Raw genomic sequence first — 143,671 nt, 5'->3', positions numbered from 1 at the left:
ATGAATAAATTCTTTACAAATCCTACCATGTGGATTCATGGATTTTTTTTCACATTCTGTCTCTCACAGTTGAAGTGTACCTCTGGTGCAAATTACTGACCTCTGTCATCATTTTAAGTGGGGGAACTTGCACAATCGGTGGCTGACTAAATACTTTTTTGCCCCACTGTATATATATATATATATATATATATATATAGCACAATTTGGATCTACACAGAAAACCTAACAAAGTATATTTGTCTTACATGAAGTAGACAGGACCTTCACAGTTAGGCGGTATCCAGCTGTACACAGTGCTGTTGCCCTTAAGATTGGTGTTGGAGTGAGTGACAGCACCTCGAGGATTATGCGCGCACTGTGAACAATAATCGGAAATTGCTGTTAATTCTACTCTGCTGATTTATATCCATCCCACAGTCCAATGTTTTTGGACTATGGGAGGACCCACACAGGCATGGGGAGAAACTCCACAGAGAAAGGCCCCAGTTGGCCAGTAGATTCAAACCTAGAACCTATCCACTGTTTCTTGGGAACAATCTTATTTATTGTACTTTTGGCATCTTTAACAACATTATGACCATTTGCAGCTCAGGTTTCAACATAGGCTTAACTGAAAAATGCACCTGAAGGAATTTAGTGTCTGGAGGAGGGCGCTGCCACGTCCCCACAGCGTTGAGGCCTCCACCTATTCGAGCTTCCAGAAGCACTCCTCTGTATTTTGGTCCAACGATGGTCACTGCAGTTAGCACAACAAAGACCTCAGTGTTTATATATATAAAATAAACAGTAGTTTATCATTTCAAATGTAATATTTAGATCAATAATGGATAATGGATAAACTCTTTATATATGTATATATAAAAAAAAAAAACATCCAGCACGCCCCTGCGGGCGGTTTATCCTTCAAGCTCGGGTCCTCTACCAGAGGCCTGGGAGCTTGAGGGTCCTGCGCAGTATCTTAGCTGTTCCCAGGACTGCACTCTTCTGGACAGAGATCTCCGATGTTATTCCCGGGATGTGCTGGAGCCACTCGCCTAGCTTGGGCGTCACCGCACCTAGTGCTCCGATTACCACGGGGACCACCGTTACCTTCACCTTCCACATCCTCTCGAGCTCTTCTCTGAGCCCTTGGTATTTCTCCAGCTTCTCGTGTTGCTTCAGACTTATACAAAAAAAAAGTATGTTCATCTGTAGAAGAAGTGAAGAGCATCTTACCTGTAATGGGCTTCCCTGGCTGAAACACCCTGGCATTGGTGAGAATAGTGTAGGGTGCTGGTGAAGGCTGAGGCAGCACCCCAGAGTGACGAGGTAACATATCCTCACAGGCACCGGAGGGAGCACCGTTGGGATAGCCGTTAATAAAACAGAACATCTGGAGTATGAGCAACCCAGGCCAAAGGAGCTCCATCAGGCTGAATGAGGAGCAATCACTGTGCAAGCAAAACTATGAAGCAAGCGGTGTGTGATTATACCCTGGAAGGAGTCAGGGGATGGAGTCAGAAATACTCCCGCTGAGTCACGCAACCGAAAAAATTACATTTTCTGCAGCTATTACTTACTTAATCATGCTCTCTCTCACAAAGCTCACATGATTTCTTGAAAAGATCTTGCGATATTTCTGCAATTAAAGGCAGAAAAAATTTTCTGCTCTCAAATACACAAAACTTTTGAGTGCTTTTTTCTCTCTTTTTATCTCTGTCATTTTTATTTATATATATATATATATATATATATATATATAATTGAAATAATCATAAAGTTTGGTGGTTTATAAATAACAGTGGCACACTACTGCGCTGGTTAGTACTTAATACTTATGACAGTAGGAGAAGAGTGAAAGAGGCAAACAAGAGCATGTATGTTGATACTCTGCAGTTAGAAACCTCGTCCTACTTAGGAAACATGCCCCATACTTATTTATTTTTTTGAGGTGAGCGATTCAGAAGAAAACGGGCTAAAAGTCAAAAAACAAACAAACTCGCTCCCCAAACCCCTCAAAGCTTCACAAAGACAGCAACAGTCATGGATTTCCTTGCTTGAATTAAACCCCAATGAATATTTATAACATTTATTAGGGCCAATATTCTACCACTCAAACTGGGATAGTTTTTCATTTGTAATAATAAAAGTTTAATGTACTCTTCTATGTGTACATAAAAAAAGCGCTTTGGGTTTCACACTTTCCTGAGAACATCTTATTCCACTATATGTGCTCACTGACCTTCTCACCTGCTTAAATTTACATTTTACTTGGTCAAGATGAGCTTGTTTAACATTAATAATGAGATTAAACATTTAAAAATGTATTAATTTAAGAAGTGTTTTAGTCTAATCTCTCTTTTTTTGGCTGACTCACTTCTTGTTTAATGATAATGTTTTTTTGTTTTTTCATTTTTCACCCGACTAATGCATTGCTGATGTGTGTGTAATAAGGTATTAATGTCAAATGCAACGTTGTGCTGCAGTAGTTTAGTTAATCTTTTAACTAAACTATATAACTATTAACTATATAAATGAAATAAAATGTAAAATAAAGTTGAGTTTAATTGAATTGAATGGGTTTATAATGCTTCTAGGGTGTGATATAACTTGTTATGGTATATTCAAGTCAGTGAAATACATTCGGGTAAGGTGACCATTGTAATTACAGCATCAATAAAAAGTGATGTGCAGTGTAATCAGATAAAACCAAATTACAGCCCATCATTTATCATTCCTGTTCTCAGAACTGAATTGAATTTGGCAGCTTTAAGCTAATCGTCCACTGGTTACCTTTGACCGCACATTGTGATAAGATGCCTGAATATGATGTGGTGTCTAATGGCTTTATCTAAATTAAAGGCCTCTCTGGATACACTACAGGGTTTTATGTAAGTTTCATAAAAGAATATTGCCCTGGAAAGATTGAAGTTACAGACCTTTGACATAAAATGAGGCCAGAAGAACGGCAGTAAAAGAAAAGCAGTATAATGCAACCTAAAATAATTTGGTACTTATGTGTCTTCTGATTTCCACCAGCGTAAAATAAATAATAATAATAATAATGGATTGCATTTTATATAGCTCTTTTTCGGGACCCCTCAAAGCGCTTTACAATACCACTATTCATTCACTCTCACAGTCATACACTGGTGAAGCCACATGCATGAAGGAAAGTCAGCTGTTGGTAAGCTTACATCCCACAGAATTTAAGCAAGAAAATGCCCCTCAGTTAGTGAGTCGAAATAAACAATGATAAGGAGACGGTCATTACAAAATCTGGATACAGCTGAGTCTATGGTAGATGCATCTAATTCTGCCATATGGGGTGTTCTAACTTTAGGCAAACCAAAACAGACAAACATATGTTGTGTTTAGCTTGTTGTATTACAGCTTAGAAAAATGGTCCAAACTGCCGTATTTTCAAAGCACAATAGAACCACATCATGGCCACACGGACATCACATAATGGGTTGAATGTCCTGAAATGTAACGTCAAACACTGTAGTGTTGCTTGTGATTGAAAAGAACCTCCAGAAAAGGGTAATAATCACATGCTTTGAAAATACAAAAACATATTTTCTTGTGTGCACCACTCGTCTACCAAGCGTTGTGTGTATTTCTCACAGTCTTTGTTGTGGCTTCACAAGCTTTCCGCATAGATAGAGTGCGTCTAAAATTACCCATGAGTAGTTTGGTCACAGAAGTATGGTTACAACCAAGCAAGACTGCCTCTGTATGTGTATATGTATATATATATATATATATATATATATATAAATCCTAATTGTTGTTGTTTTAATGTACTTTATACTAGAAACCAAATGGCAATGAAATGTTTATCTTAGAATAAGCCTCCCTTAACGTAGCAGGTGAGGCATTCTCTCCTCTAAAAGAAACCACACAGCATGTTTAACTGAACTTTTATTTACAAGGCTAGATGACACAGATCATATGAAAAACAAAAACTGAAAAGCTGCCGATTCACCTCCGTGCTCGCTGTACACATCTGTGAGCAGACTGCAGTCTGATTTCTTTCAAGACATTAAAACGATTTATTTCCCCACGTTTGAAACAGAATTGCTTCGTTGCACAGTGTAGAAGTGCTATTTTTCCCTCTTACTTTAAAACTGGATCTTGACCTGATTAGACTTTTAAGTGGTACAGAAAAAAAAAGCAACATATCAATCCTGTTTGGATGTTACCTTTTGTTTTTAAAGGGTTAAATGGATTAGCAACTCAATATTTTAAGGATTTATTTAACTATACAGCTCTCTTCTAGGTCTCTGAGGTCATTCTTTCAGCAGCTTCTCTTTAGGACATCCCAAGTGCCTACAGTGGTGATTCAAGTGTTCATTGGGGCCCTAGTCAAAAATGAACAGAAGTCCCTCCAACCAGCATTAATCACCATTATGTTATAAAATAATTTGGTACCACCAACCACAACGATTGTTCTATAAAATGAGAGTTAAAACATTATAAAACTAGCTAATTAATGTTAAATGTCAGAGTAAACAAAATTAAAAAAATGTGATGGAATTCCTAATGGAAGATTAATTATTCAAGTGGCTCTGACTATTTCAGACCAGAGTTGCAGCATTTAGTTTTTTAAGCATTGTATATTATCTGCTCCACTTAACATTGTCTCGCTTTTTTTTTTTATAATCCACTTAGTTTTATTTTCTTCTTTTCACTTCCAGAATAATAACACATTTTAATCAGGTTTGTTTAAACAGAATCTTGCACCACTTGCAAGGGGAGTGAGTGGAATTTGATGGGAGCACCTTACAGAGATCAGGTCACTCCCGCTGTCAGTGCAACCCACTGCTGCAGTCTTACCTTTGTCAGTGGCTTACTGGAAGCTCAGGATCCTCCAAGCAGTTGCCTACCTTCCCTGGTGGCAGGTCTTTTGCTCTTCCTGTGCAGTACTGTCTCTATTTGTAACACATATTATTGTTTTTTAGGTCAAATAGTAATTGAAGCTGACTGCAGGTCAGCTTCAATTACTGCAGAAAACAGTCAATTCTACAGTCATTGGTCAGCTTGTATTTTTTGTTAATGTGATAAGTTATTCATCAAGAATGTTTAAGAATGTGAAACTGAGGAGGGGGTTGTAATATACGAATTATGAATATTGAATTGTACTGAAGGAATGGTTTGAATTGCCATGGGTTTTTTTAGGTTTCTGTGTGCACAAAGTTAAATTGAAAGCTTTTTCTCACTTTTTTGTACAATAGCTTCTGGTACTGTTTCTCGGTTTCTGGACTTCTCTTGAAAATGAGTAGCACCCTAAACCATGTTTATATGAATCGGTGGTGTCTTGGAAGTCTATGTAGGCTGGGAACAACTGTGGATATGGCACACATAATAATAAATGAAAGACTTAAGTTATTCATTCATCCGTGTTTTCAATCATATAAATGCAGACTAATGAAGTACACGTACAACGCGATCAAATAACAAGCACAGTAGCCAGCACAAGATGGTTTGTACAGTGTATCATTATAAAAAGAAGTCCATTTCCCAAATAAAATGTCAAGGGCACCAACAAGTCATTATCAACCATGACAAAAAGTTAGTGGCTAGAAAGTTGTTTAATCTGTTTGACTGGACTTTATTTAGAGGGTGTCACAATATACCAAAACATATACAGGCTTACTTTACGTAATTCATCATCTTGTAATAGGACAAGTCTACAAGCCCGAATAAACATACTTTCCAAAGCGCCAACAATCAGTTTCTAGTCACATAACAAAGGATGACCTCTTGACACACCTCTTTGATGCACTTAATTGTCTGCTTTCATTTTCAGGAGTACATAATTAGGGAGACATTAAGGCTTGAGTAGTACGTTTTCTTTGTGTGCACATTCATTCGCGATGTCCGTCTTACTTCTCTCATTTTGGCTATGCACAGGTCAGGCCTAAAGACTGATTTTACATTTCCTGCCCTCACTATCTGACTAGTACGGCAGCATCAATTTAAAGTTAAAGCTTTAAATGGACATTTAGACACAGCATCCGGGATCATACACATTAATATTTTTCAACGATCTATGGTTATTTAGCTTTTAAAGTCAGCCGGTACATACTACATGTTCTGTACAGTCAAACTATTGTAATTATTCTGAGGCTGAAGTCAGCTGATGCCGCTGACATTCACAGTCACATGGTGATTTCATTAGTTTTGCTTCTTTTGAAACACTTTTCATAACGCCAGGATTAGCATCACAGACTTTCTTTGAAACAAGGGGATATCTCTCGTGGGAAAACCAGTGTTTTTTGACAACAGTGTCTTGGTTTTGTGGGAGTGACCATCACAAGAATAGATCATAAGATGCAAATGGAGTATTCCCAGAATGCCCCTTTTAAAGGATAAAGTTCAGGCATGAAGAATAAGGAGATCAATCATTTTGATAATATAATCAAGAGTTACAAGCAACAATTCAAAGGCTGATGTCCACAGCACTGTGGTTTGTGTCAGATGACAGCAACAGTATGTCACACATAATTTACTGAGGATTTGATCTGCCTCACCATATCAACGTTAGACTTTCATGTTACTAACGTCTGGGAGATCAAAATGAAAGACCAAGTGAACTAAAAGAAGAAAGTTAAAACCAACATTTTGTGTAGCTGACGTATTTACCCTCCAAAACTAGAAACGTTGTTAAAAACTGACATCCATCAGATTTTAGAAAATATCTGTCTACAGACTGATAAGACATCACGAACAAGAATACAAATGCCACAACAACAAAGACAACAGAAATCCCCTAGAACCAAAACCAAAATCCTCTAAAAGAAGTTTATCTCTGCTCGCTGTTCTAGGTCAGGTTCATGATGACTTTTGATCCCTTGGATCACTTGGTTCTTCCAGCAATCAAATAAGGATTTACAGTAGAAAAAAAGAAAAGAAATAAAGATACAAATAGAGTCATCCAATGAAAAAGTCCTTCAAAGGGTTGTTTTTTTTTAAAGATCCTCATCAAACATAACACTTTGCTTTTTTCTCCCTCTTTTCACAAAGTACTTGTGCTTTCTAAAAATCCTCTCAGGGTCATCAGATCTGAATTGGTACAAAAACAAAAACACAACCACATATTATAATTTAAGTTTTTACTGATTTGTTGCTGGTAAGTGAGCTTTAAGATGACAAATCAGATGATTCGGTTGGAAAATCTTATCTTAATCTCAATCTGCCGAAGTCATTCACTAGTTGGAACAGGTATTGATGTTCTTGCCGTCAGCAGCGTCCTCCACCAGTGCTAAGTGATAGTCCGTGGACAGTGTGAAGTGGGACACGCAGCCCACCAAGCCTCCAATGTACTGTCTGTTTGTGTGAAGCGCTATCTCCTTCATGCCACCTCAAGACGAAGAACAGAGAGAGCGCAAACATACAGATGTGAAAATGATCTCTTAATCTTTATCATTTTACGGGTTTAGAGATTTGAGGTTTCACTTACCAACATATAAGGGTCCATTGATATTAAGTTGTCTCATTTTACCAGGCGCCCTGCCTGTCTTTGCCCCGTAGTCATCTACAGTCAGCTTTCCTGACTGGCCATCCCTGAATACAGTAAATCAGTTAGTCAAACTGAGAAACTGAACTTTTAATTTGTGCATAACATTTTTGTTATATATAAAAATAAAATATTGACCTTAGATTTTATATTTAACACAGGGATTGAAAGGTGATTTGCGGTAGCAAAAGACTGTAAAGAATGACCTACAACTGCTACTTCTACCGGATCTGTTGGTTTATAAATGGTATAATAAGGCTATAATGCAATATGTTATTATAAAGACTAAGAGAGGCAATTTAAAGTAAAGAGCCACAGTGGAATGTGATCAACATACTGGATATCCACTTGACAGGATTTCATGAGCTTACCTCACAGCTTTGACTCTGTGCCACTTTCCATCGCTAAAGGTCCCGTTGATGACAATGTTGGCTACACCACTGCCCAGGTTGTAACTACAACAACATGGAAATGCATACACGTACAGCAGACTGCAGTGGAATTACATTTTTATGGTACAAGCCTGATTAATCCTGATTCTCTTAGTGATCATGGTCCTCACACAGACCTTTTTTTTGTTTTTAGCTCTACCTCTGCTGAGCACGTACAGTAGGGCAAAAAAGTATTTAGTCAGCCACCGATTGTGCAAGTTCCCCCACTTAAAATGATGACAGAGGTCAGTAATTTGCACCAGAGGTACACTTCAACTGTGAGAGACAGAATGTGAAAAAAAATCCATGAATCCACATGGTAGGATTTGTAAAGAATTTATTTGTAAATCAGGGTGGAAAATAAGTATTTGGTCAATAACAAAAATACAACTCAATACTTTGTAACATAACCTTTGTTGGCAATAACAGAGGTCAAACATTTCCTATAGGTCTTTACCAGGTTTGCACACACAGTAGCTGGTATTTTGGCCCATTCCTCCATGCAGATCTTCTCGAGAGCAGTGATGTTTTGGGGCTGTCGCCGAGCAACACGGACTTTCAACTCCCGCCACAGATTTTCTATGGGGTTGAGGTCTGGAGACTGGCTAGGCCACTCCAGGACTTTCAAATGCTTCTTACGGAGCCACTCCTTTGTTGCCCGGGCGGTGTGTTTTGGATCATTGTCATGTTGGAAGACCCAGCCTCGTTTCATCTTCAAAGTTCTCACTGATGGAAGGAGGTTTTGGCTCAAAATCTCACGATACATGGCCCCATTCATTCTGTCCTTAACACGGATCAGTCGTCCTGTCCCCTTGGCAGAAAAACAGCCCCATAGCATGATGTTTCCACCCCCATGCTTCACAGTAGGTATGGTGTTCTTGGGATGCAACTCAGTATTCTTCTTTCTCCAAACACGACCAGTTGAGTTTATACCAAAAAGTTCTACTTTGGTTTCATCTGACCACATGACATTCTCCCAATCCTCTGCTGTATCATCCATGTGCTCTCTGGCAAACTTCAGACGGGCCTGGACATGCACTGGCTTCAGCAGCGGAACACGTCTGGCACTGCGGGATTTGATTCCCTGCCGTTGTAGTGTGTTACTGATGGTGACCTTTGTTACTTTGGTCCCAGCTCTCTGCAGGTCATTCACCAGGTCCCCCCGTGTGGTTCTGGGATCTTTGCTCACCGTTCTCATGATCATTTTGACCCCACGGGATGAGATCTTGCGTGGAGCCCCAGATCGAGGGAGATTATCAGTGGTCTTGTATGTCTTCCATTTTCTGATGATTGCTCCCACAGTTGATTTTTTCACACCAAGCTGCTTGCCTATTGTAGATTCACTCTTCCCAGTCTGGTGCAGGTCTACAATACTTTTCCTGGTGTCCTTCGAAAGCTCTTTGGTCTTGGCCATGGCGGCGTTTGGAGTCTGACTGTTTGAGGCTGTGGACAGGTGTCTTTTATACAGATGATGAGTTCAAACAGGTGCCATTCATACAGGTAACGAGTGGGGGACAGAAAATCTTACAGAAGACGTTACAGGTCTGTGAGAGCCAGAGATTTTCCTTGTTTGAGGTGACCAAATACTTATTTTCCACCCTAATTTACGAATAAATTCTTTACAAATCCTACCATGTGAATTCATGGATTTTTTTTTTCACATTCTGTCTCTCACAGTTGAAGTGTACCTCTGGTGCAAATTACTGACCTCTGTCATCATTTTAAGTGGGGGAACTTGCACAATCGGTGGCTGACTAAATACTTTTTTGCCCCACTGTAGCTCACTACCCCTTGATGGCATCGGCAGTCATACTCGATTATTACTGTCCTTCTTGTGCACAATTTTTTTTTCCATTTGTGTTTTATGACGTTTTTTGCCCAGCGCGAGAACACAGAAAGGGCAAACACATGGCATCTAGAATTTACACTTTAACTAAAAACATTTCTTTACAATCCAGTTACATTTGATTAAGAATTATAAGATATCATAACATATTTTACTGTTTTTATAGTGCCGTTCATGTTTTACAGTGATAAATACCTGAAGATGAGAGCGCCATCTTGAAGACCCATAGAGAGGAAGTCACTGTTGGGTCTCATTGGACTGTCTCCTCGCCAGAGCAACAATCCGTCTTTAGCTGTGCTCTTAAAGCGCATGAAAAGGCTGGATCTGGACCCAGATACTCTGTAGAAAGATTGTAGAATGCACTTCATGAAAAAGCTAGAAATTAAAAAAAACACACACACACAGGAATTTCCCCACCAACCTTTTAAGGATATCTCTGTTGTCATAGGTCAGGTAACTTCTTCCGATGAACTGTGGAATCTCTATGGCTTCAGTAACAGCTGGGAAGAGAACAAGAACTCCTTTCATATCATCACAAGGTGGCAGCATCAGCACGTGTCAACTTATGTCTACAGCTAAGAGAAAAGACCAAATCTGATCCTGCGGTGGAAAATGTGTGAAGGGAAAGAAATCTTACGTGTTTTCCAAACAAGGAAAGAAAATTTAAAAAATATCTACTTTTTGAGATCAGAGAAGAAGACTTACTGTTCAAACAGTAATTCCCACACTCTGTTCCATGAAAGCATTAAAGAGAAAAAGTAAACTTAAGGGACTAAGTTTCCTTGAGAAAAAACTGTCATATTGGTGGATTTAAAACAGAAAGCATTATAAAAAATAAAACTAAGCACAAAATATTTCATGTAGCATGTAAAAACATCAGCATATTTTATTCTTAGCACCGTGTGAACAGCCTGCTGATTTCTGTGACGTGCACCAAATTGCACATCAACCGAGTTCATCTGTCGATGAGAACAATTCCACATGCAACAGACCTTTCTGGCAATGCCTGCCGTCGTACCCTAGAGGGCAGTCACACTCATATTCATCCCACTTTGGCCTGCAGGATCCTCCATTGGCACATGGACTTTTCACACATGGGTGTGCAGAATTGGCTACATTAACTCCACCAGCAGTTGCAGTTGTTATAGGGATGGTGCGATCATTGAGTATTAGCTGAGGGGGTGAAAAGAAAAGAGCACAGAGAGGAAAAGGACAAAATGAAAGAGCGCGACTGTAAAAAAAAAAAAACCAAACTAAAATCAGACACCTGCCACAGTAGCTTGGAGATTGTACGCAGTATACATCATATATAATGTAATGCTGCTGTGTCACTCTTGATGGATTGGAAATGACTGAGTAACAATCTAGCAAATATAACTGTGTTGCAGATCACTGATGTTGGCATATCTAAAAAAAGCAATCACCTTCTGAATAATGCCAGTGAAGGGTTTTATTACACCTGCTGTCCGCTTGGTTTTATCGTACTCTGGCACGCCGCCAATATAGAGAGGTGAGCTGCAGTTGATCTGAGTGAAAGCTCCCTGAAACATAAATACAGCAGAGAAACAGGTGAGTCATGTCAAACCATTCATCCGCACGTCCGCTTAAATAAATACATGTTTTAAAAATCTATAACTCTGGATGTGTTTCGCTTGGTCAAAAAGAGCCTGATATTTTTCTCAGGAGTTTAAGAACCAAACCACGGCTAAAAGGTGATTAAGTGTTGCACATTCAAGAGTTGACTTTGACAGGTGATTGTTCTAATACAAATGTCACTTAAACATGCTTTAGAAACTAATAAGGTGTGTGCGTATCATGCATTGAGGTTTCTAATGTCATTAATTCCTGTTTTATTTTGAAATTCCCCAATTCTGTGTATTTCAGTCAGTTTTACTTATTGTATCTGGTTAGTTTCCCACCAGCTGTGTGCATTTTTGGCCACTTGTCACTTGCCTCTCATGTATGAAGTCTACCCTGACTATAAAGACCTCGTACTTATACTTGCTTCTAGTATCTTGTGGTTTGATTCTTTCTCCCGTTAAACTATAAAGTTGAGTTTTTTGTGAAGTATATTTTCTATAAATATATTTATTTTCTAATAATAACATAACATAGTTTTTGCAGATGGTTCTAATGGACTTTAATGTACCTCAGCAATCCCCTCCATAGGTCTTTGGCTGTCCACCTGGAGGATACCACTCTTTGCTGTACGTGATACTCTTAGCTCATGCCATGAGTCCAAACTGATCTGCTCCTCACTCCTGAAACACACAGTAACACACATTTAGTAAATCTAGCTAGATAATGTAAAACCAATGTGAAAAGAAGATTCGAAACTTGGCTCTATCCAGCACCTTATGACAGCTCCTCCAGAGCCACAGTCAAATCTGAACTCTACATATCTGTCCACCAGGTTTATAGCAAGGAAGTCCCCGCTCCCTGCGTCATCACTGTACAGCAGCACTCCATCAGGGGCTGACGGCTGAAACGTCACCTCAAACTCAGTGAAGGACAGGTAACTCTGTGAGGACTGAGGCCATGGGATGACGGCATATGAAAACACTGTTTCATTGAAGAGCGGCGAGGACAGTGAGAAACCTGAGGAAAAGGAGAAAAGACACAAGAAAATAAGTAAATGTAAAGAAGAGGAAAACAGTTGCTAACAACACAATGAGATTGTAGGAAGAGATATATCAAGGAGAGGAAAAAGTGAAAGGCTATTTTGTGTGAAAGGTGGTCTGACATGCAATCAATCCTTCTACCGCCATATGAGAAATATTTCTTATTTCAATCGATTTTCTTGGCATTTTCTTCAACTGCTGAGTAATTACCTTGAAAGGTTTATGTGACAATACGTGGAAGTCAGCAGGTAAGAAGAAATGGCAGGGATTTTATTTTTCCTTTTTTCACAGCTGTTCAAAACTCTCCTTGTAAACTGGATGCTTATGTGCGCGCTTTTGCAGGTGTGAGAGGGGGAAAAAGGGGAAATGGTTGACTCACTCTCTTCACAAAGTGCTCCTCTGAAGCCAAGTGGGCACAGACAGATGTAGCCATCAGCACGATTTGCAAAGCAGACTCCGCCATTGGCACAGCTGACCAGGTCACACACATTGTCACTGCACTCACCTGGTACATTAGGACAAAGCCAGCATATGTACTCTGCATATGTTTGTACACACTTACAACATAAATACAGTTTCCATGACTGCATTGTTCCTAAAAGTGAGCAGGAGTACAACACTCACACAACACGCACAATCAAAATATATGAGTTTTTTTTTTTTTTTTGTTTGCTTGCTTGTTTTGTATGAATGGGGTATATTTATAAATAAAAAAAACTTTCAGTGATTTTTAATTTCTTGCAAAATTTATTTAATATTCTTACCTCATTCATAAAATCATGTTGTGAAAAAGTCCTTTGTGTTCCATAATTTGCCAAAAACAATCTGCTTCTTGCTTCAGTGACATATTGGCTAAAACCCTGTTATTAAAAAGCTATTTTTGTCTGTCGCTGTGACAGAAAATTATCTAAAATGGCAACAATTCCTTTCTTATATCACTGGATTTGTCTTTTTTGATAATGTCAGATATTTTAATGCTCTCATTATACACCACGACATGGTCTGCTTTCATTTTTTCTTTTAAGCAAAGTGAAATAACACTAACACCGGGTGGTGTGATGAATAAACACTGTCATCCATATTCAAATTATGCCCACTAATGATTATAGTTATTTACTGTATGCATGAAAACCAAACAGCCAAACTCTAGAATTACTGTTCAGCTACTCAACCGAGCACCAAAACTTCAGGAGACCTAGTGCACTGTGGGTAATATGGATAAGAGCCAGGTGCCACTGGCAGCGGCCACATTAAAATAACATTCATCACTCAAATTCTCTCACATCCTGTGTGCTTCCTTACCTATATCAGCTCCACTCAGAGCACTGCCCAGGGGCCATGGCCTGATGTCTGTAGCCTTATTGTTGATGGTCAGACTCTGCATGCAGCCAACAAAGCCACGATTTGTCCCTGTCGCTTTGACCAGCCAGTAAGCGCTTGGAGATCCACCGACATGCAATGGGGAGCGGAAGGTGATCTTACTATACTGACCCTAAGAGGACAAGATGAAGAAATTAAAACCTCTTTATTTATATTTTAAGGATAGTCTGACCCCTTGTAAGACAATATTTGACAATATGCACCAACAGTTTTGGTGCAAGTAGTTACAGGAACCAACTGGTTATCCAGATGATGAAAGTGTAGCACCTTTAAACCTCTGGGCAATCACTTTTATTCGCACGGTGACTTTACAGGTTGCCTGGTAGGAGTTTGACTCGGACATATTGCCAACATGTTGCAATCAACATTAGTCAGTCTGTGCTAATGACTGCAACTCATCTGGGGCAAGTCTCTTTGCAATGGTGGACTCAACTGTCTCCAAACTGGTTGTATTTTGGTTATATTTCTATATAAAAGCAAACCTGCAGAGCACTTGTGTCAATTTACCATCCAATTTACCAAGAATGCAAGCAGTTAATTTGAGTTTCTGTGCATCTAGATGGAAAACACAAACAGAGTGCGTGTAATAGCCGACTTGATCCCATTCGATAGCCGACTGAGCAGACTGATCGCCGTCTCTATACACCAAAATCACTTTGAAGATAACAACTGACTGCAAAAGGTTGCAGACCTGGTCCCTGTCTTCAAAGCAACCATTGCAAAGACAACAAGACTGCAAGTTCACTGCACACAACTGCACTAATTTTAGTAGAGTTGCAGTCTCCAGCCACTGACTGACTGTAGCATTACACCTGACTGATGAGACATCTTGTATCAGTATGCTTTAAATCACTGTTTAACTTAAAATATGTTTTTAAAAAACAAAAAAACAATTTGACATTTTTCATTTTCTTTGTATTATAACCTGTGATCGTCCGGATATGGGTGTGTCGTTGTCCATACGGAGCCAGCCACTCATGCCATCTCTGAAGACAGTTACTGTGTGCCACTGACCGAGAACAATGCGGCTCTCACTGACTATCTGAGCTGCTCCTGTACCACAGTTAAACCTGCAGAGACAAGAATCTAGCAGGTAAGCATCATAGCTACAGACAAGGAAAAATCCCATCTCTAAATCTTATGCACCCTACAGTGCACATTTATTTCTTTTGATAAACAGTACATGATAGCTAATGTTATTCTGACATGTTCCTCACCTGTAATGAAGCTTCCCCCGAACCAAAGCCAAAGAAGTAAAGTCTCCACGGCCATGTTCATTCTCTCCACAGTACAGCAGCAACCCATCCTCAGAGTCTGCCTGCACCAAAGAGAAACCGTCTGAAATCTATTTTAATCACTGATAGAAAAAAAAAAGATATGAAACGTGATATCTTACCTTAAACTCCAAAGTAATCTGAAAGGTTTGATAAGAGTTTTTTAAGGGTTCAAAGGTCATGTGAGAGTGGCCATGGAATCTGGGAAACTTCACTGATAACGCTGAAGGAGGACAAATGAAAAGAAAAATCATGACAAATGAGAAGTAAGAGCACCCATGGGTTGGAAGAAGAAAGGGCCACTTCTTGCAACCTTGACAAAATAGCCACTACACTATCAGAGCACAGCTGACATAAAATGTTTTAAAAAAAAGAGATTCAGAAATCTTTCTTACCCTCAGAGCACGTGTCCCCTCTTCGTCCAAGGTTGCAGTGGCAGCGCGAACCGCCGCTTTCGTAATCAGTGAGACAGAAGCTGTCGGGCGGACACACAGTATCATCACAGCTCAGGTCGTACACACGAGGTACCTCGCCTTTCCAGGGGGACGTGGTCGTAGTAGAAGTGGTGGTCGACAAAGGGATGCTTTGGAGGATAAAAAGAGAAAGAAAGATAAGGAACTTTAGTAATCTGTTGCTAGTTGGGGTTACAGTAACCTAAGAGGCAATGTTTTGTCGTGTATTTACACCTTCATCAGGTATGTCTTCTAAAGGTGGCATTTGATTGTAAATTGTTCCTTTTTTGCTTGAAGGAAAGGAACAAACAGCAAAAAGCCCAAAGTGCTCACCCAAAATCAACAGAACAGGGGCCAAGCCACCATATATAGCTGCAGATAATGACATACAGTACATCACAACCAGACATGTGTGACATTTCACTGCTCCATTCGCTATCTTTATCAAATAATTAAGTATAAGAGCACAAAAAGACATGTTCTAGGTAGCTAGTAAGGGGGGAAAGCAGAAAGCCAGGAGAGATGGAAATATAATAATCACAATCACAGACTAAGGAGAAAAACTGTGAGCATAAGAGCAGTAAAAGATTTCTTTTCTGTTCACGAGGAACAATCTATAAGTGGCTAATTTTGCCTTTAAAAGGTTTTGAAATCTCATCAACAACAAGAAATTGCAAAAAAATCCTTGATGGAAAACAGATATTAAATTAAATAATCATTTTAACATCAGTCTTACCTGGTAGGCGTGAGTGGGGCAGTAGTTTTGGTCTCAAGAGTGCTACTGGGCTGTGAAGTGACTGGGAAAAGCAGATCTGTAAACTCTGAAAAGATGGATGATGTGGTGGTGGAAACTGGTGCAGCTGTAACATTTGGAGGAGTCATGGTGTTCATACGGTAAACAACATTTCGACCAGATGGGGGACCAGAGTGTGAACGCAGTTGGGACTTCCTGTTGTCCTGACTTATACCCGGAAATGGCTTCAACTAGGAGAGAAAAGAGAGAAAATCAGCGAAAAAAAAAGTGAAGTGAGTGATAATCCAACAGAAAATAGGGTTGCAGTTTAGCTCTGGACTGTAAAAAACACACCTCTTCAATGAAGATATCATAATCAGAGTCATCAATGTCAAAGCCATCTTCATCTTTGACCCGAGGATCTGTGATGTAACTCCCATAATCACCGCTGCCAACATCTGATGCACCTGTTACAGACACCACAGAGGAATATGACTTGATAATTATTACAAAAGAGAGCAATGAGTACAAAAGGACAACAACAGGTTATTAGGTAAAACACAAATCATGAATTCCATGCAGTGAACGCAGGTCAGAGAATCAATGAGCTGGAAAAGCTGAAGACATGAAAGCGGGATTGCAAATATACAGTAAAGCTCAACTTCAATCTTTATTTTTTGTACAACAGATAATTTGACTCTTGGAGAAAAGCTCAATATTTTCCATCAGTAATATGAGAAAGTGAAATGAAATATATTCTAGACTCAGACACAGTTTAAAGCATTTTTCTGCTTTTATTCTGATAGTTATGGACGGTAATCCATCCATTATTAGTAAAGTATAATAAATACAATGCATCTCTTGGCCTAGTTCAGTCCAACCACAATCACTGCTTGACTTTCCATTTTGTGCTCATTGACATAGATTTTCTGACTTTCATGAGCTATAAACCATGTAATAAAAATTTCAAAAAGAAATGCTTGAAATCTTTTTCTTTATATGCAATGAAAAAGAAGCATATGAAAGTGAATATTTTTCATTTCTTTTCGCTTTTTTTATTATTTGTTATAAACACGTTCTCCATTTTGCTTTTTCATTGGCTTCTTTTTGAATACGGCAAGTTGGTGTTCATAAAATCACTGAGTCTCCATTATAAAATGTGTCAGTCATTTTGCATGAACACAGAGGGCCACCAGTGGTTTCTTTCATTATATATTTGCAGGATCCAGGGGTGCCTATTTAGCTCAGTGGGTTGAGCAACAAATAGCCTTAAAGGCAACTTCAGGTGCCTGGGTTTTATTTCACTCTCTGTCCATCTTCTCCTGTTTGCTCTACTGTCCCGTCATAAAAAAAATAAAATAAAATAAAATAATAAATATGTATATTTGCAGTCTCTTTCCCATGTATGACAGTGATGGTACAGTTAGTTGGTAGCAACAGTGAATAAGATCAAAATGACAAACAATAACGGCGGTTTCACGGCAGAAGAAGCTCTGGTCTTTGGTTATGACTGTGACAAAGGGGCAAATGTGATCATACTTCTCATATTATGATGATGATAATGGTGACAATAGTAATCCAGCTGATGCTAGCCCAGTAAGTCTACCTGTTAGTCTGTACCGAGGCTGCTGCACCACATACTGAAAAGTGTCTCCTCCGTTCAGAAGTCTGCCATAAGAAGCTCACAGTGTGCAAAGACAAAGCCAGACAGTAAATACCTGGATTCCAATAAAACCTGGGAATTGTTACAAATTTATTTCACAATAGCAATAAAATACATGTAAACTTGAGGTGGAATATAAATCAGCTTTTAAGATAATCAATATGCATTTTTATATTTGTATAGAGCTTCATGATGTCTTTTGTACACACTAGAATGGAAAAGCAAACAAAAACAATATGTGCATGTTCAACATAGCACACACACACACACACCCATCCCTCTTACTCTGAGAAAGCTTAATCTTAGCTTACATAACCACTGCTCCCCCTTCTTCTTGCCCTTCTCCCCCCTCATTCCTCTTAACTGTGTAAATGTAGAAAATGCTGGAATCTGAGGGATAAAATCATAAACCTTTGTGTATTGCTGTGGAGTGATTATGCACAATTGAAAAAAAAAAAAAAAAAAAAAAAAAAAAAAAATATATATATATATATATATATATATATATATATATATATATATATATATATATATATATATATATAAAATTTATTGACTATATCGTTCACAAAACTAAACAGAAAGAAAACTTGACTTTTAAGTGTGAAACAGTGCCAAGATTTAAACTGTGATTAGCACAGCCTAATGACATTAAATCCACTGAATAGCAAGTGCTGGCACAGAGGCAGGGGGGATGCCCAAAAAAACCTCTCATCAAACTAATCTGCTGTTGTGTAACAGTCCCCCTCAAACCATACCACCCTGTTTCTAACCACTCTGACCACACAAACAAGAACTGCTGCAGAAAGAGCGGCAAAAAAAGTATGTCAGTCAGTCAAGCCCACGCCTTCTGCTCACTGGAGCAGTGGTGCATTGTGTGCATGTGTGTGTGCATCCATTAGGCATGTGCATGGGCAGAGAAGGGGTCTGGCATCCCATCCTTAATCCTGTCTGATGAGACTCGGACGTAACCCGCTTTTATCCCCTGCTGAGAAGCCACGCTTCTCTAGACCCGCAATTTCTGTCGGTCTGCCTCTGCAATTCACCCACAGCATGGTGTTCGTGTAACTTTCCTTCGCATCATTCTTAACAATGTCTTTTTAACTGAATCTGTCTCCCTGTCTGCCGCTCCTGCACTGTCTCTCTGAGGACTTAAGGCTCTTGTTTCAATCAGAGCAGTTTACAACAATCAGACAGCTAACACAGCGTTGGAAGCGGTGTCGCCCGCAGGTCACAGAAGAGAAACCTGGATAATGTGATTGTGTTTACATGGCTGTTTAATTTCAGTAGTTATAGATGTAAAAAGCTGAAGCCCGACATGGACTGCAGCTCACACTCACCCATACAAGCGTAACGCTATGCCCATTAATCTCTAGGTGAATTCATCCTCGATACGTTTGACATTATTATTGCACATTTTTGTGTGTCTAGCACATACACACCTGTATGAATGCGTGTGCGTTTTAATATCAATCAGCTCCTTCCATCCCCCCAACCCTATCTTGCCCCCAGCAGGAGGCTACATCAAAAATAATAATGTAAATGACTTTGTTGCGGCGTATCTCCATTATCCAAGGCTTTGGTCACAATACCCACTGACACACTGCCAGGTGCTGTCCTACATTCAACCTGCACACAGTGTTTCCATGCCAAAGCCTTACCAGAGGTAAATCATTTTTACGTCACATGAGGTTTGAGGAGGTTTTGGCCTCCAAAAAAAAAGCTACAAACAAAAAAAAGCTAAATTTTTAAGAGATTTGAAAAATATTTGCGAATATAATATATTGGCCAGTTTCATTCAGATCCGTAGACTCACGCACCGTTGGTCAGGAGATAGAGTATGTTAATAATAATGTGTTTAACAGTCATCTGTAATGTTTTGGTCCTTTGTTACATGATTTACTATTGCTGCACACCGCTGAGAGAATTTCACTGACTCCACAGGAACACTGGGGTGTTTTGTAAATCATGAGGATTAGTTTGGTAATGCAATAATATGCACAGTCTGTTTTATTTAGCGTGGGTGTATTGTTTAAACTATACTGAAAGAGAGCTTGTTTCAAAATGTGGTTTTAAAAAGAGTAATGAGGGCGCTTGGCCACCACGACATAAAACTCTGGCTCAGATATCAACATTCGGCCTTACCGAGCGTGCGCACGGGATTGTTGATAGGGCTGGGTGGGCTAACTCCGTGTTTGTTGACCGCCCTGACAACAAACTGGTACTCTGTTTCTGGAAGTAACCCTTTCAGAACCATGGAGTTAGTCTCAATGGGCTCACGAATGTATGTCCACTCTGTGTCCATTTCAGGCCTGAGAAAAGAAAAGACAGGCATAAAGATACAAATATAAGAAGATTAATTTGACACACATTTGATGTTTGATAGTTTCGAAGACATCAATTATCTTTTTTTTTTTACTCCTCAGTTATTTTGTCTTTTAGAAATCAATGAAAAAAATGGTGATTACACTCAAAATCTCTCCAAAGTAATTGTTTTTAGAATGACGGTATGTTTTTGTGAGGGGTCAAAACTGTGATGTAATCTTCCACTTGATTGTGTTGCCCCTAATGAAAAAAAACATCTATAAGCAGCGGCATGGAGTACAGTGTCAAGATTGAATCTGAATAACTAAAGTTGTAAAAAGAGTTTCCAAAGAATAAAAAAAGAGATTATTTAACTGATTATTTGTTTCATTGTTGTTTTTGTTCTTGTTGTACTACCACTCTGGACATCCTTACATTACAACATTTTTGATTATCGTAAAAGTCATGAAAAAACTAAAACAATGAAGTCCTGAACTTTTCCTTAATCTCCAGCTTCCTTTCTTTGCCTGACTCAGGCAGCCTGGGGCCATAACTCTCTCTTGAACAGAGGCATCTTCAACAGCAACTTCCACTCTCTTCAGTGAGGCCTCGTTTGATGTAAGGGGGGAGAAAGATTTGCTTCTGAGATGATCCTTCTGTGTTGAAAATCTCCCCGCATGCAAACACAGACACTTATTCTTGTCTGCTTGCTCACAGTAAGTGTTTTTCAGCCCGCCCATCTCTCCTCTCTTTGCTCATTCGCGGGGTGTTGATTCTGCACCATGAAGGGCGACACTGCTGTGTTTTTTAAAGTTTGCTTCCTTTTATAGCTTTTAAACTCTTCTTTCTTTTATGACTTGCTTTTAAACATGTCTTTTAAATACCATCTGATATTTCACAGGAAAAAAAATATCTGGCAAATCATCAGACAATTCGAGACAAATTATTTCTGACCTCAACTTTTTTGGAAGAACACTTGTCTAGACATGGGAGGTTCTTTATCTGAGTGCCTCTATGTGTGCGTGCGTGTGTGTGCGTGTGCCTGAACATTACTAAACAAAGAATGAAACTCATTCTTTCACATGTCACAACTGACCCTTATGTCAAAACACAAAAGCTTACACTGAACAGACAGGAAAAGCCTCATGAAAGTCACTGTGAAAGAGAGCTGTGTGTGCCCTGTTTAGTTATTTGAATCTGAGTAGGTGCAGATCTCTACATCCGTTAATGCAAACCAACTGAATTTTGTTTGAAATATGGTTTCTTTTAAGATAGTGCATTATTAGCACTCTGCTAGCTTTCAAAACTGTTACTGATTAACAGTGTATATTATTGATCTATTTCTAGAAGTTAATAACTTCTAATAATGAAAACATAGTCCAATTATTTACTATTTTAAAAAGTGTACAGATGTTGTCCTGTGTCCAGCGTCTGCTTGTTCCTTGTTGAGAGCCTCAAAAGACTGAGGGCTGAGGAGTTGAGCAACTTCAGGAAGCAAATCAAAAAAACTGAAAGCTGGGGAAACCACTGTCCTAAAAAAACAAGTGCAAGCAACAAAATTTGATTTTACTGAGAATCACTTCAGGTTGCTTTGCAGCACTGTAGTGGCAGTGACTCTTTCAAAATCAACTCAAGGTATCTGATTAATTAAATCTGCAATCAGAAGCTGCTGTTTTCACATTTCAGCCCATAGAAGGATAAAACACACGGGGAAAGAATGAGAGGTTGTGGTAGCTATGTTTTGAACCTTTTAAGCAGTGTTTTTTAACTTTAGGGTGGACACCCTGAGGTGTTGTAAGATAACTTCATGTAACTGGTGTGAAGTAAAAGCATACAGCTGGGTAGCAGGGAAAGTGCCTGGCTAAATGTTAGATATCAGCGCAACAGGGTTTGTCATTGCTGGTGTACCTGAAAATCAAAAACACATTTCACATTTGGTTTATAGACATGAAAGTCAAGTTGATCTTCTAACACTCCTAGCAAAATGGAAAATAAGAAGATTTTGCAGAACTGTTCTTTTAGGTCTGCTATTTTCCTCCATGACGACAACACTCAGTCTTAACTTGTTAAGTGCATATGTGAGCTGATTTTTAAGTGCTTGCATAAATTGTTTTTGCACCAATTCCACTCAAAAAAGACCTTCTAGTGCTGAAGTCGACAGCTGTACAGCACCGTAAAATTACTATTCCTAAAGTTGGAACTGCTGATGTTATGGAGGATGCAGTTTGCACAGTCCGTTTGCCACTATTTTTATTTTATGTAATGTTCAGCTCTCAAAACTGTCAGAAAAAATTGGCTGGTTTTCAAAAGCGAGCAAGCCAGAACTAGCTCCAAACCAGCTCTGGTGTTGTGTTGATGTAAAAGAGGTGACTGGTGTTTGTGCTGTTGCGTGTGTCCTATGTATTAACATCAAGTCAGCAGTGATGAAACCGGTCAGTTCTGACTGACCTGATGTAAGCCACCAGGAAGTGAAGAACAGGTGCGCTTCCATCGCTCTCGCCTTGCTGCCACGATAGCGCCAGCTCTGTGTCGGATACGGCCATGACAGTGGGCTTGGAGGGGGGTGAAGGGGGCATGCACATTTCTAATGCCAGGGGAAAAAACTGTAGTCAGCGAATGGTGTAAACGAATTACTGTAAAGCTACTGGCATCGACTGTAAAATGATCTCCGTCTACTCACATATTCTTACCCTGTGAAGCAGTGCCGATGTCTCTGGGCATGCTGGGTCTTCCCTCCCCTGCCCAGCCATATGCTCCAACACTGACTCTGTAGTTAGTGTTCACCTTCAGGTTACTGATGTCCACATCCTAGAAGGTGAATGTAGGAAACCGTTAAGAAGCAAGGCGAGGATGATTAGAAAGAGAGAGGGATGAAATAGAAGAAAAGAAAGCAGGGATGACATTATTAATTAGGGATTTTCTCAGCATCAGAGCGGAAATAATATCAGGTTCACAAATAAATGTCAGTCGTGACAATAAAGCAGGAGAAGCGTATAATTTTATAGAGAAAATGCATAATGTGGAAAGCAGTGGCTAGCACGGTACTTACAAAGCTTGCTTGTCCATCAAATTGTCCCTTTGAAAAAGAAAAAAACAGATGTTTGCATAAAATCACGGTGTTATGACTTTAATAACACCGTTCAAAGTTCAAACTGCAACATCCATTCAGGTTTCCTCTAAGCAAATTCCACATTGTCTACAAGTGACTGCTAAAAATGCAACGCCTATTACAGGTGAATGTATCTTTGGATACTAACAGTAGTCAGCATGTCCAAGCTGAGCGGCACCTCCATTATAGACGCGGTCCCTACTGTACGGCCATTCTTCATCTCTGTGTAGAAAACCTGGATGATACAAACATTCATAAAATGAAATGAGTTTTTGGTTTCTTTGGTTTTTGCCTTTCCGTTTTAAAGACATAGCAACAACAATGTCAAAAGAGGGATCGCTAGAAAAAATTTATGAGGAAACTGAGAAGACTGTTTGTAAACTTAAAACAATTGGCCACCCCGCATGTTTATGGGGTAGCTCTGTAGTTGACTAATCCTCTTAGTGAAGACATATGGTCAAAAGCAGAGCACACGCAGTCATACTGATCCACAAATTGCTAATGGGCGACTCAAAACAAAAACAAGGGAAGAAGGAAGGAAGCAAGGGTTTGGGTTGTCTTAGAGTATACCACATTCAAAGAGAGGAAAAACTAAAATTATGACTTGTGTTACAAAAGAATCTCTATCTGTTTATTTGTTGATGACTTTCTATCAGGAGCTGAGCAACCAAAAAGCAGCACAGGTACATCTCAGTCCCCTGAAGGTCTACATCAGATGTTACCATGTTATCATGTTGCCTAGAAACCATCTACAAATGGGCTAAAACGAAAGATTTTATATGAGTTATCTATCTATCTATCTATCTATCTATCTATCTATCTATCTATCTATCTATCTATCTATATATATATATATATATATATATATATATATACATATATACACCTTATAACAGCATTGTTTCATTGTAATTTTATGACATTTTACATACTCAAAATGTAAAATATTACCTTTTTTTTATCTAAATCAGATATTACAATGTCGTATTCCCCAACAAGCACAGACCAATGGGCTGAGAATGACCTACTCTTAGTATTGATGCACCTGCAGTGCCTTATAAAAGTAGCGTATTGTTTTAATTTCACAACCTTAAAATCTCATTTAAATCAACACAAACTGGATATTGTGATATATAATGATATCACTTCCTTCCTAAAATTACTTAACAATGATATAAAACAACATGTATATAATATGTATATATAATATAACAGGACATGGATACAGGCATGTACTGGTCGCTCAATAATAAATAAAATTTGTAGTCAGTTGATTTTATGTTAAAACTTCCCTGCAACTTTTTTTTGTTCATTACTGAACGGAAACTGAAAGAAGCCAGGCCGACTTTAGTGTTTAAAGTGCAGCTTGTATAGAGTGGAGCAGACAATAAATAAAGATTTGTGACCACATCTTCCACAGCTACACTGTCCCTGTAAAAAGTCATATCGTGGAAAGGGTTCCACCCCAAAACCAGAACTTTCAAATATCAATCTAGTGCTCAAGGCTCTCTTAGTGGGCAGTGAGATGACAGCACTTTAGAAGCAGAAAAAAGAAAGTGGGGGACACTCATGCCAGTGGTGTGCAGAAGGAAATGGAAAAAATTTTCAAAGGAAAAAGAGAGACAATTTGATTTGTGACATATCAGAGAATTTGTTCTTTATGTTTGCCAGTTTGAAAAACCTTTCTATGCATTTTGAAAGGGCTCTTGAAAGAGTTATGTAAGTCCACTTCTCTTGGTTTTAAACAATTTTTTTTCTGGGACACTTGGACTCAAAAAATAAAAAATGGTTCAAACTAGAAAGAAGTCCTCTACAATGAAACATCCATATTCCAATCAAACATAACAGGATTTCAATTTTTATAAATAAGGTAGCTAACATCTGGCTTAAGACTTTGCTATGAAAGATATGTAAAATGTTTCATTTCACCAACATTAAATATCTAGCTACTCTAAACTTGTGATGCAACTTTGTTGTATGACTCATTTCATAAAAACATTCACCACCTTCTACTCTTAAAAATCAAAAGTTCAGCAGAACATGAGAATCATTTGCTATTGGATGCTAATGGAGCAGAGCAAACAGAGCAAAATGAAGCAGCTGAGAGTTTAATAAAACACTAAGACTATGCTGAAAGATAAAATGTGCAGATGTAGTCTATCTGATTAAAAAAGTAACAAAGTCTTTCAGCTGCTTCTCCTGCCCCATTCAGACATGTACGCCTTTCCTTTAATCTGACAGCTTCCCCCTTTATGTATGAACTTTTCCATATGTATGTCATTTTTCCAATAAAATTGTGACTCCTATCTAACACGGTTGAACCTAGTGACATTAACGGACAGGAACGCGCAAGATTGCATTTGAGTTGTTGTTATTTGGCCCAATTTATAAATAATAAAGTTTACAAATAACATGTATGTCCTAGAAATAAGACAATTTCATGTTGATTAGCTACTGATTGGATGTGATGTTAGAAAACAACAAAGTGATACAAGGGTGTGAAAGCTCCATTCACATGGTCTATAGGCTGGTTGGTGACCATCTAGATACCACTGGTAGCAAGTGACTGTTGAAAGGTGATGACTGTCGCTATCTACTTGATGTCTAAAGCTGCAGCCATGCAAGCCAGGAGAATCACTTGTTTCTACGGTGCTAAATGTGTATTCTGCAACTGATTGGCAAGTAGTTGCTGCAGGTTGTTGTCGGTTGTTAGTGTGAAATCAGTTGCAAAGAAGTGTATGGTGCTGCACCAAAACTTCCATGCTATTGCTTTACAAACACTTGCAAACTACTCTTTAAGTCGTAGTTAAACTGTGAAAAGTGCAGCGCAAACGAGAAACGCTCTTCTTCTACACTCCCTATTTTTTATTTGTTGTTGTTTTATTTAACCTTTAATTAACCAGGAAAAATAAACTTTTGAGATTAATAGCATGTCCTGGCCAAGAAGGACAGTAGTCAAACATAAGTTGGATAAATTATTAGCACATATCCATATATATATATACATCCAAATCTACACACTGGTTAAGTACAGGCAAAAAATAGAAATAAAATACAGAAACAACCAAATTTTATAAACTTCAGATTCAATAAAAAAATGTATAACTTGGAAAAAGTAATTTTCTAATGCCAGAAATAAAGGTAATAATATTAAAGCAAAAGATTTATACCCTGAAATAACTGCCACCAAGTCATTTGAAATTGCTCTAAATCCATAATGTGAGACCAGTTTCTTAAGTTTTATTTGATTCGGCGGCTCATTTCTGGAGGAACGAACTTGAATACAATCTGAATGGTTTTTGCTGTTGTTTTTTTAATTCAGTGTGACTCTATGGGAAAGACAAGGAGAATCTTTCCCATTTCCTATTTGCATCGCATTTTCTTCAAGTCTTCCTGCATCTCTAAAAATAAAGGGGAAATCGCCATCATCTATGCAAACTACTGGCAACTGCAGCAGCAATCCGTTAGGGAGCAAACTAGTCACAAGGGGGTTCTTTACAACTGATTTCAACCAGTGACACCTCCACGTCTCAGCTGCTCAGAGAACACACATCTTTTGCCTGGGATCAGGCAGGTTACTCAGGCCTTGGTTTTTCAGTAGTTTGCCATCTTTTGGTGTAAGAATTACTAACTCTATGCAATAATATATGTTAGTATATCAATTTAGGTAAACTTCCATATTAGTACTTCAGGTTGATAACTGGTTCCAAATCTGTCCTCTCTATTGGTTTGGCACTACCACCAGTTCCTTTCATCATTGCTGATATTTTTCTGGCAGTTGTGCATTACAAAACAATTATGTGTAACCGGTGGAAGTTTAACTTTTGCCCCCTCTCCCCGCAGAGTAAAAGTACAATGCAAATGCTAAAATTGCGTAAACTGTATATTTGTAATGTGGGACTTGATAGAAGAATCCGACCTATAAGCAGGAAGAATGCTGATACAAATATTTAAAAAATAAAATAAAATAAAAAAACCCTTACCAACATACCTAGTGACATAATGTAATATAAAAACTGAAATATTGCTTCAGTTGTTAAATTACATTATGTGTCTCTAATTACCTTATATCCAGTGATGGTGCTAACATGTCTCCGGGGCATCTTCCATCGTACACTGAAGGCAGTGCAGTTGATTGTCTCCAGCTGGATGTCTAATGGAGGACTCAGGCGATCTGGTTAAACAGAGACGACACACTTAGTGACAGATATAATCAGTAAGGGAAAGAGGAGATATACAAGGGAGGAAAGTACAAGTTTGGTTGTATTAGAAAGCTGTGACCACCTAGTTTTGGACTTAAATAATGTTATACCAGATACATTATGGAATTATTTTGGATTTCATTACAAAGAATCTTGATGTCCTGCTATCAGCACGGTTCAGTAAGTGATGAAATGTAATTTACAACATAAACCTAAAGCTGCTGAAATAAAAATTTTCATATTAAGCATAATTCCAAAATTCACTTTTCTGTTAAATGTATAAACAAACAAATCGATGAAGAAATATCATCATCAGTGTGTTATTGTACAGTACCCTCCCTGTAGGTGTGATTTGATGGGCTTAGCAGCCAATCAGGCAGATATTTTCATCAGGAATTGTTATAGACCAAAACTCAATAAACTTAAATGTAACTATTTCAGTTACAGTTACACTGTGGCCAGAAGCAACACTTCAGATGAACATGAATGCTGCTTCGTGTCTGCTAAATCATTAGCTGTTTAGCTAACATGCTCACCACAAAATATCAGTGTTGTGTTCTGAGGCTGTTTCCCAGTCTTCAAGTCTACAAAAATGTTGTAATGCGGATTTCAAATGTGATATTTTAAATCTTTACTTAGTACTTTCTACATGTTGACAATGCACACCATATTTTTAAGAATCATAATTACAATGCTTGTTATAATTTTTGATCAATAAATCATTAAGGTAAGCTTGAAGACCTTGGTAAAAAGCCAGGATTTCATGGATTGTTATAATAAAATAATAACAATAAAGTGGTACAGAAATGTTTTTTCTGTGTTACTATTCAAGCACTTGTTTGTTGTTTTTGTTTTTTGGAAAAAAAAAAATACAGAGGATTTCTTGCAAAGTGTGCACCATTGCCTAACCTCTGGATTGGTGCTTTGCTGCCAGTTTTGAACAAAATAAAGTCTCTTGCAACATATTTCCCAACATTTAGTCTGGAAAGAAATTACACTCTTTTCCACTTGAGTGCATTTGAGTGGTGAAAAAATGGACCACTTCTAGCTTATAATATCAACTGACTCTGACTTCACATGTCATTTTTTCATGGTTCTAGATACTACAAAGGCATGTAATTGCCTTCCCAGTGTTCAGCTATGGCCTTAAAACACAGTACTTAGAAAAGTTCTTAAAAGAGCAAGAAAGAGCAGCTACGCAGCTGTCGATCATTAGGACTTCTACTGGCTTCTAATGTCCTGTGACGTGACGTGGAGAAGCATGAGAAGACAGCAATGTTTACAGATTCATATTCGGACACTTTTTTGTCAAAATATTTGTATATAGTGAATATTTGCCATAAAAATGCTAAATATTGCTGTACAGCACCTCAATATTTTATGATGTATTTTAGTGTGCTTGCAGATAGATTTCCCTCATTAAAAAATATGAAATGCGAGCGTTTGGTTCAAAATCTCAAATATTAAAAATATTAGCCACAATTTTTCTGTCTGACTGACAGTTTGTGCTGGCTTTTACAGCTATAAACTGGTACTGAAATCAAAGAAACATAAATATAGCAAAGCAGAGTGCTGTAAATTGAAATCCCATGTAGAAACTCTTTTCCACTGTTCCTGTATTTTCTCTCCCGTGACTACCCTTTTCTCCCTCTCAGGATGACCTTACTCCTACCCACTTCGACCCTCTTCTTCCGTCATCTCTTTTCCTTTCTCGCACCCTTGTCTCTGCTCTTTCACCTGAGTGGATAATGAAACATGTCAGGTGAATTCCCTGATCATTTATCTCTCCCCAGGGGTGTGTTCCAAGCAAACACATGGGTGCGCTGAACTCACAGATTTCAGATAGAGATAGAGAGAGGGGTCTCTGTGAATCATTAACTGTATGTCTGAAAACTTACAACAAACTACATGATGGATCGATGTGACTTTTAATACCTTTGAATGAACTGCTATGAAACTGTTATTGCACTTAATTGTGTGTCGAGAAAAGCTTGATATAGCCACCTGACACTCATGGTGTTTATAGCAGTTACTATTTGTCTTCCATGCAACACTAGCCTGATTTTTTTCCCTTTCAAACACATAGAGGTTTGGACTTTTTTTTAAAAAAAAATGAAACACTATTACGGTTAATATTTAAAACCTTGCTGTGAAGCAACCTGCAGAGCCTTTCTGTAAGATGCCGTTCAGAAGTGCTCTGCAGCATGTGTAAGTCTTCATCTCTGGGCACATTCACGGCTACTCAAGGTGCCTGATTCAGCGCAGAGAAGCTGTGTTAAAAACACTCAGCACCGACTCACACAAACCTTGACAGTTGATTTAGCCAAAATAACCACTCTGCAGTTCAAGTGGCCGAATCGTTACTGTGCCACTTGTGAAAGAGGATTTATGGGTGTCTGGCGTGTGGTCCTCTCTGAAACTAATGTTAACAAAACAAATATTGATCAATCATATCTATATCGGAGATCACATTCGAGTATGGCCAAACGTTAAAGACCTCAATGCCTACAAACTGCACACTCTCACTGTCTCTTGATAAAGTAACAGACTTGCTTCTTATTAACATATTTTTTAATGAATATGCATAATAGTAAAATTTCCATTTGAAAAGCCAAACTGTTGCTTTCAACCTGAAGACATGGTGAAGTTCAAAACGAGCATCAGAATGGGGAAGAAATGTGTTTTAAGTAATTTTCTGCAAAACTGTTGATATACGGGGATTCTTTCCTGCAGAACCGTCTTTAGTGTTTACAGAAAATGATACAAAAAAAGAGAAAACATTATGTGTGCAGCAGTTCCCTGGGTAGAAATCCCTTGTTGATACCAGAAGTCGAAGAAGAATGGCCTGACTGCTTTGAGCTGATAGGAAGGCAACACTAACTTAAATAACCACTCGATTCAATCAAGACTGAATGGACAACATGAACAATGAACAAGCCTGAAGTAGATGGTCTACAGAAGCAGAAGACCACACCAGGTCCCACTCGGCTTTGATTCTCACGACCTTACCAAAATGGGTCAATATAAGATTTGGAAAACTGGTTGCTTGGTGTTATGAGTTTCAATTTCTGCTTTTACATTTGGATGGCAGGGCCAGAATTTGGTGTAAACCATGGGTAGGCAACTCCAGGCCTCAAGTGTCGGTGTCCAGCAGGTTTTAGATGTTACCCTTGGTCTACACACCTGAATCAAATGATTAGTTCATTACCGTCCTCTGGAGAACTTCAACATATGTTGAGGAGGTAATTTAGCCATTTAAATCAGCTGTGTTGGATCAAGGACACATCTAAAACCTGCAGGACACTGGCACTTGAGGCCTGGAGTTGCCTACCCCTGGTGTAAACAACATGGAAACATGGATACAGCCTGCCTGGTTGGCTGGTAGCAGTGGTGAACTAGCCATCTGGTGGCAGCATCCCTTCATGACCACAGACATAATGGGATGTATTTTCTTATGGCTGCTTCCAGTGGGTTAGCACGCCAAGTCACAAAGCTCAGATCATCTCAAACTGGTTTCTCAATCATGACAGTTACTTCAGTGTGCTCAAATTACCTCCGTAGTCACCAGACCTCAGCCCAGTAGAGCACCTTTGGGATGTGGTGGATCAGGAGATTTGCATCATGGATGCAGTCGACAAATCTGCAGTAACTGCTATAACATGCCAATATGGACCAAAATCTCTGAGGAATGTTTCCAATACCATGATGCATCTATCCAGTGAAGAATTAAACCAATTCTGAAGGCAATAAGCTCCAATCAGGTACTAGCAAAGTGTAAATTGGCTGGTAAGTGTATGATATCAAAGTTTCCATCTGTCGCATACAGTTAAACCAGCATATCCAGCATAAGTTAACACTGTTTATTTTAAGTCCAAACTGTACCATGCATCACAGCAACATGTGACTTTCCTCAGTTTCAAATGTGTGAATATAAAGTCTTTTTTTCATGTGCTACAAGATCTAGTGCACTTTCAAAAAGCTGCTTTCATAATATTTACTCTCACTCAGTCAGCAATTATCAAATCTTATATTCAGATATTTTCTTTCTGAATAAGCCACCTATTCCCTCTGATTATCATCCAATTATGAAGAAATGCAGCTCTTTTCAGGTATGAGCCATTCAGAGATCATTTTTAGTAAGACACAGGCTTTTATGGTTCTCTTCAACAAATCTAAGGGATAATTACACAAATCTTTTTCCAATTACTAAAAAAATCAAATCAAATCTAATGCATGTGTAAGGTGATGGAAGATGTTGGAAAAAAAATGGGGAAAATGAAAAAACAAACATTTTCACTTGTTCTGTTACTAATGTGTATTTTAAGAGGGGGCAAAAACTGTCAAAATCCTGAAAAAGAAAGACCACCTGGATGTCATTCATTGTGGAACCTTGCTTTATTTTTAAGCTTGAATTTAAGTGTTTTCATTAAAGACAGATGTGACTCATGTGGACACCGAGTCCTGTTGACATTCCCCCCTCCCTGAGAATGAGGTCTGAAAGACCTCAGAACAAAAACAAGTACAATTGTCACTAGCAGTCATGAAGACAGAAGTAAAATCATTCTGTTTTTGGCAGTCTAAACTGTGGTGAGTTTATTGTGCTGACAGACAGATGTGAAAGTCAGCCTGCAGTGGCCTGTGGGCCCGTAAGAGTGAGGGCGGGAGAAATACAAGAGTCAGACAGAGTGACAGTGAGAGAAAAAGGAAGTGATGGAAAGAAAAAGAAAAGGAAAGAAAGGGGACCAAAGCAAGGAAAGGAAAAAGAAGGACAAAGAGTGAGGGAGTGGAGGCTGTGCGCATATCATGAAATCAACATCCAGGGATTTCTGTCCAAAGGACACATTGGCAAGTTTAATGATGGCTGCTCCAGTAAAGCTGAAGATTTCATTTTCTTTCATTCTATCCAGCTGACATATTCTGTAAAACTTGTAGCCAGCTTTTATCATCATAAAGTATGCCTTGAGAGGAGAAATTTCCATTTTATCTGGTTTTACAGTCCACACCATAAATATTTACTTATTTCTTGCTCTTCAGGCACTGTTCTTAAGCATGTGTAATTTGAAATTAAATAGCAGATAATAAATTCAAGTAACATTTATCTTTTGTAATGAAACTAGGTTTTTTATGAGTATGGAAAAATATGAAAGGGATAGGTCTCTTAGGGACATTAAAGTAATACTAAGATATTATGTGTGATGGAAAAAACTTTGCATAAAATTGTGTAAGGTTAAAGCAGACTTAACGTTACTGGTGTAGTGCAGCAAACATGATGAGCACATACAAATACTGTGATTACATCCACAAGGCTTCACTATAAAGACCAACTTAAAATAAAATCAATAATGATTAGGCTATTGTTATAACCGTAACACCTTGTCGGAGCTGGTTTTAGCTGCAGAACTTACCAGACCTTCGAGCATTTGATCTTCTTGCACAAAAGCAAACGTTGGCTATGCAAATTGCAAAGAAAAGTAGATACAAAAGACTTCTTTGTTTGCACTTAGATTCCATGTCTTGTTTTGGTCGAGATTTTCAAAACCAGTGACCAATGTTCATTTTATCACACATTCAAACGCACATGTAAATGCAGCTAATCCCGTCGCTGATAAAAGTTTTCTTAAAAACAAACGTTTTTCATCCAAATTTTGGGGACGAACGCCATCCAAAGACGTGCAGGGTATGTCCGAGAGGAGAGGGCATCTACGGTTTGACACTGATAAGATTACAATCTGCAAAAGATCAGTGGGAGGGACACATTAGCGGACGGACGGGCAGCCACGGTGCTCTGACAGGCGCTCTGACAGACGATGGAGAGGGCTGTTCCGACAATTCACGCGTAATGCGCACAACTGAACGGTGGCCACGGTGATTCTTTTTTACTGGTGGAGATCCATTTCCTTTCGCTCCAGTCCAAGTAGTAGACAACAAATAAGATGGACAGCGAAGTGCAAGAACGTAGGGCCATTTAGAGCTAAGAGGATAATAAGCGTCTAATCCGCACACTGGACACAGATGGAGAGCGTGTCTTTACGCAAAAGCAGGGGAGCCGCTCAAGCAACAGACACTCAATATGAATAACGTGTGTGTGCGTTTGTAATTGAGTGGCTGTGTGTACAACAAAACCCAAAGAGAATAAATTAACTGATTAATAATGTTAGCGAGAGAGACGGTTAGTTATCCATTAATGTGTGACTAAATTACCGAGAGAATACCCATTCATTATGTTCTTCATAGGAGTCTCAGCCCGAAAGAAGTAAAATCTAATCAAGAGGAAGGGTCTCTGTATGATTTAAAGAGAGAGAGCGGTGGAGAGAGGTAGAGTGAGAGTGAGAGAGAATGAGTTAAACCCTGGTGGTGGAGGCAGGCAAGAAGGGCTAAAAAAGAAATAAGTATAGAACACATAATACAAGGCACTTTTTGGTGCTGATAAAGTGCATTACCTACAGACTTGGTGAAAATGTAGTTTCATCCATTACATGTCCTACACATATTAGTGTCAGCGCAGCAGCAGTGGGCCTATTAACCCGAACTATCCACCTGGAGGAACACATTTTGTAACTTGATTCCATTTTGGTGTCCATTTTGTTATATTAGTTAGGCTAGATAAAAATCTAACCCACAGCTAGGAACCACTCTGATTTGTTAGGCTATTTTCATTTTCACTGCTGCTCATCTACTTCAGCTTAATTTTCTCTGCCAGCCATATTCCACCTCCAGAAAAGGTATGAAAAATTCAATGATCCCTCAAGCCATGCGAGGTAATTTGAAAATAATTTTGTCTCATTTTGATCTAGTATTTTATTCCTGACACACACACGCAAAATGTATCCTGTGGGAAATAGGAAATGCATATTTGAGGCATAAAATAAATTCCTACAGAGACATAGTTTTACCTATAAACTACACTTAGTTGTGGTCAGAAGTATACATACAATCATCATAGGTATGACTGTCATGGTAATTTTATTTTTATTTTTTGCTCTTAATGATTTCTTTGAACAGTTCTTCTACCAAGCTGGAATAACTGCACAACAAACATCTTTAATGACTTTAGAAAAACAAGACCTGGTGTGCAAGTTTGAATTTATTTGGGATTTTCTCTGATCCGCACAGGGTCAAAGCATAATATCAGGTTAAAATATACAAGTGTTGCCGAAGGTTCTACAATGCCTTTTAACTATACAAGGCCAAGACCTGTTAACTTCCCATTATCATGACTGACCACAACTGGTAGTTTATCTTTGCCAGCATAAAAATGGTTTGTTTTACTGTATTCATCAATACTCCAAATAATAGTAAAGTCCAACGAATGGAGCCTCCTGGAGCCATTTCTAAACAACTGCAAATTCCAAGATCATCAGTTCAAAGAATTAAGTACAAATTATTTTGGATATGTCACCATGTTGGCAAGGTCTGGAAGAAGCCCAAACTGTCACCCTCAAATAAGAGGAAATTAGTTAGGCTCAAGCCTCCCATGAACTGGAAACTGCTGACAAACTAGCATCACCGTCTACAGTGAAGTCCGTCACCATGAACTGAAAGGGTGTTGACCAAGAAAGAAGCCCCTGAGCCAAATGACCTTCAAGGTTTAATGAAATTTGCAGTTGTCCACATGGACAAGCTAGGTGCCTTCTGGATAAAGGTTATGTGTTCAGACAAGACAAAGACTGAGTTGTTTGGCCTCAGTGACAAACGGGATGTTTGGAGTATTGAAGGAGAGGCTTTTAAACCTCAGAACATTGCACCAGCTGTCAAGCACGTCGGTGGTAGCATCGTGATGTTGGGCTGTTTTGCTGCCATTGGTACAACGCTCCCAACACACATCAAAACTGGCTTTGGAAAGGATAAAGCAGGCGAACACTAAGCTTCATCCCAAAGCTCCAACCTCAACCCTGTTGAAAATTTAGGGACTATGCTTAAAAACTGGGTCCATGTCAAGAAAGCCATAAATTTACATAAACTCTACTAATTCTGCCAAGAAGTGCCATCAAATGCCAGAATTATATTACAAAGGTAGTTGGCCAAGATGCAACTTAACGTATATTTAACCAAATATTAGTGGGGGTGTATGCATATATTTGAGCTTGCAGGTATACCGTATGTCAATTAGAGAAAATCCAACATAAATTCAAAGTTGCGTGCACCTAGTTCCTGTTTTTTAAAGTTATTAAAGATGTATGGCGTACAGTCATTCCACCCTGGAGAAACAACAGTTCAAAGAAATCATTAGAAGCCCCAAATTACCCTGACATTCATACCATGATGAGCATATATACATTTCTGACCTGATATAATTCCACACACAGTTCATCATTTTAAAAGGAGTCCCAGACACCTGGAATTGTAGAAGCAATATTACAGTAATAGCCAAGACTCATTAAGGGTTAGTAACCTGCAGACACAGGATTTTTTCGTCTACGTTGGTTGGCTGCTGACTGACTGTTGGGAGCAACCTGGGGTTCGGTGTATTGCCCAAGGGCAATTTAACATGAAAAGAAACCAAAACAAAAAATCTGAGAATATCAAGCCACAGCTGCCCACAGTTGTTTTAGTAGAAGTTCAAAAAGAGCAAGCAGACCTTACAACAAATCAGCAGTTCTTATTCACTCAGTCAGTATGGGAATATTGATTGTATGCTCTCAGCAACAAGGTAGAGCTCAGTTCAGACTTTGGTAGATGGAATTTTAACTGTTTGTCATCAAAAATGAAAATTACTGCACTGCACCCAAGTGTTAACTTTCTGACCGGTTTTATAACACAATGTACAACAGAAGTGAGGTCCCTGTGTATTAAATGTCACATAATTAAAAACTATACCACCTTGTAGTAATTTTGTTACATCTAGGTTTATTTTTGTGCTATTGCAACAATACAAATGCACCTTTATATCTTTTGTTTTTATCTAATACTTCATATAGCTATGTTTATTTGTCATGAAGGTTCAGTCTTCTTTGGGAAGGAGGATACCAGCCTTGCGCAGGTTTTAGGAAAGATGCTTTACAAATATTTTCAGCTGCCCCTTTCTGTAGGGGATATGCCACTCTACATTTATCTTCAAAATGCCAGAAATATGTTCCATTAGATTCAAGTCAGGTAGTATACTTGCTCAGCTTACAGTTTTGGGTGAAATCTGGGTTTCAGTGTATTGCCAAAGGGCCTTTTTTTTCAGTTTTTAGATTTTTTTCCCCTTTTAAAATGCTCATATATATTTGCCAAAGTGCTTTGGGTCATTATCATGCTGTAATCCTCCTCTTCTGGTGAGCTTCTGGAGACTAATCTGGTCAGCTGGTATTTTGGTAAGGCCACAGGCACTCATGGTGCAATCTATAAATGCCATCTATTCAACACCACTACCACCTCTATACTATGACTACATTTGTTATGGCTGTGTTGATTTGTGGCACACACACTGGAACCCATTTGAGATGAATAAGTGCTCTTATTTTCCCAAAATATATCTTTTTATATTTATGTGTTCTTGCTCTTGCAAGCAAGTGTATCTGTAACTTGGATAATCTTCAGAAGTTGTCCAAAATCTCACATAAACTCTTGTGCTAAGTGTGAATCACTTGCCTGTCTGTGTTTTTGTCAGCGGTGTCATTTTGTGGCTATGGCTTTGATGGCTTGTTCTACACCTCCTGATTACCGCTGAGACCGTCTTTCTAATGACTTTCAGCTGGTCACCAATCTTCACTCAGCTTTTTCCATTTTTGTGAGGTCTCACGATCAGATTTAACAGTTGCCCTGAAAATGGTTCTGTGTGAAGCCGTGATGTAAACGTGCAGGCAGACACAGCCTATGGGTCTAGAACTGAGGAATTTTATAACCGTGTTCATGCAAAAGGGGACCTGTAAATGATAAATGGACTGTGACTTATATGAGACATATGCTTTTCTGCTCAAAGTGCTTTTAGACTAACAGCTACCCTCTCCCATTTATGCACATCCATGCAGTTCTTTATTGCCTTAAATCCTTTCTACCTATCATGCATCAACTCACACGGTATCTTTCCCACAGACACTTCAACATGCGGACAAAACAACAAGTTGACAACCTACTTTACTGCTCAGTTTTAATTCAGTGATTGAATTTTTAATTAATTTGTTTGTGTTTTGATTGTGCATAAGAGAAAATACACCACTCTGCCAACTTAGAAAATAATGCAGTTATGGAGAGGTGACACAGTTTTAAATTATTTGACATTTACGTCGTATGTTACTTACTTCCAGCCCACACTTTATGTAACAAAGAGGGCTGTCAAAGATGGAAGAAATGACCTTTTTACATTTTACATTTCTGACAACGTCAAAGGGAGCTCACGCTGGACCAGGTATGCATGCCGACAAAAAGAAATGATGACAAAGAGGCAAATTTTGCACCGATATACCACTGCAAAGCCTATACCTCTCTCATATCTCACTCAAAGAGGACAGCTGACTAAGTCTTGCATGCAGTTAGCAGTGGCAGTCCTTTTAAAGGAATGTCTTTGTAGGGTCTCAGTCATCCAGGTGATGGTAATCTAAGGAGCTCAGAGAGAAAAGCAACTGGACTTCCTCTCATCTCAGAAGCTTCTTCAGTTCTAATGAGCGAAGTTGTGGCTCTGTAACACAATCAGAACAACATATACACTCTGACGAGTTAACAGGTCTTTATTCTGTGCATATTTCCCTTCATAATATGTAGTTTATCACTGATTATGCTTCGAGTCTGAATCACAGGCCTCCAAATAATACACACTCGAATAATCCATAATCTAAGCTGAGTTAATGCCTTTTCTTTTAAGTTGTCCACATGTGTCTTCTAAAGCAGTCTGACCGTTCCCCTGTAACCTCTGACATCAACAAGGTTTTGCCCATAGAACTGTAGATTTTCTCTGTTTTGGGCAATTCTTTGTGAACCCTATGGTTGTGTGGGAATATTATCAATGAAATCTTAATTCTCTGCACTATATTTCCATTGTGACATAATAAAAAAAAATAGTTTGATTTAGATGATTCAAAAGCTTCTTTTCAAACCTAACCAGTGTCAGGGTTGGCAGTTGGGATAAGTAGAGCTTGTAAACAGCAAAAAATAAGCTGAACTGCAATAAAGTCTGGTGTCTGCATAATGAGGCTCAAGGATCACAATTTAGTTCAGTCCTGAAAGAAGTGAAATTATAGGCAAAATCCAAAGGAGGTTTCGAGTTGTGACATTATAAATCAGTATAAAAGTTTCAAACTACTTGATAGTTATACTGTACATTGCCACTAAAGCCTAAAACGCCTATCACCAAGCTTGGGGAGGATAGTGAGGTTTCACTTTGTTTGGCCCAGTGAGGAACTCAATGGTTCCATCTCCTGGACAAATGCAAATACACAGGAAAACACCGAGTTAGAGAGACAGAAATGAGAATAAAACAGCAGCAGCCACTAACAAAGCCATAGATTTTTCAGTACTGTCATCAATTAATGTTTTGTTAATAACCTAATGAATATATTAACTAATCAACAAGGTAAGTTTTCTCTTTCTCACCAGGCTGACTCAGACTATGACAGACAAGAGACGAGATAGCCTTAACATTAGCCTTGTTCCAAGAAATTATTTTTCGTACTCTTCATTTTAATCTGTAGAAGCAAATCAACCAGACTGGTGGTTTAGAAAATTGCGGAGCTTAATGAGAAAAACAGTAGGCTGCCCTGAAGTCAAAAGACCGTGACGTGTTTTAGAGGAACTAATTGGTTCTTTCTCACCACACCATGAAGATCATTAAAATGTCAATACAAATTAATTTCAGTTTGGTTTTGAATAGAAACAAAGTTTTAAGTTCCCCAACACCTCTGGGTGCTGTCATCATCCACCTTTACATATTTATATCAGTTACACTTGTTGAAGCATTGTTTTATTGCCATGTTTTATTAAAAATGTGTAGGAAAATTAATCAGGCATATACTTTTGATTTTTTTTTTTTTTTTTTTGGTGAACTATATTACACTACTTGTATTTTTACAACAACAGAATATGATTTTTGCTTGTTTGTTTGTGTTTCAGAAAAGGAGATCATTCAGGAGTCTGCGAGATGTTTCAGGAAATCATAATTAAAAAACAAAGAAAAGAAGAGAATACTCAAAGTGTGGGTTTTACAAATATGCTGTAAACTTGCACATTGTGTACCACATTTAATGTGGATAGCAGTGATTTACAGTGTCCACTAGTGGCAGGATCAGACTCCTGCATGCAAGTGTGTAAAGAACCAGAACATCTGGGTTCATTGTTCCACCGGTTCATATCTGTACTTGAAATTCCAACTTCCAAAATGCAGTCAGACGTTTGGGTTTTGCAGCAAACAACAATTTCACAATAACTCACAGTCACAAAACTGGAGACAATTACAGAGTAAATGGTTTATTTGCTTAAGCATAATAACTGTTACTGACCTTACTTTAACATTTCTGAGCCAAGTCCCTGCGGTTCAGCTCAGCAGACAGCATCCACATTCACAGCTCCCGTAGTCTGATCGCTCGCAGCCCGAGGCTGCAGCAGCACCGAACTACATATGGTGTAGATTACTCTCTAAACACTGCAATGGCTCACCAAGGGGGTGCTTCTTACAACCTATTCAATGATTTACACACCACACAAATGTACAAGTAGATGTAACATCACCAGCAGGGAAAATTTTTTTGTTTGTTTGTATTTCGGATGGGGCAACAAGCTCTAATGTAGCACGTCCTTTGAAATATTAAAGTCCTCTATAATCTTCCTATAAGTGCAAGCTAATTATGGGCTACATTCATTCACGGGCTATTTTGTGAAAAAATAAAGGTTTAATTCAGCAGACTGAATTAACTTTGACGTGGTTGTTGTGTCTGATGTTTGTTCATCAGTGTGCAGAAGTGTGTTCAGTGTGAAAATTGAAGTGTTTTTAGCTTTTCCTTCTCTGTGCTGACCTGAAATCTAAACATTTAACAGAACTGGTGAGCTGGTTTTGAAGAACAAAAGTGTGTAGTTTAACTTGAAATATATTTGCATAATACTCGATCAATGAAATGTCTGATGTATGGTTTTATTGATTTATTTATTCATTTTTTTATTTCTGGAAATGTCTAATGGTGATCTCCAAAATAAAGAGAACGAAAAGTGAAGTGGTCGTCTCTCATTTATTGAGTTTAAAGGATGCTCATGAATACATTAGCAATAAGAAACTACACAACCTGCCCCATCAGTGTATATCTACCTTACATATATAAAACATGAGTGTTGGCAACTATGTGAGTCTAAACTTTAACTTTAAATAGCACGTTAAACCCATAGGTAATGTAAGCATGCTAACATTGTTACACAAGCAGAGTAAGATGCTGATATTTAGCATGTAAGACATCATCTTAGTGTGCTAGCATGCTAACATTAACTACAAACACAAAATGCTGATGCTGGAGATGTTAGGGAAAAAAATGTTTTAGCTAGATGAAATATGGGGCTCACCAACAGCACAAGTCAATATTATCTGGTCCTCGTGGGTATGTTTACCAAAATTCATTAAATAGCTAATGAAATATTTCAGTCACAGTGTGTCCGATACAGCTGTTCTGTCAGATGCTGTTGGTGTCACAATGATACACACAGGGTGTCCTTTGGTTCTGATGCCACTGGCTGCACCTAGAGTGACAGCAGAGCTCCTTCAAATATCTAAAAAGTCAGTGTCAGGAGATCTTAGAGGTCCTAGTAGAGTTTGTTTGTCAGCTGTTTTGGGGGCATTGTGCTTTTTTTGCTTTTCACTTTTCACTTTTTTTAATTTGTTTTTTACGCATTGCTTGTTTAGGTCTAGGCACTAAAAACGATTTGGTTATGTTTACACATAACCAAATAGTATCTTGTATTTGTTACAAGATACAGAACTCTGCTATAGCAAAAAAAAACAACAACAACAACTTTTGTTTAAGTGGGAGAATAAACTACTTGTAAATGCATAAAAACAGATTGAAGGACAACTTCCTGTCCACCTCCTGTCAATCTTAGAGATAGTAATTCTCTAATTAAATAATGATTCTGCACCAGCATGTATCCTAAATCAGTAAAGTAAATTTCCTAAAAAAGAAAGTAGAGTTAGGGATCTCAGTTTCAATTCACTCACTCAATTCTTGAGAAAATGACCCAAAATTAAGAAAATAACTTGAAATTTTAAGACAACGCGAAATTTTGACTTATGCATGGCCTGTTTTCTTCTTTTGAGACAGTATCTCCAAATATCTATATTTGGAGATACGTGGACAAGGCATTCGACCGTGTCCCTCTGGGTGTCCTGACAGAGGAGTTGGGGTGTCTGGCCTGTTGCTACGGGCCATACAATCCTCATACAACCTTTGCAAGAGCTTAGTCCACAGGGCAATAACTCATTTCTGATAGGTGTTGGACTCCGCCAGGGCTGCCTTTTGTCACCAATCTCTTCATAATTTTTATCGTAGCCAATTGGCAGAAGGCTTTCACTTAGGTGGTCTCAGACACTCATCTCTGGCTTCATCTGGTGACAGCCTCCTCCTCACACTGGAGCAGTTCACAGCCGAGTGTAAAGCAGCAGGAATGACAATCAGCACCTCCAAGTCTGAGGCCGTCAGCTGGAAAAGGTGGAGTGCCCACTCCGTATCAGTGACAAGTTCCTGCCCCAAGTGGAGAAGTTTAAATAGCTCGGGGTCTTGTTCACAAACAGACAGATTGGTGCAGTAGCTGCAGTGATGTGGACGCTATAGCGGTTCATCGTGGTGAAGAGAGAGCTGAGTGTAAAAGCAAAGCTCTTAATTTACTGGTCAGTCTACATCCCCACTTTCGGCGTTGGTCAGGAACTTTGGGCAGAAGAGATTGCGGATACAAGCAGTGAAAATGAGCTTTTCCCGAAGTTTGACTGCTTTCTCCCTTAGAGATAGGGTGAGGAGTTTAGCCATCTGGGGCTCAGAGCTGAGCCGCTGCTCATCCACATCAAAAGGAGCCAGGTGAGGTGGTTCAGGCATCTGATCAGGATGCCTCCTTGGTGAGGTGTTCAGGGTATGTCCCACCCGGAGGAGGATATTTATCAGCTAACGCCTTGGTGTTCCACCGGAAAGGCTGGAGGAGGTGGCAGGGGAGAGGGAGGTCTGGGCTTCTTTGCTTACGCTGCTGCCCCTGTGACCCAGCCCTGGTTAAGCAGAAGAAGATGATGGATGGATGGATGGATGGATGGATGGATGGATGGATGGATGGATGGATGGATGGATGGATGGATGGATGGATGGATGGATTACATTAAATGGGATGTAAGTCAATATTGTTTTCAATTCAATTTCATTTCTATAGCAAAAAATCACAACTGTCAGCTCAGAGTGCTTTATATTGTAAGGTAAAGAGGAAACCCCCACAATCAGATGACTCCTATGAGCAAGGACTTGGTGGCAGTGGGAAAGAAAAACACCCTTTAAACAGGAAGAAACAGGAAGAAACCTCCAGCAGATTGAGGGGAGAGAGACAGAATAAAAGACCTATTGTGTTAGAAAGTCATCTGATCCGGCCCAAACTATATGCTTTATCTGTGTTTTAAGTCTAATCTTAAAAGCAGAGAGGTGTCCATCTCCCAGTTCCAAACTGGGAGCTGGTTCCTCGGAAGAGGGGCCTGAAACCTGAAGGCTCTACCTCCTATTGTACTTTGAAATATCAAAGGAACCACAAGCAAGCTGCAGGCTCTCTTAGGGCGATATGATACTATTTAAGATAAGATAAGATAAGATAGAACTTTATTAATCCCTCGGGTGGGTTCCTCTGGGAAATTCGACTTCCAAAAAGCACAGCAACGACCGAAGTTACAGTTACAGAATTGTTATATATATATATATATATATATATATATATATATATATATATATATATATACACACACACACACATATATAAATACAGAGACAAATATAAATAAAATATACAAAGGGGATAAATAGAATAAATAGGAATAAAAAATAAAAATACAAGTGAATTGCACATTTCAAGTATTGAGTCTATTGCACTGTTGACTATTTACAAAAAGTATTGCACAAGGTATTGTACAGTGAGGTGAAGAGGCACTACAGCTTAGTTGTTCCCCCCTCCTTTGTCCTCCTGTTTCCCCTCCCTCTCCCCTCCAGAGAGGAGTTAAACAGTTTGATGGCGTGTGGGACAAAGGAGTTTTTAAGTCTGTTAGTTCTTGTCTTGGGGAGAAGCAACCTGTCACTGAACAGACTCTTCTGATTGTTTATGGCCGTGTGCAGAGGATGCCTGGCATTGTCCATAATGTCCATCAGTTTCTTTAATGTCCTTTTCTCTGCCACTGTCACCAGAGTGTCCAGCTTCATGCCGACCACAGAGCTAGCCCTCCTGATCAGTTTCTCCAGCCTGCATGAGTCCTTCTTTGCTGTGCTGCTCCCCCAGCACACCACAGCATAGAAAAGTACTCCAGCAACCACCGACTGGTAAAACATCCTCAGGAGCTTCCTGCAGATGTTAAAAGACCTCAGCCTCCTGAGGAAGTACAGTCGGCTTTGGGCTTTTTTATACAGGTGCTCTGTGTTGCATGACCAGTCCAGTTTATTGTCCACCCACAGCCCGAGGTACTTGTACTTGTTGACCACCTCCACCTCCTCCCCCTCTATCTGAACCGGCAGTGGACCTTCTCTGGACCTCCCGAAGTCCACAACCAGTTCCTTAGTCTTTGAGGTGTTGAGTTGCAGGTGGTTTGTGTGACTCCATGCGACAAAGTTCCTCACCAGACTTCTGTACTCCTCTTCCTGATCATCCCAGATATACCCCATGATGGCCGTGTCATCTGCAAACTTCTGAATATGGCATAATTCATAATTTGATTTGTATGTGAAGAGAAGGATTTTAAATTCAATTCTGGATTCAACAGGGAACCTATGAAGAGAAACTGATATAGGAGACATGAATTAGTTCAACTTATACAACTAAACTGAGCTGAAAACAATGGTCATTAAGACAGCAACACATGCCTTTATCCAGTATATTACTCAGTCTTTTCTTAAAATTTTAAATCTAAGTACATTAATATAATATCTTCTTACTTAAAACAAGTTTTGCTATTACGAGCCATTTTGGGGCCTCAGTTTCACCTCGGCCAGCAATGATGGGTGGAATAACACGGCACAATTAGCTTATTGTATGTGAGTCGAACTAAACTCTCAAAATGGCTGACAGATTTGAGTACAGAGCAGCCCCCATGCCTTTCAAGAAGGGAAATGAACATCTGTTTGATGTATTTGTTGCTTGGCACGAGCGTAATTGCTTGAGGACAGGGTATTTAAGTGAGCAAGTCAGTGGAAAGGGAAGCCTCTTCTGAGTAATTAGTAGGCTAACTTCTAAAAACACGAGTGGAAGAAGATTGTTATTGTGCATGACTTTACAGTTACTGCATACTCAGATGCTCAAATCGCTTTTGCATGTTCACTGTAGTCCAGTGATTACAATACAATGTGGCTGTCGCAGGCATACACTGACACAGACATGATTCATCATGAAACACTACAGTTCAAGGGTGCACGGACCCGTACGCATGTTTACACATCTGCATATGCTGCTTCGGATAAGTGTATTTCACGTCAGCCTTGTTCATGGGCCGCTGTAAACTATAAGGCCTACCTGGGATGGAGGAAATGGAAAGATGTTCTTTTGGAAAAACCTTGTGTGTACCAAACCAGGGGATTACAATTTATCTGCAATGATTATTTTTAAAAAAAACCTGAGAAACTGAACAATAAGGCTGCAATTTATATTCTAAGCATCATGTTCTTATGCATGATAGTGAAGAAACAAAGCAGATTTGCTTTAAAATGTAAGCCCTGACAATAAAACACACACCCTCTAAGGTTACTTGAGCCAACGGATTGCTGTTTGAATCCAACTAAAGCATTTATTGACCCCATTATAATTTTAAAAAAAAAAATTTCAATCTGGACTTTGAATCATATAAGAAAATGCAGTTTACGTTATACATTTATCCTTACTAAAGAGCTTTTAAGCATCACAGCTGTCTGATTGCTTCACTGAGTGTGATCAAGTCACTGGATATCATTCTGATTTTCATCAACTCCCTGTTCCTTATGCACTTAATAATAATGTTCAAAAGGATAAGCTAACAAACGAACAGATATGAAAACCGACTTTCTCTTATCCGCATTTTCACTGAAGTGTGGAGGAGGCAACCTGACCCACTTACTCCACTCACTTAGCTTATCCACATATGTCTGCATTAATTATAAACAAAATTACTAATCATACATGTTTGACAATTTGTTTTTAACTGTTCTTTTGGACTACTGGACCATTAGTTCTTAATATCTGCCTCAAACAAACCAACAAAGGAACAAATGGGAAGAGAAATCTACAGTTTTCCTCGGACATAACGTGATTAAAAATGACATATTTTAGCTCTTAATGTGGGAGAGAAAAGGGTTTACACAAGAAATTACTGGCGCAGTTATGCTTGGCCTAAGGGTTGTCACATCAACTTCTAGAAGTTAAATAGCACTGAAGTACATTAAGTGGAGAACTGTGGGATTTCAAGCACATGGTCTTCATCAGGAGCGACACAATCTATTCGATCTGTTTTGACTGGCTAATTGGAAAAATGTTTTCCGTCCAATATCAACCCAAGTCGAAAAGCAGGATGGGGATTCTGGTTCGGAAAGAATGGAACTTCTCCCGCCCATCTGAGGCACATTTCTGGATTTCCTTGGTGATATAACTCTTTAACTCTCACCAACTCCACACTTCAGCTTCTGTCTTGTCTGTGGCCTCCATCCTTCTGCATAGTTCCCATGCATGGGGTGGAGACAGGAAGAAGCAGAGGATGGACCGTCGCACGTCACCAGCACTCCCCAGCTCTCTCGCTTTTCCTCGCAGCTCAGTCAGGATTGATGGTGAGAGAGATGGCCCGAAGTCAGCAGCAGGAACTGTGTTGAATGAAAACAGTGAAGGACTGAAAAAAAAAAGGTTTTCATCGTTAAAGTGTTGTTGGACCCGTTTTGGAGTCAACTTCAGAGAGGAGCCGCTGATTTGCGTTTGCGCGTCTGTGCCCTGAATGTTGCGCCACATTGCGTTTCGCTGTCCAGCTGGCATGTGAGTGATTGCGTGCAGTTTGCAGTGCGCACGGTCGATTACCACCATTTGGACTGGCAGTAGCTCTGATGAGTCTAACTATTACACGTCCGTGGAGCGCTTTTGCCAGATGATACCTGTTGATTTTGCATCGCGCCATGTCCTACTGTCGGACTGAAGTGGACAATGAAGTTATGGGATAGTCTAACCACTTGTTTGATACTGCTGAGTGCCGTTTACGCCAGCCCGCTGCTCCAGAGCCCGCAGCAGCCCACGTCCACCAAGAGGAGAGGGCGCGTCGCCGAGAGTCCCCCCGAGCTCCCGCCCGTTCAGATCGGCCTGTCTGTTTCTTCCACGAGCATGAGCCGCGCGGATACCGCAAACAGGGACGAAACGCTGGCTGGAGGAGACAAATGTGAGGGTAGCGAAAGTGCGCAAACCCGATATGTCATTTGCAATGAGATTTGTGTGAATTGCTTAAAGACGTGATGGTGATGTGTCCACCAGAAAGAGAGAAAAAAATCAAAAATTGGCAAACCTAACAACAAATAGAAAACATGTGTAAGTGGTCACCAGTTAAGTTGCTTATACTTAAAATTTCTTTTATTTTATGCTGAACGAATATTTGATTCAGATTGATCATGGTCTTAAAACCTTTGCAGTTACACGTCTCATCATACTCAGTTTATTGGCAGATGAATGCCTCTTTTTTTCCCCTCAGAAGAATAACTTCAAGTGGTAATAATTAGGAATTCATTTTCCATCAAGTAACTTGTGCCACGAGGCTACATAGTGGCTGTGTTGTCTTCATTGTTTAATCCCACTTAAACGTAAAAGCGTCTGGTGACAATGGGACTCATTCGTAAGACACCTAAATCCACCCCATCAGTATTGCCTCCACAGAAGAGACCTCTGTATCATTTAAAGATGTGCATGTGTAGTTTAGTGACACAGCACTGCATGTGTTCAATAGCCAGTGGGGTGTGTAGAAGTGAAACAGTGTGTTCTGTCCAGCCTTATGCATGTCTCTTAATTGGTTTCAGACACCACTGAGGAGCCCCTCCCAAATGAGTTTGAAGATGTGGTGAACTTCATCAAAGTAACCATCAGTAGAATGCGTCGCTCCTCCTCGCTCACTGTGTCCTCATCTACCTCCACCACCAGCACCACCGCCGCTGCCGTCCCCATCTCTTCCCCCTCCAAAGATAACTTTGACAGCAGGACCCGACATAGAAGGAGAAAGAGAAAAAGGACAAGCCAGCGAAACAGTAACAGAAGAGAAGGGGGATCTAGAGGTGCTGGCGCAGGTGGGAAGATTAGAGGCGGTGGTAGAGGACAGGGCTGCGTGCTAAAGCAGATCCACCTCAACGTGTCTGACCTCGGTCTGGGCTACCGCTCCAGTGAGGAAATGATATTCAGGTACTGCTCAGGACCGTGCAGAAAGTCAGAGACAAACTACGACAAAATCCTTTACAACCTCATTCACAACAGGAGGCTTCCCGCCAAAGACGTTCCCCCTCAGGCTTGCTGTCGGCCAATAGCGTTCGACGACGATCTCTCGTTTCTGGACGACAGCCTGGTTTACCACACCGTGAGGAAGCACTCCGCCAGAAGATGTGGCTGCGTGTAGGGAGTGCAACTTGTCAGGCTTTGTGTAATTTAAACTTTTTATACTCCCACTCTATAGTGGTATAATGTTAAGTGTTTTTTCTTTTGTTTTGATTTCACTCACAGAAGCTTTTTTGGCATGTGGTGATTTATGACTTGGATTTAGCAGTATAGGAGTAAATAAACAGGAAGTGGCATTACACAAGTTTTCACCCAGAGAAATTACTTTTAAGAGTTACCTCGGCACGGTTACAGCTTCTATGACTTCCTTTACAGCCTACAGCTTGGCTATGTGGGATTTGATATTCCCATCTATACTCAGTCACAGTCACACATTCAGCAAACTCACTCTGTCTACTGTACAGCACATAAGTTACACAAAACATCACGCATATGAGATGTATTTATGAAATCTTGAATATATTAAGTTATTGATATTTATTTGTTTTTTGTAATGAATAAATGTTATTTATTACTGTGATCAGATCTATGGGAGTGTGCCAAAGATTTAAATCAAATATGATTTATTTTGATATAAAAGCAGTACACTGCAATACCATCTTTTACGCATCAGTATCTAATCTTAAAGGTACCCCGTTGAGTTGTCTTGACAATGTTAAGAGTGCATCCAGGGTTTCTCACCACAACACAGTGTGGGTGCCTTTGAGGTCTCGCAAATGAGCCAGCACACATTTCGAGTCTAACATTGTTTACATCCATGTTCACTAGCTTCTAGGCTTATTTGTCTTCGTCCTTTCTACTCCTGCTTCTTTACTTCTGTTACTCCCACTGATCAGCAGAGCATCTTAAATATGTAGGAAGCTGTACGGCATCTGTCTGTGCCGTGCGTGTGTGCACGACACAAACAGAATGCAGACCTGTTCTCATAAACATCACGCTGTTGTGTTTTCAATTCATCAAAAACTCCCCAAGGAAAGCTTTAAAGGTTTTTCTGCCTTTGTACAAGTAGCTCATTTGACTGTTTCCTGATTGAAGCTACGCGAAAGCATTTTCTTGTCATGGTTAGAGCTCGTTCCTCCTCTCAGCTGAATTAAACCAAAATTGCTCACCTCAAAAACAAACATGCAGCTATACGTTCTAGAGTATGTGTGCTCAAATTGTCTTATTTTTAATGTTAATAAATGCATTTTTACAGTGTACTGTATTCTGTAATGAAAAAAGGAGAAAAATGACCCCATTCCTTTGTTAATGAGCTTAGAAGACAACAGCATACTGTTTTAAGTCTGTCCAACCTTCAGAAAGTTTAGAAAAACATTCTGATTTGCAATTTGATCCCAGAATGCTTTCATATAAATCTTGTTTTAGTCCCTTTTTACCTAAGACACGAGTAATTGAGCATTGGGCCTTGGTTCTTAAAGAAATAATAAAAGATGAACAGAATCTGATGTTATCAAATGACGAGAAGAAACAATAAACACAAGAGAGACAAGATAGTACAATACCTATAGTACAGGGATAAAAGGAAGGTGGGACTGACAGGGAGTGATGAAAAGAAGATGGATCAAAGTGGCGGGGGGTGTCAAAAGATCTTACAACACGAGCAAAATAGCATGGAAGAATAAGCAGCGAGCTTAGAGCTGAAGTGTATGTTGGAAAAGAAAGGAAAGACTATTAAAAATTTGGGAAATATCCAGAGAAGACAGTAATGAGGACGAGGATGTGGGGATTGGAGAACATGAGAAGGGAGATGTTTAACTAATGTGTGTGGCCGCTATCTGATCCACTCCTCTTATCTCACATTTCACAGCCCTTCCTCTCCTGAACTTTGGGTCAGTGCAACCTCGTTCAAAAGCTACAGGGCATACGCCAGCTTACAGATTCAGTTTTTTCATTTTTTAAGTGTCGTATTCATCCATAAATACCATTATGTGATTCTGTGTGAAAAATCATGCCCTACAGCAGAAATGCTCAGAGCTGCTTTGATTAGAATTTTAGAGGCAGACATGTGTAGCTCCACTGTTTTGCTTTGGAGACAAGATGTCAAAGAGATGTCCTTTATAATGGTTATAGGTCTCGCTGTGAACTGCACCTGTCTACTGTTCAAACATTCTGTTTGCAAGAGGCATCCAATCAGAAACAAAGTTGGGTTAAAGTAGAGGTGCCCTTTAAGCAAGACGAGCTAAAATAGCTTGTTTCAGACAGGATGAACTGATAGTCTGCACCGAGGCCCAGTATAGAAGAAGTAAGGATTACTTAAATGTGAATTAACCAAAGCTACTGTAACAGAGTACAAAAATAAGACTATGGAGCCCAAAATGAGGACGACAGGTCAAATCGTGAAGTAATGAAGGCGTTTTTGTCCCCTCCATTTGTCCTTTGAACTAACAAATGTATACAAATCACCATATATTTAAAAAACTGGCAACTAGTAATTTTTCTACTAAGCCAGTTATGCAATATTAAGATCTGATGAGTAAACAGAATGAGTCACTTTCCAGTCATTATGTCTACTTTGAATTATTTTAGTGTCCAAGCCACACATGAACAAGTTGCACTCAAAAAGCCTTGTGTATAAATATTTGTAGTAGTTACCATTCGGGTTGCCAAACACTATAATAAAATATAGTCTGATGGACAATATGAAGAAAATGTGCACAATTAAATGTAACCCTGAAAGATGGCAACAGCAACCTGTTCTAGCTGCACTATGGAAAGTATAAATAACAAGTGCTATAGTCGTAGACAACAGAGGAAACCATTAGAGCCAAATGACACCTAGCAGGCAGTGTCATTACAGTCAGGCCAGTGTTCTGTTCTTTTGTTCACGGTGTTAGAGGAGCTTGTAATGAGGGATAATGTTCCGCTCGAGTGTAATACAACACAAGTGTTAATGCTTAAAGGGGCGGTGTTCCAAACAGGTGCTAAATGCTGGCAGAGCTACAAGTGTTGACATAGTTTTCATACATGAGACCTCTTTTCTGTACTGTTCACCCATTTGTTCACTGCTGTAAAAAACATTAAAATATCCTGGCTCATGGGAAACCTGGCATATCCAAATGTGAAGTTTTTCTCCAGACTACTTCTGTTGACAAAAAGCAAAAGACCCAGTCACTGGGTGAGTGCGAGCAAAATCCCCGAGGCTCTGAGCTTGAAAATTTGGACAAATAAGACCATTTTTGTAATTTAGAAATTCTTTTTATTTTTATATTTGGGTTAGCTTCCACTTTTCAAAGCAAATTTCGACCATCCAACCTCCTAATGATGTCTTAAAACATGACTGCAAAATAATATATTGTGGGGTTTTGAAGATGCATATATATTTTTGAAAAATTAAAAGACAGATTTATAAATTAATATCCTATAAGCCTATAATCCTATAGCAGTCTATGCTGGGAAGAATTAAAGCAGCTCTGGAGGCAAAAGGAGGTCCAACCCAGTACTAACAAGCTGTAACTTAAGAAGTGATAACTAACTATAAACTAAGGCACCACTTATTTCCTACTTGATCACTGTTCTCTGGTCTGGAAAACTTCTTATCTTCTAAGAAAAATCCTGGTGATTTTACATGTCTGGGAACTTACCAGTCAGGGTGGGTCACTTAAAGATTAGCTTATAGGAAGAGTGTCAAACCCTGTACCAGCATTATATCATTTTATACCTAATGAAATGACCAGTGAATATATTAAAACACTGTGATACACAATGGTGGATGTAAAATAGAGCAGTCAGCAGCAAAATTGGGCCTGGGTCATTGTTTCCTCTTCCAACAAGACGCTGGTGAAGAATTACCTTCAGAAGACCAGAGTGAACGTTACTGATTGGCCTGCACAAAGCCTTGAATTAACTCCCACTGAAAATCTGTTGGATGAACTAAAGACAAAGGTCCGTGTCAGAAGACCATTACATCTGGAGGAGAATAGAAGAATGGCCTGGGATTATTCAGGAGATGTGTGTGAGACTCGTTGAAACCATAGCAAACAACTGCAGGCTGTTATCCAGTAAAAAGGGTATGCAACAGACTATTAGCATCAGGCGGGCTAACAATTTTCACCCTGGTAGTTTTTGATTTTTTTGAAATTGCTTTTTTCTGTAAATAAACCAAAAAACATCTTGCATCTCAGCCTCAAACCTTCCAATTTCCTTAAAGATTTACTTTATAAGAAATTGGAAGCACATATTCCCTCCTCATCTTGTTTATTGTTGTTTACAAGAGGAAGCAATTGTGGGCAGAGTCTTGTTAGTCAGTATTGGGCTAGCTGGCATGAGAAAAGATACAGATGATAACCTGAATGTAATCATGGTTCGATGAAGCATGTCTGGGGTCTTCATGAGAAATCTGTCAAACTAAAAGAAGCTCTTTGTGCCACCGCTCTGGAATCTGTCAGAATGACTCAGGCTACGTGACAAGACAATTGCAAAGACAACCACAGAAAGAGAAAGGCGAGTCATCATAGATGAAAATAATACAGCTACCAATTCAGGATGTATTATGACAACACAATACTGATGCTGTCTCACCCTGTTGTTTTAGATCAAAAGAAGCTCCAAGATTTCTTTTTTTTTACTCGCCACTGAAGACTCATGAAAGTAGCTTTCATGAGTCTTTTAATGAGAAGTTCTTGCTTCACAAGTGAAAACACAAAGGGAGGAAGAGAGGGCTGGAGTTTTGGTGCCAAAGTTCTGCTATATCAAAATAGACAGTACAAAGTATATCAAAAAACTAAATCACTCGTATTTTTTTCTGATACAAGAAACAGGCCTGCCACCCTGTCAGTGCTGTTTAAACACTGCTGTGCATCACTGGATTGGCTGAAACACAAAGCAGAGGCGCAGGGAATTAACTTGGAGCTGTAACCGGACTGCACCGATCATCAGTTGGCTTATCATCAAACCTACAGTCTGGACCACCAACCACAGACTCCCCACTCATCACTGTTACCACACACACTGAGACACGTGTTATCAGTCATCACTGCAGTGAACTGCAGATGGAACATGCACTGTTTCAGCCAATTGCCAACAAGAGGGAGACAGCACCAGCTTCTAACTCTGTAACGTCAGTGGCACAATGCATTAAAAAAACAGATATTAATTTCATTTAATAGTCTTTATACGTCTGAATCATTTGATCTTAAGCAAATATTATAGCTTTAAACATGACTTGATGCCCTGCAATATGAAGTGATGAGAGGTGTGAATGCAACACTATCACCTGCGTGTTGCTGTGTGAGAATGTGTTAGTTCAGATAGTTAAATATTCAGGTGTAACCAGAGAATGTCCTTTACACCTGCTCTGTGTGTGCATGCATCTATGCCTCAAAGTGCATGTGTCTACATCTCTGGCATATTAGTTAAATAATTTTGCTCTCTTTTTTTTTTTAAGTACCATTTGTAATATTTTAAAGGGAAAATTGGATCATTAAACAGGAAAACATGCTCTCCTTAGGTTTTTCATGCATCATATTTTATTGAGCAATTCATATTTGGTCAGTTAGGCGCTACTGATGGGGTGATGGCATTTACACATACTTATCTGTGGACTATACGAGGAAACCACAAAAATAAAGAAAGAAATCAATTACATTTGTGATCAAAGACCATAAATCATTAAGCCCTCTGAGCTATTGTGTTCTCCAGCTTAACAGTCTTTTTCTAAAGACATTTCAGCAAATCCTTTACAACATTTTACCTTCTCCGTTTTGCTTTCACTGAAGTGCTTTCGGGATCTCATGTGCGCAAACCCTTTTCTGAATGAACGCTGTCACCTCGAGAAGGCACAGCTGAAGATTTGTAGACAGGCTGTTTAATGACGTGATTCTCTTGTCGGTATTTGTTAGAGTGTAAGGGTAAGAAACAGCTCACAGGCAGAGCAAACAGTAGCCCTGCTGGAGTGGAAACTGTCTGCTCCGATGTGACACACTACATCCAGCAAAGAGGCAGCTGCTGAGCTGATGTGACAGACAGACCACTGCCAAAGATACACACCAGCAAAGATGTTACATTTGATTTTTTTTTTTTTGACCAGCTCGAAATTACTTACAGTGAAATGTGTATTCTTAATCAGGAGTGGGAAATTAATTTTCCCAAGGGGTCACATGAGTAACTGGGACTGTTGTGGAGGGCCGCACTAATAAGCTGAAATCTATTCTGGTCAGTATTAATTTAATTTCTTTATAAAATGCTATAAACTCCTCAAAAGATTAGATGTAACACAATTAATTAATCACCGACCCCTGTTCTAAAACTGGAATTTTTTGGGAAGACAACACAGAGACAGACATGTCCATTTTTCAGCAAGAAGGTAGAGCTCGGATCTACATTCATTTTAGCTTGCCTGGGTTAACAAAGTGTAGCAATAATTTAGCACTGTACCAAATCAGTAGAAGCTAGTGGAAAACCACGTGGTCAGGTCCCGAGCACCATCTAAATGAGTGAGTTGTGTATCTAAAATCACAAAGCTATTAAGACCAAAACCAATTATTTCACCAGGCAAAAAACATGTTTACAGCTGCCGTTAAGTTGGGCGTTTTAACATCGGGGCCTTTTGAATCTCTGCTTTACTGTTCCACGATGAATACATGACAATTAAAGAAATTAGTTTCAGCAATATAGAAGGACAAGTTTCTATTTTTAACATTTTGACGACATGCTTAAAGAAACCATTAGAAGTTGACCCCAAAGACTGTAAATAAAAGACGGAGGTGGACTTAAGCCATGCTTTAAGTGCCTCACACGTGTAGTTTTTAAATGGTCACCAGGTTTCTGTACCTGTTAGTGCAAAAATATTTCAGGTCTTATAGAAGTCTATGAGACGACGGTTCTCTGGCTTAGACTCTAAAAACACATTCCTACAGCAATTTTTGGCTCCGCCCCTAATTTCAGGCCATACTGAATAAAATGTTACATCTATTTTTTAAATTGGTCATACTATGTTTTAGAAAGGATCATTATCTGGGTTATAATGACTTAGCAGTCACAAGTTAATGAGCATGCGATTTCAAGGTCAGACTTCATGAAGTTGGCGCTGATAAGGCTCTTCTTGAGACTTCAAAAACCAACGGTATCTACATCCGTCTTTTCAGCTGTCTGTGCTTCTGCATCTGAAAAGTGGCACTCATTTGAAAGTACCTTAAAACCTCCATTCTTTTTAATGGGCAGAAGGGGGCACTGCAAAAAGACTTCCAGTTATATCGAAGTTCATGGGAAAACAGTGCTCAGCTCTAGTTCTCTGTGACCTCAATAAACACTTTCATGATGACCCCATGGGCTCAGTTGCTAGTAGGAAGTCACGCTGAATGCAAGATGAAGTTTATTTTGCAAGTTTTGGTCATTATTAGGGTCAGATAGGGCATGCCCATTGGCTAGTGACCTGTCAATCATAAGTCATTAGCCAATGCAGATGGAGCGCTTCTTAGTTTCATAGACAGATCCAATCTTGACCATCATGTCCGGTTGCAAAACTGCAGAAAATTTTGTAAATAGTAGTAAGTAAAATTTATTTATATAGCACTTTTTAAAACAGGAAGTTATTTCAAAGTGCTTCACATGGGAATAAAAGCATATCAACCACAGACTCCCCACACTGTCACGAAATGTTCAGCGTGCCTTCAAATGGGGCGGGTGCTTGATGTCACAATAGCTATTTCCCTCTTTGATATACAGTCTACAGTTCAGTCTTAACCCTTGACCTTGACTGTGTTCAGTATATTAAACATATATTTTCAAGTACATCTGTTTCTTTCATTAGAAAGTTTTGATTCTTCAGAAGATCACATGATATTATATAAAAAAGTCAACTGCTGTTTCTAAGGTTCAGAAAGTGAACTCCTTCCCAACTTATACAGTGTTTTTAGATTTGGATTTATTGTTCAAGATTGACAAATAACACATTCATAACTTCTTTATCTGATTTTGCGGTTGGCTCAAAACCGTTTAAATCTGTAAAGATGAGAATCACGAAAAACAACATCAAACGCTAACTTTAAACAACCATGATATACATGTGTATATTTTTTACAAAATAATTAAATTTGCAGGCCTTTAATGTTGTTTCCTCCATCCACGAGGCGCCCTGTGTCACATAAAATAAAACATGAACTTAGACGTCACATGACAACATGCTACAGCTGTTCCCTTCAGGGTCATAAAGGTTATGAATGTTACAAAATGTCCATAACACACGATGTCAATACATCAGTGGTGCATTCCTCTCATCGTTTACACATGTGGCCCTGGAGCACCTAAGCTACACTGAGGTACAGAGTGGAACCGTTATACTCTCCTTTGTAAACACACTAGTGTGTGTGTGTGTGTGTGTGTGTGTGTGTGTGTGTGTGTGTGTGTGTGTGTGTGTGTGTGTGTGTGTGTGTGTGTGTGTGTGTGTGTGTGCGTGTCTAAAAACCCAGGAGGCAAACCAGACCCCCAACTTACCATTCATCCTCCCTCATGAGGAAGCAGCAGACCTCCCTTTATCCCTTCCCCACTTCTCACTATCCCTCCATCCTTCCATCCTTCACGACCTCCCACATCTCTGCTTACCCTCCCAGTTCTTCTCTCTGTTCCTCTGTTTTCTGGTACTTTTTATTGCCCTGAGAATAGATGCAAAACCTGGTCTGGTGTCTTCGCTGCCTCCTGTGTATGTGAGTGTAAATCCACATTACACTTCTCTCCGTGTCTGTATATCCCTGATGTTAAAGGGAGGAACCTCTCGTTTCCTCCATAAACACCTCAGTGGTATGCAAAAGATCTGCAGTGAGGATGTATGATTTTTTCAGCCTTTGTAACTCAGGTATAATTTCTAAATAAGAATAATAAGTTGTTGCAATTTGTTAAATGGGCATTAAGGAAAAATTATTTAATTTTTTGTTCAGCTTAAAAAGAAAGAACTAGAGATGAATCCATTTAGCCACTGAAGTCAGTCTATTTGTGTCTGTAATGGGTGATGGATTGTTCATTTCATTAATCTTGGATTAACCTTTATGAAAGCAATCCACTCTACTTCAGTAAAATAATGTAATACACTAACACAGAATAAGAACTGCTAAATATTTTTGTCAAAGCATCATACTTAATAGGAAACTGATTTGACACAATTAATGAGTGTTAAAACAAATGTAACAATCTAAGTTACTGTGTTTTCTTTCTGGATATTTCTTGAACTATTTTAATTTTTTCTAGGTTAGCCTTTTATTGTAGTTTGTACAGCATCTGGACACAAGATCAAGCACTGCTTGTGACTACTATCAGCGAATTCTGTTACACAATGCTGCATGACAAATTGCTGATCTGCTGAATCTCAGCTTACCGCTGGGACCAGGCTTTGAGTCCTCAGTGAGCAACCAAGCTGAAGCATCGCAACAGGACAATGCTGGGATGAAACAAACTCCAGCTCGTGGATTTTCTTGTTAACCATGTTTCTTTTTTAAAACTTCAGTTTTTAGTCAGTGACCTCCTGTCTTTGAGTGAAGTTTGAATCATGGTAGAAAAATTTGCTCTGGACAGCTACACTTCTTCCGACAATAATGGCTTTAAGTCACATCTTCAGGTAACCTAAACTGGTACACGTGGACCCTAAATGGCTAATGTGTCAAATTCAGTAGAGATTTACCAAACATAAAAATGCATTGGTGTCTTTGATGATTTGTTAAAAATGATTGTAATATTTTAAACTAAAAATCTTACAAACGCCTTTAATTGTTAACCAAATCATTGTCCAAACCACAACCCTAACCCTAACCCCAGGAGACTCAGACAATAATACACTCAAGACAAGGAGCGGAAGGGAAACAGGTGAGAAGACAGCAGAAGACAATTAACCTAATAAATCGACTGCTTTCAAAATAAAACAGGAAACAACTAAACAAGGAATCACAAAGAGACATATAGACTTAACATGACACAGGTGGATACAAAGATGGTTAAATTAATTAACAGATCCAGATAAAAACTATACTAACATTAACGGAAACCAGAAAACAAAAGCAGAAAGAACTAAAGATGAAACACGCTGTCAATACCATAACAAGGAGCTCCAAAAAATACAAAACCTTGGGTATAAAGCCCAGAGCTAACATAAATATATTGCATGTAAATAACAAGAAAAGTTGATTATTTCAAAAAATTTGCAAATTTGCATCAGTCACATTGAAAAGTCCCCAGCTTGCTCAAAGTTATTGGAAACATGTAAAGGAAAATTACAAAATGCAACGGTAGGAAGGGGAAGTTTCCTTCTAAATCAATGCAACATGTGTTTGATTGCTTTGTAGAGACATTGTCATATTAAACAGGTTGCATTTAATATTTAACAGAAAGATTTATACATACATACACTTGTAAATACACATTTTTGTTGCTATAATTGGGAAGAAATTAATTGGTCTAATGCATTCCTTTTCCCCTTATGTCAGCCTTAGACTGGCCTAGACATAACCTTAACCCTAAAACCAAGTCAGGGCCGAAACAGCACTCTTATTAGGTGCAGAAATGTCCTCCCACTGATCTTCTTAAACTGCTCATCACTAAGATAATGGATGGCTAACATACTAATACAGACATGTATGAGCTGTACTCTTGTCTTCTAACAAAAGCCACAACCACACTCTAAGCTTGAAGCACATGGAAAAAACAACAGCAGAGCATGCCAAAAGTTGACATACAGTACCACTGGACCATATGTGCCTACATAAATCTACTGCTCATCACGAGGCTAAAACAATATGTGCTTCCCAACCAAGCAAGCATTCTTCCGCCATTGCACAAGTGTGTCCTCATTTTGTCCTTTATCAGGGAAAGAGAAAACGATATGGACTGCATTTGCATTCATTTTTAAATGAAATTTAAAATGAAGTACATATTACATATATATTCATATATATTTGACCTAATGGTCACCCTTTTATGACAATGTTAACCTCTACTAAACTGACTAGTAGCAGAAAGTTTGCAGACAAGGATAGTTTCAAATATCTTCACAATATTATGATCACATGTTCACATCACCCTATTTGCACATTTGAATGCTGTGCATACATTTCATGTTAAACACAAGTGCTTGTGCAGAGCACAAACTGCACTTTAGCACATGAATGGAGAGTAGACTTTTTTTTAAAATACCAAAAATACTACTGTTAATAACAGAACTTGTGATCAAATCCAAACCAAACATTAGTGTGTGAGATCCCAAAAATACCTACACAAGTATTTATAAGCCTCTGATCCCCTAACAGACATCTGTTTCCCCCCTGAGGTGAGCGGACCCTGAAATGTATCCCACTAAGCCAGAAAATGACTCACAGAGAGCCAGCAGTTCAAACCTCTGACTCACAGCCCCTTTACAACCTTTCATAGCCTCAAATGACCTTCTTGTGACCCCTCACAATGCCTTAATAACCCCCATTCAGGCCTGAGTGAGTCAGACAAAACTGATGGAAATTTGATCTGTCATGCCCCCCTCGCTCTGTAATTCACTCACACTGTCAACTTCTGACATGAAAATCTACATGCAAGCGCTCAGACATTCATCATGGGCACGCGCACAAACGGAGACACACGCTGACTGATGACTAACTGTCTGTATGAGCGATACATTTCTCTATATGAATATAACAGATGACATGATTATTCATGCTTTGATTTGCTTTGGTTGCATGATACAGTAATGGCAATGGTAAAATGGCTTTATTTTGAGAATGCCAATTCAACAACAACTTCCTAAATCCTTACAAATCCTTCCTTACAATTTGTTGTACTTGGTTGTATAATCCCAGTAACACACCAAGAGATATATTTACAGATATATATACATATACACACACATAGTGTGTAAATAGTGGATGAAAAGATGCAGTAAAAGCCCTTTTTTATCCCTGTACCTTGAAGTAAAGTGGTTTACGTCACTACGACGCAGGCAAATATTCAGATGATAGTACAAGAAGAGAAAACAAAACATTGATTCTGGCATACAGAACAGCAGCGAGGGTCTAAAAAACAACTCCATCACACACTGACAGGAAAAAACCACTGGCTTCTTCAAGTAAAGCCAAAAAATAATTTTAATTCCTGTTTTTTACCGTAGTTGAGAAGAGACTGTCCAAATTCTGATTTTATGGAAGGCTTTTTTGAGTTTTTGCATTCATGCTTCTGAGCGAGAGGTATTCACTTTGTTGAAAATGACCAATATCACATAACCAACTAGTTATTCCTGTTGTAGTTTTCTATAAAAATGCAAATTAAGAAGGATATAGCCTCACTTAAGATGACATTTGTGTCACTCAGACCTAAGCAGACCCAGTAGACCCACAGAAATCACAGAATATCATTGACCACCAGAGTCAGAATATCTAAGTGTCACCTGCTCTTCTTTGATTTTTTTTGTTTAATCTCTAGAAGCTTTATGTATGCCTTATGCTTTGACTAAAAACATCCAGACCTACAGTCAGAAAAAGTTGAAAACACACACATGATGTTGTATCCTATCATGTTTAGTACACGACCTAACATCCTGATACGCAGAACAGCACTTGGTGTGAAGTTCACGAAGGTTTGCAGCTGTTCTTCTCTTTCCTCTGCATGACTCTGGCATCACTGTGGGAAACATTTTCTGCCTTATTTTTGTAGATAAATCTGCGGTGGAGCTTCCATACTGTGGACACTGTAGATAAATGGCTGTGACACGAAAGGAAAACATTTGAGGACCGGCTACGTCGAATAATGAGCGAGCTTAAATGGAAAAACCTGCTGCGTCTAAGCTGGTCACTCACTGAATCTATTATACAACGAAAGATATCCTGATTGTAGCACTTCACACTGAGGCTGAACACACGGGGATCTGTCGTCACACAGTCAAGTCACACAGGAAGCTGCCGTATTGTCGCCACGCTGTCGTCAAGAGAACCGTAACAAGAAGGAAGCGCCCTCACACGTGCACATGGAGCCGTCTCCTCCTATCATGACAGGCTGAGTGAAGCCCTGCTGCTCTACACAGCTCTCTCACCACCCACCATTCACCCAACTATAAAAGACTTCGTCACTGTTGAAGAGCAAGTTTAGTTAAAGGTTTTGTTAATCAGGTACAGCAGCAAGATTGCGTCGCATTTCCATAAATGTAGTTGAATCACAAAACTGTTTTAATCCATACAATGACTCATCCTACAAAAACACTGGATCTACGGTTCCCATCATCTTTTTAATAGATCCACCCTGACTGGTAAATTCCCACATCTTCCAAACTTAACGCTTTACTGTGTAATATATGATATCACCAGGGTCATTTTCTCTGACTTGCCAAAGTCCTCCAGCACAACAGCAGAGAGAAATTATGTAACAGTTTTCACTGTTTGAGAAGCAGAGCTAAACTCAACAAGTATGAAACATTCCTCAGAGATATTAATATGATGGCATCACGCATCACACATCCGTGATGTTAATCTCCCACTCCACCGCATCCCAAAATGAATCTTTTGGACTGATATGATGGATCCTATTGCCATTCTCTCACTGTCATGCTCAAGATTTGAGGTTTGTGATGTGTTTAACTGGTACACTATCCCAGAAAGGGCGTAGGAAAAGTTGTACGCACATTTTCTAGAGCCGTCCACTGGACCAGATTGGAGTGTTTGTTGGGCCAATTCTGGCCCCTGGACCTTCTGTTTGACATCCCTGCTTTAGACTATTCTGGTCGATACTTTGTATACTTGCGATACCCTTATGGGGACAAAATGCCTGCCGCCACGAGTTTGAAAACATTTTTGAGACTCAAAATGTGGTTTTAGTGTCAGGGTTACAATTAGGTTATGGTTAGGTTTAGACTAAGGGTCGGGGTTAGGCATTCATTTTTGATTTTTAGGGTTAGGGTAAGCAGATAGGGAAAGCATTACGTCAATTAGACAATTACATGTCCCCACTAAGATATGAAAACATGACAGCGCGTGTATGTGTGCGTGTGTGTGTCTGTGCTTTGATGGAAATAATTTTCATCCCTGTGATTACTTGCAATAAGGATACAAGTCAATAGAAACTACAATATGAAAAAAATCTTGTTAAAAACCACAGACAAATTAGGAGCAGCACAGTGAAATACTTCAAATAAAAATTGGCCAGAGGTTTTCCAGAGTTGGAAAACTACACTCCAGATGAAAATGCAGCACACCTGTCCGCCCAAAAACATTTTGTACGCAAAGCAGCATAATCTACATTACTTCTGTGTCTGCCAGTAAGTTCCCATCTATAATTAATTTCAAATTCACGTAGACAAGACATTAATCATTCTCCAGGATGCTAAGAATAAACTAATCTTAACCACGGCCCTCCTGCTTTATATCTTTCAGCATTTCAAGCACATTACAAAACTGCTCAAAGAAGCAGTTTGTAAAAGGAAAATATCTCACGCACTACACTTCACACCAACAAAAGCTCATGTAATTATTTCTGAAACTGGTTGTGTTATTGTTATTAGAAACTGAAGATAGAAGGTAAAGTTTGTCTTCCCCCTCTGCATCACTACTGCATGCGTCTGCCACACATATATAGCAGAAGTTGATTTGTCTACTAAATCTGGAGACAATTAGCCGCTGGAACAGAAATCAAAATGCCAGAGCTAGTCATAATATAGGTCTAAGGAAGACAGATTTCAGCTACAACAATGGTGTTTTGACAGGGAGCAGGGAGAAAGAAAAGAAGGGCGAGCTTGCCTGCGTTTTAAGGCAGAGCATGCTTCTTTCTTTCTTTTCCCCTTTTCTCAGCACCCATTTCCCCACATCTGTAGAACAGATCATACTAGTGGCGGATGGATGAGAGTAACCCCTAATAACACTCCACATTAACACCTCAGTGCTCTGCTCCATCTCCAAGTCTCTGGTATGATGAATTACCTGCTGGAAGTCTTGTACGACTTGCGAAGTAACAACACACACCTTCTATAGGAAACACCAGGATAACCTTTGTATTTCCACACCATCGTATGCAATCCTTCTAACATGTCTCCCAAAATCACAGGCCCTGTGAGCTAGACACAAACACACTCTCACTGAGACAGACAATGTTGAGCTTTAGCACTCAACCCAGGTTACATTGACTTCCCCTGTGTGAGAGCCAGGGCATACAGTGTATTAAGAATTCATGGGGGATTTGCATCTTTGACTGCAACAATCCACGATAGAAAATAGGTCGACACAGGTTGAGAGCCACAGCCAGTAAAGGAGTAAACATGGATGCACACGCATACTCACGAAAGCGCCACACAACGCATAAAGAAGCATGAAAACAAACACAGAGCACAGGTTTTTGCAGAGAGAGAAGCACGCAAATTCCCACGCGCCGAGTCATACGCACACACATTTGGGCCACCGCGTACATCCCTCCAGGGGAAGAAAGATACACAAGTCATGACATTCATTCTCTCACACATGCTAAGACGAGTCCTGTAAAATGGCTTTTATGGATGCCACCTGTCCGTATGGGATCAGATAAACACACCGAGGCCTTTCATGTTTAGTTGAATTAAGCCTCTGTGACTTTCTCTCCGCTACCTCGCCCCACCCAACACACACACACACACACACGCTCAGTTTGGGATTGTTTCTGCAAGCAGTGGAAGTTATCCATCACATTTTTCATTCCCTCTCTCCATGGAGCCCCTCACAATCACCTCATCTCTTCTTATCACATCTGCCAAAACATTTCTCTCACGCTTGCTGTGCTGAAGGTTTTCAAACGTTCCCTTCTACAAAAACCCCACCTCTGACTTTACTGTATTGACACGATGTGGAGTTTCAGGGTTCGGCGTCACCCCAAATTCCGTGGATGATACTTCAGACATCTGTGCTGTTAAAGGGTGGCGAATTTTTGGGCGATTGCAACAAACCATTGTTTTAATTTGTGATTTTTTTTTAATGAACTAGCCATCACTCAGAATTAGAGCAACAAGTCCAAAAGTAACACACACAGATGCCACCTCCTTTTTTCAGCAGCTACAGAACCATTAAAGTTTTTCACTAAAACACCCACAAACCAGGAACAACACATGCAGCTTCGGTTTCACAACAACATGAGAACTGGAAAAAGATGTGCGTGTGTGAAATCATAAATCAACACCAACATGTGCAGCAAGGGAGAGTGAATCAGAAAAACAGACATCTTTATTTTAGAAGGATCCTTTGAGTCTGTAAACGCTAAAGCTTTGAGACAGTTTGACAAATCCTGGATCGCGAGCGATATTACACCATAGAAAAAGATTTTAAGCTCCTCAGAATGTGTTTTCAAAACCTAAAGTAAACCAGAATTGCAGTTTGAAGTATGCAGATTGCCACAGGGTATCTGGATTTAATATCTGGACTAAGTATCGATGCAAAAAAAATAAAAGTAATATTTGGATGCCAAGTATGTAGTTAATTGGAAACAGGTACATTAAGCTATGCTGACCATTTCTGGAGAAAGCAGTGAAGAGAGATATGTACCACTTCCTGTTTGTGTCCTCACTGCCAACTTTGCTTCAGCATTTGCAATAAATGCTTCTGCCAGAAGAGCAGAAAATGTTCACTTCAATAACAAACGTTTCATTAACTAATGATTCAGTCAGTTTTGGCTTTGGCTGATAATGTGGAACCTAAATACATTAATGTGCTCGGTAAAAAATAGAATAAATGAGTCTGACACAAATGGAAACTATTCCTGATGTTTGTCCATTAACTAATTATTTCCTGATCCGACATCTGACTGGAAATTCACCGCTTTAAAAGGTTTGTAAAATAGAAATGTATCCAAATAAACAGAGTACGCATGCTCATTTCCTTATCTTATCCATATTAACCAAAAAAATCGATAAAGACTTAACATTACTTAGATTTGTATTGAAGAAATTGCCTTTACACAGTGTCAGTGTTTCTGAAGCGCACTAGAATATGGAGGTAAGAAATTCAGTTTTTCCACCATTATATAAAATCATCATTGTTTTAGTGATCTCCTTTTTCAGTCAGGCGAGAAGCAACTTGAAACATTTGAGCAGCTGGTGTGTGCTGCCATCTAGTGGCTTCAATACAACATAAGTTCTGAGGTACATGATCGCAATGAGGACTAAATTCTACATGTCGATTACAGATTCAGCACAGGACAAGCGCTACATTTCTTTTCAATTTTCATCTTTTATTATATCAAATATAACTTAAGAGCTAAAAGTTTATTTGCAGTATCGCAAATCTATATAACCCCCCGCCCGATCCCAACTATTTAAAAATGTCAATTGTTATTTTAGCTGCTGCTCTGTAGTTTCAGCAGGGATGCATTCACAAATCATCACATCTCTTGAGCTACAACTTTGTTGTGGGACTCAAGCAGGTTGTCTTTGATAAATTATAGCCAATCATAACACAGGACATTATCTCAATGTGCGAGACCGGAAACAACGCGATGCAGTCACACATGAAGCGAGACAACTGATCAGTCTGGAATGCTGATCAGGCTGTGTTACAAGTGAGATGGAAGACATTTTTCTCCTTTTGGTAGGTTCTACGATAATTATCTAAAAATAGTCAATTACTGTTTAAAAAAAAAACCAAACAAACAAAAAAAACAAACAAACAAAAAAAAAAAAAAACCCTCAACAAACAAACTACAATAATAAAAAAAGTTAGGGGTTTCAATTAAGCTTGACTGTGTACATAACATTTATATAGAAAGACAGAACACGCAAACATATGGTAATACACAAACATGGATAACTACTGAGAGAAAAAAAAAAAAAAGAAAAAAAAAACACAATAACTTGGAATCTTTTTTTAATCATTCAGATTTGTAAAAATGTGTTAACCCATTTTATATTCTTTGTCAAGTTCGTCAAGTCCAAATGAATAACTCCATTTCTCTGTTGTCCTAAGATCTGAACACTCTGAAAATACAAATAACAGGAAATCCAAACACTTATAATCATCTCTGCTTGCCATCTTCATGCCACCTTTATACATTTTTTGCCTTGGACATGAAGTCCTTAAGAGTTTCCTGGAGCTTCTGAATGGCAGCCTCGTCTTCTTCAACAGCCTTTGAGCAGATCCGCTGCACTCTGCTGTGCAGATCCTCCAGGCATTTCTGTTGTAGAGGAAGCACAGGAGACAGCGTTGAGGGTACAAAGTAATATGCAGCATAAATATTGCTGCATTTTTTTTTTTTACAGATTCACATTAAGGCCTCAGCCATACAGGCCTAGAAACTGGTCGGCAACCCTGGCAACCCCCCCGTTGCCATAGAAAAATGTGTTTTCGACGATGCCTGCAAGTGGCCATTTCCAGAAATCTGTTGCAAAGAAGGTGCTGCACTACAAACCTGCTTTTTTCCCCCCCAGTGGATTGCTGTGACTGCCTGTAGTTTGCATGGAAGATGCCAATTTATACACAAAAACTTGTTATTTACGCTCCAAGCTGTAATAAAACCTAAAAAAAAAAAAAAAGTGATGCAAACTGAAAAATGAAGAATTTAATCTTCAAAGCAAAAGCTGTGCATTACAGCTGAAAGCAACATATTTCTCGATGTGCAGCTTCTTCTACATTCACCATTGCCAGTTTGCACTTTTCAGTTTCATTACAATTTGGCAAATAATGTAAGTGTTTCCACACAAGTCAGCATTTTTTGCTGGGTACCAGGGGGTCACTGATCACACAGATCTCTAGGCTTGTGTGACTGGGACTTGGGACAGCCATTAAACTCCAGCAATCACTGGCAACCTGCTATGGAACACACATTTTCCCTTTCTAGCCATATGTTGCCAGATGTTCACTGACTGGTCTCTCTAGAATTGTGTGATTGGGGTCTACAGCTTTAGACTTCTGCCAGAAATGCACATCCTAACTTGCGTGGTAACCGGAAACTTATATACCCACACCTAAACCTTCCACACCATTGCAGTGGTTGAGGTATGCGTTGACCCAACATGTAGTTGCATTTTTCAGGAGGTGCACATCAGGTTATGTAGCAGGACTAAAATGGGGTTCCGGTTATGCCGAGAGTTATGATGTAGATCTGATGCAGAAGTATAATTCACGTGTAAGATATAAAAGTATTACAAAAATACAAATTCAGAAACACAGATTTAGATAGTTCAGTTATTCTATACAGATTCTTTGTAGTTGTACATTTTTTTGTTATGCATTTAGTACAAATCAAATTGAAGTTCAGTATTAGTATTATCCATTGTTATAAATTTAAGGCACAAACACTTCAAGTATAATCTAATCTGTCCTATAGCTGTGATGTTTCTGGGGAAGAACGGCAGGGAAACCTAAAATCAGAGTGCTTTTGCCTTTTACTTTGATGTAAAATGAATGTTTTGTACTGTCAGAAACTCACAGCTTTGTGTAAATTTAAGCTCATGTCCTGAGACACTCTCTTGTGGAGAACAAGAGAGAGCTGTAGGAACGTTACCTCTGTAATTGACAAGTGGTTGGCAGCTGTGGTAAAAACAGACGCCAGGTTGTTAGCGACTGTTCGCCTCTCTTCATTGGTCTCCTGCAGCACGAGGTGGTACCTTGTGACAGAAACAAGTCTTAAATCTCATCAACTGGAATAAACAGACACATCATTCACAATAAAGTTCACCTTTGTTTCATTAAATGATGAATCTGTATTTTCAGGACTACTTGTGATGATTTTGAATATATAGAGATATAAAATGTGACGTCATTCAGGGGTAAAGCGGCAAAGGATTCTGGGAGCGAGTGGCAAGCGGTACTAGCGCACGCAGGCTTTCACATGAAAACAGTCACACAGCCATAAAAAGAAACACAAAAAAAAAAAAAAAGGCAAGAAGCTGTTGTATTATTAACTACAATAGCCGGTCGCATGACAGCCACAGGAAGCCGACGGATAAAGAGATCGGTTGTTATCGGATTACATCGTGGAAGAGAAATTGTTTAAGCCACGTTTCCGAAGTAACAAAGAGCCGACGGATGGCCTGGATTGCAGCCATTCAAAGACCAAATATAACGTCCCAGAACACTCCAGCTCACATGTTAGTCTGCTCCAAGCATGTTTTGTAGTAGTTATTACACAATTTATCATAACATAATTGTCGATGTAGGTTACAAATAAGTCTTATATTGATTTGAATTGAATTTGTTGTGCTATGCTGCTTTGTTTACTGTGGCTTTGTGATCCAGAGTGGGCTCCCTCTATCAACCTGGGTCAGACGGAGTGTAAAGCTGCTACCACAGTGAGATTTGATCGGGGGGGGGGAGAGAGAGAGAGAAAAAGCCCCACATATATGTGCCCAAGTGTTGTATTGAAGCAATCAAGTGATGAATAACTGTTTTCCAGTATGTTGTTTTGCATTGTTTGTTGTTGTTTGTTGTTGTTTTTTTGCATTGTTGATTAGTTTTTTTACCGAAGCAGCTAATAAAGCACAATGGAATACAATGCCTCTTTCTTGTAAGATTCTATAATAGAATGAAACAATAATGCCAGTTATAAATAAAGACAATAAATTGAATGAATTACAAAACACTCATTTTATTTCTATTAGATCTGAAAATGTTGTGTAATACTACAACCTGAAAAGACAAATAGATTGCATTTGCCTGGACAGGAGATAAAGGGAAAAAAAATTAACAACAGCTGTGAAATGGAATAGTCCAAATCACCTTGCAACCTGCTTGTTGCAGGGGTCTGAAGTTACTAAACATTTTGTGAGTGTATGCACTAAAACTTAGGACCATATAATAATAAATATGTGTGTGATGAAAGTTGGGCAGCACGCTAACATCCTTACTCCACTCTGTATGCTCGTATGGGTCTGACCCTTTCACTCCTTTGATTTTTTTCCTCATACTTTTTTTTTGCCTTTTCGTCAAGTCTGTCTTTGTATGGACCTGCCGTGTTCTCTGTCGTTTTGTAGATAACTGTTTTGGGGCCAAATAAAATGCAAGTAGGGATTAAAACCGCAGAATTAATGATTACCGGTGCTGGAAATACTAGCGCTTGATGCAGTTTTTTTGATTTTGTTGCCACGGGTACCCACAAAGCAATGCGCGAAAGTCACGTGGTCTGTCAATCTCTATAGCAAGAAGAATCTTGAAGAAATAGAAATATGGTACATATATTGTTGTTGCTTACTGTTGCTGTGCTGCTTTCAGCTGCTGCACAGACTCGTCATAACCATAATTAACTTTCTTCTCGAGAAGTTTACGGTGGTTTTCCACAGACTCCATCTCTGCCGCCCATTCCTGTTCTTCTCGGGCCAGCTCCTATACAAACATACAACACGGCAACATGTTTATGAAAAACTACTGTGCATTTTCTTCTTAGGTTGTTGCCCAGGAGAAGAAAAAAATATTTCCTCCCTCTCCTAGGAGAAAGTGTCTTTTTTCCACTATGAATGGGTTTATTAGTTTGAAGCGTTGATAGCTCTTTGGGAGTTACAAAGCTATATTTTATTAACGTGGGTATAATTTTGTTCAGTGGAAACTTTCACTGTCGTGTTGCAGAATACGGGACAATACCTGCTTTTCTCCCTCCAATCGTTCGTCTAGCTTGCGGATCTGCTCTCTCAGCTGCTTCAGATCATTGGTCTTATCCGTGATGATAGAATTTACCTAACAGACAAAAATAACACAAATTATAAGTGCTGCCGTGCAAACAGGTTAATATGTGACTACTTCACAAATACCAGAAACAGATATGATACAGCACTATCAAATTTTTGTTACCTGTTCACAAGACTCCTCCAAACTGAGTTTCATGTTGGTTAATCGACTGTTCTCCTCCTCAACATCTCCAACCAACTTTCTTAGTTGCATCTGATCAGAACAATTACACAGAAACACCATCATGTAAAGCTACAACCTGAATATGGAAGTATATTTAATTAGAGGGAAGTAAGTTGTGTCTGGTGAATTTCTTAAGATTTGCTCTTGTAAAAAGCTGCGTAAACAGAATTTTAACTGGAGTCACCTGTATCTGTGTTTTACACTGAACCATGCTGCCGGCTCCGCATTCAAAAGGCCGGATCTCGAAATCGTGACCACAGGCGTTCTCTGCAGAAATCGGTATCAGCTTCAGTTTACGTGCCAGCTTGTGGTACTCTGCCAGCTTCAACTCTGCCTGGAACACAGACGATTGGTGTTGATGGAAAAGAAAAGGAAGAAAAAAAAAAAAAGTAAAAAACACAGATACTGTTTTTAAAATGATGATGAATGTTTGATGTCAACAGTCTACCCAGACTATAAAATGGGTAGAACACTGACACAGATGCACTAAATAATATTTTCCTAAAATGTAAACATTTACTCAAAACCAGCTAACCAAACAGGACTACAGCTGCCCCTCTTTGCACATATACAAGATGTAAATAGTACCTTCTCTTTCACTTTGGCCAGTGCAATCTCTTCATTCCACTTATGCTGCTCAGCGTTCTCCAGAGACTTGGTGAGACTGGAGATGGTCTGCTGAAGTTCCCTCTTCTCTCTGTTGATCCTCTCAACATCAGCTGGAGTAAACTTCTGATTTTGCAGGAGGTGCTGCAGTTCATTCCTCTCATGTTTCAGAGTTTCCAGGTGGCTGACTAAAAACAATACCCAAAAAATGTTCACTATATGTTTAATATTCAGGAGTCAGTAACTCCCACTGACCACACCACTCTTATCTTACCTTCAATAACCATCTACCACTTTGAACCTGAATACTGTGCAGTCTTTGCTTAATTTAAGTAACTCTAAAGACAAACATTGTTAAATTGACTAATCCAGATATAATCGCATAATCACAGAATCCAGTGCTTTTTGCCAAAGACGTGGCTTGCTAACATGGTTAGATCAAATGTGTTATTTACTAGAAATCTCCAGCTCAGCATTCAGTTCTGAGTCTTTTTTCTCCAGGTTGTCTTTAAAAGAATCCAAGCTGGCACGATAGCTCTGGAGTTTCTTGAGATCTGCCTGCAGCTTCATCTTTTCCATCCTCTTCGTCATAAGACGGTCCTGCTCAGGAGGACACAGAACACGTCAACACAACTGGGTACACAATTCATTCCAGCCTAAAGACAAAATACTGGGAAAAAAAGGAAAAATTATTACAGTCTGACTCTCCTTCTCCAGTTTTTCAACCTCATCAGTAAGGATTCTGTGTTTCTCCTCCATCGTGACCAGCAGGGCCTCGTCAACGTTGTAAAGCTTCTCTGTGAACACAAGCAAACACTATCCTCGTTAAAAGCCTTTCAGACAGCACTTGGTGCAGTGCATTAAAGGGGATAACAGGCAAATTAAATCAGACACAGTTTTTGCCTTTTTGTAGGTGCAGTCTAGACAAATGTCACTGAATTAAGAATACCACCTGGGTTAACAGGAAAATCAAGGCCAAATGCTTAGCTAACCTGAGTACTCATGTCCCCCAAGGCCAAGTATACTGTTGTGAAGTTTAAAGAAGATCCATAAAGAATGGTTAATATAACATTTTTACCAATTTTCACATCATTTAGTGTGACCTTTATCCAATTTTCACTCAAATAAAAGAGCTCAAGCTATTATTGGTATCTACAAAATCTAAAAATAATATCTTGATGACTGTGGACACCAGACTGCTAAAAAACAGACAGAAAAACAACCACAGACAATTACATATTCCCTCCTTTTGTATGGAGAATAATTTTACACAGAGATGTTGTTCTTACTCAGTTTAACGAGGAATGCTTCATCTTCTTCCTCAAATGTGTCATCCCCTTGCATGAACTTGGAATATGTCTCAGCTGTGTAGTCCAGGAAGAGCTACATATGAAGAAAGAACATTAAGACAAACTTACAATATAATAATCACACTAGCTTTGCTGAACAACACAGACACGACACATGATTGGCTACAAAATGTACAGTGCCAGTAACTATATAAAGTGGGCTTACACCACTTTCTTAACCTGTCAGTATACATTATTTTATTTTTCATAGTTTTCACACTGTAAAGTTCCTGTACCTTGTTAAACTCAGAACCTTCTTCAATATTTTCGCCTTCATTGAAGTCACTGAACAGCAGCTCCTGTTTGCTCAAACTCCAGTTGATCTGATGCAGAAACACATTAAAAATAAAGAAAACATGCTGACCTTTAGCTTCCACATTTTCTTGTGGGGCATTTGATATTTAGTGCATGTGAACTTTGTTTTAAACAATAACGATCCAATGTACTTGGAGATTTAATGTCATTTCTCACCTTGACATTATCAATAAGCCACATGAGAGCCCCCAGAGCCTGAGGCCAGGTATGGGGAGCTCCAACAGAATACATGGAACACTTTGAGAGAACGAATGGGTACCTTAAACAAGATGCCAAAACAGAGCAAGTCAGGAAAGTTTCTTAAACTACAGAAAATGAGACAAGATATTTCATAATATATCCTTTAACTTTTTCTTTTAAGTGTGGGGAGGGGGTTTAACAACAACAACAACAACAAAAGCTGTTAACAGTACACATTTTACCCCAAGGTTTTAAAGAGAGCAGGAACCTCCTCTTCAACTTTTGAGTTTGGCATCTCAAAGGTTGGGTCTAGCTGGCAGTAGATGAATTCAAACATCTTCACAAACTCCTTGGTGGATGGAGACTGGAGGGTCTTGGATGACAAAGTGCCCGGGTAACCCTGCTCTGTCAAGAACTAGATCATATGAAAGAAATACACTGTTAAAATACAAACTAAAATTTATTCTGCAATCATTTAAGACCCCTTGTGTGGTAAAGTTATCCATCAGAGGTGTGGTAAAAATGCTAAGCAGCTAAATGAAATAAGGTGCATGTTGCAGTCCCTTATTTCACAGTCCACTTTACACAGACACAGTTTATGTTTTTACCTCGTGCAGCTGCCTGATGCATTGCTGAACATAAGACTTATCGTGTAGAGGTCGAGCATCTTTTATCTTCTCAGTTCCTCCAAACCCTGACATGGTGCTGTTGCGAGGCATGCCGACTCCACTAGTCCTATTAAAATGTCAAAGAGCAGTTTTATTTTTTAATTTACAAAGGGAGTTACAATATATTCACACTTAAATCAAGGCATTGCAGAGAATTGTTTTTGTTTTTTTAATGAAAAAGCATAAATATATTTTTTAAAATTTAAGATACGTCAGTCATTTTACCCTGAGTGGGTTAATTAACTTATTCCACTTTTTACTTGTTTTAGGAACGTTTGTAATCTTCATTTTATTTTCAAATTTCTAATATCTAAGCTAATATCTAAGCCCAATCACCTGAGGATTTTACAAAAGTAGTCATTTTGTAGCAACAGTGTAACCGAGTTTTGGAAAATTCAGATATACCTCGGACCAAAGAAACTGGTCCGTCTTTCAGAGGTCCCAGACTGCGGTTTTGGTATGTTGAGCTTTCCAAATGAAGGCTGTTTACTGAGAAGAAGAAAAAAAAAAAAACTTGAATAATTAATTTGCTAATACCTAGTGAGCCATCTTTCGTCATGAGTTAATAAATATAACTTCCCCATCCCTGCTTTACCCCATGTATACAATATCACAATATCAATATTATATCATATAACCCAAACCAGTAAGTCCCAGTCTGTCACAACGCATTTCTAAACAGACTGTGTGGTCCAAATTAAGCCATGTTAATTGAATGTTGTGGAGACAACCCCTTATTAAAAGCATTGGGTTACAACAATCAGCGGTTTATCAAATAGATGAGTGAACTAAGTAGTGTAATTGTAGAGCTGAATTTATTACAGGTCAAGTTTCTTTAAACAAACCTCTGAGGCGTCGTATACATCAAGCTCATCCTGTTGCTGTCTTGCACTCGCAGCGACTGCTCCGATGGTCTGTTACCTTTGACTCGACTCAGCCTTACACTGGAGAAAGTATCACAAAATGGGAACATGTTTTATGAAAGACACTCCAGTGATTCACAACTGTTCGCCGAGTACACAACACCGCCCATTAAGGAGAGGATGTTGGCCACATTTGTAAATGAATGACAACTCTCCGTTAAGGTTGACATACACTTCAGGAACGTAATGAAGTAGCATTGTTTGCTAACTAGCGCCGTAACTTCTGTAATATTTCAGATAGTCGAAGTTCACTAGACCTAACCCAATACAACGAATACGTCGTGTTTTACTCGATAAATAGTGTTATAGTTGTGAACATTGTTGAATTAACCGCTGCGACAACGTTTAAACTAACGGTCGCTAACGTCCGCAAACAATGACAGCAAATGAATTTGAACTTCGTTAGCTTAGGTGCCCAGAAACATTATATTTTGTCAGAATGTTGTTTGGCACTTATTTTCTTGGCCAAAGTTTAACTTACCGCTCCATTTTTTGTCACTTGTGTTTACAAAATGAACAGAACTTCCGAGCAGATTTGCTCACCCCGCCAAAAAAACCATATAAATACTGGAGGGTGGTGACATCACAGCAGTACGGAGAGCCATTTAGTCCAAGAAAGTTCCGCTCGGATTGATGCCGCGTCTATGGATTCGATCGGATTGGGGAACTCCAGGCCTGTCCTGCAGGTTTTAGATATTTTAGATGTAGACACGCTCAAGGTGACATACTATAGTTGAAAGTAAGCATCAGCATGGGAAAGAAAGGTGCTTTAAGTGACTCCGAACGGCATGATTGATAGTGCCAGAAACGGTGCTCCGTGTTTCAGAAACAGCTGATCTGCTGGGATTTTCCCGCAAAACCATCTGTAGGGTTTACAGAGAATGATCCAAAAAAGAGAAAATATCCAGTGAGCAGCAGAGAAAATGCCTAGTTCATTTCAGGTCAAAGAATGGTCAGACTGCTTTGGCAACAGTAACTCTTGAAGGCAACAGTAACTCAAATAATGCCTTGTTACAAGAAATGTATGCAGAAGAGCAACTTTACCAAGAAGCCACACAAAAACCGGAACTGTTGTGGATCGCGGCAAACGGAACTCAGTTCAACTCAATATTATTTTTTTCTATTTACAAGCTTGTTGGTATAGACAGTCTATACAGCATAGGTTACACACTACAGCAGAAGACAACACCAGGTACCACTGCTATCAGCAAGAACAGGATACTAAGGGGGTTACAGTTCCCAAGGGCACAAAATTGGACAACAGAAGATTGGAAAGGGCCTAGGCTTCCCCTGATGCATCGAGTGTTTCTTCTTTACTCGCTGCATTTCACTTTCTGCGTTTATTTAAAAAACGTAGTTATTATAGATTACAACACGACTTGACTCTCTTCCATAGCGTGCCGTTTCTCGTGTCCCCTCCACTCATCCCCAAGTGGTCTGGCAGACAGCTGCACCTCCTTGAGCCTGGTTCTGCCAAAGGTTTCTTCCCATTAAAAGGTAGTTTTTCCTTCCCACCATTGCCAAGTGCTTGCTCATAGGTGATTGTTGAAGTTTTGTCCATGTTATTGTAGGGTACTTTCCTTACAATATAAAGTGCATTGAGGTGACTGTTGTTGTGATTTGGCACTATATACCGGTAGATAAAGTTGGTTGTCAGAATTTCTGATAAAAAAAACCCCATGAAAGCATGGAGCTGTCCTGTCTTTTATCAAGTGTTCAGGATGCTGGTAATGTAATAGTGTATAGTATATTTTCTTGTCACCCTTTGAGCCAGTTTTTACCACCATGGTTTAAACACCACAGCCTACATGAGTACCGCTGCAGACCATGTCCATCCCTTCATGACCAGTTTACCACTTTCACCAAAATAATGCACCAAGTCACAAACCCAAATCATCTCGAACTGCTTTCTTGAACATGAGTTCATTGCACTCAAATGACCCCTACAGTTAGAAAATCTTAATCCACAGAGTACCTTTGGGATGTGGTGGAATAGTGTATATATGCTTATCAAATGTAAGTACAGCAGCACTCTCATATGCATGTAAAAATGCTTCATTTGTACATGAGGATGAGATCTAAAAAATATAAGAAAAGTCCTCTGACAACTTTCGACTCTAATACTTAAGTTGCCTGACAGGTTTGTATAATATGATTCAGCAAAATCAAAAACTATACTATAAATCACCTTATGCACACTTTAGGAAAAACTGTGATAAAATGATCATCCTTTGGACAAAAATCCTATAATCTGACATCATGTAAAGACTCTCTCAGTCATATCCGTCCAATGATTTTCTTCACTTTGGCAAGATGAACAGATTGGATCAACAGTTTGAGCAGACAAGTGACAAAGAGAAGTAGAAAATTTATTGCAGTATTTGTTCCACCAAAAGGGTATGAATCCCCTTTCCTCTTATTACTAGGGTGACCTAATACAACAAAATCTACATTTACAAAATATCCTCCTGCAATAGGCCACATATACTGCATGCGTAGTTCGAAATAGAATAAATTATATTCAGAGGACTCTGCCATTGTACAGCATGGACAAATAAAAGTGAACAAAAATAAAAATTCTTGTTTTTTTGTTTGTTTTTTGTCATCTGTTTTTTTCCTCAAATATCTAAAAGCTAAAAGGAAAAAACCATCCGGTTGCTAGTAGTATAATAAACTCCAAAAACACTTTAATAAGAACATCAAAAAGACTAATTTCCAACATTCACTTAAGGTTTTATTCTTTTTTTTTTACAGCTTTTTTGTCTTCAGAGATATAAACATTTTAATTTTTTGTCGTGTTAAACTATGATACAGTGGGAGTAGAAATGAGCGACTAGAATCTGCTGCACAACAGCGAAGGAGCTCCCACAACAATGTCGACAAAACATTTCCCTCCAGGTCTCGTCTCTGATAGCCTTTTAAGGGATAATCGGGATGTATTATTCCTTTAATGCCTTCAGGATTCTATCCTCTGAACTTGTACACAAACGAAACATGAGCAGTCCCTCTAATATAAGTCTTATGTTTTGTGTCATTTTTGCAAGAATAACTCATGTAAAAGTATGTAGTGTCAAATATTCTTGCCCTCGTGTTTTCTTACAAAAATGAGGAAGGAGAGAGGGAGGGTAGGAATCCAGTGAAGTTTGGCTGTGTTGTTGGAGGTGGCAGGTTGAGGAGGAGGAGAAGGAGCAGGAGCAGTGAAGAGGAGGATTTATAATAAAGTAGAAATGGAACAGGGGAACCAAAAAAAAAAAAAATTAAAAAAACAAAACAAAACAAAAAACCCCACCACATTGGAGCCATTAGCTAGCCCCTCCTTCCCGTGCTGCATACAGTGAGCGTAAAGTCTGTACTATTTTGTTGCTCAGTTTGTGGTTGCTGGTCAAGGCAATCTTCTTGTAAATGATGTCCGACTCCTTAATAGTGTCCACCCAAGGCACTAGTTTTCGGCCATCACGTTTCTTGGCTTCTGCCCAGGGCCCCGAGTACGAACCAGCCATCCAGTGGATGCTGTACCCATTTGAGGTCTTTTGGATGACTCGAGCTATCTGCGGCCGGTCTTTATATTTGGGGCAGCAAAGCGCAATCACATCCATAACCTCCACTGTCTCACTCATCCGACCAGGATCCGAGGAGTCACCTGCTCGCCTTGACTTTCGAGAGGACTGTAGAGAGCAAAGAACAAAAAAAAATTTTTTTTTAAAGAAATTTCCTCAATTGCTTTTAATTAGCATTTTACAAAAAGAGTGTGTATCCATTTATCTCACCCCTGGGGTCCTCTCGTCACCATCACTATCATCATCATCCGTCTCTGGTCCGGCCTGATTGCGCGGACTCGGTCCTGACAGGGGGCCGGAGCCTCCCAATAGAGCATTTATGGCTTTGTTTCTGATGTTCGCACTGGCAGATGCTTCCCCCTCCTCATCCTCTTCATCTGGGTCCAGATGTTCCATCAGAACTTTGAACTGTGAAAAGTAAAAAGAAAAGAAACCAACTTTGAGACGAAGCTTCAGGCTAATCAGCAGTTATAACCATGCAAACCAAATATTGAATAAAGGGCAAAACTCATATTCACTGCAGTCTGTTTGAATTAGAGATGGACCGATCCGGTATTACATATCGGTATCGGTCTGATACGGACCTAAATTACTGAATCGGATATCGGTGAGAAATAAAAAATCTAATCCGATCCATTAAATATCACGAAAGCACCTCACAAAACTTGTGACATGGTGTAACTCAGCGCATAACCTTAGCACGTCGGAGCAGTATGCATCACGTGATTAGAGAGGCTGTGGCGTGCGAGACCTGTCAGCGGTCTGATTGAGCATTTGGATCCTTGCTACCAAGCCGGCATTTCATCTCCGAGAAAGTGATCCCAGAGAGAAGTAAAGCAAGTGTGTAAGTTCATCTCTGAATGTTTGTAAAGCATTCGCACGTTAAGCTTAACAACCGATTTATGGAGCGACTACCTCTTCTCTCTCCATCTCCTGTTGCTACTTCAATCATGAAACTGATCAATGATCGGCTGATCGGCTTTTCTGTAGCAACTCCCGTCTCTCTTGTTTGTTTATGGCCGACTTTGCACCAGAAAGGGGAAACCAGTGGCTGAACAACAGCAGCACATTTAAGCTTGATAAGCTGTTGTTAGAATTTATTTAATATTACTTTCTACACCAGGATCCTTTTCTACGCAGCTGACGGCTGGTAACTGTGCAGGGGCGGATCTAGCAAGCTTATGCCAGGGGGCCAGATAGGGCATTAACGGGGAAAAGGGGGGCACAAAGAAATACTTTTCTTTCTTATTGTAATTTAAAATGTCTAGCTTTTATTAAATAATTATCTGAATCTTACACCCAAAGTTTTAATCTGATGTAAAATGTATAGAAGTCCATTACTGTATATAGTAACTATTAAGTCTAATATACCCTAGTAAGCTATAGTACTTTCCCCTTTGGGAAGGTACCATCTGTGCAGTCTGCAGTTCTGTTGAAGAAAGATGTTGAATCTACTTAATTATTGTGGAAAAATAATTGATTTCTGTGCCTTTATTTTTTTTTATCACATGCATTAAATTAAAGTTGATTACGTCGTTTAAGCATCGCGAGGGTGGGGGGTGGTTCCCTTATTTTTTTTTTTTTTGCTGGGAGTTGGCAACTCTTACTTAGGTTGCTTAATATTTCTGCTAAGTACTCTTTAAAATACCAGAATAGGGAGGATGGAGTAGGTTTAAGTTTATTAGATCAATCAGTATTGCTGAACTATGAAATATTTTGGGTGCACTGTATTTTTTGCATACAGCCGTAACAGAATAGCTTTAGGGGGTTTTTTTTGTTTTTTTTTACTTGAGTATGAACTTATGCAGCAAGATATTTAAAAAAACAAACAAAAAAAAAACCAGTTTTATTGATTAAAAAATACACTATATCGGATTCATATCGGTATTGGCAGATATCCAAATTTATAATATCGGTATCAGACATAAAATGTGGTATCGTGCCATCTCTAGTTTGAATCGCAAATTTAAGGCAAAACTCATATTTTAGTAAGTTCAGTAAGTAAGAAAAAATTATTAAAAAACATTTTTGTGTGATAATTAAATTCTACACTAAACTCGTGTAACTGCTTAGAGGACAGACAATAATATAAACCAGTGAACTCAAAACACTTTAGTCAGGCTGATTAAGCTTTGTTACTTACATCTAGATACTGTTTGACTATCTGCTTCTTTACACCATCTGTCAGCGTGGCGTGAGCCATGTTGTTGGAGATAAAGTCGATGGTTTGTCGTGGGTGAAAGTGAATGTTGCCTTTTCTGTTCACTGCCTTGTCGTATACCTTGGCTGACTCTGTTGGAGAGTATTTCTGGATTTTACTGTTGGAAGACAAAACATTTTTTGGTCAGTTGTAGAAGTCACAAGGTCCCATTTTGGCAGATGTTCTGAGTTTGTTAAATCAATCCACAATTACTAACCTGTCAGAGAATCCATATTGGTTTTTCAGATGCTGTTTGAGCACCAGCAGAAGCAGAATGCCCTGAACTGCGTTTGCAAAGTCCAAGAGACCTGTGGGATTATCTGGGAGGAGCCTCATTACTTTCTCCACATCGTCCACATCCAAATCCTCCAGATCAGACTCGGACTCCGAGCTCTCCGAGTTTGCAACAGGTTTTTTCGTCTTTTTTGGCCGTCGTACCACATCGTCGTCAGTGTCTTCATTGTCCTCACCGTTGCTGTTCTCTGCATCTTCACTCCTCCAAGAGTCGCAGTTCATCTTTTCCTCATCATCCTCTCCATCTGATGAGTTCTTCCACTCTTTCTTGACCTTTTTCTCTTTACGTCTTGGTTCCTTTAGAAGAAGCTGGACAGAAAGGACAATCTATTAATATTTTTTTGTTCCAGCAGTGTAATTCTCTGGATTTAAAAAAAAAAGAATAAATCTCAGGTCTTCCCCACCTCTTTAAAGGTTTGCAACAAGTTGCTGCCAGAGACTGACAGGGTGATGTCTATATGGTGCATGATGAAGAGAGGCTCCTCCTGGCTCTGGTATGGAAAACAAGCAAGGTTGTCTGCGATAAACAGGAGCATGTTTACGTCCGTCTTCTGCAGAAAGAAAAGAAATGTGGAGCTTGATCAAAAGTTAGCACTTGGTACAAAATAACAGTGCAATATTACCCAATTTGAGTTCAAATGCTCATACATAAAAAGTTAACTGTGTATAGTGAAATCAGAAAAGATGTAATATTGTAGACTGAACTTCAGCATTTGTCGCTTAATAAAAAGGTCTTCCTTTAAGATCAGTGTTATCCAAGCTCAGCAACCAGAGGAATCTGAAAGCTCATGTTTTCATTTGTCTGGATTCCCTTTTCTCTCTTTACATTTGGCCTAATATGGGTATTATTGTACACATTGTGTTGTTCTGATTTGTTGTAATTCTATCTAGTTGTAACCAGCGGCATTTCTAGACTAATTTACATTTGCATAATGATGTCAGGCTAGTTCTAACCTTAAGAGTTGTCATAACACACCTGTTATTACACTTACCACAAAGCAAAGAACTCAAAGTATATTTTTACATTGCATACAGTTAATTAGGAAACACCATTTGCCACTAAGGAGTCATAACATGTGCCAAGATGAATGCTGGTTAACTCACAGCACTGTCATCAAAGAGGTTCAGCAGCGAGATGAGAAAAGCCCTCCGGTGTTGTCGGTTCCCCCGGATCATAGTGAAGAGGTGGGAGCAGAGTGCCGAGTGGGTCTCGTCCTGTCTGAATCCTCTTATGATGGATTTACGAGATGAATTAATGGCCTGCTGCAAACTGTATGACATCTTCATCCCAGCAACTGCCTTCATCTGTCATAAAATATATTGGGTGACGAGTGTTAGAAACACAGCATTTCTATAACTACTGGGACAATTATTGTACTGATAATGTTCCTTTTAAAAAAAGTATCATGTACATTCACTTTATTAAAAAGAACAGTGAATAAATGAATGGCTGTGGTACATTTATCATTAGATTAGACCAAAATCCTGAATGTTATGTTTTTTGATCTTCTTTACAGCAGAAGATCCAGAACATGATCTCTCAAGAGACTGGAAACTGTTCTGGCATTAAATGGTGCAGTGGGTAGAATAAATGTTGTGATCTGTACAGGGTGTACCCTGCCTTTCGCCCTGACACACCTGGATAGGCTCTAGCACCCCAAAACCCTGAACTGGACAAGCAGTTAAGAAAATGCACGGATGGATTTTTTTGTCACAAATCTAAGGCTCATCTTGTCCATACTGTATTACCGTTATTCTGGTTGTTTTTTGCAGCTGTTTGTGCTAAAGTTAAAGAGGGTTAAAAGAAGACAAAAAACCCCCAAAAAGTAACAAGGTAAGACCTAAATCTGGAATGCGAAAAAAAATGAAAAACACCAACTCACGTGGATGAATCCTGTGTACTTCTTGTCAATCTCCACCAGCTGCTGGTCTGCTTTGTTCCTCATGCTGGGCTCTGGGTCTGTTCCCATTGCAATGAGGTAGGGTACACACTACACAGACAGGATAAAAGCAGTGAAGTTCACATGCATATGCATTTTACTTCTGTTCATGAAAAAAAGAGAAAACAGATTAAAATGAAAGTAACTAGTGATTTTACAATAACTACAAACTAATGAATATTGGTTAGCTTTAAGATGCTTGCATACAAAAATTACTTTGAGGAAAAAAAGTGCTATCAATAGACCAAACACAAACAATTATTTATTGATAGTGATATAATAATGACACGTGACAAGTTCTTGCTTTCAATTACCTGAACAGGATGGATGAGACCCTGGTTGAGCGTGAGAGCTATGACGTTGAGAGCAAAGTGACGTACGCTGGATTGGGTGTGGAAGAAAGCCTCCAACACCTGCTTTAAATAAAGCTGCATAATGGAGCTGCTCATCCCCGAAGAGATGTCTCCCATCTCCTTCAGATCCTCTTGTTTGGACATTTTCTTCCCTACAAGTACAAAAAAACCATAAAATATACAGATTGTCCCTTCTAGACGATGTTCATTTTTATATAGTGAAGTAATAAAATCACTTGAATTGACAAAATGTTATAACAAGTATATTATTCACTGTGACGTCTAAAAGCTGTTTAAAAAAAACAAATTACTTACATTCTCTGTCTGCTTCCTGCATCCGCGTGTCTTCCTCCTGAAGGTATGTCTGGAGGTTTTTGAGGATCTGAATTTTGAGGTTAATTGAGGAGCCACTGTCAGCCAGGATGCCATTATACAAAGACTTCACCTCCTGCATAAACATCTGGCTGGGATGCATGATCACAAGGAAACCTGCGTGAAAAGAATAACAAAGATCAAATACATGTAAAAAATAAGTAAATGACACATCCTTCTATATGATCTCAACCTGCTGTGGCCAGGGAATCATTTGCTCATCTCTGGTCTTTATATTATAGTCCTATAAGCTGGTAAAATGACACTGTAGGTCCTGGAGTCAGTCTAATCACACTAAAAAAAACATTATGTTCTTACCTAAGCCAATGATGGCTTTGGTCTTGACCTCCTCATCTTCATGCTTGGTGAAGTATAGCAGCAGCTCAAGAACTTTCTCCTTGATAACAACCTTGACAACACGTCAACACATAATTACGAAACTGCAGACATTTTCATACATATTTTTTAAAACAGCAATCATAAAGTTGCATAATGAGCTGCTTCATCATAGCCAATCGTGGTTGTGGACAAGATCCTCAAAGAAGAAGATAACTGGACGTAAAGCTGTAATCCAAAATTAGACCCAGTTTTCATTTGAAATGTTCATTTCTAATCAATAATTAATCATTAACTACTACCCTACCTTGGTGGTGCCCTTGAACTCTTCCAGATCAAAATCAAAGTGTCGGGCCAGGGCACCCACGGTGAAGAGGGATCGCAGCAGGAAAGGCTTGTTTGCTACCAACTTTGTGTCGTTTGGGTCCTCCTGATGCTGAACCTTCAGCCTGTTAAGCGCACCTAAGAGGGGATGAAAAAAACATTTGAATTGAATTTTTTAAATTCCATTCAAACTCTGACTGCTTAAAATGCAATTTTATATTTTATAGGCCTTCTGCAATGTTTTTTGGAGAACTTGTGGCTAAACTAAATCCACTCTTCTGAAGAAACAGTGGGATATAAATAGTTACATTTCTTTGGCTTTTGAATGGATTAATGTGGTACTTCAGCAGAGCTATGCTATCCCTATAAAACACAAACATTATTACTCCAGGCATTAGCATCTCTCACCATAGAATCTGTTGAAGCAAGCCCACACAAACTTATAGTTGTGTGTGACTTTGTTCACAACGGCTCCGAGACAGCTCACACAGTGTTGGACCACCTGAACACAGGAAGATAAACCATCATGTTACCTCTTTAACAAAACTGGTTACAGCTTATATACTTAAATTGGGCAAACTTATATAAACTTGTTAAAACACTGCTGCCACGCACCGTCATGCCATATTTGATGATGAGCTTCATGAGGTCTTCTTCAATGGTTGCAAGGAAAGTTGCACTGGGGTGCTCCATCAGAGGAACCACAAGCTCCAAAATCTTTGCCACATTACAGATAACCATGAAGTCATTGGCAGTCTGCAGGGGAAACAAAATATGAATGTTATAAAAGTATATTAGGAAAAATCAACTCAAAGAAAGTACTCCTTCTCCCTTTCAATCGAATCATTAACTTAACAACTGAATTATCTTTACAAATCAACAATATAAAGTTATAGTATATACTAGTAAACATTATCACATTAATAACTCTTCAAGAACAAAAAATGTTAGTAATTTTGAAACAACTTACATTACACTTTGTCGTCAGGTAGGGTTGCATGGTCATAGCATGTTTGACCATAAGCTGGGCGCTGATCTTGCTGAACAAGTACAAGGTGGTGATACAAGCCACTAGCCGTGTTGAGTTCACCCCCTTGTTCTCTATAGAGGGAAAAGGAGTTAACAATACATGCAAAATTACAGTACAAGTACAATGCTTAGGCAAGGATATACGTTTACATTTAAATATATAACCAATATATATCCAAACATACCTGCAAGAGACTCCTCATATTTAAGGATGTGTTCAACCAGATTGTCGACGAGCTGAACACAAGCCTTTTCGGCTGGCTTATATGATGCGTCCTCTTCAGATTTGAGGAGCTAAAGAAAGGAGAAAAATGTTTATAAGGTTTTAAACAATAGCAGATCTCAAAACAGATATCTATTATATAATGAAGCTCAAATGCTAACATTTTGAAGAAGCTGTTCAAACCAATCATAGCCGGTGTCTCGACAGGCTGCAACCTAAAGACATCAGAGGAAATGATTAATAATATGCAATCATCAACTACTGGTTGAGAACTGACACCCTACGTTTTTTTTTACATTTATAATTTTAAATCATTCAACAAAGTGGTAATTCAGTTAAATGTACCACATCAGTGATGTTGAGAATCTTCCTGGTCATGGTTTCTTTGTCATGGGCTGGAGTTGGAGTAAACCACAGCTTCTGGAATGTCTCATTCACCAGTTTCTATAAATAAGAAATGCAATAATAAAAAAATGAAATAATAAATATCTACAACGAATTCTATGAAGAATGGAAGCCACGTCTTAACAACCATCTGTAAGCAGATCCATACCTTAATTCCTTCCTCGTCATTGACCCTGCGGATCATCTTCACGCACATCTCAGTAATCTTACTGAAGGTCGGTTGCTCCAGACAAATATCTCTGAGGATTTTGATCACCCGTTTTCTCACACTGATACCAGTGTCCTAAAATAAAAAGGAATTAAATTAATAAACTGAAGTATAATTTTTAAAATGAATTTTAAAAAGAGAAAAGAGAAATGTATGCATTTGGTGTAGTAGCATTTTTTCACCCACAGGTGGCAGAATAAGACTGTAATGAAGAGTGAACTTCTCATGAACCCACTTGAACATTTCCATGACAACAGGGACAACAATCTCAACTGTTCACTTCCCAGATGCTAAGCACAGAGAGTAACTAGAAAGACTTTGAGTTCACCTGAATTTTAGTACTAACAGCATGTTGTCACGTGTGCTTTTTAATCCTAAAATCTTAAACTGCTGCTGGAAAACAGATTTAAATAGCTTACGCAATAGAAAACCCGAAAGTGCCCTATTAACCATTTTTTTTAGGACTCTCCAAATACATTTCTGATGTACACTTGGTGTACCCCCCTCCAAAACAAAACAAAACAAACCCCAACCAAACACAAAACAAGCCAACAACCGCATTACTAGCCCAGAAGAAGTGTGCAGCAATCAGAGAAAAACACAATATTTACATGTATGCAGTTCATCAACAGACACATGAGTATTACTAGTATTGATCTGTGTAAGAAACCATCCTGCAGGTGCTAGGGACAGCTTAACAATGAAGGCACAAGTGAAGGGCCAAGCAAAAACACACCAACTAAGGCTACGTCCACACGTACACAGGTATTTTTGAAAACTGAGATTTTCCGTTTTCGTTTTAAAAAATAATCCCGTCCACACATAAAGGCAGAAATGAAGGAAAACGCTGCTAGGAACATGCCAAAGCAACAGGTGGTGATATATTCCTAACCGTGTAGAAATGTTGGCCAATCAGAAGTCTAGAAATAGTAAACAAAGATGGGGCATAGAACCGAGTCATATGTGTGAAGGGACAGTAACTGTGTGTGTATATGTAAGCATTTAAACACTGCAGAGAGTACAATTAACAGTAACAGTATTGTAGAAATTCATTTCACCGAAACAATAACGTGGCGCACAGTGTGACGTCAAAAAAGGCGCACACCTTTGACGCTGCGTTTTCTCCGTTTTTCTCGTCCACACGTAAATGCAAAAACTGAGTTTTCAAAAATATTCACCCTGGCCGGAGTTTTTAAAAATCTCAGAAAACGCCGTTTACGTGTGGACGAAAGGTGCAAACGCATAGAAAAATCTGCGTTTTCAAAAATACCCGGGTACGTGTGGACATAGCCTAAAAGCCCACAGTACAATGATGAATATGCCAAAACAGTGTAAAAGCTAAAATAATTATAGTAATGATAATTCTAATGCTATATTTCCTCATTATCTATGGAAAAACATCACGTATGTCCAAATCAATCAATTGGTACAGAATTGAAAAATGTTAGCTATTATAACCCAGCATCCTAATGTCACACTCAAGGTGTGGTGGACATCATCACACGATGGACCTAGCATGTGAAGTCACAGCTGTGGTTTTTGCTTTTGCGCCTTTAGCACCTATATGCAAACCACAGCATAACTGGGAATAAGTGACTGACTGGACAACTTACCAGTATCCTCTCTATGAGCATGTCGTAATATTGCTCAGTGAGTTGGGGTCTGCTGAGCACAAACTTGCCCAGCAGCTCTACAGCTGCCTCTCTCACACTGGTGGAGTTGTCCATTAAACGACCATGGACACCACGCTGCATGTCGGACTGCAGACAAAGAGAGCAATCAGTCAGCATATAGCAAGCTACAAGAATTACAAGATACCTTCTGAACAGAATGCTGCAGAATAAGAAGTACATTTTGAAAGAGCAAAGCCATACAAAGAATATAAGTTAAGACAGCATCATGTGCAGTAAAAAAAAAATGTTAACAATTAATGCACTTGCTACTATAAACAGAGATAGAGACATACCCTTGCCAGTATGCTGGGATCAACAGCCACGACCTCAGACAGACATTTCATGGCTTTAGTCCTTACAGCGATGGCACTTTCTCCAAGGACTCGTAAAATCTGGTAAAGAACAAAGAATGTTTATGTTTCTCTGGGGGGGGGATTGAAATGCTTTTGCTAAAAAGAAAATCACACTCTTACCTGTGTTAAATAAATATCAAAGCTCTGGGCGAACGGCCTCATAGAGGCCAAATAACGCACAATCAAACAGGCATCTTCATAGTCCACAGTGTCAGAGTTCATTCTGTTGAGAAGCAGGTTACAGACTTGCACAGTCACACAACTGCACTTGTGCAAATAAAAGAAAGTACACTGCTGATATATCGCACATTCTTACTTCAGTGTGGTGAAATGAGCTGGCATGGTCTTAATGATGTTGCGCAGGAACTTCTTGCGCTTCTCAGCACGCTGCATAATTTCTCCGGTAGTTTCCACCTCCTTGGCATGTTGCGGACCGTCCGAAGAGTCTTCGTCCTTTGGATTCTGGTTACGCATGGACTTTTCAGCCTCGGTGGTGGCATCGCGGAACCACTGAGCAATGTAAAACTTTCTAGCAAACTAGAATGCAAAACAGGTCTCAGTATTACATTCATAGCATTCAAAGAAAATAATTACTTGCAGTAAGGAACATTTTTATTTGCACACAGAGATAACATGAGCAAATACTGTTTTAAACCATTTAAGATATGTCTTCTTATTTAAGAGAAGAAAGATTTATTAATATGGTAGTTTCCAACAGATTCCTCAAAAGCCAGTTCAAATGCAATGTGAAACTTATATCTAAACCTTAAAGAGTTCACCACATTCAACCTAATGAAAATACCCACCACCAGTGAGGCATCTGTCTCAGCGTTCTCCTCCAAGTAGTCCAGCAGAGCCTTCTGTAGCTGTTGGGTCTCATCGCTGCCTTGAGACTTTAAACGGGGAAGAATAAGTGGGAAAATATATTTATTGTGCCAAATGGTAGGAATGTAAATCATCAAGCAAGAACACATTTTCTGCATTTTACTCATTTCTGTCCCCATAAAAAACAAGAAAACAGTATCCTAAATCATTAAATTCAAAGCTGTCCTTTTACCTCTTGTACGATACGATCAATTGATCTCTGGTCCATCTTGCTTGTCACTGCATCCTTCCTCAGACGTGCAGCCACTGTGCCCAAATAGTCTAGAGATGCTACTCTCAGAGCCATCTCTGTCTGCTTATTACTGAACTGGTGTACCTAATAGGAGAAAAAGGCACAGGAATGGATGAACACAAGAACACTCTCATTGTGTGTGTCTGAAAAAAAACTGCTGTCATAAAGTTGATTTTCATAAACCACAGAAGTCAAGTTTGATCAACTGTGACACAAATGTTTTGAAAATATTGTATAAAATAAGAACATTTGCTTTCCTGGAGCCTCCATGACTTTTAACAAAGTCATCTCTTGCTATTAATCTGGATCATCTGTTCTCAGAAACACTGAGAAAAATACTTGCATTTCCAGTTTAAAGAAAGATCTTAGTCATGCTAACCAGCAGTCTCCCAAGCAAACTGAGCAGCAGCTCTGCAGCAGGCCATTCTGGTTTGTTCACTGTTGAAAGTAGGTCCTGGACAAAGTTCTCAAATAATGGACGGTAATCTTCTTCTCCCTGCTTGCTGCCACACCTGAGGGAGGCAAAAAAAGGAAGAAAGGGGATAAATAACAGGAAAATAACTATGCTCTGAGAGCATAATGAGAAATGATTAATGGTAACAATTATAATCAAGGTCAGACAGCCAACGATCAGAATTAAGACAGAAGTTTTAATACGGCTGAACAAGCTGGCAGAATACATCTGGAAAATCCTATAGAGTTACAGCTACTTCAAAACGTTCCTAGTTTGTCTCAATGTTGACTGATGACAAAAGGGATCTTAGCAACATTCAACAGTGTCATCAAAAAGTATAAATAGGAAGAAAACAATCTGAAATTACTTTTTAAGGAAGACTGAGAGGAAGTTTTGCGCAGTTCTCATTGCCGTCTCATAAGAGTTTGTTATCAACACGTCCTGATCCACCTGAAGAAGAAAAAAAAATCTTGAGCAAATGGTGTGTCTGACTGCATGTTGTATTGAATAAAACTATATTTGCTGATGTTTGTATGGGTTTTCATGTCAGCTTGTGCACCTACCTTGGTGTCATACTCTTCAAAAACATCTTTGTCACTGGGTAGGTGGACCACACACTGGATCAGCTGCAGAACCAGTGCTGTTACCATTTGGATGTACATCGGTTCTCCATCCTGGTCTGAACTGTTCAGCCTAAAACACAGAAGGTCAGGATAAATCACAAGTTACTAGCATTGCACAATCCAGTAAAAAAAAAAAAAAAAAAAACATCAACACGTCTGAACAATTTTTATTTCTACATTGATGGTCAGACAATTCTCAAAGCTCTCAATTCATGCATTAACCTGGCAACTCTGAATAGCCTCAAATTTAGGTGAATTAGTGTGGAAAAAGGGTTACCTGAAATTCCTGAGGGAGCGTTTGCTGGTGGGCAGTCTGGCCAAAGAGGTAAAGATCTCCTCAAGGATCAGCTGCCGATGCTTCTCATAACGTGAGAACACCTGTATACAGCAGAATATGAAAAAAAAATGTAAAAAAGATAAAAATTGCAAAATAACATTCTGGACCAAATGCCCTAAAAGGATGCTTTTAAATAAACACTCAATTTTTGTGCAGACGTACCGCTGTAACTAGTTTAATGGCACACAGCTGAAGCTCACTGACATTCTCTACAAAGAATGGAGTGATTCCCATAGAAGAAACCTGGAAGAACGGGACATGCACAATATGAGAAATCACGCATGTCTGCATGTCTGACTTACACTAATGTACTAAGTGCAACACTCTTAGCGTTTACCTGGAGGATGGTGGTGTCTGTAAGCAACTGTATCTCTAGGAGCTCAGAGATGTTGCTGACAATGTCACACACTTTGTTGTATAACATGACTATGACACGCTGCTTGTGCGTGGAGCATTTTGCACGCTTTGCCTTCGAGCTCAACATGCCACCTATAAAAACAACAGAAGTAATTTTTTAAAAGATAATGAACATAATAAGAAAATTAAAAATCTTAAATTAAGAAATACTATAATTTTGCAAGCTGAAAAAAAAACTGTTCCTGATTTCATAAAGCAAGCATCTACACTCAACAAAAATATAAACGCAACACCTTTGTTACTGCTCCCATTCCCCATGGGATGGACGTAGAGACCTAAAATTCATTCCAGATACACAATATAACCATCCCTCCCAAACAGTGGTCACAAATCAGTCCAAATGTGTGGTAGTGGGCACATCTGCCATATTGAGATAATCCATCCCACCTCACAGGTGTGCCACATCAGGATGCTGATCTGACATCATGAGTAGTGCACAGGTGTACCTCAGACTGCCCACAACAAAAGGCCACCCTGGAATGTGCAGTTTTGTCTCACAGCAAAATGCCACAGATGCCACAAGCAATGAGGGAGCGTGCAATTGGCATGCTGACAGCAGGAATGTCAACCAGATCTGTCGCCCGTGCATTGAATGTTCATTTCTCAACCATAAGCCGTCTCCACAGGCGTTTCAGAGAATATGGCAGCACATCCAACCGGCCTCACAACCGCAGACCTCGTGTAACCACACCAGCCCAGGACCTCCACATCCAGCAGGTTCACCTCCAAGATCGTCTGAGACCAGCCACCCAGACAGCTGCTGGAACAATTGGTTTGCACAACCAAACAATTTCTGCACAAACTGTCAGAAACCGTCTCAGGGACGCTCAACTGCATGCCCGTCGTCCTCATCGGGGTCTTGACCTGACTCCAGCTCGTCGCCGTAACAGACTTGTGTGGGCAAATGCTCACATTCGATGGCGTCTGGCACGTTGGAGAGGTGTGCGCTTCACGGATGAATCATGGTTCACATTGTTCAGGGCAGATGGCAGCTGAGAATGTCCCAGTTCTTGCATGGCCAGCATACTCACCGGACATGTCACCCATTGAGCATGTTCGGGATGTGCTTGACCGGCGTATACGACAGCGTGTACCAGTTCCCACGAATATCCAACAACCTCGCACAGCCATTGAAGTGGAGTGGACCAACATTCCACAGGCCACAATTGACAATCTGATAGACTCCATGCGACGATGTGTTGCACTGCATGAGGCAAATGGTGGTCACACCAGATACTGACCGGTTCTGGGTCCCCAGACCCCCAATAGCGCAAAAAACTGCACATTCCAGGGTGGCCTTTTGTTGTGGGCAGTCTGAGGTACACCTGTGCACTACTCATGATGTCAGATCAGCATCCTGATGTGGCACACCTGTGAGGTGGGATGGATTATCTCAATATAGCAGATGTGCCCACTACCACACATTTGGACTGATTTGTGACCACTGTTTGGGAGGGATGGTTATATTGTGTATCTGGAATGAATTTTAGGTCTCTACGTCCATCCCATGGGGAATGGGAGCAGTAACAAAGGTGTTGCGTTTATATTTTTGTTGAGTGTATTTCAGTTTGCCAAACTGGCACTGGCTTATTTATCATTTGGTCTACTACTAATGTTAAGTTTATGAAGCGTTTCTAAAGTTAATAAAGAAAAATGAATGCAGAATTCTTCCTGTACCTCCATGTGGGTCCACCCTGTAGACTGGATCGTACTGTGGATACAGTGTGTTCTGAAGATGAAACTTGGTGTACTGCAGCACCCGCTCTATGACATCTTCTATGTAGACAGCCTTCGGCATGTGTGCTGAGGTCATAATGTTCAGAGCTGTCAGACAGGCATCTGCAGACTTTGTGACTCTCTCCATTATCAGATCTCTCCAAAGTCTTTCCTCGTCTTCAGCGTCATGGTCCTGTGGTTAAAAAGTAAAGAATGTGAACACTTTCAACATCAATAAACCAGTGTCAGAATGAGGAAGGCTATTATGTATTTCAGGAAGAAATCTGGAGTATTTTTTTATGATTGTCAGCTATTTCAGCATTATTATGTTTTGTTCATGGTCTCTGTATATAGATTTCCGCAGTGCATCACTGCAGGGAGAAAAATACTCCAGATATTAAGTAATGCTGAAAGATAAAGAAAAATAGGAAAAGGGAGGAAGGGCACTCACATGGTTCATCATGGTGGATAGCTTGGACCCATCCTGGATATTCTTTTCAAGGATATTCAGAAGCTTCACCAACTTGTCTGATGGGATCTGTAAGAACAGACACTGGTTTTTAGATCTACATCTGAAGAACCATTACAAACCCACAACATCCCAAATGATGTTTTTTTTATGAATAATTAGAATATAGTACCCTGCTGGAGATGCCCATGGCCTTAATTTTGGCAGATTCGCTACCCAGCTCATTCAGCTGGTGTTTACCAAGCAGCAATTCCTGAGGTATCTCATCATCGTCTCCTGCTAGAAAACATAAACCAATAAATTAGGACTAAACTCTAATAAAATATAAGAAAACCAACATACCCATATTGACAGTCAGTACTGATACTTACCCATAGTAGTAAAATCCACATCCTCCAGATTTTCCAGTATGTTGTCAATGCTTGCCAAGAACCTCTTGAATGTAGAAGAGTCCATCAGTTCTTCTTGGGTCAGCTTGGGTTCATAAGCTTTCCGTTTCTTCTGCTTCTCCTTCATCTTCATTTTTCTGGCAACTAAGTGTGAGAAATATTTTTTTTTAATTTTTAAAATTAAAATTTTAAAATTAAAATTAAAAAAAAATTTTATTTTTTTTTCAGGGGGTGTGCAAGAAAAAAATCTACTGTAAAAATCTGCTGTCAAGTTTTTCACATATCAGATTTACCTGATACTATTAAGCAAAATTAAGGTGTTTTTATGCATTTAAACATGTAAACACCCAACTCCACAATCAAAAATGGCAGTTTGATTTAATTTTGAACACCCAACAAAGGCATAATAATCTCTTCTACTACACATGTTTCAGAAGGGAAACAAAGACCATTTGTAGCACTTAAATTACAGACCTTCACTCATGCTCGGAGGCGGCGAATCTTCCTCAGATGAGTCTCGGTAGCGGCTCCCTGATCCTCGGCGGCTGTCTCGGTGCCCACTTTTCCGGTGTTCCCCTGACCCTCTGCGCTCCCTCTCTTCGAACTCCCAAGCTCTGTCTTTCTCTCTGCGCTGCCGCTTCCTTGCAGCTGTAGAGATTTAGCATAAAATAATAAGGCCTAAACTCTGAAAAAAGAAGCTAAATTTAAAAAAATAAATAAATTCTCACATCTAGTAAAAGAACCTGCAAAAAATAGTTTGGTATAAGTTAGAATTGAATGAATTGACTCACACTCTCCAGTTGCGTCATAGTCTTCATCGGAGCTGACCTCAGCATATTTGGGCCTCTCATTTACTGTGCTTCGTTTCCTCTTGTTCATCTTTACTCTTTCACATAAGGGCATGGTAGACTCGATCTCTGCCAGCAGCTCTGGGGGCAGCTCCTTCAAAACTGCTGGGTCCATACCACCTGAAGATTTGACAATAATATTATACAATTATTAGCAAAATAATTTCATTGTATAGAGCAGACCTTCCCAAAGTGTGGGGCCCATCCCCTAGGGGGGGGGGGGGGGGCAGAGCCATGGTAGGGGGGCGCGATATGAAAGGGGGGGGGAAAAAACAAAACGCTTGGACACTGCCCACAGAAACGCAAAGCAGGAGATGAAGCATAAGTGAATATGTTTCCAAACCAACTTCATTCTAAGCCAAAGACTAGAAAATATGGTGAAACATATCTGCCCTTTGGTTTCACCTGCACAAGTGCCACGGTAGGTCTCCCCTGCAGAATTGGCTTTTCCTTCGTCGGGAGCAGCGCTTTACATTTTTCTTGTAAAATAAAGGGGGGCCTAGCAAAAAAAGTTTGGGAACCACTGGTATAGAGTGAAAAAACACATTGTAAATATAATTTAAAAACAGCTTCTTACTTTTGCCGGACTTTCCTGAGGAGAGTCGGTTCTTTCCAGACTTGCTGTGCCGAATGATCCTCTGGATCTGGTCAACTGATAGCTTTTTTAGAACCACTACAGGCTTGGGGCGCTTCTCCAAGTCCTGCACCAATCCCAGCCTCTCCAGTTTAACTTTTGGCTGGCCCCACATATGACTTTCAGTCGATCCACTGCCTTCCTTGTCACGATTGATCTGGGAGGAAAAAATAAGATAGGAGTGAGAAAAAACATCCAGTATAGTCAAGTTCAAAAATCAATATGTTCCACACTTCACACAATTAGAAAGAAAACATGGGCTTCATTCAGAACAGAAAATAAGGTGTGAATAATGACTCAAACTGAAATGAAATTGGTGATTTTGATGTTAGTTTCCAGTGTCTTGATAGCAAAGCACAAAGATATATTCCACTGTTTTTCCAAAAATATCCAGGTCTTAACTTGTAGAACAAACAGTGAACACATCGTGTTGTCGACACTGCAGTGCAGTCCCACTTCTAATTGGGAGTGACTAGCCAAAACTTAGGATGCAATTTTGGATGTTCCCACTTGTATTGCGCTTGCAGTGCAACAAGTAATTTGTGCTAATTGTGCTAAGTGAAAAGTGGGAGTGAGCAGCAGCTCATTGATGCAACCTTTGTTCACATTAAGAATATATTTAAGAAGCTTTGTCAAGTCTACAAATCCTTAGTAACTGAATAACATTTAAATACCTAACCAGCTATTTTTAACATCATTTCAGTCATCGTACCACTCTTGATCTTCAACGTCATGTCAACAATCTGGGCATAAAATTTCTTACAACATGATTTTTCCCATGATTGTCCTCACAGTCAACCCGTTGTGAGGACAGTCATAAATTCTTAGTGAACACTGCACTGGCAGCCTTTCCTACACAACCACAGACAGACATGCTCTGTCAATTACCAGCTAAATCATTGCTAAGTACTACTAAGAACTTCCAGATGTCTATTCACTACAGAACCACTGGTGTTGTCCAGCTCTACCTCCAAGTCTAGCCTCGCCTCTATCCTAACCACAGAGAGCTCTTGAACTTCAACCATTTGAACTTCTAATCTGAAGAGAGTGCATATATAGTTTGATTATGTCTGGATAATTTAAGCATAGAAATTGAAGCATTTTGTGCCCTTTTTCTTTGGCATCGCCAGTCAAGATGGACAGGAAAGTCAGGCCTAGTACATAACCAAACAGAGGACTAGCCAGGAAGGACAAAACCTTTGGCAGAGGGGTCACACTCAACCAGGTGAAGTGCTTACAGAAATGATTTACTTGCATGCAGTCCCCCCACAAAAAAACAGCAGTGGAAGATTTCTTTAAATGTGCTTGCTTTCATTCATACAAGATAAACAAAATAATTACCTCTACTTTTTCTACTCTAAAAGACAGTTAAGTGTGGTTAATGTGTTAAAGAAAATTAAAGACCAACACCGAGAATAAAAAAAGGCTGACAAATGGGAAACTAAAACCAAAAGAGTGTATAATGGTATGATTTGGTTTTGTGAGATTGCAGGCAGTGACAGCTGAATGATTGGTAGGTGGGTAGATATTTGTTTTGGATCAGCCCAGATCACCTTAGGGATCTGGAAGTTCTTCAGTGCGCCACTATGCCCTCCCAGAAGCTGAGCAGGGAAAGAATCTGGAAGTTTAGCACCAGAAGCTGACGAGGGGAGTTTGGAACCATCTTGTCTACTGCTGCTCCGACCAGGGTCTCCAGTGGAGGAAGCCCTGAAGCCAGACCTATCTCGATCGCTTCGGGAGCGAGAATCAGGGGACCGCCTGTCTCGGCCAGTCTCACTCCGATGCCTCCTATCCCTGTCAGACTCACGGTCCCTGTTTGACGACTTGGGCAATTCTCCACGTCTGTCTGAGGACTTCTCATCATGTCTGTGCTTTGAGGATTCCCGACCTTCTCTCCTGCTGTCATGCTTATCGACCCTGTTCTTGATGACTTCCGGTCGTCCATCTGGTTTCAATCGCAAAACTGTGTCAGAACCCTCCACAGCAGCTGGCCCACTAGCTGGTTCTTCAGGCCAGCGTTGGGCCTCAAGGGCAGGGACAGGGGCAGCCAGACAGGGGTCGAGCTGACCGTCAGCTCGGCCTGCCTGCTGGAGGTCGATGCTCACCATGAGGGGAGGGCGGCTGGCACCGTTCCCAGCTGCAGTGGCCTCTTGCGGAGTCAGTTTGCCAGCATTGCCCCCTCCTGTTGATCCGCTGCCCGGGGCACCTGTGGGCCCACCTGGTCCCCCTGCACCTGGTTCCAGGGGAAAGGAGTCCTGCTTTCTCTTCTTCAGTGGCTTGTCTGTAAAGAGAGAGACAAGTAATTAAAATTAAATACCATGACAAGATGCTATAATTCAAAGCAAAACATTTTTTAGCTGTAGAGTTATATGTAAATGTTAATTCTATGTGAACTTCTCTTACACACCTTTATCTTGCACCTCCTTGGAGCACTTCTCACTAGCAGCCTCTCGTTCTATCCTTTCAATTTCAGCAAGTGCATCCAGCTCTGCCTCATCATAAGGGGAACTGGGAGGCTGAAGTCCACTGGCACCACCTACTTGCTGCTGATGTTGCAGCCGCGCTCCCAGATTTTGCTGGAGAACAGGAACCTGCTGAAAGCCCAGTTCTGCCTCCATATTGTCTGAGTTCTGATCCATGCCTGGCATAACATCACCTGAGATATTAACAGAAACACTTTACATGGTTGGATTTAAAAGGGGTGGTGGTAGTCCTGTTGATCTAAAATGATGCATCACAATGTACCTCATCAGCATTTCTAGTAGATCAAATAGCTATGAAACTGATGGAGAAAAACAACATCTCACCTGGGGGATCCGACTCATTTGACTTGACCCTGGACAGCTTGAGGGTGAGCTTTGTTGAGTCCTTGTTTGGAGAGCTAACAATGTCGTACATATCTTTCTCCTCTTTTACTATTGGGACTTTCTTTCTTTGCTGTAGCTGCTGTTTCTGGTCAGGTACTCCTTCCCTTGGTGAGGGTGCATACGGGGGTGGTGACTGGAGAATCAGTGGGGGACGAGAACCCGCTGTGAAGAAGGAAGAACACAAGGAAGAGGAGATAAGAGTAGTGAAAAAGTGACATTCTTCAGAAAACATTAAACTACACAAATACAGACATCTCTCTCTGATGAGGGATAACAGCCGCAGTGTTTCAGAGTATGTAGCAGCTTCTCCCATAATGAAGAAAAGGTAAGCAAAGTGTATGCACTGTAGTGCCTCCTTTCCACTTCGAGTGTCCTTACGTTTGGGCGTTCCTTCACTGCTAGCTGGCGAGCAGCCTGACTGTGGAGACCTCAGAGGAAAAGATGGATTTCTCATGGCAGAATCACCCTCCTCCAAAAGAGAGACAATACAAACAAGTTAGCATGTAACACCTTTACACTCAACTTTCAACATTTCTCTCAATTATATCAACACAGCTACTGTTAAGACCTAAATAAATTGTACCAGATAAATATATTCAGGGTTTTATTGTGGTATGTAGTAAATACACATTCATCTATTTAAAAATGGTGTCAGTTGTACCTCATTTCCCAGTCGATGTACAATGTTCAGGTAATCTTCAGTACCATGTCTGTCTGAGTGGTGGTTGGCAGCATTAGGGATCTGCCCTGTTACTTTGCCCTCATGGATGTTTCTTATCCCACCTGGAACCATGGGACTGGCCACAGACACTAGCAGAAAAAAGACATTATTTTATTATTATCCACTAGTAGGGAAATACAAACATTGCTGATTAAAACAAAATAAATACAATTCTTTTGAAGTGGAGGTGTACCCAAAAATTGCTGATAAAATAAGTAAGTATGCATATGACCAGTGATTTTTTTTTAAATGCTTCGAAGTTCCTCAAAGAGATTTCATCAGGCAAAAAATAAGTGAATCAGTAATTTCAACCATCAGGACCATATAGAAAGGCAATCAGAAGTTAGGTTTCATATACAAATAATGAGCTACAAGATTAAACCTGCTGACATGTAAATAACTCGTGATTTTGTTACAATTGAACGGAGAAACTGGAGTTCTGACTTCGAGTGCCCCCTTTTGTAATAGCACTCCCCAACAACTTCCTCCCCAGGGAAGACAATGTATCCACCACACCATAAATACTGTTCAAGTATGGAACAAGAAGGTGAATAAAAGCCCAAGCCATCAAGGTTATTATACCTTACTAAAACTAATCTAAAAACTAACAATAGATATGAAGAAAGATTTGAGTTAACTAAAAATAAAAAACACATATTAGAAAAAATTGGAGAAGCTAGCCTTAATTTTAATCCAACTTAAAAACAAAACAAAAAAAACTACATTTCAACTTGCCTGATGAGGCTGTGCTGTTTGGTGAAACCGCTTTCAAAAGGTTTTTCCTGACATATGCCTTTCATACAGTTATAATCAAAACGACTAAAACTAGCACAGAAACCAATAAACTAAACATTTTAAAACAATAAAAACTAAACAACAAATATTTTTGGAAACCAACTGAAACTACGCTAAATTGTGAAAAATGTCAAGATAAAAAAACAACAACAACAAAAAAATTATAATAACTCTCCAAGGCATAAACGAAGAATGTAATCTCGATGCACCAAAACACAGCTGATCCACAGTCTCCACCCCACAAACCACAGACCAAATGTGTCAAACACTAGGACACCCAGAGGTCCAGTGTTCATGCCCAGATGTGTCAGAGCTATTTCAGAACAAGAGAGAACAACACAAAATATGCACAGTTTAAAATGTGTACCTAATCAGTGTATAGTCAGCCTGCTTGTGTATAAGCGCAAATATAATATTTGAGAATCGAACAACACTGTTAACACACACACACACACGCACGCACGCACGCACGCACGCACGCACGCACGCACGCACGCACACACACACACGTAGAATTAACAGAAAAAGGTCATGTTTGTGTACACCAGCAATGGCCTTGTAAATACAAAACATAAATATTTCCACAAATTATATTTAATTATAGGAGCCACAATTATCTGATGTGAGAACTTCAGTGTACATTCGATTTATGTATGAAGAATATGAATTCAGTCAAACCCCTGCTTATTATTCAATCCAAAGGGAACAGAGTTTCCAGAAGCCAAAGCTACGGATATGGCTGACGAAATCAAACAAAGACGCCATCAGACTTAGTCGCAAGTTTAACATTAGAAAAAAAATTAATGATGAGTTCTGAGTCTCCATGCATGCGCATTAACATTAAACACAGGTTCTCACCTTGTTGAATCTGTTGGTGTTGGTTATAGCTGGGTGGTTGTTGGTGGGGATACTGCTGTATGTAACCTGTGGCAGGGCTCTGAGGAGTGTATGGGCTGGGTACTGGACTGTTCTGTTGGCCCATGTACCGGCTACTGGAACCCGTCGGAGGTGTCACAAACCGGCTAGAATAGAGAAAATGTAAGGACAGAAAATAAGAAGAAGCACACTGCATAAACAAAAAAAAACCAAACATTTATTTAAATTCAAACATGATGTATTTGTATTGTGCTTTAATTAACATTTAAAATTTAAAGTTGGAATAAACCAGATTCTTGTCAATCTTACCTTGGTGGATTGGGAGAAATCGCAGCTGGCTGGAAGTTTGCAGACTGGGCAGGGCTATGCATGGAATTCATCTTAAAAGGTTGTACCATTGGCTGCTGCATGACATCTGTTTAGAAACAAAATTGAGAATTGAAATGAATAACCTTTATAGAAAAAAAAAACCAAAAACACAAAGCTTGATTTTTTTGTTTTTATATTAGTAACATAACGACTTAATGTGCAACAAGTAATTGCGCCCATACTTTTCTCCCTGAAGATGCCAGGGTTCCTGGCCAGCATGGTCTGCAGCAACAGTGGTGCATCTCCCTCTGGTTCATCGCTACCCAGGTTGTCCTTCAGCTCTCTGAAAACACACAAAACGAGTTCACATCAAAACAATGAGGCAGATTAGAAAAGTGTCAGATTTAATGTCAAAAGCAGAAAGAAAATGCTGAATACATTTTAAGCAGTAAACAGAAATTTGACTATATGGCCAATTCGGAATCAGCAAATAAGATAACATGAACATCTTTGAACTGGATTGGAAACTGGAGCACCTGGAGAGAACACAAATAGTTTTCTCTTCAGTACACGGGTTTTTGGCTTTTTATGTGTAGTATTTGCACCTAGAAAAGTTTCCCGCAGTGGAAGCATTAACATTCATGGTAGTCTTTCATCTCTCAGATTCATTAAAAATTAATCTTTTGTGTTTTAATTAGTTAAAGAATTAAGCAATGCAAAGCATCTCTTCTGCTTTAAATCAGCTTTAAAGCCAAGTTATCCTGACGTCTGAGCTTTAACAGCCAAAACATTTCCATGAAAACATGTTGGGGTTTTTGTTTGTTTTTTTAGTTGGCCTTTTGTCTTTGTTCATCCAGACAGCATATTGTCTTACAGACACTTATATACTCACATGTGCTCTGTGGAGACCTGGTTCAGACCATGGGCTAGCTGGGAGGCCAGATTCTCATCCCGGCAGCCCAGTAGGCATGTGACTTCCTCCGCAATCCTCCCATTGTATAGGAGGCTTTTAGTGGTGGTGGCAGGTAGAGGAGAAGGGAGGGGCAGCTGGTTCAACACTAATACAAGAAGAGAGTGTTTTCAGCAAATATACATTTTAGGAGTTAAAATGTGAGCAATACAGGACATAAGGTCTCAGAAAAGTTTAGAGACACAGAAGTAAATGGGGGGAAAAACAAAAACAAAACAAAAAAAATGTGCATGTAATCACTATTGCACATTTACATCTGTTCAGACCGAATGTTGCAGTTTAGGACTTAACACTGGGAGAGAAGACATAACAGAACTGTGAAAACTTGTGTTTGTAACATAACTATGTGACACTCACAGTCTGTGAGGCTAGCGATCCCAGCAAGAGTGGTGATGGGAACATGAGGCATATCCCCATTCATGCTGAAGGTGAGGGTGGGGGAGTGTGTTGATACACAGGTAGATCAGGGGGTCGATGGACGACACCCGTCCTCACATCTCCTGGCACCTAGCAGAGACAGGGAGGTCGGTAAGAGAAAGACAAAAGCAGCTTTAGTGATGGACAAGAAAAGAGAGAAAGAACTGCTGCAGTACAGAATTACAAAATGAGTTAATGGTCATAAAAATGTATACAAAGAAATTATTTAACACAAAAATGCTATAATTAGTCATATTATTTAAATATAAAAATAGACCCAAATATTTGTTGTGTTTTTTTCTGTCTGCCTTTATGCTGACATTGCGTTTCATGTGGCAATGGTGTGCGCTGTAATAAATGTCCTGCTAGAGCGTGTCAATCAAAATAAAATGCTGTGTTCTTCATTGGTTATTCAATTATGATCTTACGTTTTTCACAGCATTTAGTAATGCCATGCAGCTAGTACAAGCGCAGGTTAGTTGTGTCACTGAAGAAATGCCCCACAGATACAAAAGCACCGAGAACTGAATCCTGAGGAATGTACCACAAGGCGTGATTAATGGTTACTGAGGCATGTTGTGTGTGTGGCAAGTTTTCAATGTCACAAGGGTGGCTTTCTTTCAATCTGGCCTCATAATCTCTCATTTTTATATTCAAAGTTTCTGATTAAAATTGGTTGCAACATGTGCAACCCTTTCGGTGACAGATATTCTCAACTGAGGGAAGACAGCACGTTATATATGCAAAACCAATGAGCCGTAATGCCATCGTACAAAGCCAAGCAGGTACAGTAGCACGAACTGTACGCATCACAAACCGACAAGCATACAGTCTGTGATGTAAAAACATTTTTAGTACTCAATTTCACTCCACTATTGTTTATTACACAGATGATTCAAAACAAAAACTTAATTGCTAAGTCAATTAACTAAAGTGCTTTCCACACTGCCCTGTGCTTTAACATGAGACAGTCTGGGACCTAAATGCACTTCCTGGGAATCATGTTAAATATATCACTTTTTTAAGGTTAAGAGCTCTAATGTAAAGTGTTCACTTCAGAAAAAAAAAACAAGCTCCGAGTGTGCATTGAGTGGTAAAATAAGCACATACAAGTGAATATTCTTCTCTTGTCTTAATTGCAGACACGTTGCAGTTTGTTTGCAATTCGTGATTATTCTTCATAATGTGTATCAGTATATTCTCTTTATGAAAACATGTGCAAAGTCAGATTTTTCTTTGTGAAAAAAAGCCTGATTTAACAAAAGTTTTTTTCATAAAGTTGCCAGAGACTTTTGGGATATCCATAATTTTAGTTTTGTGTCTGAGTGTGTACTTGCTTTGTCGTATAGCCCTCAGGTCACAAAGTTACACATCAACACAACTAATTGTTACATGACATACATGTCACACTAAAAATATACTACAAATTTTTCCTGAATCCCCACATAATACTAAGTAATACTACTGAGTTATCTGGTTAGGCAATAGTACTTTCTGAGTGCTATTCAATAGTCAGCTGTTTGTACATTTGTGGGTGCTACCAGCAGCTCCCGTCTCCCAAGTATCACAGAAAGTGAAGCTGGATTTCCAACAGAAATGTTGTTAAACCCAGAACTGCTGCAGGTTACTAGGGCATTATCCACCTGCACCACCACATACTGTGTGTGTGTGTCAAACAGCTGTGTGACAAAGGCCTAGGTGTAGCTCTCACCGCTTCAGACTTTACACACACACACTGCTGTCAGTGCAAGGTGAAAAAGAAAGAACGAGAGAGAGAGGGAGAGAGCGCATAAAATGATTGAGCCTACTGTAACTGCAACAGATATTAGCACCTGAACATTAACTGTGTTACATTTTAACACCTGCCAGGTTCTGTCCTCCTTTTTGTTTTACTTTAACTTTTTTCTTGCTATATTAACTTTTTCCAGCCTATTATTACAGGTAAATAATGGTTAATGTAATTTCAAATCTTAACAGTTGTAGCTGTGTTAAAAAAAAAAACAACACTTAAGAGGCAGGGAGTAATGCGAACACACTGCAAATGATTCCCAACTGTAAATATGCAATCCATGCTTCTAAATGACACAGAGCAATATTTTCTGTAAAAAGTATTTGGCAGAGCACTTGGCTATGGGTCCTTAACCCCACTTTGAGAACCACTGATTTATGTGACATTGTATTTTATTCACACCTCTCCTAAGAGCAGAAATGCAAAATATACACAAACAAATATTGAGGAAGGGGTGTAAATGCAATAGGACAACATCAACAAAACTTTAAAAGCTTGCCTTACTCAGCTAAATGAAAGGACTAAGACTGACACGGGATGACTGCCCCTCAGCACACGTTTTTAAATATTATACAGCCTCAAGATAATGCATTTCCATAAATGAGCCACAACCATTTCTAATACCAAAAGCACTGTTAATCTGAATAGGGATTCATCTTGTGTTACTACGATTTAACTACATTGCCTGATACCTAAACATCACTCATTTCAAACCATACAGCTCGCTGTGAGAAACCTTGAAAACCTGTGGCCCTTTTTTTGGATTGAAATCCCTTTGCTTGTTAGATCCTTAACCTCTGACAAATGTGTGTGTGTGGGGCACACAAGCAAAGAAAAAATGCAGCTGAAACCTCTTGACAAGATACTTTGCACTTTACACTATTTTTAAAATCAAGACAGGAAATAACAACAATGTCAATATAAAGGGTAAGTAGTTTAAGCTTTTGCAAATATAAATTAATGATACCTTTTTGACGAACTCTGTGCAGTCTCCTGTGGACTCACTGACATTTCAGATAAAAAAAAAAGTCCTTCAATCTGCCGAAAAAGAAAACAGCTTTGCATCAGACTCTGTAATTTAAACCTACATTTTACTCTTAGTTGTAAAGACTTCAAAAGAAGTTCTGCTTACAGCTAGCCAATGGAGCTAAACCAAAACAGTAAAATAATGCCAGTGCCTGCATTATTGTTTTGCTATGAACATCTCGTTAACACTACATTATCCGTAAAATTGAATGAAAAGTGTGTGGCACTGGCTTCTAAGAGAGAGCAACAAGTTTTGATCGACTTCCGCACATCACTAAAGCCATGCAAATATGTAAACAACATACTGCAACGCGACATGAACTGAAAGCATGCGATCCCTAATAGGCAAAACTTATCGTGCGCGGCAAAACTGTTGCAGGGTACCGACAGACGGATACTGTAAACAGTGCATTAGCACGCGGCAACTTTAGCATGCTCAGTGGTAGAGTGGTTTCCCTATGCATGCAGGGGCTTGGCTGACAGCTGTGAGACTGACAGGCAGGAGGCAGCACAAAGGAACAGATGCACTGTGATGGTGGCGGTAGTAGTGGGGGCTGCATCCTCCAGAAGCCGCCAGCCCCTGTGCACATTCTGCACACTGGCTAATTCGAGAAAGCCAACGAAACTGTACTGGCTCTGGTCAAGGGGGAAAATATCTGACAACATGCATACCTAACTCAAACAGTAAAGCAAGGAAGAGCAGGGGCAGAGTACGTTTCTGCGCGAACCATAGTCAAAATATTTCACAGCAGGTTCGCCACCAAAACCACTACTAGCCCTGCCAAAGGCTCCAATAACCCGAAACACAGGCTAAGATGTCAAACAGCATTAATAATAACAGCAAAAAAGTTAGCTCCCGTGCAGTTAATATTACCATCAATTTCAATGTTTATCTTAGCATAACTGCAAGCGGCAGCTCGCTACTTGCGAACAAAACCTCTCCAACCTTTGCACTGCCAAGAAGTTGACTGTCTGGATCGTTCGAGCTAAGCGTGAAGCTAGTGTTACCACTGAGTATAGCAGCTAAGACGAGTAACGCTAGCTGCCCAACATTCACTAACAACAATAGTCGTGTTTTAATAGCTAGCCAGTTATGCTAACTAGCTGTAAATGTTGTCAGTTAGCTCCTAATGCTGCTGCTCGTTCAAATAAACGGAAGGCAATGCAAATAATACAAGGAAGCGTTACTAGGGGTTTATGAATTTTTAGCAAATTTCCATTTTGTTCGGGGAGGAAACGGCGCATTTATAAATAGATGTAAAGAAAACGGCACAGACTCCTAATTCCGTGGCAACGGCCCAATCCTCGGGCTCGACAAATGACATCCAGTCGAGGCCGTGCGCCTCGGCACAGCAAAAACACACCTAAGCTAGCCTGGCTGGCTAGTTCGCTAGCTTCCGTTACCTCCCGGTCAACGATTAACGACGCCGTAGGTGGTCTCGCGGCAGAACATTTATCAGCGTTATTGATAATAGTCGGAATTTTAAAAGTTGGATTAAAGATACAGATGTGTGATTATATTTACCTTCGGATGTTGCGTTCAAAGGGAGGGGAATGTTTTAGCTTGGTTTGTGTCCGTATCTCTAGCTCCCCCTTTCTTCTCTCTCGCAGCTCCTCCAGAAGGAACTCTAGTGGCTTGCCAACTAGCCGATGAGCTAGCCTGCTAGCTATCAACAATAATCCGGGTCGGGCTGATTCGTTCTTCTTCCGTCACTCAAGGGTGAATATTTCAGCGTACAATCATGGGGAAACATTCGTTCTTCGGAGTTTCAGTCGGTCTGCGCCGACATAATCAATGAATGCAGCCAATTTCGACAGTAAATGAGAAATATGACGATTGTTGCGATCATCAAGAGGCTCTCCTCTCGTAGAACAAAATGCCGACCGGAAGTTCTGCCGTCTGACTGACCAAAGATCTCAGGAGTGACTCCCTCCATCGGCGCCAAACAAAATGCCATGCGACATTTCGTGTTTTTGCCCCTAGGGAGCGCTGTAAGACAAGTTTCTTTTCAGTGGCCTGTTTACTTTACAGTCAATTATAAATTTTGGATTTGGTAAATATACTACAGACACCCATATGAACAAATTATTAATATATTTTTTGAAAAATAAACAGCCAATGAAATTACCACAAATATATCAGTATAACCCCCCGCTCCCCCATACATGTAGCTTATGTAGATGCATTTAAAAATATACACAGTGCACCGGTCTGTAATAATTTCAGTTGGTTGTATTAAAAGTGTTAAAGTCAAAGCAGGAATACTTTACTGGAATCAGAATACCAGATTAATAAGTGATGTAAAACTACTCGTGAAGCATACCTCTTTCAGAGTGTTAACATATTATTTCATTGTTACTACATTAACATTAACTTTACTTTAGCGGCTATGAAATTTAACGGGCCTTTTTTTTTGCGTCGCTTCCCTTTTCATACATGTGGGGTTTTGTTTTGTTTTTCTTTTTGTTTGTTTGTGTGTCTGTTGAGTTACATTAGGATGAGAAGCATGCTAACTGATTTACAAAAATCTGTTTAACCTGCTCAGCACAGTCTTGTCCAGGATAACTGAACATATATTTATGCACAGCTCTCATTAGCTCCCTCCACAGCATTTCAAATGGGCTGATGTATGGTCATTGACTGTGCCAACACCTCGATTGACTCTTTTGCTATACAGAGTTCATTATCACTTAACAACTGTAAGGTGCCAATGTCCAGTGGCTGCAAAACAAGCTCAAATAACCAGCTCTCCACCTCCATGCTTGACAGTTGGTATGAGTTGTGTGTGTTCATAGGCTGTGTTTGGTTTTCTCCAAACATGTGAACTGTGTACTATGGCCAAACATCTCCACTTTGATCTCATCTGTACAAAGGACATTCCAGAGGTTTTATGGTTTATTCAGATGCAACCTTAGATGTGCTGCCACTTTCTTTTTAGAGAGAAGAGGCTTTCTCCTGTCAAACCTACCAAATGAGTCATACGTGTTCAATCTTTTTCAAAATGTGCTGTCATGAACTTGAACATGCTAACTGAGACCTGCGGAGTCTGAAATGTACGTTTGTTGTTGTTGTTGTTTTTGTTTTGTTGCCGTTTCACTGAGCACTGTACAGTCCCACGTGATGTGAATTTGGTTGGATGTCCACTCTTTAGAACATTTACACCTGTCTTTTTCACTTGTGAATAATCTTTTTTACTGTAGAAGAAGGGACATTTTTGGAAAATGACCTTAAGACTCTTCCTAGAGTGATGGGCAGCTGCAATTTCTACTCGAAGATCATTGCTGATGGCTTTCTTCTTGGGCACTGTGTAAACACACCTGAATGCTTCAGACCAGCAAACTGCCAAAACCTGCTGTTATAGGGGTCCTCACACTTGCTGATGACAGATTATTCAAGTTCATTCGATTAGCAGCTCCTTGCTGCTACTTACCCTAATAATTCCTTTTTTATACTCCATTTCTGCCTTTTGACCAAATCTTTTTCTTACATAAATAATGACACTATCTGATATGCCATGTTTAGTAATTCATCTGAACTTTTATTTGCCTTATTTTAAGACCTGCCCAGGATTAAATGTTTTATTTTAATTTATGTAATGTATAAAGAACTGAATCAAGGTCTGCTTTCTTCCTCCTATAACCTTGAATGAATGCATGCCTGACAGTATGTTCACAACTGCTAAAAGTGGATTTCAAAGATTTATTCAATTTATATGCGATTTCCAAAAGCTAAGAATTCACTGATTATTTCACATTTCTGATAATCATGATCAAACAATAAACACACAACCAAAGATTTTATTTTATTTTATTCAAAAAAGCAAAACAAAAACAAAATAATCATGCAAGATAAAACTACAACTCTCATTATTTCCTGTTCATGTGTGTGTATGCGTACCTGTGAATTAATGAGAAAATCATATCAAGAGAGACACCAGGAACTGTAAACAAACGATCTATTCATTTTCCTCAAGTGTGTAAAGAGAAACATTTGGTCCTTTAATCCGGCACCGTTTGCATTTGTAAAGAGGAACTAGAGGAAATGTTAGTTTGGTAAGAGCGTCTTTACATTTACAATCCTCAAGTAACCTTTTGCCATTTTAAGCTACAATTAATATACACATTTATCTACATTTCCCTATACAATTACATTATATTCAGATGGATCTTCTATACAAAGAATCTGCTATGCATTCTATATGTCCTTTATATTGAATTAGTTCAAATGTAAAGCTAAGCATTAAACTAAAAGGCTCTGATGTAAAATCTGTTAGATCTCTATCTAAATCAAAGAAGTGTACACATAAAATTGTACTTTCTACGCCAAACTGAATTCAGAAAAATCCACCATAATGTTTCTAGAAAAATATGAAAATTTAACATCCAACCTATCATTTAACTCTTTTTTTCCAGGCAATTATTTTTCAGTCTGAAGGCGCCACCTTACAGTCACCACATTATTACTGTCTTTATATTGAAACAGCACCATGTTTTGTTGGTTGCTGTTAAGCTATAGAGAAATTTGGATTACAGACTCCTTTTTTGGTTTAAAAAAAAATCTTAAAGGACTTAAAGTTCGAATCTGCAGCTGAGCAGATTTAAAGAGAGAAAACATGAGTTAGTAGTTTTGGTATGTCACTATTTATGATTATAGTGATTGAGGTGATAGTTATAGAGAGAAAGAGAGAGAGCTTTGTTTGCCTGACAGCACATACTGCTTTGGATAGTTAAGGGATAAAAGACTTTTTGTAAATATATCATTCATTCAGCTGATATCTGTACAATGATCATAAAAAATAAAGTCACAAATGACTGTACAGAAGTTGTAGTAGCACTTTTTCCTCCATATAGGCTGAAAAATGTTGGCCATTTAGTCCATGTGCATGAAGTCTCCTGATAGATTTTTACTACCACTTAACAACATTTCTCATAAACATAACCAATGAAAAACAATTAAAGCCAGAAAATGTGTGCAAGTGGGCTGCTTTCCCGATACAGCAATACTGGCCTCTAGTGGGTAAGGTTAGTCATCACAGTTCTGGGAGAAGTTGGATAACATGCACGCCATGGACCACTGGGCTCTGTTTTCATTCTTAATAGTAAACAGCTGCCACCCTCTGGCATAACATATAGTACTGTTAGGAATAGCACAAAGCTACTAATCACTTCAAGTGTGTGGGATGTGAGAGAAGCCTCACACATTAGTGAAACTCACTTGGCTGAAATAGATTCTAGCTGTAAATCACTTTAATCATACGATCTCATCAGATGAAAACTTTAGAAGTCAAAAGGACTTTGAGAGTTGAAAATGTGGTTCAAAGCAGTGCAGCAAATTTAACCCTGTCTTTACATCTTGGTCTCATTGCTGACAGGATGCTCATTTTCGTACTCATTCTCCTGGTTGATGAGCTGGTATGGCTTCTTCTCTGACTCCTCCACCACTGAGTTGCCCACCTCGGGGTCAGTATTCTGCAACTCATGGCGAGACAGATGTTCCACTATGCCTGCACCAATGGAGTCCCCAAGGACATTAGTAGTGGTGCGCAACCGGTCCCTAATGAAAGACAGGTGACAACAGGAGGTTAGACATGAAACAAAAGAGAACAAACCAAAGCAAGACAGGACAAAAGATGCTAAACTTAACAAAAAAAAGCACACCGACATGTGTTCATAAAAATAAATTTAATTAGAAAATTGTAAGCGTGATTTTAGAACTGTTTCAGGCTATCCTCAGACTGAATGTACACAGCCAGTAGATGGGAGGAAGAAGGGGCTAGCGCAGGAGATAGTTGTGGATTGAATCAAATCCAGATGGATTACGTATCGTGGAATGTGAAAGGAGTGTCTCTGGAAGCTGTCCTCTTATCTTCTAATCAAGAGTGCAAGGCACAACAGATATTTCTACTAGGTCCAAATTGATTGAATTCATACCACACAGCAGCACTACATTTTATTTTCTCAAAATTAAATCCTCCCCGTTCCTCCCTCATACCAAACTATTTCCAGTTTGTACAGTGAGTGATGCAGTTTCACAGCTAAATTGTGAAAAAGCCTGGCTTAGTCTCCCTTTTTTACTGACTGCACAGAAGAACATTAGCTTTTTTTTTGTGTGTGTGTGTTTTTTTGTAGCAATATAAAGCCAATACTTACAGGAACCAATCAACGGCAATGATCAGTGTGATGTCATCTGTGGGAAGGCCTACAGATGTTAGCACTATCACCATGGTGACCAGTCCTGCCTGAGGGATTCCAGCTGCTCCAATACTGGCTGCAGTAGCTGTGATACTAAAACAAATAAAGGCAGATGGAGCGAATTACCTGGAAATTCAATTTCTGTCCCCATATTAAGTCATTCTATGGTAATAACACTGAAGAGGGCGACTTAAATGTATTCCCTTGGCTACAATACTACTTATTTATTCCTCTCCAACTAATTGGTGGCAAAGAAACACCATGCGTAAATGCACACAAAATCTAAGGGAAATTGTGACAAAACAAATCTGATAAAAGAGTGCAGTGTACAGCACATACCTGATGGTGAGAATCTGTCCAAAGTTAAGTTGATAGTCATTGACCTGAGCGATAAAAATAGCTGCCAGGGCTTCATACAGAGCAGTGCCGTCCATGTTTATGGTGGCACCAACGGGGAGCACAAAGCGGGTCACGCGTTTGTCCACCTTGTTGTTTTCCTCCAGGCATTTGAAGGTGATAGGCAATGTGGCAGAGCTGCAAGACGACAGAAAGAGCAAGAGACGGTGGTGTAATAATTAATTTATTAATATTATTAATCTGACACAATTTATTTTGCTGATTGACATGTTAATAAAAGTTATTGCAGTTTGTTTTCAACTCATTTGGGAACAGCACAGACATTAGTGTCACACGTGTAAAATCTCTTTCCAGATCACTAAAACAACACAAAAGTGAATAATATTAAAAGGCTTTTGGATGATGCTTCTTTACCTGGATGATGTTCCTAGAGCAGTGATGAGCGCCTGCAACAGGCCACTAATGAAGACAAAGGGGTTCTTCCTGGTGATGACGAAGTAGAGAGTGGGCAGGACAAAAATGGCGTGGATGAGCAGCCCGCAAATGACTGTCACTGTATACATTCCCAGCTGGCCACCCATAGCCGAAATGTCATCCATCTCCACAATCTTACCAGCAATCAGGAACAAGATACCAATGGGGGCATACCTGAAGAAAGATGGCTGTTATGAATTTGTAAGCTAAACACGTCATTCATCCATCCAATAACCATCCTTTGTGGTACTTACCACATTATTATGGCAACCAGCCTCATGATGGCCTCGTTCAGGCAGTCAAAGAAGTCCCTTAGTGGTTGTCCCTGTTCTCTCATGTTCCCGATGATGAGACCAAAGCATATGGAGAACACCACCAGCCCGAGTGCATTGATTCCATTTACCGATCCTGGCACAGGGATCATCTCCTCTATTTGTTGGCTGCTATTGGGTGCGACTAACGTGTCGTTTATAGTCATCGTCACATGGACTACTCGCTTGGCGTATTGTGTCTTGAACTGGAATTTAGCAAAGAAAGAAGACAGCTCTCAAACAGTAGTTTCTAAATATCTGGGCAAAGTAATTAAAAATAATTAAAAAGAAAAAAATGGCTTAGCTTAAAGATAGCGTTAAAGATTACTATGAAACTGATGTGTAATATACAACTTAAAAATGAGCATTTGGATAAGAATTCTGTGTCTGTGTGACGTCAGCAAGTTTTCACTGGAATAAGATGCCAGATGATCCTGGCATCTTAATAAATCTAGATAAATTTGTTCTAGATAAAATGTAGAGAAACAACAGCAAATGCAAGCCATCCAGTTCTGATGTACCCTAATACCAATAGTCTTTAACATTCTTTCTTAGGTTTACTTTTCCTTTAAGATGAGTGGGGTCAGTCAAGACAGATGAAGGGTCAGGCCAGCTCAAATCAACATGGGACTTGTTCTCGACATATACAATTATTGCTGTGAAAGTTTCGTTTTATATATCAAATACTTTTCAAGATTCAGAAATGTCACTAATGGTCTTTTACAGTGTTTTTTTATTAGCACATGCACAAATATTAGACTTAACAGGCTTGAAGTTTTTCAAGCTTCTGGTTATCAGACATTTTCTGATGCATCTACCCAAATTATAGAGCTGGATTCATTTTGATGATAAGAAAGACAAGTGAAAATTTCAGGCTTTTATCTTTAACTCAAACATTTCCTCAGATTCAATGTGCAAAGAAAATGGCCTGAAGTGGCTTGACTGACCATTTTCAAAAAATATCTTTTCTAAAGTGTTTGATTTATGACAATAAAATGTCACAGAACTCATTATATTCGAACTTTGGACAATAACATTTTTATGCAAATAAAAGAGGGTAGAATAGAAATGTTCTAACAATTTGCTTATTTGAGATGGAATGACCTATAAGGGAACACATCTGTCTGATCCTTCAGACCGCCCAGATAGAAGATGCCAGAGCAAATATAAGATCAGATGGCGGAGATGCCGGAGATGCCAGAGCAGAGGTCCCAAGGTCAGACCAGCAGACTGACCTCAGGTCCTCTGTGTAGGTTCTGCAAGACAAGATCTTTGCAGACCTCACTAAAATAGCGAGTGGAATCAACTCTAGAAAAAAAAAAGCAACCTTCACAAATGTTCACAAAATATAACAACCCACAAACACATCTCAGCGTACCTAAATTGTGTTCAAATGAGGAAGCAAAAGTCACAATAGGATAACATGTGTTGTGTGGAGATGTGTTTGAATGGCTTGCTGGATGTGCCATCACTGTCCCAAAATACTTTTTGTCTATTTTAATAACGTTTTGCAATGCACACCTTACCAAAGACTGAGATAAATAAAGCATGTCTAATGTGTTTTTATAAGGATGCTACCAAAGGAGTTAATCGTGGAATTTAACTCCACTGTTTATTTTGGCAGCATAGGTCAGAAATGACAATGGCAATATGAAAAGGATTACTAACTGTGAGTTTGTAAACAATGCTAACTGTGCACTCAGGTACAGATGTGAGACATCTTTGTGAGATAATCAATTTTCTGTAAGTGTAGAAGAAAACGGGAAATGTGTGGAGGAAAAATTACCTGTTTGGTGCAAGCCTCCACGAGGTTAGGTGGAAACATGTTCCTGCAAAACACAACAAAATCAGTACATTTAAAAATTAGAATGAATAAATTACAAACTACAAATGCATATTGATAAAAAAACAAAAAAAAAAACAATCAAACAATCAAAAAGGAATTGTATAGAATATTAAGACCACTGTGTGATTTTGCAGTGCATTTTGCAGCATTAAAAGATAAAACAACTTAAAAATCCTTCTCCCAGGTTGAACACCTCCATCTCAGTGACCTATATCAAAAGGGCAATTAGTAAGGGACTATGAATCCTCATTTTTGCTGATTCGGTCATTGTACTGGAGTGATCTTGTGAGAACGCTTGTTTGGTCAGAATGCATAAAGGTATACCTGATAAGATCCAGAAAGGCATCAGCAGCGCTGACCTGCTCTATCTGCTGCTGCTTGGAGAACTCATCCTTTGATCCTTTTCCAGGGTGAATAATGAGCACCATGACAATACCGATGAAAACAGCGATGATGGTTGTAGTGGTGTAATAGACAACTGCTCTTATTCCCATTTTACCAGAAGCACGGCTGTCCAGAGCAGCAATACCTGCAAAATGACAAATCATAAACATATGAGCAGAGTTTTAAAAATAAATAAACACATTCACTGACAGCTGTACTTTTGGAAGAAGCATGGAGTGACTCATGCTGTAATAACTCCTATATACTAATGAAGAAACGGTGCCATAAAGGTTGTGTTGGGCATGATGTAAATTAGTCACCGCAGAGTTCGTGACTGTAATATTTCATTATTTCTTTATGTATATAGTAGAATAAAAAGAATGTGGTTATTTTTTAAATAGGGTGCAATAATACTACAGTGAAGTTTGTAAAGATAGAGCATGTTCCTGTTTTTATGATGGTTTCTATTAAAAGAATAATGCAGTAATCCTGCCCAGGGATTTTTATTGATGCATCACTAAAGTCTATCCCTGTGAGCATACGGTTAGCTTGGGAAATGAGGCTGTAATTATAGATCAAATGTCTCCACCTGGATTATCTGAATTACTATCTGTGACAACAAAAAGTGGCAAGAAACACAATCTGACTGACCTTTCCTGATGGAAAAACAACACCTAAAGCACACAGAGGGGAAAATTGTAATACGCAAAACTGCACATACTTTCCAAGTTGCAAATTACAATTTGGGGGATAAACTCTGCAAAAATGAATTGGCAGTTGAATTAAAAACTAGAGCTGGCGTCGTTCCGTGAACTCTCTTTATTGCTAAAAAGTTCTACATGTCCTCGCGAACATTAGTTTGCTGTGTACACACTGTATAGAGATGTTGGTTGCAGATAAGCAGTCTAACGTCAGCTCAAGGTTTGTGTGCTGTGTATGTGTGTGTGTGTGTGTGTGTAGCTAGTTACTGCCATAAAAATCAGCAAGTTACTGTGTTATTTTCTTCTTCTTCTTTTCTGTTTTATGGTATGTACTACCCAGCATAAAGGTGTAATACCTCCACCAGCTATGTTGGCATGACAACCAGACAGGTACCTCTGCTATTTAAATGTAATATTAGCACTTACATTTATAGGCTATAAATTTTATAGAGCTTGATACGCCGACACTAAAATTACAATAAAAGCAAATAAACAAAATTATTTTTAGCTTCAGAAAGAAACTTTAAAAGAAATATCTGGTTCTCAGAAAGAAATTGATGCTGCAGAATAAATGAGGTTTAACGGCCGCCGGAAAGACTTTGTGAGGGAGTCGCAGCGCCTGGAGGCTAAACTGTCCTCCACAGTTCTAATAGCATTAAACAGACTTTGTAGGGATAATGGCAGCAAGAAGAAATACAGCCATTCAGAGAGCTGGATTTAGAAACTGACAAGGTGCTTCAATGGGCGCGATAGTGGTGTTGTATTTTTAAAGTGTCAGGTCCTATTATGGCCATTATCTTTATTCAGAGCTGAGGAAGGCAAAGAAAGCTTTGTGTGATGGGAGATGTATGTGTTTCTTTCGCATGTCTCACTTTGATACTGTCTATACCACAGTGTGTGTGTGAGAACCAGTTTGAGTTTTAATTGGAGGTGAAGGCATTTTGGTCTGTCCTCATTTAATGACACAGCCTTGAAAGTTATATTGAGGGCTAAGACTTGGTCATAGGGGTCAGGTTAATACTGGGTATAGATCAAGGCTGGGTTAAAGGTTGTCATTTGGTATTTAGTTGTGATGTTTAAGGTTACGGTGAGATGCCAGCAAATGGATTATGTCAGTTGGCATTCAGACAAAGAGCACAATTGTGAGTGTGTGTCTCTGTTTGTCCGTGGGTGGGTGGGTGTAGCTATTGCCCCTGCTTTGGCCCTCTCTGTACCTCTTGTCTTAACATGGCCAGACTTGAGCTTTTATCCAATTCTTTTTGATCCTCTTCCTTCCTTCCTCACCGTTCCCCTTCCTCGTTCTCTTCTCCCAAATTCTTCGCCTCCTTTCTCTGCCACCCCTCCATCATGACCCCTTATTTCAGAGTGTCCCCCAGTACACCTCCCCTGCTTTCCCTTCTTTCCAAACCCACATCTCACCTCACCCCTCTCCCTTTTTTTCCTTTTTTTCAGGGGAGACTGATCTTATTGCTTCAATCCTCTTTCATTGCCACCCTTTCCCTCCCAATCAACCCCCTTCTCTTGCTTTCCCCCAATTCCCTTTCTGACAGCCCTGGGAAAACTTGTTGACTTAGTTAGTCCCAGACGCACACAATGATCTCCAGCCTGTTGTCCAGGCAACAGCGGATACAGCCGTACCAATTCCATCTTTTCAAAAGAACGAAAGATTGAGGGAGAGGAAGGACAATGACCTTCTTTTTTCATATGGGCAATGTTCATCAAATACAAAAGTAGGCCTGCCTTGGGGAGGAAGTTGAAATGCAGGACATTGCAATTCCAAGAGGTCGGCCCTTAATGCAAAGACAAACTCCACGGTTCTAGCAATTCTTTACCTGTCAGTTTATGGTCAGTCAATACCTCTGCACCTTAGTGGGTATAACTACAAATACCAACAACTTACTTTTAGTGCAGTAACTGCAAATAGACATAATGACTGTAGGTTTGTAGAAAGGGGCACTTCATATTTAGATTGGTGTTTTTAAACTTGCAGCTTAGCTGATGAGATCGTGTACCTTTCAATGCCTCTTATTCCATGTAGCTAAAATTCTTATGTGCATGCAGGACAGCACAGAGGAGGAAAATGATGCTGCAGAACATTCTTATGAGACCTGCAATGGTACTCTTGGACTTTATTTCCTTGTAAAATCATACTTCGAAAGATTTGATTTATGTTCCTCTTCCAGAAACCTCCTCTGACTTCCCTCTCATGATCCCTTCACATCATTTTTTTTTACTGCCCGTGTCTCTTGTTCCTATCCAGCCCATTCTTGGCTGTATAAAGGTTCTGTGGTGGAGTTGGCTCTCACAATGAAATGCCTGAGGACAATATGGATTGAGAGGTTAGTTTATGTGAGTGGGCGAGTGAAGGAGTACGTGTAAAAGAGAGCTATAGAGAGAGAGAAAAACTGAATGAAATATAATTTTGAAAAAAAGAAACATTCTCTGTATTCTCTCTTTCTTATTCTATGATTAAAAAACATTTTCTCTGATAAGCCTTCTCCTTCCTGCCTGTCCTTTCTCCTCTGTGTTTTGTTTAAAAGACCTTTGAGGTCTTTAAACTGATTTGGAGTTCTACTTCACTTTTAGAAGAGATCAATTCAGAGCCAAATCCTTTTCTACCCAGTCTTAGGAGCGTGACAGTCATATTGCACAGGGCTACAGGTTTGCAAAAGACAACTCATGACTGTGAGGCTCCCGTGCTCTATAATATGTTATTCTCAAAGTCATGATAGTATGCAAAGCAATCAGTCCTATAGAACATAATGAAAATACTTGATGAAATATATGTTACATTTAGCTCAACTAGAGTAGGACACCTTTTAACTGTGTTCTAAAAGAACTTGTAATGCAATAACTTTACCCCATTAAAATAATAAAGATACCTGAATGATCAAGAGACAAAAACAGATGAGAAAAAAACCTCTGGTTTTATGAACATGCATGAAAGTCTATTTTTAAACAAAGTATTTGTATTTAAAACGTATGAATGAAGTGATAGTTGTTTTTTAACTTACAATAATCAGATTTCTGCATATTATTGTTATACTGTTTGTTTTCCATGTGCTACTATTTATCTCTTCATGCCGATGATGTTTGCTGTTACAGCATCGGCTACGTGCAGCAGTGTAGTGTTTGACTGTCTCTGGTTCTGAATAGCGTCTAATAACTTGCATTAGTTTGTGACTAAGGCAGAATCCTTTTTCTTTTTTTTGATTACCACATACTGTTGGTCATGTGACATGATGTCAGAGGATGCTGTTGTTACGCCCTGCTGAAGCACAAAGAAGGTTATTATCGGACAATTGTCTATGTCATCCCTTCAGGAGACTGGCCCCTCCGATCCCCTCCAATCAGTGCTCAATGACTGGGCGTTAGGCCCTCCTATCTATTTCGTCAATGCTGTTGACTCGTATTTTGGAAATTTACACGTTCCATAACTTTATTCATTCTTACACTTGCTACAATCGAGTACTCGCGTGTGTCTGACTTGCATTAAACACTTGAAAACTTTATGTCATTTGTTTTTGTTTTGTTATTGTTCTGCAATATTTGGACAAAATTTACACGAGCTGCATAAACTAATTCTGAATGGCTTCAAATAAAATAAAATGTACTGTGACTGCTGTGGACATGCTGTTGCAAGATTAGAGCATTACTACAATGATCAAGCATGTGATTGAGTCTCTCTCTCTCTCTTATGAGGTCATTCTAAACACATCTACCGTGAGGCCTAAAAGAAACAGGCACCACTAGGTGAACACACTCTGCCACTCATGAGGGTTATTTTGGTCAGCAAGCCACAAAACAGCAAACAACACTATCAGCTTCTTAAAATAAACACGGACGAGTTTTAAGACATCCACATACATAAAATCCCATAAAAACAGAGTCATGTGCTCTTTTTTCGTATGTGAAAACTGATGTGTTGCAGCACTTCCACAACAGGATAGCAGGAACTCAGAGTACACATTAGAAGGCCATTTCTACACTAGATACTGTATTACAAAATCTGAAGAAAGCTGTGGAGACATACTGAGTAGGCACTCTGAATTACTGCTGTGGATGTGTGGCTAAGACAAAGGGTAGTATTATGTATTTATGATATTGGGAGTAAAGTGCTGGGTATATTGTTGTTCGATACAAGTGTACGTTTCTGAGAGGTAAGCCAGAAATAGACAATGACTACAAGTTACTTACCTTAATAATAGATTAAAAATGTGGCCTTGGGTGTGTCAGATGTATTTAACTTTATGACGCAGTTACTCATAGAGTAACTAAATCATTTCTATTTGAGACATTTTTTCTAAGTCATCATTCACGATTTAAAGTAACCCTTAAAACTTGACTATTTTTATTGTTGTTGTTGATGGGGGTTAGTTCCCTGACCTCCTAATCTGATGTACTTGTGACTAAAACAAGAATAAAACAAGGTTCTGACAGCGAGTAGTCTATGTATTTTTCATGGAGATGCATCTGTATCTTTTAGTGTCCTCATTGCTCTAAAAATGTTTTGATGCCCATACCTGTAATGAGACTGGAAACCAGCAGGGGCAGCACCAGCATCTGAAGCATTCGCATCAGCAGTTCTCCAGGAAAAGAGAAGAATTTAATTTCACGGTAAGACATGTTATATGGCCGAAGGGCAAATCCCAGGATTATACCTGCAGTGTGAAGCAGAAGCAAAGCAGAAACTTAATGTGACCATTTTAAGTTGACATGACAACATGAGCTTAGTAGAGTCCTAGATTTAACTCCAACACAGGAATGAATACATCCTTAATATGAGTTAAAATTATTAGTAGGCTATAATGCTTGTGACTACTTTCAAAAAAAGATAATCTAAGTAGGTGGTGCTATAGTGTTGAAAGTGAAAAGCACTTGATGTGCCGTTTAGACTCTTCAAAACACCAGTAGTTGCGCAATGGTTGCGACTCCTGCTTTAATTGATTTTTAAAATGAGATTTTCTTGTTAAAATGTCTGTTTTCATCTTCGGTTTCAGTGAAGTCTGTGTCTTCAATGAGCTGTTTGTTCACTCCATCATCAGTAATCCGCAGACAAGCCCAGGTGGCTGACCCTGCAGCCTGAAGTGAGGAGTATCCGGAGTTTAACAATCAATCAAATGTGTTTGTTGTGGCATGGTGTAATTCTAGCAGGGCTGCAGATGTCCAGGCAGCAGGCAGGCCCGGCTTACATCCTACTGAGTAAGAGTCAGAGGTTAGAGCACTGAGCTGACCTTTGGCTTGATGCCAAAGGCCAGTTAAGAAGCTAATTTACGTTCCCTGTATTCTCTCATTTGGAGAGTTTGTGTTTATTCGTCCTCCTTTTTTAGTACAGCGTGGAGCTGTTGGTTGCAAATTCATGGATTATTTGCATGACGCTTAGAATGTGCTGCACTCTACAAGTTTGAAGAGAGGAGGGCTATGTGGTGTACTCCAGTAATCTTCAGTTTTTAATGAACTGATTTATTCTTCATGTAAAACATGCCTGAAGTAAAAAATAAATCCTCCCCCACTTACCAATAATAACTGCAGCAACAGTGAGAATCACAAAGGCATTTCTGGTAAAAAATCCCTTCACATCGTCTTTTGTCATGTTCTCCACCTTCTGTCTGGCTTTTACTGATCGGGACTGGATTCCGGCTCGGATTTGTTTGAGACCACTCCGGGTCTTCTGCTGGTTCTCACCGTTGCTTTGAGTCATAGCTGCGAGTGAAATCTTTAGATCTGTTATGAATGTGGGAAAACCTGAACTCCACTCAGCTGTGAGAGGAACACCTTAAAGGTGCTGATGATTCACTTGATCCGTTGATCTTCTCTGTCACGCCTTCTCCTTTGGAATTGCCTGGTTGAGAGGGAAGATAATATTTTAAAAGTTACCCAGCTATTAAGATTAGACAGTCATGCGGTTAGTTGAATCAGATAACAGAGGTTAGTGACTCTATCATAGTTTGAAACTACTACAGCAGATGAACAAATACATTTAAGTGAGACTGAAAAATTACAATATCCCATTGCAACTTCTGACAGATGACAGCAATAATTTAGCAGCACCATCCCACAAGAAAATATTTTAACCCTTCCTTGGAGACATGCTTTCTTATGACAAGCCCATGTGCTGCTATGCAAAGGGCTGCAAACTTCCTCTTATGCACACTAGCCTCAACACGTGTACAGTTTCCCACACATCCACACACACAAACACAGCTTCTGGTTAGATGGGTAAATGTATCTGCAAACACATAAACTGGTATAAAATACTAAAAGTAGAAGTTGTTTCTGTACCTTTAGACTCAAGTGAATGCTTCCTTTGGAGTAAAGTCTCAGTTTCTCTGAGGAAAGTCGTGTCTTAAAGCTTGATCAGTGGGAGACGGACAGAGGAGCTCTTTGGCTTTCAGCTGGCTGGCGTGAACAACCAACAATGAAAAGAAACAGGGAGAAAAAGGAGAGGGGAGGAAAAAGGAAAGGAGGGAGGAGTGGTGGGATTGAGGGAATGAAAGAGCCAGTGAGAGAATGGAGGTGGTGCTGGAGTAGAAGAAAAACTAGCTAGTCACTCATATAGTGTGGGCTTGTGGGGAGGTGAGGCGGGGACTAAAAAAAAAAAAAAGTGAAGTTAGGTAAAGGAGGGGGTCGCTTTTCAGACGAGGGAAGCTTGAGGAATAATGAGCTTTCCAAGTAGGAAAAAGAGAAAGAACCTTCTTGTTTTCTTCTGTCTCTGTCAGCCTCTCTTTCACATGGTTTTTCACGCTTGATAAGTTCAGCCTGATTGGAGATTCCTGCAGCGAATGAGTCAAGAGAGAAATAAAAGTGCCCCATCCATCAAAAAAAATCTGGAAGTGGATTACCTATTCATACATTTTCTTATTGGCACATTTCCAATAGACACATTATTCAGTCTCTCTTTCTCTCATTTCCCCCCTGTCTTTTCTAAATTGCACATTTTTCCATTGAGTACAAAGTCCGGTTGGCTGCCCTTTATTTCTAAAAACCTGTGGAGTTTTAAGTTTGTTAAACTAAAAAGAGAAGGTAAATATTTACCAAGTGGCTATAGTACAAGTGGTGCTCAGCTTTGGGCCATTAAAGAAACAGACTAGTGATGTGTCGGTCGCGAACGAAATGGCTCTTAGAGCCGGTTCGTTGACGTGAACGACGCGAGCCATGGGTTTTTTTTTTCTTTTCTTTCTCTCACCCTCTCTCTTGCACTTTTTTTCCGAGTCACTTGTGCTTTGCGCTGGGAAGAGGGGCGAGGGGCGGTAGTTACACTGGCAGTAGCACAGGAACAGAGCCGGAGGGAAGGAGAGAGAAAGCGCCAGGGACAACAACATCACATTAGAAAGGTATAGTAATCATCCACAACTATTTTCAGTTGCGGATGATAAAGGATTCAGAAAGTTTATTCATGCAGGTCCATATGACAGAGAATATGCATCTTCTTTTTGTTTTCATATTTTAATTTATATTTAATTGTGCTGTGGTTTGCAGTGTTTTGTGTTGTTTCACTTTAAATTTGTTTAAAAGGAAAAAGCTGAAAATTTAAATAGTTAAAAGTTGAAATGTGAATAGTTGGTTTTTGTATTATATGATTTGTTTATTACATTTTATGTGGAGTGAATAAATAAAAGTATATTTACAGTGGCCCCTACAGACAAAGCACATAAAAACTCCAAAACACGTAAAAACTCCGAAGCACATAAAAACTCAAAACACGTACAAAATACAACAGAAGTGCTCCAGGATGCTCAGGCACAGAGTGCTTGTGTATAAATACACAAACAATACACATATGCTTTCATGCTTTCAATTGTGTAATTTAAGTGATCTAGTAGCTCTGTTTTGGAAGTTCAGTTCATGCCAGAAAAGTGTTTTGGAGTTTGTACGTGTTTTGTCTCTAGGGGCCACCGCATATATTTATATATAAACATATATAAATAAAACCACTTCTTTTTTTTACATTAGTAATTCCTTTTGTGCATAATTTTATATTATTGTTAATAATAAATTAATTAAAGCAACAAAACAACCTGAAGAGCCGGTTTGGAGCCCAAAGAGCCGGCTCTTTTTAGTGAGTCGAGCCGAAAGAGCCGGTTCTCTAAAAAGAGCCGGAAATCCCATCACTAAAACAGACTGTTCCAATAGTGACGCTTGTTTTTAAAATGAGCTGACTGTAGTGCTACTGCACTTCTGCTACCTAAACACAAAATTTACCACACGGGACCCAGGGGTTTGAAAGCAATGACCTGGACTTTATTTTGTCCCGAGGTATCCTTTCTGACTCATAGTGAGGAAACCCAAGTATGGCAGAAATGTTCTGAAATGTTTTAGCCGTCAGTCTGCACAAACACAAACGCCCACTGTCCCTCTTTCTTCATGTGATGTTGGTGCAAATGTTTATGGATTGCAGCTTTGTTTATTCCTTGATATTAAGATAAAGCTAACTAAATGTGTGGCCTTGCAATAATCTATGGCAGAAGCCACTCAGCATGGTCGCAAAAAACATCATCCCTCTTTCCAGCCATTCATCCAGATAGTCTGAATTCTATTTTAAAGTTTGGTTAAAGTAATTCAACACCAAATTCAGCAGTAAAACATTTTATACACAGTCATTCACAGTGATCTAGACGAATGATGCTTTTCATAGAAATTCAAGAATATTTGCATTTGAAAAATCTGTGCATTACTATAGTACCAGTAGATACACCAGAGAAGAATTTGCTATCAAGCACATTCAATTGATGTTTTGCTGCTTTGATTTCTACATAGCTAAACTACAACAAAGCTACAACTCGTTGGTCCAGGTTTTTGCAGATTACTTATAGTTTTTTTTAAAGAAATGAAAGTGGTCAAGATACCTAACGGGAAACTATGTTCCCCTCGAGGTACATATTTTAGTCAAATACAAACATGTGAGCACACAACTCAGATCACAAGAGGAAATGCTTGGAGAGGTTTCAGACTGTAATATTCATTCATAACATAATGAAGCAGACAGAAAGGCATGAAGCAAACAGAGTTATTGGCAACATTGGAATCCCACTAGAATACCTTAATAACCATCATTACCTTGTAAGAAACAGACAATTATATTTGAAATACAGTAAAAGTTTGTCTGTGCTGTTATTATACACCTCTGGAATGCCCTGGGCCTCAGAAACACTGAACAGATCCATAATGTCTTCACAGACAGTCTGGAACAGAGTTCATCTCTACTCCACAAGACTGGTTCCAGAACCTGTTGTAAAGGCTCACCTTCTAGCACATTCACTTCACCAGATGCACCTTGTTTCTTTTCCTCACCTTTGATTGGGTGTGGTGCTTGGCCTTAATTGCACTCACCTGTCACTCGTTATATAAGGACTGCACTCACCTACCCCTCACTCTTTCTTCACTCCCACATGGGGCGGCAGCTGAGGTGAGTTTCTCTTTGAGTCTCCTGAGTTCATGTATCATTTTGAGTTACTTAAATCGTACTTTATGTCCTTTTTAGAGAGAGCAGTCCATGTGTGTCTTTCTTTACTTCCTCCTTTGTCTTATTGATTTGGAGAATAAAAGGAAAACCCTGAGAATAATTAGATGACTGCTTATTCTTATTCTAACCGGATGAGCCCATGATGCTGATTGCTTAAGCCCTGAACCTACCTTCCTTCAAAACATGGTCCTCCGAGCCGGAGCAGTATTAGCGTCATGGATTCAAAGCAGCCATTGACTGAAGGTTTGAGAAGATCCAGTTGTGATAGTCGACCTCCTGCCTACTTGCAGCAGTATGACGTTCAGTATCCTGGAGCTAGAAGAGCTACATGTGAGACAGAGTCAAACAGAATGCCAACACAGTGACAAAGACACACATGGGCTGCAAGATCCTGTCGGAGAGTCAGAAAGACAACCAGAGACATCCCCTGCTCCTTTACCCACCAATCAAGATGAGGTGATGAGGGAACTCCTGATGACAATGAGGGAGATTAGGCAACTCATGATTCAGTTATCTCCTCCCCATTCTCGCAGTTCCTCCAGATCTTCAATTCACACTGTCTCTGATGAAAGCAAATCCTCTGTTTGCGGTTTACAAGCCATTCCCCAAACACATCAGCAACATGAGCAGTTCCCAGTGATTGATCCAGCAACATGTCAATCACCCTCTCAGCCCCCCCAGGTTAGCCGTCACTCTGGTGCAGTTCTGGCTGCTAGCCCTTCTTTCCCTAATTCAACAATATTAGATGCTGCAGTTCCTTCAAGTGGTTTGCCTAGACCAGTTTTTCCTACACCAGATGAGACTCCTTTTAATTTCCTGGCCACACCACTGCAAGGTCCCCACCAGATTTCATGTGTTCAACCTGCTGTTCCTCTAGATAAAGACCCCGCTCAACCTCTCGTTTGCATTCCAGAACCAAGGCAGCACCCTCCTGTAAAGCAGCAACCAGCTACATCTGATGGTTTGCATGCACAAAAACCTTCGGTACCCATTACTGCTAGTTCTAGTCACCCTGTTAGCACTAGAACACATGTGTATAAACTTGAGGGTCCTTCTTTCCCAGACCTTACCAGAGAAGATAAAATCCAGTATAGGCTGTTACGAATGGCCCTTACTAACCTGCTTGACCCTCATGAGACAGAGCATTTCAAATATCATGTCCTTCTTGATCATCTGAAAGTAGACAAAGCTAAACGGTTAGCTATTTCCTTTTCCTATGCTCCTGACCCATACACTCAAGCCATCAAAGCTCTTGATGAGCGTTATGGGCAACCAAGACAGCTAGCATTGAAAGAGCTACGAATATACTGGAGCTTCCTCCTATCAGAGCAGGTGATGGTCGGACTCTGGATAACTTTGCTCTTCGTGTGCAAGCTTTAGTTAGGTTGCTTAGCACTATGGGTGATCAAGGACAGACAGAACTAAATTGTGGCTCCCATGTCGATCGCCTACTTGAAAAGTTGCCCGCAGAGCATTCCAGTCGCTTCAAACGGCACATTTACAGGGAACAAGGAGATATGATGTATGACTTACCTTTGTTCTCATCCTGGTTGCAAATTGAATGCAAGTGTCAACCAAGAAAGGACAGTCCTGTTTCATCCTTTAACCAGCCACGACCAGCCCATAAGTACACCTCTCCACTCACAACAATATTACATGGGACAAATGCATCCGATCCTGTACAGGCGGCACAACCCATCATAATGACTAAGGCAAGATGTGCATATTGCTGCTCACCTGAACACCACATTAGCAAGTGCCCTGAGTTCATTAACAAGACAAAGGATGAGAAAATAAACTGGATAAAGAGAAACAAACGGTGTTGGCGTTGTGCTAGGACTCATCAGGATGCAAAGTGTGACCTGAGGAAAGCATGTGCCACCTGTATGGAACTACATCTACAGATCCTATGTGAGGTGAATCAGAGACCTAAAACTGAAACTAATCCTGTAGTGAGGACACTACACTTTGATAGACCTAGTGATTGTCCCAGTGTCCTTTTAAAGGTTGTGAAAGTGCTCCTGCGAAACGGCAAAAGAGCCCTTGAAACATATGCAATACTTGACGATGGCTCCCAACGTACCATGCTTCTGACATCTGCAGCTAAGCATCTCCACCTAACTGGGAAAGCTGAAAAATTATCACTCAGAACTGTCCATCAAGAAGTTGAAACTATTAAAGGTTCTTCTGTAAGTTTCCAGATTTCTCCCATCGCACATCCAGAGAAAACTTACACAATTAACAATGCCTTCGCTACAAGTCACTTAGCACTTTCAGACCACACCTACCCCGTATCCTCTCTTCAACGGAGATACAAGCATCTTCAAGGTATCCCATTAACCTTTACTAACAAAGCAGCTCCACTACTGCTCATAGGCTCTGATCATACCCACCTTATTACGCCTATTGCACCAGTTAGACATGGACCATTTGGATCTCCTGCAGCAGTCAAAACCCGCTTAGGATGGACACTCCAAGGTCCAATCACAGACTTCCAACCCCAGAGCAGTTCCACGCATGCCCAATGTTTATTCACATCTTCCAGTTCAGGTTCAGGAGAACCGCTCCAGCACATCCTTGTGTCCGCTGATGGCTCTGAATTCATTCAGCCACCTCATACTCTACCATCAGCAGTACCTATGTCGTCACCGGCAGTGCCACTATCACCAGTTCCACCGCCTGTGGCTGCCATTCCGCCAGTGGTCAGGGCGCTGCCTGCTCCTGCATCACCTGGTCCTGCCTCTGCCAAGCCCCGTACATTGCCCCCAGCACCTGCAAAACTGCCCAACGGTCTGCAGGTCTGGGCCTGCCGCTGCATCCCACGTGGTTGCCATTTGGACCTGCTTTGCCGCCACCGCTGGCTACATGGTCGGCCCCCTGAACTGTCTGGCCTGCATTGTCGACCTCTAGGTCGACCCCCTGAACCTATAGTAGACCTGTAGCATGTCTGATTCCTCTGCCCCCGCTTTGTGAAAAGGAGCATCTCTAATCCTTTGAACATATTTCTCAGTAGAAATATGGGGGCGGCTGTTGTAAAGGCTCACCTTCTAGCACATTCACTTCACCAGATGCACCTTGTTTCTTTTCCTCACCTTTGATTGGGTGTGGTGCTTGGCCTTAATTGCACTCACCTGTCACTCGTTATATAAGGACTGCACTCACCTACCCCTCACTCTTTCTTCACTCCCACATGGGGCGGCAGCTGAGGTGAGTTTCTCTTTGAGTCTCCTGAGTTCATGTATCATTTTGAGTTACTTAAATCGTACTTTATGTCCTTTTTAGAGAGAGCAGTCCATGTGTGTCTTTCTTTACTTCCTTCTTTGTCTTATTGATTTGGAGAATAAAAGGAAAACCCTGAGAATAATTAGATGACTGCTTATTCTTATTCTAACCGGATGAGCCCATGATGCTGATTGCTTAAGCCCTGAACCTTCCTTCCTTCAAAACAAGAACCCAAGCTATGTGATGATGTGAGCCAGTGTCTCTCAATATCAACAACTAGCTCTTTTGCCACCAGACAGCTCCATATATCCAAAGCAGCTTTCAGTAACTGGGTAATTGATTGCTAAGGCCTCTTCTTTTGTATCCCTCCTGCATGCAGGTGGTGTCCACTGGAGGGGTGGCCCATGAGACTCATTCAGGCTGAGCCTGCCTGAACCCCATGGGCGAAGGCCGAACCATCAGATGTAACCCAATCCAGTCAAGATAACACAGTTCAGTGTTGACTTTTCCATTGAAAGTCTTATATTGGGGACATATTTCAGTCAAAAAGGATACACTTCAGGGTACACCTGCTTTTTGATTGGCATGTCATTACCACATGAGCATTCAATGTCACTCAGTTCTCTCTTCTCACATCCAGGTTCAAAACATCAAGACAGTGATTGCAAAAATGTTCAGATTGAAACTTCCAAACAAGACTTACTGACCACTCAGTGGCACCACAGCACCTGGGTCCTTCTACATCTGTGTAAAGACTATGTGATAAACTGAAGAAAAATATATGCTCAGCTCCACTTTCACTAGGTGTGGCTATATGATAAATTGTACATTAATAAAATATAAGCATGATAATGATCGTTTTTGTTGAGACTTTCAGGGAGGTTTTGATTCCGCTTTATATACACAAATGTAAATCAGTGGAAGCAGTGGAGTTTTTAATCGATACAGTTATATTGGAAGGTAAGAACTATTTCTGGAAAAACAGAGCATTTAAGATCATAAATAAAGGTCAGTGACTGATATTTGCAGCTTATGTAAAATGACTTGGAACAGAAGCAATAATGACCAAAGGGAACAGATAACAGAGATGGGACAAGAACTGATGTCACAGTTCCCCATTTGCATTCCTACATTTTGTTGTTTTTTGTTTTTTTGTTTTTTTTTGAGGGGGGCGGGTTATATACTCAAAATAAACTATAATGGTAGTTCATTAACTTCAGTAACTGGTTTGATATAAAATGTCAATGTTTCACTACAGCCCTCACATGAGGGCTTTGGTTACACTTTGCTCACACTTTAGTCACAGTGTAGAACTGCTTTTCCTAATTATTGTGAAAGCACACTAGATGGCTGAATGTTGTCTGTCTGCGACACAAAGTCGTGACAGGGAGTAATACCATACCAAAACTTTTGCTCTCTCCTCATTAAGCCTCAAGTCATCTGGAATGACTTACACTATTCCCAGTGCTCACCACAGAGAAACCACATGGCATCTGTCACACAGCTAACCGAACAGGGAACAACAAACAACAGCCTCCTTTGTTGTCACAGGGCAAAGCTGGTTGGCTGGACCAAAGAGCTGAATTTGTAAAGTGAAGAAAGAAAACAAGAATCAGTGCCATGACATAAAATGCAGAATTAAAAGAGAAACACATAATTGTGGCAAATTTCTGGAGTCTGGATTCTCTCTTGTGTGTATACAAATGTCTTCATTATCATGACTGTGGGTTTTTGTGTGCTTTGTTTACAGTCCAGCATCTGCAAAACCCACCTTAAATGGGGGTTTTTTGATACTGATTGATAAAATTTTTGTTGTTTGAGGGTTTAACTTTTTTTGGTTTCTGAGCTGGGATGTGCCAGAAAAACGGAACAGTATTGGTTGGATCGGGTTTCATCGTGTAATATTTTCACAAATCTTCTAACATCTTGTTTCATCACGAATCACTGCTTTCTTTAGGTAACTGCAGCACCTCAAACACTCCAATTAGTGGTTGAAGGAAATTGCCTTCCCGGGTTTCCTCCGTGGCGTGAGCGATAAGCAGAGTTTGTCCTTTCCTTATAAGACTCCTAATTATTCAAAGTAACACTCAGGTATGCCATTCAGCGTGTTAGTACGAGCTCGGGAGCAGCTTGGGAGAACAAGAAAACAGAGACTGCTTTAGGTTGCCTTCCCAATCGACTCAAAGGTTTATTTGATACACAGCAGTTTATATAGATGAAAAAAGGTTCGTGTGTCAGCTTTCCCAGTTCAAACCGGTACAGACCAAATAAGGAAACGTCTTCCTGCCTTCTGAGCAAAGAAGTATCCTGTGTGTAGTTTATCAGTTCAGCTATAATTTATGATCATCCCAGCAAAATACACTCCTAGACATAAAATACAGAGTTCTTTCATCAGTGAATTCTGAAACAAACCACCTAGCCTTTAACGAGCCTTTTCCAGGAGATAAGGAAAAAGGGAGGATGGGAGTAAGGAAGTGGTCTCATCTCTGTGGTGTTTTCGACCTTGAGGTACCAGCTTGTGAGTCTCACATTAATTCTTGGGTCACAGAGAAAGAGAAAAACAACTAGTAGATCGGCCTTATTGAGTAACAGTTTTCCTGTATAAAACAATATCCTGTAAATGCTTACCGTGGTATCAAAATATCATAACAGTTCCCCTCTTTTATTATTTTTTAAAAATAATAACTCAAATAGAAAGGAAAAATCACAAATGTAATAACATAATATAAAAAGCAAATCATAAAATGTAATAGTTCACAACCTAATGTTCAATATACACATCAGGAACATCATTGATGACATCTGACACATAATCTGGGTCAATTTGTGCCAATTGCAAATACATTGAAGTAGCTGTACTAGTAGCTATACGGGTTATCATTGAACGTACACAGGGTACCACACAACAGACAATAATCATCAAAAACATGCTGCAACGGTTACAAAGGCCACAATTAGTTCCTTCCATCTTCCAAACGTGTCCTGTAGCCACTTATGTAGCCACTGACCGTGACCTGCATTGGCAATTAGTTCTATCTGCAATGCTTCAAGTTTATTCATAGCTTGTGTGAATGAACCGTTAGGAGCGGTGTTATTGGGAATGAAAGTACAGCATACATCAACGGTTACTAGACCACAGGTACCGGTCCAATTAACAGGTAAAGCTAATCTAAGAGTATTATTGCACATCCAATAAGCATGTGGGATTGGTCTGGTCAGGCGCGTGACCATGTGTGATTTAACTAACTCCCCCCAGTCAGTATCATTTAAGACACCCTCTGGGGGAACAATGATCGATTCTCTGCTCGAACTTGAACTGTGTGTGTGTTCCTCCAGATATGATAAAACTTCAGCCACAGAGACAGCTAGCCATGTCTCATTACAGCGTGCACCTGGGGAGTCAGAGAAAAATGTGTAGTCATCCTTTGTATAATCTATGTGTGTGTCTGGGCCAGTTAACTTTAATCTGCGCAGACATATCATACTAGTATTAAAATGGAGAGGGATCTGTCCTAAGGGCAGTGAGGGCTTTAACCTATTCTTAGGGCGTTTCATTGGGGCGCAGGTCCCTGCGGTGTCATTAGATAACTTCAATAATTCGCCTAATGGAGTCTCAGGGTTAGTTGGTGTGTGTGTGTGTCTAAGTAGGCAGTCGAGAGGGCTCAGAGTCAACTGTAAAGTGTCTTTAAAGAGAGCATTATTTCCGCTGATTTTCTCTAGTCCCTCAGTGAGGGGGAAACCGGATATGGGGTATCCTACTATTACCTGTTCTGGATTAGCCTTTGAACATACATAACAGTTACTGTTTCCTAAATCACGAGCGGCTGTTCTGGCATTTTCATACCAGGCGTTAGCTCCTGTTCTAGAGGGTGCATAAAATGGTTTATTAGTGGCGTCTATGTTGCTATTTACTGATTTTAGGGAACGTGAGGAGTGCATTAAGTAGGTGTCTTGCAAAATGGAGCATGAGGTATAGTCAGCAAAATATGACCTGCAGAAATGTGAACATGGTTGCAGTTTACAATACAAAATAGCAAAGAGAAATCCTAAGGTTAATGCGATAGATATGATAAATAACCTAAATATATAAGAAAGTATATAAGAAAAACAGTTCTTCAGTTGTCTCCTGGCCTGGTCCCAGGTTCGAGAGACATTGAATAAGCGTCGTATGATGACAATGGGCATTTCATTTTCTCCATTATCAGGATGAAATGAGTCTGGCTTTATCAGGTTAGACATCATGTGGTACTTTTGGCTTTCTGTTCCTGCTGGATGTTTGAGTACCTTGTTGTTGTTCTTTCAGACGTTGTGTGTTAATCAGTGATTGCGTGTGTGCACTGGATCCGGGCGCTGGCTCGCCTGAGATGTCGTCTACCCGTGTGTTTATTTGCTCTAGTTCCGGGCGCTGGCTCGCCGGAGATGTCGTCTGCTTGATCCGACGCCTGAGATGGTCCGATTGGGCTGGTCTTAACCCTGCTGGCATGAATCCACTGAGGTTGTCCGTCTGTGAGGATGCTGGTTCTTCGTCACTGCCAGTAAAGCCTGGGGGCTGGAAAACGCGGCCTCCCAGAGTGTCCTTGGTTTTAGTGGCTTCTCCAACATGCGTCTCCTTGTCTCCACTGGTGGAACTGTGGAGGGGAAAAGCTGAGAGAGACAAACTTTCTGATAGTTATTATTCAGTTTTTCTACCAGGTTGTGAACATCAGTGGACAATGCAATATAGATCACCTTCTACTAGCGGTGCCCCTCTGGAAGCTGACCATGGTCTTGGAAATAGTCTTATTTCAAATGGAAATAATTTGGTTACTTCAGATTGAGTCATTCTAATCTCACACAGGACTTGAGTAAGTAATTTGACACAGGTCATTAAAGTTTTAGCACACTTTTGAATTACTTCTAATGTGAATGAAGATCCTCTATCACTGTTAATCTGGTGAGGTATTCCGAATCTGGGTATTATTTCATTGCTCAACTTTTGACAGACTACTTCTGCAGTTTCTTTTGAGGTTGGATAAGCTTCTACTCATTTACTAAATTGATCCACTATTACCAGTAAGTACTTGATACTTCCTTGTGCTGGCATATGTGTAAAATCAATTTGTAATGTATGAAATGGAAAATCTGGTTGTGGTAAATGCTGATGTTTTGCTTTTGAGCTACCTACATTAGTTCGCGCACATGTTAGACAGGTTGCTAATATGCTTTTTACTGCATGCAATGTTTTCTCAATTACAAATCTTGATTTTATTGCCCCTATTACCCCTCTTTGTCCGACATGACTCACACAGTGAAAATGTCGGGCAAGGACTGGCATCAGGGAATATGGGAGGGCAATCAAACCCTTAAGATTTTGTATAGGCCATCTCTGTCATCTAAGGTACAGTCATTATTCTATGCAGAGGCTTGCTCTTGTATAAATTTTAAATCAACATTTGTGTCTAAATAGTCTGGGAGTGTAACAAGTGGCAGCTGTAGGGGCACAGATAATACTTCCTGTGGAGGTGGGAGCTGTGATGCAGCTGCAGCCTTGGCTGTCACGTCTGCTAAGGCATTACCTGTTGCTTCGTCTGTGTCAGCTGTACTGTATCCTTTCGTTTTTACAACTGCAACGGCCGATGGCAGCTGTATAGCCTGAAAAAGTCTTTGAACAAAATCAGAATTTAGCAATTTATTTTCCATCAGCAGATCTAAATCCTCTCTGTCTCCACAATGTGCCAAAGTCATGCACAACGCCAAATGCATAGCGGCTGTCTGCGCAAATTGTCACATGCTTATCCAAATGTAGCTCACAGGCGCGTATTAAAGCCATGAGCTCTGCTTTTTGTGCTGAGTGAAATGGTAATGAGTGAGCCTCTAGTATGATGTCAGGCACTGTTACCACTGAATAGCCACAAAGAAATGAGTTGTCACTCGGCCTTGAACAGGACCCGTCCACATAAACCGTGGCTGAGTCTGAGATAGGTGTTTGCTCTAAATCTGGACATGGTGCTGTGGATTCCTGTATACGTGTCATGCAGTCATGAACATCAAGCCTGTCTGAGCCATCCTGTCGGTCAGAAGAACACAGAATAGTATCAATAAATGTCATGGCGAATCAGGTGTGCTGCTCGCTTTTATAGTGAGATTTGCATATGTTGTGTAGTTATGTTTGCTAGAATGGTCATGACCTGGTGATTGGTGTGTAGAATAGTGTCATGTGAGAGTGTGAGCTTCTCGCAGTCCCTTATCATGATAGAGCAAGCTGCTACTGCCCTCAGGCAGGCCGGCATTCCTGAACAACCACGGACAGCACCTTTGAGTGGCGGAGGTCAGCACTCCCTTTAATGCATTGAAAGAGGCAGTCATTTCTGTGGATCACAGTATTCGAGGAGGCTTGTCTTTTTTACAACAGTCACGCAGAATGTGGTCATGAAAAGAACAGTCTGGTATCCACTGTCTGCAATAGTTCACCATGCTCAGGAAGGACAACATTTCCTTCTGTGTAGTGGGCCGAGGGACAGAGGTCACAGCTTTGACCCTGTCTGCAGTCATGGAACGTTTTCCGTGAGACAGTGTGAATCCCAAATATTGAACAGAAGTCTGACAGTACTGCATTTTCTTTGCTGATGCTTTGTGGCCAGTCTTTTGGAGGTGCTGGAGAAGCATGTGTGTAGCAGTTAGACATAGTTTTTCACTTTCAGCACAGAGGAGGAGGTCATCCACATGTGGATCAGAGTACAGCCCTCAGGAGGAGTACCATAGAGAAAGCAGCAGAGCTGTCTATCATGCCTTGGGGCAAACGAGTTCAAGTGTACCGCTTATTTCTATGTGTGAATGCAAATAACGGCTGTGTGTCTTCATGAGAAAAAGGAGCGGAGCATAAATCCACCACGGTAAAATGTGTATGCAATGCATGTCAATATGCTGTGAACATCTGAAACGAGAGGTGGCAGAGGAATGTTGACTGCATTAATTTGCCTCAAGTCTTGTATGAAACGCCATACGCCAGGTTTGTTAGGCTTTGGCACAGGATTGACAGGAGTGTGGGCTTTATTACTCCTGTAGTCAATAAATCTCCTATGATGACATCTAGAGCTGCGGCTTTTTCCGTGGAAAGGGGACATTGCCTGACATATACTCGCTTTTTGTTTTTTTTTAGCTGTACGTGATAAGGTATGCAGTCAATAAATCCTATATCATTCTCACTTTTTGACCATAATGTCATATTCTGGTATGCAGCTGGCAATGTAACTGCAGAAATAGTACAGTGGATAGGGTAGGTTAGATCTATGTGACGACATATTTCGTAACCTATGTCTGAGTTTTGTAACAAAATCACTGTTTGACCTTCACTTGTGTGAGCAGTTATCATGTTGTTGAACAGTGTGAGAGAAACAAAAGTGTGGCTCCCAGTCATGGGATTACCTGTTAGTGGCGTCTGTACACGTTTTTTTTTTGGCACAGTGTGTGACATAGAGTACCGGACAAAAAGGATGTTGAGTTCATTCTCTGCTGAGGGTCCAGCTGACACAGAGGATGTTCCTTCTCCATCATGTCGGTACATAGGGCAGAGAAAACATAAGCTGTTATCAGTGTCAGCAAACATTTCACCCTTTATGTTAAATGAAATACACAAATTCATTTTTGCTTTGGGTGTCTGCGGCTGCTGGAAAACTGAGCTGAATTTGCACCTCTAGCTTGTCCAACAGTGCATAAAGCGTTTTATGAATACTAGGATAGATTCATCAGGCTTCTGTTTACACATAGTTACTGCATTTAAGTCAATTTTGTCTCTGGACATTGTTAGCAGGAATTTCTTTAGATTCTTAAAGAAATCGGCGACTTTGTCATGTGGGTGTCTATTGTGGACACTGCCTGATGCAAAAGTTTTTCTTCATAGTCGTCTAAATTGTTTTTCATAAGTTCCTCACATTCTTCTTTCAAAAGTTTTTCTCTTTTTTTTTTATGTTCTGCTAATTCTTCCTCGCGGCGTATATATTGTTTTTCCTGATCTTGTTTAAAGAGATGGCTAAGATCCGTTGCATGTGATTCAGATTTTTTGTCACTGTCTTTTAAGCTGGTTGGATCAGAATGCTGACATTGTTTGCGTGCAGCTGCTGCAGCAACTATTAATTCGGTCTCATCTTCGTAAGGCGGCGGGGCTGTGGGCTGAATGGCTGAGCATGGAAGACTAGCTTTTCCCGCAGTAGATTTATTTTCTTTGCTAGAGCCTGCACTAGTTTTATTTGATGTTAAAGCATCTACACCTGGTTCCGGTCCCTTTTTCCATAGTGGTAACATTTGATGTATCACGTCGCGGCATTCTATCATATATTTTCTACAGGACTTTTTAAGCAGACTACTTTTCTTATCACAAATGATATTCAACATTTCTACTGACCTGTTTTCTGGCGATAATCGTTCGGGATAAGGCTCCGAAAAGAAATTAGAATGCATTGAACTTCTTAAGTTGTAAACAAAGTCAGTCACATAAGCACTCCCGCATGTTCTGGATACGTGATCATGGACGTCTTCACCGATTCGCGGACGCAGGTTACACGTAACCGGAAATGGGAGTTATACTGAGCCGTTATTTGAGACTTTATTTTGTATTTTATTAATTTTTGGTTTTACAGGTACTTTAGATTTTTTATCGGACCTGTCTGTGGTCTTTGAATTATTCTGACCCATGTTCAGTGATTTCCAGAGGGGTTTACACGCTAGGAGGATTTAGGTTAGTATTTTCGCTGCGGCACAGCTGAGGTCACTTTAAATTTATTGCTAGCAATTTTTTGTTTGTGTGAGCAACTCTCACTTAGCGAGCAACTTCTCGCTTAACGAGCAACTTCTCGTAAAACAACAGGCAACTTCCTGTGTTCTTTCTGCTTTTAATTTACTGCTTTTAACCCTTGTATGGTAATCGGGTCTGTGAGACCCGTTTTCAGTTTTCTTTCGTTTTTTTTTTTTTTTAACAAAATTAAATTTAATTATTTACTAGCTTTCTGTGAGTGAGCAACTTCTCACTTTTTAACGTACGTTTCAAGATAACAGGCAACTCCCTGTGTCACTCTTTGATGAGCAACTTCTCACTTAACGAGAAGTATTTAAGACAACAGGCAACTTTCTGTGTCACTTTTTCTGAGTGAGCAACTTCTCACTTTTTAACGTACGTTTAATTAAACAATTAATTATTATTATTATTATTATTTTTAAACAAAATTAAAATATTCAAGACAACAGGCAACTTCCTGTGTCCACCAACACCACACAAGGGTTAATTTACTTTATTCGGGGACTGAGGAAGTCAGTCAGTGTATCTCTCTGGATCACTAAGTGAAACTTCGTCAGCATATCCCGTTTTTTTATGGATTCGGGGACTGAGGAAGTCAGTCAGTGTATCTCTCTGGATCACTAAGTGAAACTTCGTCAGCATATCCCGTTTTTTTATGGATCGATCACTGAGAGAGGTATAATATGGTCTCTATATAAATATGAAAGACACATATTTACCTTCTGTCAGGATCCCACTTCTGACACCAAAATTGAAGGAAATTGCCTTCCCGGGTTTCCTCCGTGGCGTGAGCGATAAGCAGAGTTTGTCCTTTCCTTATAAGACTCCTAATTATTCAAAGTAACACTCAGGTATGCCATTCAGCGTGTTTAGTACGAGCTCGGGAGCAGCTTGGGAGAACAAGAAAACAGAGACTGCTTTAGGTTGCCTTCCCAATCGACTCAAAGGTTTATTTGATACACAGCAGTTTATATAGATGAAAAAAGGTTCGTGTGTCAGCTTTCCCAGTTCAAACCGGTACAGACCAAATAAGGAAACGTCTTCCTGCCTTCTGAGCAAAGAAGTATCCTGTGTGTAGTTTATCAGTTCAGCTATAATTTATGATCATCCCAGCAAAATACACTCCTAGACATAAAATACAGAGTTCTTTCATCAGTGAATTCTGAAACAAACCACCTAGCCTTTAACGAGCCTTTTCCAGGAGATAAGGAAAAAGGGAGGATGGGAGTAAGGAAGTGGTCTCATCTCTGTGGTGTTTTCGACCTTGAGGTACCAGCTTGTGAGTCTCACATTAATTCTTGGGTCACAGAGAAAGAGAAAAACAACTAGTAGATCGGCCTTATTGAGTAACAGTTTTCCTGTATAAAACAATATCCTGTAAATGCTTACCGTGGTATCAAAATATCATAACAGTGGTCTCATCTTAGTTCTCTTAAACAGATTATTGGAGGAATGTGGATGAAAATAGATTTACTCCTGATCTGATGATTCACTGAAGAAGCCATGTGTTTTAATGGCATCTTGTGTTTTTCTGGGATTAAAGTGAAGAATCGTATAATGTCAGGAATAGCAGGAGAAGCATTGTTTATTAATAATCCATTGAACAAAGAGGAAACAGTGATCATCCATGCTTTCTCTTATCAATTGGCTACACAAAGAGTTGGAGTTTTTGAAGGACAGAAAAACAAGTTCGATTATTTGGTAACTTTAGAAGTAAGTGATGTCATGAGCAAGCTGCTTGCTTATTTAGATCTGATGTCAAAAGCGCTTAGATTTTTACTCACTCATTCACGCACTGGTATTTTATACACAAGCACATATAAATCATGCCTTCAGCCTCAGCATCAGTTATCGTGTAATTCTATCTGGTTCTGGCTGAACTACCGGGCCAGTAGTTTCAGATGGGAGTGGTCCGGTCCCAAGGGGGTGATGTATCCAGGACAGGTTATAAGATCTTCAGTCTACAGTGGCCCTCTAGGGACACACCGAACTGGGGCCACATTGTTCAGCGGCATCATTGTGCACAAGGGTTTCCCATGGATCAAATGTTACAGACTTCAAACCCAGGGGTCTCAGCGCACTCATAGTTGTTCAGATGGGAGGCGAAGACGTTCACACACCGTTTCTCACTGATCTCAATAAGGCCACACTGGATGTTGTCCCAGTGGTTTGTCAACAGGATGCAGAGGAGAAGTGTGATGGTAGGGAGTCATAACATGCTAGGCATACAGATAAGAACACTTGGAGAGAGTGTTTAATTACAGCATAAGAGAAGAAGAAGTCTCGACACTCAGTAATAGTAGCAGACATGCCATGGAAACAGCATTTCAGTATTTGGCACACGGATAAAGAGGACTGCAAATGAGGCAATGCTTCCACATAGCAAAAAATGAGGCAGCAGTGTACAGATGAAGAAATTGGAGACTAGTACATCTTGTACTCGTCCCTAGGGTGATGCGTTTTCATAGATAAGAACATTTTGAAGACTGCGTGCATTTAATTATGTGCTAGTCAGCCGTGGTGGAGTTTCTGAGCAAGTTTACATTTAGTAGGAAAGTCAATTTTATGCTACATTTCTTTATATTGTAATAGGAAAATGGGAAATCGGTGTAGCCATGTATTGAAACATGTGCAAAGATACATGAAAATACAGTAAATAAGGCAAAAAATAAGTTTGTACAATTCCAACAAGCTTGAAGGTCAATATTTGATACGACCACCTTTATAAAGACCTGGATGGCCGCTAACTTTCTGCTTCTTAATTCAGATAAAACTGAGGTTATTGTACTCGGCCCTGAAAATCTTAGAAATATGGTATCTAATCAGATTCTTACTCTGGATGGCATTACCTTGGCCTCCAGTAACGCGGTGAGGAACCTTGGAGTCATTTTTGACCAGGACATGTCCTTCAACGCACATATTAAACAAATATGTAAGACTGCTTTCTTCCATTTGCGCAACATCTCTAAAATTAGAAATATCCTGTCTCAGAGTGACGCTGAAAAACTAGTTCATGCATTTATTACTTCCAGGCTGGACTACTGTAATTCATTATTATCAGGATGTCCAAAAAACTCACTGAAAAGCCTTCAGCTAATCCAAAATGCTGCAGCAAGAGTCCTGACAGGGACTAGAAAGAGAGAGCATATTTCTCCTGTTTTGGCTTCCCTTCATTGGCTTCCTGTTAAATCCAGAATTGAATTCAAAATCCTGCTCCTCACATACAAGGTCTTAAATAATCAGGCCCCATCTTATCTTAATGACCTTGTAGTACCATATCACCCTATTAGAGCGCTTCGCTCTCGCTCTGCAGGCCTACTTGTTGTTCCTAGTGTATTTAAAAGTAGAATGGGAGGGAGAGCCTTCAGTTTTCAGGCCCCTCTTCTGTGGAACCAGCTTCCAGTTTGGATTCGGGAGACAGACACTATCTCTACTTTTAAGATTAGGCTTAAAACTTTCCTTTTTTCTAAAGCATATAGTTAGGGCTGGACCAGGTGACCCTGAATCCTCCCTTAGTTATGCTGCAATAGACGTAGGCTGCCGGGGGATTCCCATGATGCATTGAGTTTTTCCTTTCCAGTCACCTTTCTCACTCACTATGTATTAATAGACCTCTCTGCATTGAATCATATCTGTTATTAACCTCTGTCTCTCTTCCACAGCATGTCTTTATCCTGTCTTCCTTCTCTCACCCCAACCGGTCGCAGCAGATGGCCGCCCCTCCCTGAGCCTGGTTCTGCCGGAGGTTTCTTCCTGTTAAAAGGGAGTTTTTCCTTCCCACTGTCGCCAAAGTGCTTGCTCATAGGGGGTCATATGATTGTTGGGTTTTTCTCTGTATCTATGAAGCGCCTTGAGGCGACTTTTGTTGTGATTTGGCGCTATATAAATAAAATTGAATTGAATTGAATTCTTCTTAACTCTCTTCGGCAAACTTTCTAGTAATTGCATTAAGTAGTCTTCAGGAATAGTTTTCGAGTCCTCTTGAAGGACATTCAAAGCTCTTCTTTGGATGCTCACTGACTTTCATTCCGTTCTTTGTCAAGATGATCCCACAATGCTTCAAATGTTGAGGTCCAGGCTCTGGGGATGCCAATCCATGAATGTTCTATGGTGTGTTTTTTCTACCCTGGTATAATTTTACTGTATCATTCTTAAGATCACTGCTTTAACTGACGCTTTGAAGCAATCGGATGCTTTCCACATGGTGTTGTGTGGTGGATCAAAATCTGATGATGCTTTTCATAGTTTCATAAACTTATTTCCCTTCCTTTAGAATTGCTTCCACCCTTCCACTGAGACCATTTCTGCTGAGGCTTCAGTGAACAGATGACTCAACTGAAGGACCTTCTGCATCTCTCAGGTCCTGTGTCAGGTTTTTCCTACATTTTCTCCATTTCTTAACCACATCAAGACTTTGACACAGCATTTATATTATATAAAGTTGTATTTAAAGTTAGAACATTTATGGTTAACCCTACTTTGACCCACTGTAATGTTAAAATGATAGTTACACATTAAGCCAGAAAATGATAAACCTTATCAACTAAAAATGTCACGCCCGGTGTGGCAGACGTGTGGAGTCGTAGAAAGGATCCAAAAGGCGGCAGCTCTGGTGCAGGTGAGTATTTATTTACAGGAGTGGGTACAAACAGCAATGGTGGGTGAACATGAAACCGGAAACCTAAACTGGGTAAAACTAACAAAACAAACCAGAAATGAAGATGCAGGGAGGTCCGGGGAAATACATACAGAGAGACGCAGGGAGACCGAGGGGAAACAACACAGACGAACCAGCAACGACTAAGACAAAAGACAAGACTTAAAAACACTCAGAGAACACAGGGAGATTACACACAGGTGGGGGACACAGCTGGAAGTGATTAACGTGACGAGACTAGGGAGGCAACTGAAAACACTCACATAAGACGCAGACCTTCAAAATAAAACAGGAAACACATACATGCAATGACACAACACAAAAACTTCACACAGACTGGGGTACACATAGGAACATGAAAACAAAACCCAGAATAATAATAACTACTAAAACATAAACACGGAGTCACAAACTCCGGATCATGACAAAAAATAAGCCTAACATAGTTAAGACCTTAAAACTTTGTGTTGCAACTTTATGTCTTTGACTTAAAAAAAAGAACAAAGGAAGGAAGACTAAAATTAATGTGTTCTGTGAGCATTAAAATTCACAAAACAAAGAAAGAAACAGAAACAAGTCAGCATGTTGTTTGTTGCCATTTTACAATAATGAAAATAACGTGACACCAAAAACTGTCATTTGTCAGCACTGTGACAAATAGGTGACTTATTGCTGCTGTTTTGTCATACTTTAACTATAGCAGCAACTCTGATGTCTCTAAATTTATGAACTTTATCATGTCTCTCTGAGTCGTGTTCAGTGTTGCATTCAAAACAAACAGCTGTGGGTTTTCTTTTACCTTCTTTCTTCAACAATTCCAACATCTTCAGCTGCAGTTTATCATTAACACTATTATTTAATCAGGAAAGGACTATATAACCAAAGTGTTGTCACTCGAGATTACAGAGCACTAAGTGAACACCAGAACTGAGTATCTAAACTATGTTCTTGTTAACGTTTGCTTCAGTGTTTTGACCAAAGTAATGTAGTTTATCATCTAGCTGACCCAGTTGCACCCATGAACTTGAGAAATTTAATTTTGTTTTTCTAATTGCTAGATTAGAGCTGCTCATTGAATGCAAACATCAGTCTGACAACGATTCAGATTTTGGGTCTTGGCTCAACCTTTAAAATCCTCCAAAATAAAGTGGTTCTCAAAATTGTCAGTAGTGTCACCACACTCCACTAGTGGGGCCCAAAATCTGTTTTTCAACAATGTTTCCTGAATATCACATGCTCCTTATTAAACTACAAAAAAAGCAACCAGCAAAAGCACAACATATCTCACTAAAATGAGTAAATATGAATAAACTTGCTCGGGTGGCAGGGATATAATTTCAGTATAAGTCATTTCAAGAACACAGTGTACAAGGTTTCCCAAATAATCTGCTTACTGTTGTGCCAAAGGGTGTGACCAGAAACCTGACAAGGTTTTCAAAATTGTGTTTGAAGTTCTCAGAGATTAAAACGCCACACCCGTCTTTTGTATCAAAACCACGGGTTCATGAATTTAACCTGTGAAAGATTCAAGAGACTTGTAACAATGGGAGAAGATAATAGCATGAAGAAGAGATAACCAGTACCTCACCTCATTACATCTTCATACAGGGGGTTTGAACTGTCTTTTAGCATCACTGCATTCGTATTCCATGTTTCTGTTGAATGGTATGTATTTAGATTGCACTGAAATTTGGTGTAAAAAATAATCCTGATCGCCTGAGAAACCGTCCCCACAGTAATCACGATTGGGACTGTGTGAGCAGCAGCTTCCTGGCATTCCGATATGAAACTGTATCACCACACATACAGTGCTTTAGTTTTATTAGTTATATTCTCTTAAATTCAATTGATGTAAAATAAATGATATTTGTAGATTATTTTCTCTTATATATTTATTTATTGTTAAAATGTGTATCTGCTTGATCCTGTTTCTCTCTTTTTGCAAAGCTGAACCTTCAGAAACAAATTAACTACCTCCATCTAGTGGTGAAACAACTGCACTAACTTAATCCACCCCTGTTAGAGTTCACCCAAGGAACAATTTCTTTTGCATCTTTAAATCTAGTGGTTAAAGACATATTGGTCCGGAGCATTTTTTTTTCCTCATCTAGTACGTATATAACATTGGTTTTGTTTGTGTTTTTGTTTGTTTGTTATTAAAGTAAAAACTAAACAAAAAACTGTAAAATAACAAAAACAGTACTGATTATTGCTGACAGGTCCAAAATGTGTGACGTAAAACGTTGTTAGTCTTTATAATCAGCAAATGTCCCTTCATAAGGTTAAGAAATGAGCTGCTGTGAGTAGACGAGCTGCTCATTTTAATAACCTGGTGAAAACATGATCTTATTACACATTAATAATAATTTTAATGAGTATATACATACATAACCTTAGCCTCCAGTTAGATGGTGATGCTATAATAATAATAATCAGGATAATCTCTGCCTCAGATTTGAAGAATGTATCTGATCAATGAGATTAGGACATACATATATTCTACAGTGACTGAAGGATTGAATCTCATTCAAACAGGTTTGAATGGTCATGCACCTAATTATTTTAATCCTTTTAGGATTGGGAGGGTGGGGGGGGGGTGTGACAGATGGCCTCATTAAGCACCTGCCACTGGGTTTTATCTGTGCTGTAACAGTTTGAATCAGGCCAATAAGCCTTGCACTGCAGAAACGAGACACAGGAAAATGGAGCTAACAGACAGTCTTCTAGAGGACTGGCCAGCCTCTCTGGACATTTTTGGGTCAGTTTTGTTGGATGCACTGGGTGTGACCAGAGCAATTGAAGGCTGGGCCGTTTTAGTGAATCTCACTGAACATCTGTGTCTGGATCTGCTGGGCCACATGGACTTGTTGCTGGAGCACCGAGCTGTGTGCATAAACATACTTGGACCCATGTACGCTGACGACCCTTATTTATGGTTGTACCTCCACAACTGAAACGCACTGAAAGCATTCTGTGTCGCTTTCAGTCAGCACTCTATCTGGATATAAGTACAAATGTTTCAGGGAGTAGGGTGGAGGAGAAGAGGAGCACGGGATCAGAAGAAAACATAACTGAAAAAGTGATTTGAGTTTTTCTTTTTCAAGATTCACCAAGTTTAGAGAATAATTGTCTGTGTTGCAAGAATTAAGATTTATGCATTTTTTGCCTGTGTTGCAATTAGAAGTGCATGCAAACCAACACAACTTTAACCAATGGATTTAAAAGGTAGTTTGCAAGGACAGACAGAAATTAATTTATATCATATCAGAATGCATATCTGAAAAAATATGTATGT

General features: G+C 39.7%; 7 protein-coding genes and 1 long non-coding RNA gene across 16 annotated transcripts in view; 2 read left to right on the top strand and 6 right to left on the bottom strand.

Moving 5' to 3' along the window:
- The window catches only part of LOC113034349 (putative defense protein Hdd11), a 2,815-nt gene extending 1,353 nt beyond the window's left edge, over positions 1-1,462 (bottom strand). Inside the window, exons 1-3 of the mRNA XM_026188830.1 lie at positions 1,219-1,462; positions 627-739; positions 249-358 (exon numbers count right to left, since the gene is read on the bottom strand). Of these exons, the coding sequence (XP_026044615.1) occupies positions 249-358; positions 627-739; positions 1,219-1,411 (416 nt within the window). The 5' untranslated portion in view covers positions 1,412-1,462. The remainder of the gene's footprint in view (positions 1-248; positions 359-626; positions 740-1,218) is intronic.
- A 4,110-nt stretch (positions 1,463-5,572) lies between these two features.
- On the bottom strand, positions 5,573-33,489 carry LOC113034184 (pikachurin-like). 3 transcript variants are annotated; one of them, XM_026188575.1, is made up of 26 exons: positions 32,925-33,489; positions 27,382-27,491; positions 23,466-23,552; positions 23,258-23,284; positions 22,899-23,016; positions 22,657-22,792; positions 20,050-20,216; positions 17,848-17,922; positions 16,596-16,708; positions 16,245-16,492; positions 15,452-15,639; positions 15,179-15,279; positions 15,000-15,100; positions 14,708-14,852; positions 13,705-13,894; positions 12,782-12,907; positions 12,136-12,379; positions 11,931-12,042; positions 11,206-11,322; positions 10,774-10,954; positions 10,487-10,510; positions 10,203-10,281; positions 9,977-10,120; positions 7,876-7,959; positions 7,448-7,551; positions 5,573-7,348 (listed from the first exon to the last, which is right to left on the bottom strand). In XM_026188575.1, exons 1-26 carry the CDS (start codon positions 33,028-33,030, stop codon positions 7,197-7,199), a joined length of 3,279 nt encoding a protein of 1,092 aa, XP_026044360.1. In that variant the 5' UTR covers positions 33,031-33,489; the 3' UTR covers positions 5,573-7,196. The 3 variants fall into 3 exon arrangements, with proteins under 3 accessions (XP_026044360.1, XP_026044357.1, XP_026044359.1); XM_026188572.1 differs by lacking the exon at positions 17,848-17,922 and having other exon boundaries at positions 32,925-33,488; XM_026188574.1 differs by lacking the exons at positions 10,487-10,510; positions 17,848-17,922 and having other exon boundaries at positions 32,925-33,488.
- Positions 33,490-46,546: 13,057 nt separating this feature from the next.
- LOC113033945 (glial cell line-derived neurotrophic factor-like) lies at positions 46,547-48,276 on the top strand. The gene is made up of 2 exons (XM_026188166.1): positions 46,547-47,020; positions 47,649-48,276. Exons 1-2 carry the CDS (start codon positions 46,792-46,794, stop codon positions 48,233-48,235), a joined length of 816 nt encoding a protein of 271 aa, XP_026043951.1. The 5' UTR covers positions 46,547-46,791; the 3' UTR covers positions 48,236-48,276.
- Positions 48,277-65,925: 17,649 nt separating this feature from the next.
- Positions 65,926-74,558, bottom strand: ndc80 (NDC80 kinetochore complex component). 2 transcript variants are annotated; one of them, XM_026188640.1, is made up of 17 exons: positions 74,440-74,558; positions 73,881-73,979; positions 73,441-73,524; positions 72,976-73,102; positions 72,610-72,782; positions 72,344-72,446; positions 72,109-72,195; positions 71,813-71,906; positions 71,220-71,320; positions 70,979-71,123; positions 70,506-70,711; positions 70,102-70,251; positions 69,858-69,947; positions 69,651-69,743; positions 69,265-69,395; positions 67,579-67,681; positions 65,926-66,249 (listed from the first exon to the last, which is right to left on the bottom strand). In XM_026188640.1, exons 1-17 carry the CDS (start codon positions 74,445-74,447, stop codon positions 66,121-66,123), a joined length of 1,923 nt encoding a protein of 640 aa, XP_026044425.1. In that variant the 5' UTR covers positions 74,448-74,558; the 3' UTR covers positions 65,926-66,120. The 2 variants fall into 2 exon arrangements, with proteins under 2 accessions (XP_026044425.1, XP_026044426.1); XM_026188641.1 differs by lacking the exon at positions 65,926-66,249 and adding an exon at positions 66,479-66,590.
- Positions 74,559-76,556: 1,998 nt separating this feature from the next.
- Positions 76,557-105,938, bottom strand: LOC113033160 (NIPBL cohesin loading factor). 4 transcript variants are annotated; one of them, XM_026186615.1, is made up of 49 exons: positions 105,525-105,938; positions 103,941-104,011; positions 101,125-101,274; positions 100,690-100,855; positions 100,040-100,140; positions 99,798-99,903; positions 99,471-99,634; positions 97,758-97,906; positions 97,475-97,565; positions 97,037-97,258; positions 96,637-96,885; positions 95,783-96,510; positions 94,173-94,386; positions 93,539-93,715; positions 93,222-93,395; positions 92,730-92,891; positions 92,531-92,637; positions 92,341-92,427; positions 91,851-92,082; positions 90,094-90,245; positions 89,919-89,999; positions 89,697-89,797; positions 89,360-89,489; positions 89,164-89,246; positions 88,722-88,854; positions 88,283-88,426; positions 88,032-88,118; positions 87,542-87,762; positions 87,346-87,448; positions 87,166-87,264; positions 86,813-86,959; positions 85,140-85,274; positions 84,932-85,030; positions 84,748-84,801; positions 84,549-84,657; positions 84,305-84,435; positions 83,950-84,090; positions 83,743-83,836; positions 83,318-83,472; positions 82,993-83,083; positions 82,618-82,791; positions 82,264-82,454; positions 81,893-82,000; positions 81,114-81,314; positions 80,414-80,560; positions 79,933-80,318; positions 79,659-79,833; positions 77,726-77,923; positions 76,557-77,623 (listed from the first exon to the last, which is right to left on the bottom strand). In XM_026186615.1, exons 3-49 carry the CDS (start codon positions 101,186-101,188, stop codon positions 77,261-77,263), a joined length of 7,626 nt encoding a protein of 2,541 aa, XP_026042400.1. In that variant the 5' UTR covers positions 101,189-101,274; positions 103,941-104,011; positions 105,525-105,938; the 3' UTR covers positions 76,557-77,260. The 4 variants fall into 4 exon arrangements, with proteins under 4 accessions (XP_026042400.1, XP_026042403.1, XP_026042404.1 ...); XM_026186618.1 differs by having other exon boundaries at positions 92,531-92,634; XM_026186619.1 differs by having other exon boundaries at positions 96,335-96,510; positions 105,525-105,935.
- Positions 105,939-109,228: 3,290 nt separating this feature from the next.
- On the bottom strand, positions 109,229-120,704 carry LOC113033316 (excitatory amino acid transporter 1-like). Its single transcript, XM_026187002.1, has 10 exons — positions 120,547-120,704; positions 119,782-120,106; positions 118,788-118,925; positions 113,504-113,708; positions 113,120-113,162; positions 111,277-111,539; positions 110,963-111,196; positions 110,531-110,725; positions 110,150-110,284; positions 109,229-109,553 (listed from the first exon to the last, which is right to left on the bottom strand). The coding sequence occupies exons 2-10, from the start codon at positions 119,963-119,965 to the stop codon at positions 109,346-109,348; spliced, it is 1,605 nt and encodes a 534-aa protein (XP_026042787.1). The 5' UTR covers positions 119,966-120,106; positions 120,547-120,704; the 3' UTR covers positions 109,229-109,345.
- A 6,157-nt stretch (positions 120,705-126,861) lies between these two features.
- LOC113033317 (uncharacterized) lies at positions 126,862-127,804 on the top strand. Its single transcript, XR_003274014.1, has 3 exons — positions 126,862-126,934; positions 127,329-127,512; positions 127,590-127,804. It is a non-coding gene; the product is annotated as an uncharacterized LOC113033317 (long non-coding RNA).
- Positions 127,805-129,650: 1,846 nt separating this feature from the next.
- LOC113033738 (uncharacterized) lies at positions 129,651-135,571 on the bottom strand. Of its 3 annotated transcripts, none has more exons than XM_026187809.1 (2): positions 135,330-135,571; positions 129,651-131,593 (listed from the first exon to the last, which is right to left on the bottom strand). In XM_026187809.1, exon 2 carries the CDS (start codon positions 131,189-131,191, stop codon positions 129,869-129,871), a length of 1,323 nt encoding a protein of 440 aa, XP_026043594.1. In that variant the 5' UTR covers positions 131,192-131,593; positions 135,330-135,571; the 3' UTR covers positions 129,651-129,868. The 3 variants fall into 3 exon arrangements, 2 of the variants coding, with proteins under 2 accessions (XP_026043594.1, XP_026043595.1); XM_026187810.1 differs by lacking the exon at positions 135,330-135,571 and adding an exon at positions 131,678-132,415; XR_003274063.1 differs by lacking the exon at positions 129,651-131,593 and adding an exon at positions 134,376-134,470.
- Positions 135,572-143,671: the final 8,100 nt, after the last annotated feature.

Source organism: Astatotilapia calliptera, chromosome 12 (genome assembly GCF_900246225.1).
Source record: "Astatotilapia calliptera chromosome 12, fAstCal1.2, whole genome shotgun sequence".
Classification (NCBI taxonomy): domain Eukaryota; kingdom Metazoa; phylum Chordata; class Actinopteri; order Cichliformes; family Cichlidae; genus Astatotilapia; species Astatotilapia calliptera.
Note: the sequence above shows the minus strand (reverse complement) of the source record. Positions and strands in the feature narration are given on the sequence as shown.

Bases quoted from the DNA above. Each gene is read 5' to 3' on its own strand.
- LOC113034184 (XM_026188575.1), bottom strand. From the start codon at position 33,030: ATGGAATCTAAGTGCAAACAAAGAAGTCTTTTGTATCTACTTTTCTTT. The intron at 22,793-22,898 runs GTAAGAATATGT...CCCTGGCATTAG, and splicing joins CATCGGCACTGCTTCACAGG to AAATGTGCATGCCCCCTTCA. The intron at 7,349-7,447 runs GTAAGTGAAACC...CTTCGTCTTGAG, and splicing joins CAATGGACCCTTATATGTTG to GTGGCATGAAGGAGATAGCG.
- LOC113033945 (XM_026188166.1), top strand. From the start codon at position 46,792: ATGAAGTTATGGGATAGTCTAACCACTTGTTTGATACTGCTGAGTGCC. The intron at 47,021-47,648 runs GTGAGGGTAGCG...AATTGGTTTCAG, and splicing joins GCTGGCTGGAGGAGACAAAT to ACACCACTGAGGAGCCCCTC.
- ndc80 (XM_026188640.1), bottom strand. The intron at 72,196-72,343 runs GTGAGAAATGAC...TTTCTGCATCAG, and splicing joins GGCTTATTGATAATGTCAAG to ATCAACTGGAGTTTGAGCAA. The intron at 69,396-69,650 runs GTATTGTCCCGT...ATGTTTGTATAG, and splicing joins GATTGGAGGGAGAAAAGCAG to GAGCTGGCCCGAGAAGAACA.
- LOC113033160 (XM_026186615.1), bottom strand. From the start codon at position 101,188: ATGAATGGGGATATGCCTCATGTTCCCATCACCACTCTTGCTGGGATC. The intron at 87,763-88,031 runs GTGGGTATTTTC...TTTGCATTCTAG, and splicing joins AGACAGATGCCTCACTGGTG to TTTGCTAGAAAGTTTTACAT. The intron at 84,658-84,747 runs GTTAGCATTTGA...TCCTTTCTTTAG, and splicing joins TTGAACAGCTTCTTCAAAAT to CTCCTCAAATCTGAAGAGGA.
- LOC113033316 (XM_026187002.1), bottom strand. From the start codon at position 119,965: ATGACTCAAAGCAACGGTGAGAACCAGCAGAAGACCCGGAGTGGTCTC. The intron at 113,163-113,503 runs GTATACCTTTAT...TGTGTTTTGCAG, and splicing joins GCCTTTCTGGATCTTATCAG to GAACATGTTTCCACCTAACC. The intron at 111,197-111,276 runs GTAAGTACCACA...ATCTTTCTTCAG, and splicing joins CTGGTTGCCATAATAATGTG to GTATGCCCCCATTGGTATCT.
- LOC113033738 (XM_026187809.1), bottom strand. From the start codon at position 131,191: ATGATGTCTAACCTGATAAAGCCAGACTCATTTCATCCTGATAATGGA.